Consider the following 144,179-nt stretch of genomic DNA (forward strand, 5'->3'; position numbering starts at 1 on the left):
AACTAATATTTTTTCTTCCTTTTTCTTATTTAATCTTTGTTGCAAGGGATGGTCCACAGGCGAGCAGTACAGAGAGAGATATATTCAGAAATTAATGTAGTATGGAAACAAAAGGCATTAATAAATCTAAGATTAAAAACTAAATAAATAATAAAAGAAGCCCTAGAGAGATTTTTTTTTAATAAAGAAATAAGAAGGCGGAGAGATCACTGTTCAGCTGAGGGCATGTAATCAAGGACAGCTTCATGGAGAAGATAGTACCTGAGCTTGGTCAAAGAAAAAGGATTTCCAATGGTCGAGTTGTGGAGTATGGCAGGCTTGGAGGGTGGCCTGCCGAGGATAAGCAGAGGTGAGAGAGAACAAGATAAAATCAAGAGACAGTTGGGAGTCTAGCCTGGCTGAAACGTTGTATGTCAAATGTAATAATGGATGTGAATGCTCTTTGTACCCATAACTTGCTATGTGAATATGAACTGTCATTATTCTTCCTACAGAATGTCTGCTGTTTTCTCTCTTGTCCTTCTTATCTTCTGCTTTCCTGAGCTCTGTTTGCTCAGCCCATTAAGTATTGCTTCCTGGTTTTGCAGACCTAGGACTCAAGTCACCATTTTCAGCACAACTGGGGCTGTGGTTGGAAGGTGATATTAAGAAGACTTGGGAGGCAAAGTGATCAAATAAGAGAAAAGTTATCCATATGTACAAAAATATTTAAAAGAGATTTCTTTTTGGTAGATGCAAAGAACTGGAAACCAAGAAGGTGTCCATCAATTGGGGGATGGCTGAACAAATTTCTGTATATGAATGTAATGGAATACCATCATGCCATAAGAAATAATAAAAGGGACAGTTTTAGAGAAACCTGGGAAAATTTGTATGAACTACTACAGGATGAAGCGATGAGAACCAGGAGAACAATTTATACAATAACAACATTATAAAGATAAACAACTTGGAAAGACTTAAGAATTCTGATCATTCTAATGACCAATCACAATTCCAGAGAACTCATAATGAAACATGTTGCCCACCTCCTGGTGGGTGATGGAGTCAGCATATAGACTGAGATATATTTTTGGGACATGACCAATGTGGGAATTTGTTCTCTTTGACTATGCATATTTGTTACAAGGGTTCTGTCTTTCTTTTTCAGTGGGGGGGGGGGGGGTAGATAGAGAGAGAATAAATACTTGTTAATTTTTAAAAATAAATAAAACATTTGAAAAAAAGACTTAAGAGGGAAGCAGCAGAAGGGAGAAAGAGGGGTGCCACACACTCCCCATTAACAGAGCTAATTGCTCAGTAATGCCTTTGTGTCATTACCAGAAATGTATCTGGGAAAACAGTCAGATGCCCCAGCAGACGCTCATTCTTTGCACAGAGATACCAGCCTGACATTTCAGAACAAATGAGCAATTTCTTCTCGTGCAGGGAAACTTCTCAAGACCAAAAACTTGGCTCTAATTTGGTCAATTGAGAGCTTCATGGGGGAGGGGTTTTACCGGCTCAGCATCCTTCCTCCCTGGTTCCTCCAGCTTCAGTGTCTTCAGATCACAAGTTCTTAGAGGGAGGTAATGTCTTCTATTTCCTTTGAAGAACAGCTGCCATTTACTATATATTCTTTATCTCTTAATATCCTCACAAAAACCTTGCGAGGGAGAGGGGCCAGAAATGAATCTCTCTTTTTAGAGAAGAGAAAACGGAGGCTCAGAGCTTAAGTAATGTGTCCCAGATCAGAACAGTGTTATGAGTCTAGAGAAGCCTGGGCTGAGATTTGCTGCAAGCAGCCTAAGGTTTGGGGCACAGTGACCTCTGAGCAGTTTGAGGGGAATAGTAATAACAACCATAGTAACAACACCTACAATAACAGTAATTTGTGGCAATGATAGCATTGACTTGGAGTCAGGGTGCCTGGATTCAAATCCAGCCTCAGATACTTACTGGCTGAGTGACCTTGGACAAGTCACTTAACCTTTACCTGCCTCGGTCTACTCATCTATAAAAAAGAAATTGGACTGCATGGCAGAATCCATCTGAGTGGTGAAGTGGGGGGGGGGGAAGCTAGATTTGGAGTCAGAGGACCCAGGTTTGAATACTGGCTTTGCTACTTACCTCGTATGAGACTTGGGGGAAGTGACAGTCTCTTTGGAACTTAGCTCCCTTCTTTGTAAAATCACTGGATTGAGCCAGAAGACCTCAAAAGTTCCTCCCAACTTTAATTTTATGATACCTGTACTGCTCCCCTTACACAATTACCGTATAGTACTTTTCAAGCCTGAAAACACTATGTTATTATTATTATTGTGGTGGTGGTTGTTGTTTGCTGTTATTGTAATACTAGCTGACGTGTATGTAGCCCTTGAGGGCTGAAAGAGTGCTCTCCTCACAACAGTCCTTTGAGCTAGAAGGGGAAGGAGAAAAGCATTTGTATGGCGCCTACTGTGCGCCAGACTCTGGGCTAAGCACTTTACAGATACTATCTCATGTCATCCTCACAACAACCCTGGGAGATAGGTGCTGTTATTGCCCCCATTTTCCGGTTGCAGAAACTGAGGCAGACAGATGTTAAGTGACTTGCCCAGGGTCACACAGCTGGGAATTAGCTGAGGCTGGATTTGAACTCAGATCTTCTTGACTGCAGGACCAGCATTCTATGCACTATGGCAACTACCTGCTAGATTACGTAAGCATTCTTATGCCCATTTTACAACAATGGCTGACATTTATATAGCACTCTAAGACTGGGTGCTATTTTAAAAATTAGACTTATGATTTCACTGGTGTAAGGGACTCTCTAGCAGAAACTTCCTCTACCCATGCACGTAGCTATACCTGTACAACTAATAATCTTAGAGAAGTGTCTAGGGGGGACAAAGTCACTTGCACCAGGTTACTCAGCCAGCATGTGATGAGATTTGAATCCAGGTCTGCTTGATGCTGAGGTCAGCTCTCTATCCACTATCCCATGATGCCTTTTAAGACTTACTACACATTTTGACTCATACTATAGGTAGTATTATCTCCATTTTATAGATGATGAAACTGAGGCTCGGAGAGATTAATTGACTTGCCCATGGTCACACAGCTTGTAAGTGTCTGAGAGAGGATTTGGATCCAAATTTTCCTGATTGCAAGTCCAGCACTCTTCTCACTATACAGTGCCAAGGAAACTGAGGCTTGGAGGTTGAATCACTTGTTCAAGGTAATATGGGGATGGCTAAGGGATCAATAGAGGGGGTTCAAAAGAAGAACTCCAACTCTAAGATCAGGACCCTTTTATTACATCATTGCCTTCTATGAATATGTGTTGCTTGGTCACAGATAACAACATTCATTTGAACACCAGAGCTTTTCCCTTATTGTGGGATACTCTTTTACTGAAGATTATGGGGCCTTTTCAGTCAAAGATGATCAATCCCTGGTAGACAGACAGATGGCTGCTTTGTGGCAAAATCAGGGCTAGAACCCAGGCTTTTGGTTCCTGGTCCAGGGCTCTTAATACCAGACCACACTCTCTCTTCCATGTTAGTCTGCCTTCCCAAAGCACCTAGAATACTGCAGTGGCCACCCAATAAAAGGTGGTTAAATGAATGAGGACCATGGTTTCCCCATGTCACTAAGCTTATTTGCCAGTTTACCCTATAAGACTCTGTTCTAATCTGTTCAATCTCTCTCACATGCCTTTCTTATCCTTGCCTTAGATGCTTGGCACAGGCTGTGCCCACGAACTATAATGGATGTTCTCCCTCATCTTGGCATCATAGAACCTCAAAATGACAGAGCTGGAAGAGGTCTTAGCAATAATCTAACTCCTAATTTTACACTCAAGAAGACAGGCCAAAAGAGGTCAGTTGACTTGTCAACAATCTTATAGCTACCTAGATGACAGCCAAGACAACAACCTTAGTCCAATTTCTGTGGAGAGGGAGTACTACGGAGTCTAGGTGTTAAAGAGTAGAAGGTATAAACAGCTTGGAAGCATTTAGACACTGAAATGTGAAAGTCCTGGTATAATCATCCTGTCTAATCCTACTGTCCCCTCCTGGATCACTGCCTTGTCATGAGAAACCATGAGCTATGCCATGTAGGGTTACCCAAGACCGACATGGTAGTAGAGAGTTCTAACAAAAGGTGATCTACAGGAAATGGAAATGCCAGATGACTCTAGTATCTTTTCCAAAATGATAAAAGATATGACACCAGAAGATGAGTCCCTCAGGTCAGAAAGTGTCCAACACATTCCTGGGGAAGAGCAGAGGACAACTGGAAGTAGGTCCAGAAAGAAAGAAGCATCTGGGCCAAAGCCAACAGGACACTCAGCCACAGATCTGTCTGGTGATGAAAGGAAAGTTTGATGTTGTAAAGATCAATATTGCATAGGAACCTGGAATGTAAGATCTATGAACCAAAGTAAGCTAGATGTGGTTAAACAAGAAATGAAGAGATTAAACATCAACATCTTGGGTGTCAGTGCTCACATGGATAGGAATGGGTGAATTTAATTCAAGTGATCACTACATACACTACTGTGGGCAAGAATCCCTTAGAAGAAATAGAGTGGTACTCATAGTCAACAAAATGGGGAGAAAAGTGATATTGGGGTATAATCTCCAAAATGACTGAATGATATCTGTTTGAATCCAAGGCAAACCATTCAACATCATAGTAATACAAATCTGTGCTCCAACCACTGATGCTGAAGAGGTCAAAGTTATTCAGTTCTCTGGGGACCTGCAACATCTTTTAGAAATAAAATCCAAAAAAAGATGTCACATCACATTCATCATAGGGGATTGGAATGCTAAAATAGGAAATCAAAATGTAATTAGAATAACAGGCAAGTTTGGTCTTGGAGCACAAAACGAAGCAGTTTTGTCAAGAAAACTCACTGGTCATACCAAACACTTTTTTCAGCAACCCAAAAGGTTAATCTACATGTGGACATCATCGGATGGTCAATATTAAAATCAAATTGATTATATACTTTGCAGCCGAAGGTGGAGAAATTCTACAGTCAGTTAAAACAAGACCTAGAGCTGACTGTGGCTCAGGTCATGAACTTCTTATTGCAAAACTAAGACTTAAATTGAAGAAAGTAGGGGCAGCTAGGTGGCACAGTGAGTAGAGCACTGACCCTGGAGTCAGGAGGACCTGAGTTCAAATCCAGCCTCAGACACTCGACACACCTGTGTGACCTTGGGTAAGTCACTTAACCCCAATTGCCTTACTTTCCTCATTCAAAAAAAAAAAAGAAATTGAAGAAAGTAGGGAAAAACCATCAGACTATATAGCATGACCTGAATACCTCCCTTATGAATATATGAAGTGGAAGTAATGAATAGATTTAAGGGATTAGATTTGGTAGATAGAATGCCTGAAGAACTATGGACAGAGGTTCACAATGTTGTACAGGAGGCAGCAACAAAAAACATTCCAAAGAAAAAGAAGAGCAAGAAAACAAAATGGCTGTCTGATGAGGCTTTACAAATAACTGAGGAAAGAGGGAACAAGAAAGGGAAAAGAGAAGGAGAATGAGATACCCAACTGAATGCAGAATTCCAGAGAATAGCAAGAAGAGATAAGGTTTTCTTAAATGAGCAAAAAGAAGAAATAGAAGAAAACAATAGAATTGATGGAATCCTACTAAAGCCGCCCCTAGCCCCAATATTCTAACTTTCTTATGGGCCTTACTGAACAGCAGGCATGTCCTGATTTGATCACTATCTGGCTTTAAGCTCACCACAGGCCTCCAATATCCCAACTGTGGCTCACCAGACCAGCAGGAGTGCCCATGTGATGGAATCCTAGCCATTGCCCCTAGCTAGCCACTGCCCATAGACCCAGTATTCTAGCTTCTTTATGGGCCCCACATACATCTAATCTCAGACAGGATAACAATAGCCAGCCAATCAGAAAGTAGCACCACCAGGATGCCCAAGCAGAATGTAGACCCCAAAAGAATAGAAGGGACTTTCCCTAAATAGGCACCTGTTCAGTAATAGCAAAAGCTGTCTTTAAGTGAACTTACAATATAGAAGGCCTTATCATAATATCATTATCATACATACATGCCCCCCAAAATAGGTTTTTCTGTATTCATTATGGGAAATCACATGTGCAATTCCACTGAGGCTGGGACCCCTCCCCTATTGCCTAATTCCTCGACAAAGCTCTCCTGACTTTTTAATATTCATATATTATTCATATTTTATGTTGCGTGATCAGCATCATATAGCCTATAAAAATCCCCTTCTGGCTCTGATAAGCTGCTGGTTCCCTCTTGGAACTCAGCCTGCTTCCTGAGAGGTGTAATTCTCAATAAGTGACTTTTCTTGAGTTGGAGAATGTTTGAGTCTGTGAATTCTTTCGAGACAACCCCATAACACACCATGAAACTGCAACAGAATGGGGAAGACAAAAGATCTCTTCAAGAAAATTAGAGATATCAAGAGAAAGTTTCATTCAAAAATGGATATGGTAAAAGACAAGAATGGTAGGGACTTAACAGAAGTAGAAGAGCTTAATAAGAGGTGGAAAGAATACACAGAAGAACTATACAGGAAAGATCTTAACATCACTAATAACCACAGTGGTGTGGTTACCCTTCTAGAGTCAAACATCCTGGAGAATGAAGTCAAGTGGGCCTTAGGAAGCATTGCTAACAATAAGGTGAGTAGAGGTGATAGAATTCCTATTGAGCTATTTAAAATCTTAAAAGATGATTCTGTTAAAGATGATGCACTCAATACGCCAGCAAATTTAGAAAACTCAACAGTGGCCAGTGGATTGGAAAAGATCAGTTTAAGTCCCAATCCTAAAGAAGGACAATGCCAAGGAACATTCAAATTACTAAACAATTGTGCTCATTTCACATGCCAGCAAGGTTATGCTTAGGATTCTGCAAGCTAGGCTTCACCAATACATGAACTGAGAATTACCAGAAGTACGGGGTGGTTTTTAGAGGCAGAGGAACTAGAGACCAAATTGCTAACATATGCTGGGTTATGGAGAAAGCAAGAGAGTTCTAGAAAAACATCTACATCTGCTTTATTGACTATACTAAAGCCTTTTACTGTGTGGATCACAACAAAATGTAGCAAATTCTTAAAGAGTTGGGAGTACTAGATCATCTTATTTGTCTCCTGAGGAATCTATATGCAGGTCAAGAAGCAATAGCTAGAACGAAACATTGAACAACTGACTGGTTTAGATTGGGAAAGGAGTATGACAAGTCTCTTGTCACCTTATTTATTTGACTTATATGCAGAGCGCATCATGTGAAATGCCAAGCTAGATGAATAAAAAACTGGAATTAAGGTTGCCAGGAGAAATATTAACAATCTCAGGTATGCAAATTATACTACTCTGATGTCAGAAAGTGAAGGAGAATTAAGCAGTCTCTTAATAAAGGTGAAAGGGAAGAGTGTAAACAAACCTAAGATCTTGGTAACTGGCCCTATCACTTTCGGGCAAATAGAGGGAAAAGAAAGTAGTGTTAGATTTTATATTCTTAAACTCAAAGATCACTGCAGACGGTAACTACAGCCATGAAATTAAAAGACACTTGCTCCTTAGAGGGAGAGCTATGATCTGGCAGCGTACTAAAAAGCAGAGACATCACCTTGCTAACAAAGGTCTGTATAATCAAAGCTATGGTTTTTCCAGTAGCAATGTATGGCTGTGAGAAAAAAAGGCCAAGGTCTCCCACTGCATCCTGGGCCATCTCCAGTTGTTCTGATCTATATCTGGCCGCTGGACCCAGAAGGCACTGGGGGAGAGAGTGAGGCTGGTGATTTTTTTACAGCCCTCCCTCATTTGTAATCCAATTCATGGCATCATCTCCCTGATGTCACAGTTCTCTTCAAGAACAAAGGACAAACCACAACCACAATGGCTATAAAAGCTGGACTATAAAGAAGGCTGAGTGCCTCAGAATCAACTCTTTCAAACTGTGGTGCTGGAGATGACTTTTGAGAGTCCCTTGGACAGCAAGGAGATCAAATCAGTCAATATTTAAAGAAATTAATTTAGACTACTCATTGGAGAGACAAGTACTGAAGCTAAAGTTTAAATACTTTGGTCACATAATGGGAAGACAGGACTCATTGAAAAGACTGGAAAGACTGAAGGCAAAAGGAGAAGGGGGTGGCAGAGGATGAGAGGGGTAGATAGTGTTATGAAAGCAACAAACTTGAGTTTGGACAGACTTCAGAGATAGTGGAGGAAAGAAGGGCCTGGTATGCTATGATCCATAGGGTCACAAAGAGTCAGGCATAGCTAAACAAATGAACAACAAACATCCCTGTTCTACTGAAATCTAGATTCTAGGGGTAACAGGGAATAAACACTAGAAAATGCCACATAGAGTCTGTCAAGGACCTGGAATGGAGGAAAAGTCAATGAAGGAACCATCGGAGTGGAGCTTCCAAACAAGCAGTAATGAAGAAGCAGAAAACTGAAGTGGTGTGAACCCTGAATCCTTCCTCTTGCTAGCATTTTATCCAGGATATATATCCAGAACTATAAGTCATAGGGGATGTATATGTCCATGAGGGAAGAGTGATCTGCAGAAAGTAGGTGTGTCTTATGATTCTCTGTGAACCCAGATATAAGTCCTTACCCCTATCTTGGACTTTACTCAGGTTAGTACTATGTCATTGGAACATATAAGTCCCTTTGGGGAAAATGGTCCAGTGGAAAAAGAGGTATCACTTGACTCTCTTGTGTTCAAATGTATGTTGTTTCTGTGACCTTTATGGTATAGAAAAACTGTTCTATATTTTGAAGTTTGTGAGTCTAAGTGCTTGTAAGGGGAACTCATGACCACCCTTAGTAAAGTTCTCAAGTTCTATCAGCTGGAAAAAAACTATATATGTGTGTACATATATATTTATAAATAAATTTGTGATGTATACATACTTATATTTATAAATATAACATATTTATCATATCAAATATAATATATCATTATTTGATATATCAAATAAAATGTTATATTATTTATATATCTATATCTATCAATATCTACATCTATATATATTTATCTGTCATATATGTGTGTTTGTGTGTGTGTGTGTGTGTGTGTGTGTGTGTGTGTGTGATCTCAAAATGTGCCCAGGACCTTTGTATCAAAAGGGAGCCTCTGAAACTAGTGCTGTATTATATTCTTCTAGTTTGTCCATTTATTTGTTTGGTACATGTCTTAACTCCCCATACCATTAATTCATTTAAGTTCTAAGGGACAAAAGTCACATATTCTATTTCTTCCAGTCTCTGAGACAGGCTTCTTCATGCCAGAGATGCTAAATCAATGCTTTTGGTTGACTATTCCATAGTCCCTTTGTCCATCTCAAAGTCAATAGATTTGGAACTCAGGGAGCTTGTGTCTCAGGCGAAGGAAGTTTGGGGATTGGATGGTGAGAAGTCATTTGTTCTTCACCCTTGAACAATCAGGAAAGATTGACTGGCTAGACAGATTTGCTCTTTCCAGGGGACCCAGCTCTCCTTTACCTCCAGGGTCCATTAGGCCACCAATCAGAAACCTGCTTCATCAGAGCTGCCTAAATTCTGCTGAAATCAAAGATTAAGACTTCCTCAGTTTGACAGGGCCTTTCCAGGTTTGTCACTTTAATTAGCTCTGGCATTTTATCTGGTTTATTTTCATTAGCAGAGCAGCCAGAGTCCTGACATTGCAAACTCTCTCCCTGCTCCTTAGGGAAAATTCCAGTCTTTGAGGCCTTGTTGTTACAAGAATCTCATCTTGGACCTTTCCAGGAAACTGGTTACATTGACAAAGTGAGGCAGCCCAGAGATGCAAGCCCCAACTCGCCACTACCCTCTAGGACTTCAGTCCAACAGGAGAAGACTCATTCAAGAATATAGTCACCAAGCATCCTCTTTCTCTGAACTACAGGACTGTGGCTGCAATGACCCCCTTGGATATGGCTACCAGCCTTCTTTCACATGAATGGTGCCATCCATCTCTGAGATTAAGAGAGGTTATATAATATACTGGAAAGAGTATAGGCTTCAGAGGCAGAAGATCTGTGTTTGAGTGTTGGCACTTACAAAGTGTACTTTGAAAATCCTAGTTTATATTTAAGTCCTGACTTGGTCAGTTCCTAGCTTTGTCTCATTGGACAAGTCACTTCCCCCTTCTTAGCTCTGGTTTGCTTATCTGTAGAATGAGAATATTGACCTCTCTCAACCTCAATTTTCTAACCTACAAGGTAGGAATAATAATTTCTTTTACTATCTGTTACATAGGGATATTATGAGGATCACATGAGAAAATATATATAAAGTGATTTGGAACCACAAAATAGTATATAGATGTGAGTTCTTAAAGAAAACTCAAATAAACAAATCAACCCAAATTAAGGGAATAGACATGGTCAAGGCCAGCCACAGGCAAGACTATGATGTATGTGAAATTTGTCTTCTGATCCTCTCTCATTGGTCCCTGAGGAAAGCTCTGGCTCTCCAGGCTGTAGCTGGCCTGGCAAGAGACCAAAATCTCAGAGGATTCAGATCTCATCTGCATTGAAGAACAGGGGAATGACAGACAAATGTGATTCAGTGTGGGTTGAGAACTGGGGTCCCTTCATGGAAGGGAGCCAGAGCTAGATTCCACAGGCTAACTCTATGACCTTTTAAGTATTTTTTGTACTTTGTCTCGAGGTGAGAGAGGTCCCTGGAAACTCCACTTTGAAGCTTGGATTATGGGGATTTGTTAAGTCTGCTTTGTGGAGGGCATTGGATGAGGCTGGCATGGAGAAAAGATATTCTTTGAAGTGGAGTTGAGGACCTACAACTGTACCCTGAGACCTATATGCTGATTTTAGGGCTCAAATGTTGAAACATAATAGAAAAGGATACCTAAACCATTTATACTCCCATTAATAACATGTACAGACCATAAATCTTGAATCTGCCACCATTAAAAGCCCAGTTCCCACTACCATATATTTTCTCCAAGTAAAAAAAAGCCTCAACAGAAATAGCCTCTAGGTATCCAGTATGTGTGACACCATGAGGGTATGGGGGTGAATGGGGGCCTAGAAGGTACAGGGATTGAGCCAGGATTTCCCTTTGGTTCAGACCAGAGCACTGTAATTCTATGGTGTGTATGTGTATGTGTGTGTGTGTGTGTGTGTGTGTGTGCCTAAATGTTAGACAATCCCAGGTACCAACATCAGACTGTTCCCTTTAACTCCATGCTGGGGGCTTAGAGGGGAGAGAGGGAGGGGGTAAGGGCTCCCTATTTATAAATCGCATTGAGAGAGAAAGACAATATGACACATCAGCTCATGTCAAAGAAACTGTTCTTCCCACCCACCACAGCAGTGATTATCTACCTGGGCTCCATTTAAAAATATATATATTTTATTTTGGCAAATCTTTACAGGATAATACAGGATGGTTCTGTGCCCAGCAGGATGTCAGAGAATTGCCCCCACGGCCTGGGAGTAAAAGTGGGGGAGGAGAAGGGAAGAGCTCTGCACTTTGTGCTGCCCACCCCCACCTCCAATGGAGGGAAACAGTGACCTGAGCCTTCAGAGGTTCTGCTGACTTCCCAGAAGTATGCCTGGGCTGGTTTTGCTTTTCAATATCTGCTTTGTGTGGATCTGAGACTCAGAAAGGTTCACCCATAGGTGATTGTGAACAATTTACAGATTAGGTGAAGGAGAGGGAGACAGAAGGAAAACAGTGTGCAAGGGAAGTAATGCTCCAGGCTCTGAGATATTCATTCTGCTGCTTCTAGGCCAGTGTAAGTAACTATTAAGTAGCTTTAAGTCTCCTCTTACCTTTTACCTTTTCTTTCTATTCCTTTCCACCTCCTTACCCCACCTCCTCTCCCAATTCTCCCCATGTAGGTGGGTGTGGGTCAAGGGACAAGCAACTCCATCCCTGCCCCACCCCACTCTCAAGACTCTACTAAGTCACTGATGGGTTTTAATTCGTCTCAATGGAAGATGTTGCCATATGCTGATGAAATCACAGTTTCTTCCACAATCTATGCGGTCTGGTCATCCCCCTGACAAAATTATGGTCATTGTAGTCACATTGTAGACTTTTAAAATGTGCACAAGAATTATCTCGAAGACTCTCTGTTTCTGTCTCAGAGATCTCTGCCTATCTCCATCTCTTTGTCACACACACACACACACACACACACACACACACACACACATCCCAAAGTCAATAGCTATTGACGTGACCATAGGAGCATCAAGCCTTCAGTCCTTTCCTACAGCAGTATCAGGGCAAATGCTGTTTCCCATTTAAGCTGAGAAATACCAGGTCCTGGCTGCTGCTGTGACCGCAGGAGACACTGCAGGTCCCAGCTGCCTGGTGTGGGGGATGAATCCAGGAACAATGAAAAATTATCTGTTAATTCTCTGCTCTCTGTGGCTCCTGCTGCCTGCTCTGCTCTGAAAATGTTCCTTAGCCTTCTGTTTAGATGCAAATTCCCTGACTAGTTGTAAGCAAAATATTGATTTCCCTGCATCACAGGCCTTGGCTGTTGGTGCTGTCCTGTGTTGTTTCACTCTCTGGAAAAACAAAACAAGAGCTTTGTTCTCCCAATTTCCCCCGTAACTGGGGAAGGGGAGGAGAAATCTGAGAATAGTAGCATTGCTATAAACACAAGCTGAACTACTCTGTATGACTATTTTACATAAATACATAAATACAAACACTCTGTTCCTGCAGAAGCTAATGAGCAGTTTGCTGGGAAGGGGAGGGGGGCAGGCAGTGAGTCCCTGAATCCCTGTTTCTGGATTGCTAGGGTCTGGAAGTGGAGGAGATCCAAATAGGTTCTCTTAACACCTTAGTTGGACCTTAGAGACATGGGTCACACTCCCAGATAACGAACACACACACACACACACACACACACACACACACACACACAGCCTTGCCTGACTTTAAACAGTAGAATGCCACCAGACCTCCCCTCCAGGGAAGAAGATTTTCCTGATTTCAGGGTATGTTGGAGTTGACAATCTTCCTGCAGCACGACCACTTCCCTTTAGTTTCTCAATTCCCTCCTCATCCTTCAACATCGCAGCCCCTCCATCACCCCTACCTAAGGACAAAGGTAGAAATGTGGTCCCTTCCTAGTCATCACGTACCTAGCTAGTCAAATCACATTGTGAACTCAGCTCCATGCTGTTCTTACAGAGAGAGAGAGAGAGAGAGAGAGAGAGAGAGAGAGAGAGAGAGAAAGAATCAGCACCCTGGACAGAGGTGGGGCCCTGGTGGGATGAGGATCAGGAAACCTCGAGAGCCAGATGAAGTCGTTTTCTCTGGTCCTTGCAGCCCAACTATTTTCCCCTACGATGGGACTGCATACCTAGCTAGGAAATGGGAGACTCTGACGGGGGTTGGGAGGAGGGACAGAGGGGAGCTACACTTCAACAGGATCTGCCTGGGGTGGGGGTGGGGTGGGGGATGAAGGGGTTCACAGATGGCGCGTGCAGTTGTTACCGCCAAAAGCCCTCGCCGAGAATCTCAAAGCTCCGGAATGTGAGTCACCGCCCGAGCCACTTCCAATTAGTGTGTTAATTAGAAGTAAAGACCCTCCTCCCCCAATCAGACCGGGAACAAGCCAACCCGTGGCTTCCAGATGCTACAGCTAAAGAATGACTTTCAACCGCTAGGAAAGGAAGTGGAGACTTCTCCATGGCTAGAATGTCAGGCACAGGACCTCGCTTCCACTCTAAGAAAATAGATCTCAATCTATTGAAGAAGAGATTCCTACCACGTCTCATCCATGCCCCTGTCACTGGACAAAGTAGCTCCTCCCCTAATCCATACCGTCAGGCAGCCGCAGAGTGGATCTCTCCAGAACTGAGAGATCTATCTCCAGAAAGAGGGGAAGGGGGAAGATGGGTGGAAACGTCCTAGACTCATTCAAGCTCCCTAGCTGGTGCTTCATCTCACACTTCACACTGTAGGGAAGTTCTTCGTTGTGTCTAACCTCAAGCCCTACGGTTATATTTTCAGTCCATTTCAATCTTTAAGGTGAAGCTTCCCGAAGATACATGGGAAATGAGATGGGATTCGATGCCAAGGGAGGGGGACGGACTTGAATAAGGACGGCCTGGTGAAGTGTCGTCTCTCTCCCCCCATTTCTCCTGAAACTTTTCCCTCCCGTTGCCATGGAGAGAGACAGCCGATGCCTTCTGTCGCCATGGCAACGAGTGGGTGACGCGACCAGCGGATTGCGGGGCTCTAAAAGCCCCTGAACCCCACTCCCTCCCCTCGCTACACAGTCCGGGGGTTAGGATAGACTTTCCTCTTATTAAAAAAAAACACTGCAAGTTTAACTAACTTCCTTCTCCCAGCTGTCCGATCCCCTCCCTCAATTCTGCCCTTTTTTGAGACCTGAGAACCGTGGGTTCCTAAGACATGCCCCTAGGATCCTACTAGTCCTGGACTCAATCACACTTTATGTTTTTTCCTCTTCAGCCTCCAAGGCTCCAGGCTCTCCCTCTTTCCAACCCACTCCCCAATGACACAGTACTAGGACCAGGATCTGACCAGACACTAAACGTAAAGAGGGTGCTGACGAGCGCGAACTGAATTTCTCTGTGGTGTCTATCTCACTGAGGGGCGGAGACCCTGTAGAGAAGTGGTTAAAAACCTGGACTGGGAAATGCAAGTGCGGTGACTCGCCTGGGGCTGTTTGGGGGAGGGTCTTCTAGCGGACCCGCCCTGTCCCGCCCCAGCCCCACAGCAGCTAGGGACCTGGAGCGGCTGCAGGGAGCTGGGCGGGACGGGACTAACCCACAGTGCACTAAACAGGGAAGGGGGGAGGGTCCGGGGCATGAGCAGGGTGGGGGGGTCCGAGGAGGCGAGGTGCCAGGCGGCGCTGGGAATCCTGGCCTCGCTATGTCAGGGGCAGCCGCCCCCCCAGGGTCTGGACTTGGAGACTTGTCGGAGTTTCGAGCTGCAGCCCCCGGAACGGAGTCCGAGTTCTGCTGATACAGGTAACTGGGCGACCCTTCGCCCTCCCTGCCTCTCCCTGCCACAACCCCTCTTCTTAATCTGGAGCCTCTCTTTCTATACCCTCTCTCCCATAAGAGCAAAGCTTAGATTGATGAGGAAGGAGCAGACCTTTCTTCCCATCCATTCTCTCAGTGCCGTGCTCTGGATTCGGATCTTGCCAGTGTCAGGAAAAAGGGTGCTAGGGAGTGGGGCTGGTGGTGGTGGAGGGGGTGTCTTTCTTTCCTCAGATAGAGTGCGACTCGAAAAGCCCCTAGTGTGGAGCCAGGCTCTTGGGTTTAGTTCGGGAACCCTTTGCAACTCTGGGGAACAGAGCTCCAATGTGCCTTAGTTTCCTCCCTCTGTAGGATGGGGAGATTCTCTTCCCACAAAGAGAAGGCAAAATACCCAGGGAAAGGTCAGAGGAAGAGATGCCAGACCTCCCCAATTGCAGAGAGGTTTGTGTCTCTGTGTCTCTATTTCTACATCTCTGTCTCCCAGGAGGTGCAACCATCCCCACCCCCCACCCCGGACCGTAGCGAGAAACTTGCGTTGACTCTGTCTGGATTTCGGGTTTTGTGTACCAGTGTGTCTCTCTCTGGTTGTGTCTATTTCTCCGTCCCTGCGGGGGGGCGGGGGAAGAGGAGGGGGGAGGGTGTCTCCGCGTCCCCGTCCCACCCCCTACCACCACCACCTCTATAACTCGCTCGCGCTCTCTCCATGAGTCACTCGGACTCCGGGCCGGTGCGGGCACTAAGCCGATTCCTCTCCGACTTTCCGAACCGGGCACCTTAGTTCCAGGCGACACCCCAGCACCCGACACCCAGAGCCGGCCCCAGAGAGGCTGCGGAGCCAAAGCGGGAATCCGAGTCGGGTGAGTCCCGAGCCCGGAGCCCGGAGCCCGTACGCTGGGGCCCGGCGCGCGGCCGCAGTAGCTCAGCGGAGTCGCCACGGTGGGCTATTGGGCAATCTAGACACCGTGGGGCTTTGTGTTGCCAGAGGTTGGAGGGGGAAGTACTGGGTCTAGGGTAGGAGGGGGCGTTTACCTGGGTTTCTGAGAACCTGATGAGCTTCCTGCAGTCACCACCCCCCCCCCCCCCATCTCGCAGCCTTGGTCTGCAGATGTTGATTCTTTGTCCAGGTTCCAACATCTGGTGGGGTGGCAGCACAACAGGGTATAGTACTAAGGTGGGGAGCCTCGGAGGGGGCGAGGAGATTCGAGGTCGGCCCCCCCACCTGCGAGTAGCCGAGTCTCAGTGGAGATCTGGGGTCGGCTGGGAGGAGGTGTCGGGAAATTCTACAGAGATGAGAAAGGAAGACTGGGGTCTGCCTCAGCTTCCTAACCCCCACCTCCCTCTTCTAAGTCCCTGGAGGGATGGGGTCATTGTAGAGCAATGGGGAAAAGCTCTCAAGGCCTCACCAGCGTGAGTGTCTGTCTATTCAGTGCTAGTAGGTAGGTGCAAGCCAGGGAGTGGGGCAGGGGGTAAGAGAGAGAAGCTGGAATTTAATTCCCACGTTCCCCCTCCCCATCCCCCACCTTTGGAGAAACTGAAGCTAAGAACCCCTGGCCCAGTCCTCTTTAGCAAAGGGGGACGGTGGGTTTTTGCTCTGTGCTAGCTAGGAGTGGAAGCCTGGGCATTTATTTCTTGCCTCTGCTCCTCCGGGTCAAAGGTGAGAATCCAAAGGGCTGGGGGGGAGGGCGGTGCTGAGAGCTGGGATCACTCACTCGGTACTGGGAGGGGGTGCTGCGTCTAAGATTTGGGTCAGCTCAAGCTTAGTTCAGCCCGGATGGGTGGAAGGGGGCGCTGTTCTCCGAGTATCTACTGAATCTTTAATTAATGGGTTGATACTGCTGCAGAAGGAACTGTTAGAAAGAACTTCTAGACAATAAATAAAGTAAAGCTGGATGGTCAAAGGAGACAATGTGTGATGTATAGATGATAGTGATACTGCTGGCTATTATGGTATAGCATCTGGGGCCGTAGAATCATGAATTTAGAACTGGAAAGGACCTGAGAAGGCATCTAGCCCAACCTTATTTTGCAGATGAGGAAACTGAGGCCCAGAGAAGTTAAGTGACTTGTCCAAGGTCACATAGGTTGAACGTGACAGGGGAAGGATTTGAACCCAAGTCCTCCGAGTCCTAAGCCAGCTCTCTTTTCACTATATTTTCTCATGTCTGTCTCTAGTCTCTTGGGACCCTATCCCTTAGGAACCGACAATTCCATATTGCTTTTGTAGATAGCATTTACATGCTGACCAAAGAGACACCTTGGATCGGGAAGACCCCCATCCCACATATAAATACATCCTGACATTCTTCCAATTTCCTCTACCAGTTCTACAATCTCTCAGTACCTCCCTCCCAATCCTCCAATCGCAGGCTTCCTCTCAAAATCACTCTCCTTTTGAGGCCTGTTCCACAAAGCCACCTGTCATCCTCTGGAACCTTGTTTCCTCTCACTGACCCTCCTCAGAGAGCGGAAGCTAAGGGATGACTGATTTCCATTTTTCTACAGAGGAGAAAGACCAGGCCTCTATATCCACTGAGGGTTGCAGCTGAACTAGCAGCAGCCAGAGGGATGGATGTGAGTTAAAGTTTGCTGACAGTCAGAGGATGGGAGATGGGATGGAGGAGTCACTGATGGCTACTTTATGTTAGCTCTGCCCTGGAGGCCTTTAAAGAGAGGGCACCCTTTTGTCTAGGTGACTAAGATCCAAACTAATAGGGGTGGGGAGAAGGGCATATACTTGGGGGAGGTTTTGAAGGTGAATCTAGATTATTCTCCTGGCTGATTCAGAAAGCAAGTTTGAGTTCTCCCCCTGGGGGTAACTTTAGCTGCTGAGTCACTGACAGCCCCAGGCAGAGCTGGGGGACTGAGGGAAGGGGGCTTGATTAGGGCATAGCTTGGTAATTTTGATTAGGGCTTAGATTTCCATCTCAAAATCTCTTCCCACTTCTGATTTTCTCTGGTTCTTTAGGCCTCAGAGTCTGTTTCGGTGTTCAGCAAAGAGAACAGATTGGGGTTTGGTAGTAGCTGCTGATGGTAATGAGTAGAATGTGATTTTTGTTCATTTGTCTAATGATTCCAGAAATAACTTCTTATTCACCTCTCTGTCTTTGAACTTGGCCCTTTCTAACATGGAGAAGCTTTCCTAGTTAGTGACAGCAAATTGCATGGAAAACCATTTCATTTAAAAAACTCACATCGCAATTTCCCTAACTTCATGGCCAGAACCTCTGTCAGTGTCTTGTAGAAAGACACTTTCAATCTTACCTTCTAGAAGTAGAGACCTCTGTAAGTCCTATTCAATGCCTCATATATATGGCACAGAGGGGACCTTAGGTTCACAAAAGTGAACACAAACTTTGGCAGATTTTACTAAGCTGAAAAGGATTCTTCAAGTACCACTCTAGTGACAGACTGTCTCCTGTTTAAGGACCAGCCAGCCTAAATTCAGACTGGCCATACGATGTGGATTTTTTTGGCTCTTGCAGCTCTCTAAAACTGTTAATCTGGAAAGGGGTTGTCATCTGCCTTGTAGAGAAACAACCCAGGATTATGAAATCATAGCTCCTTGAAGAATTAAGAGAAGAGATTCAGCACCAGGAGCCTAGAGAACCAGAAAGAGTGATGATCCTACTTGAGAAGGAGCTTTGTTTTCCAGAATTCTAGAACCCATAATCCGATGGTGGTACGTTCTAAAACACCTAGTCTTCTGAGACTAAAAGCTCTGTTGTCCCCATAGAGGTGGTAGAAACTTCAAGACAGGGGTTCTTAATTTTTTAGTGTCATAAGCGTAAAATAAAACAGAGAGAAATACAAAGGAAACCAATTAAATGAAAATAGTGATTAATAGTTTTTTTAAAAAAAAAAGTTTATAGATGCCAGATTAAGAACACCTGCTTTAGCACAAAGGCTGTCAGGCTAAGAATGCTTCATTGTAGAACTACATCTTTAATTTCCTTCCCTCTTCCCCATCCACAAAGGGTAGGTTGGCCTGCTGCTTATAGTTAGGGCTTGGGAGAAAACCTTTTAGGGTTGGTGTCACACACCGAGGTAATTACTAAATATGGTCAAGAGTGGAACAAACCCAAAGCTCTATATGATCCTACCCCAGAAGAGGCAGGCTCTTAGGAAGGCATTTTTCTTCTGGTTAGGAATTAAATTAGGGAGCCTTTGGAGGTATAGAAGTCCAACCTTTAGCTCTTGGTTTCCTGATATACACTTCCACCCTATGACTTGGTGACTTCTGTTTGTTGGTTTGTTTTTTGGAGGGGGGAAGGCAGGGCAATTGGGGTTAAGTGACTTACCCAAGGTCACACAGCTAGTAAGTATGTCAAGTGTCTGAGGACAAATTTGAACTCAGGTCCTCCTGACTCCAGGGCCAGTGCTGTATCCACTGCGCCACCTAGCTGCCCCTGACTTAATGACTTCTGAAGGTAAATCTTGTCCAAAGACCCACACAGGCCTCTCTTTTCTTCCTGGTGTCATTTGCAGGTGGAGAGGGACATGACCATTATTCTTTCACTGTCTCTCTCTGTTTCCTTCTCTTTTTCATAATAGCCAGCATTAAATAGAGTTTTACATGTGTTATTTCATTTGATGCTCGCAACAAGCCAGTGAGGTCGATGCCGTTATTGTCTTCATTTTATAGATGAGGAAATAGAGACTGAGAAAAATTAAGTGACTTGTCCAAGGTCACACAGCTAGTAGATGTCTGAGGCAGAAATGGAACTCAGGGCTTCCTAGCTCCAGGTCTAGTACTCTAATCACTATGCCACCTACCTGCCTTCATATTTCTCTTCTTTCTTTCTTTTTCTTTCTCCTTTTTTCTTTCTTTCTTTCTTCCATCCCTCCACCCCATCTTCCTTCCTTCCTTTACCTCCCCTCTCCCTCTCTCTCTGTTTCTCTCTCTCTCTCTGTTTCTCTCTCTCTGTTTCTCTCTCTCTGTCTCTCTGTCTCTCTCTCTCTGCTTCTCTTTCTCTGTTTCTCTCTCTCCCTCTGCTTCTCTCTCTCTCTCTCTGCTTCTCTCTCTCTCTCTGTTTCTCTTTCTCTTTCTCTCTCTGTCTCTCTCTCTCTGTTTCTCTCTCTGTTTCTCTCTCTCTCTCTCTCTCTCTCTCTCTCTCTCTGTTTCTCTCTCTCTGTCTCTCTGTCTCTCTCTCTGCTTCTCTCTCTCTTTCTCTCTCTCTCTCTGTCTCTCTGTTTCTCTTTCTCTCTCTCTCTGTTTCTCTCTCTCTTTCTCTCTGTCTCTCTCTCTCTGCTTCTCTCTCTCTCTCTGTTTCTCTTTCTCTCTCTCTCTCTCTCTGTCTCTCTCTCTCTGTTTCTCTCTCTCTCTTTCTCTCTCTCTCTCTCTGTCTCTCTCTGTTTTTCTCTCTCTGTTTCTCTCTCTCTCTCTGTTTCTCTCTCTCTCTCTCTGCTTCCATCTCTCTCTGTTTCTCTCTCTCTCTCTCTCTCTCTCTCTCTCTCTCTCTCTCTCTCTCTCCCCTCTTCCTCCTCCTGTCTCTCAATCACACTCTTTGCTTGCCTCTCCCTTTGATCCCCAACTTTAGGGCTACAAGAAATGGCTGAGCTGACAGAAAGCTTTTTGTTGCAATCTGCCAAAATAATAATACTAATAATTGCTAAATACAGCCAGAGCTCTATTAAATATAACGCCTCCCATTAGTCTCCCATTTGTCTATGAATCCCCTTAATGATGGTGAGAGCAGGCATGTAGTCATAAAGCTCGGTGTTTCAGTAATTAGCCCACTATTGTCTTCCCTCATCATAGTTTCATTGGGGAGCCTTCATCCCTTCTCTGTTTGGACTCTGCTAATTATCCCCATTGGTAGCTCAGGCCTGGATCTCTGGAAGAAGTGAAAGAGAGCAAAAACTCAACCCCCCAAAACCCTGAATTTTAATTACACTGGGTTCTCCGAATGAATTTGCAAGCCAAATGGGCCATTTTATTAATGAGCTGAATCTGAGAGCCTCAGAATAAGACAACCCCCTATCCCCATCCCTGCTCTTCCAAACACTACTGCTCCCTTCTGTCCCTTCACATAGGGACACACACATGTGCACACACACACATGCATACATATACCCTTGCTTTTCAGGGGCAACCAGGGTTGGCCCATCCTAGAGGGCATTTGGCCAATTGCCTGGTGGTCCTTGAGCTGATTTTCAGCCTCTTCACTTTCCCAGAGGAGGGAGGGAGCTGAAAGTGGACTGACCCCATGGAAGGGCTTCAGGACTTGGGCCATGGAGGTCATCCACCCTAGAAAGATTCTGTGAGCTTTAGGGAATTAATTTCTATTCTCTGACCTCCTCTTGCTCCTAGCCTTTAATTCTTGGCTCAGCTCTGCCTCCTGGGCTGGCAGAAGGGCACAGTTATACAGTACTAGTCCAAATTTCTTCTCACTGTGGACCTAAACTGTCCTCTGTAAACATCTGAGATCTCTGTCTTTCATTGTCTCTTCATCAGTATCTAGGTTTCTGTATCTGTGGCCACATTCCTGCCTTTTGAGTCTCTGTCTTTCTGCATCTCTTAGCTCTGAGTTTACATCTATTTCTCTGTGTCTCTGGCTACTCTTTCTTTGTCACTCTGTGTCTCTCAGCTCTGTGCCTGGACCTCCATCTCCAACTCTGGAGATTTCTGGTCCTTGGGTCACTATCTGTATCTATTATCTCTGAGTTGACTTCTGTCTCTGGGTATCTCTGTATGTGAGCATTGCTCTTCAGAGGCAGCATTAACTCCCTCTGGAGGGTTTGAGTGGGGTCTGCCTCTAAGAGTCTCCCAGAAGTCCCAGAGACACCCTGATGCCAAGCCCACCCTGCCTCTAGAGGAAGGCAAAGAAAAGGGCCTTCCTTTGCTTCCACTCCCTGGTTTATCTTTTCAATTACAATCTGTTAGGAGGGATGCCTATTACTGTAACAAAATAGATTTTCCTGCCATGGAAGCCAGTTTAGAAAAATGAAAACAATAGCAAACGATAAAAGCAATGATGAAACTTAAGGCCAAGGGTGGGGGGATCTAGTGCCCAGTGTCTGGGGAATGAGGTGTCAATAGGAGAGATAAGGCTTTGCCTGCTAATTAACAATGGTTGTAATTTCCGAAAGAGGAGGAAGGCCCTAGATAATGTCACAGGAGAGCCATCACCCTGGCCATGGCGGGATTGCTGTAAATGGCAATGAGATGTTGGTCTGATAGCCTTTGGAGGAATTAGCTCCTTTCCAGGTGAACAGCAGGGAAATGAGGGGTCCAGCAGATTCTGTTAAGGGTCCTGGTATACTGGAAATTTGCCTAGCTCTCTAAGTGGTGGGGATCTTCTCCACCAGATTTGGAGCCAGGAATAGAGCCCAAAACAGTGTCAGCTCACAAAATCATAAAGTCAGAGTTGAAAAGTATTTCAGAGATTCCCAGGTCCATCTCCTATGCAGACTACCAGCAGCAGGATCCACAGGGATCGCAGAGCTAAGGACAAACAATTACAGATCTATCTGTCCTGTGTCTAAGCTTCTGGCTAGCTCTGGATGGTCTAGATCCAATCCCCTCACTTTGACATATGAGAAAACTGTGGCCCAGAGGGGTAAGGTGACTCATCTAAGGTCGCACAGGTAGCTAATGGCAGAACTGGTGCTGGCAGTCTCCTGATTCCTAGATGAGAACTCTTTCTTCTACCCCTCTGGTCTTGTACTCTGAAGCAAGGACTTTCAGAGCTAGGAGGGAGCTTAGAGATCATCTAAACCATTTCAACCCGTAGAATTTCTGAAAGCTCAAGCTTCTGGGGTTCCCTTTCACACCCTCACCTCCAAGTCAGGAAAGCATAAGTTTCCCCAAAGGTCTTGCACTGTGCTACATAAGATCATAGATTTAGGACCAGAAGGACCCTTCAAGGTCTTCTAAAGTCCAACTTCTTCATTTTACAGATGGGGAAACTGAGACCAGATAGGTTAAATGACTTGCCTTCAGTCACATAGGTAATAGATAGCAGAGAAAATATTCAAACAAGTCTCTTGACTTCAAATACCAAATCCATCCGTTGTTTTCTCTCAGGATCCTTCAATAGTCAGGAGGATTCTGTGTGTGTGTGTGTGTGTGTGTGTGTGTGTGTGTGAGAGAGAGAGAGAGAGAGAGAGAGAGAGAGAGAGAGAGAGAGAGAGAGATTGAGAGAGATTTATTCCATATCCTCACAGTGGAGGATTAAAGGAATTTTTCTTGCTTGTGTCCTATAGGTGAAGGTGGGTGCCACTGGGTTAGCTGTAGCAGGTCCACTGGGGAGTAGTGTTACCTGTCAGTAGCATTCAGTATACCCTCCTAGTCTCCACTTCGAGCCATCAGTCACCCCAAACCCCTCGTGATAGGGGACAATGTTATGAAGGCTGTCTGGATTTCAGTTCTGATGCCTTGAAAGCAACTGAATCCATCACCCTGGTCTCTCTGCCGTTGAGCTGAGCTAAACAACCCTGCCTGTGGCAGAGATTTGTGAGCTTCAGTCTTTTTCTCCCTGAAGAAGTTCTCCCCAATAAAGCACCTTCTGGTCAACATAAAGTCAGCATGGAATTTGGGGTTATCATTCCTAATATGTGAACCTCACTTGCTTTGAGTCACAGCCTGAGAGTAGCAGCCTGGATGCATGCGTTTCAGAGAGCATTCAAAATAGCAACTACCCAGATCAATTAATCTGGATTCAGGTTTTTGTCAGACTTAACATTTAAATGTACTGTGTTCCATAGATTCCCTCCCCCCACTCCATTCACATTAAAATTCTAATTATTATCAGAGAAGAGAAGGCATGATCAAAGGGTAACAAAGTCCTAGAAATACCTTGTGTTTTAAGGTGACTCATATTCTTAGGGATTATATCCAGAACAGATGTAACAGGGAACAGATGTGAAGTATTTAGAAACGCCCAACTACTTAAAATAAGGACATCTTTTTAGCTGATTTTTTCCTTGAATTGGTGGATGGGTTTTTGCTTGTGAAGCCCAGTGTGGGTTCTAGAAGGGACCAGAAAACCAGTTTTCCAGGCTGTCCTTTGGGGAGGGACCAATTCCAATTCCTCTGGAGATCTGCCCCAATGCAGCCTTCCCCACACAACCCCGCCCCTACTCCCCCTCCCTGAAATTGTGACACATGTGTTGTTGTTTTATCTTTTCCCTCACATAATGACTTAGGGTTGTGTAATAGCTGCGTTATGATTGTCTTGGTGCTCTCAATCATAATAACACCATATGTACAGACCTACCTTTGCTACCCTCTTCTGAAGATGAGGCGATTTCTTAGCCCCAGGCATTCTAGGGGAGGAAGTTTAGGGCTAAGAAAGGCTCATTTCAGGCCCCTGGAGCCTGATTTAACTTGGTCCCAGGGAGCCTATTGTCTCAGATTCATTAAATATTAGAGCTGAAAGGGACCCTAGCAATAATGTACTAAAATCTCTTCATCTTAAGGATGAGAAAATAGATACCCAAAGCAGGTGTAGATGCTTGTTAGAGTTCAGAGAAGAACCCTGGGCCAATGTTCTTTGATAAGGCCCCAATGCTGCCTGGAGGTTTGGCTGGGAAAAAATGATACTCAGTTTTCCTCCTCTGTCCTGGGTCTCCTCTAACCTTTCTGCCCAGAATCAGAACCTACCCCAGGTGTGGTGGGCATGACCTTGGTTTGGATGTTGGGGTGATATGGGTGGTTTGGTTAATATTGTCTCTAGGAGGTAACCTCCATTCTCTACCCTACTCTAATTAGCAAGCCCCCTCTTTGGGGAGTAGTGGGGGGGGATCTTCCAGAAGTGTGTTGGGAGGAACGGAGGGAGGGATTCGTCTGGCCTGATTTCATGGGTCAGCAGTAACTCTAGGGTGCTGTCCCAGGCCGCCCACCATAACATCTAAATGAGAAGGTTTTCCAGTAAGACTCTCAATTATCCCCATGAATGGATCCAAGCCACAATACAATAATCTCAAACAGTAGATAAACCCTACTACCACAACCAAAAAATGGGAGGAGGGGGCATTCTCTTTTATTTTGTAATATGCCATACTCTAAAGTATCACATTTCAACTCAAATCAATGGCATTAAACCTCTCACTTAACCAGCACTAGGCTAACACTGTGGGTGACACAGAGGGAGCATAGGATTCAGTTAGAGTCTTCAACGAGTCTACATGTTGTTATCAATTTATTTTTCATTCCTTGAGAATATACCAGACACCAGGGAGATGGAACAGCCTAGATGTGTACCCAGTGGTGTGGACAACCTAATCTGGGGCAAAAACATTTCTGCAGATAATCCACATGATGGAAAATTGAGAGTTGGCTGGAAAACCATTTTTTTCCTTTGACCTGGCAGCTTTCTCATGACCACTCTTTTCTTTTCTCCTTTCTTTGTCCTCCATGTGTGCTCCCTCCCTGCTTCTCCTGCCAATGCCATTCCCTCTCCCCCTTCACTCCTTACCCCCTTGTCCCCTCTGCCATCTCCTTCCCCCTCTTCTGTCTGTCTCTGTCTCCCCCGCCTGCTCTGTCCCTGCTGGTAGGCGCCTCCGTCAGCCTCCTTGCTGTGGTAGTTATTGTGTGTGGCGTGGCCCTGGTGGCAGTATTTTTCTTTCTCTTTTGGAAGCTGTGTTGGATGCCCTGGAGGAACAAGGAGGCCTCCAGCCCCTCTTCCACTAACCCTACCTTGGCGGCCCCCCAGAGCCCCAGCCCCAGCCCCAAAGACACGATGGCCGACAAGCTGAAGGACCCCAACACCCTTGGCTTCCTGGAGGCAGCTGTGAAGATCAGCCACACATCGCCAGACATCCCGGCGGAAGTGCAGATGTCCGTTAAGGAGCACATCATGCGTCACACAAGGCTGCAACGGCAGACCACGGAGCCGGCCTCATCCATCAGGTGAGAAGTCTACCCTCTGGTCTCCTACAAACACATACCTGCTCTTTCCCCCCACCCCCATCCCTATATCTATGTGGAGTGCAGAGGAAGGGAAAGGGGGAAGGGAACAAGCATTTATTAAGCACTTACTATGTGCCTGGCACTGTGCTAAATGCATTACAAATACTTTCTCAATAGAAGATGGGACAAAATGGTTAGCCATATAGAAATATAAACTTCTGGAAATGACTTGGGAGCATTTAAAGACCAGCAGGTTAGCCAAGAGGGTAACAGTGCAATTATTGGAGTAGTTCATCAGTGGGGGCTTCCAAGAAGGGAGAGGGGTCCGGGGTGACACATGGTTGTGTGTACCTGAAAGTTCCTCCTTACAAGCCCTACTGTCCTCCTATCTTCTCTCACCTCTGTGTCTTTGAGCTTGGCATACCCTATAACTAGCATGGATCCCAACTCCCACCTGCAGGTGCCCTTCTCCCCATTTCTTCCTGTTGAAAACCTTCCATTCTTTCAGTGACTAACACCAGTTCTACCTCCTGCATGAAGTTTCTTCCCTGCAGCTGAAAGGGATCTCTCTTCCTCTTCCAATCTCTCATGGCCATTGTATTGTCTTATCTCCTGTAGGTTGTGCAGGTTCGTTACCACTCAACTGTCTTCCCATCTCCCTGTTCCCACCCCCAAGTTCCAAACTGTCCCTCACTCCATTGCCAACTTGACCTTCCTTCTGCATAGATCTGGTCCTAGGCAAAAAAATGAAATGTTCGGTGGTCCATTATTGCCTATTAAGTTCAAATAGTCAAGGCATCCACAGTATGGCACCTCCCTACCTTTCCTTATCCAATGCTATTCATTTCTGCATACTCTGCTGTTGTTCAGTGGGGTCTGATTCTAGGTGATCCCATGGACAAAGTCGATGGGGTTTTGTTGGCAAAGATACTGAGTGGTTTGCCATTTCCTTCTTCAGTCTGTCTAAATTTTACAGATTAGGAACTGAAGCAAATAGGGGTTTGCCCAAGGTCACATGGTTAGATCAAGTGTCTGAAACCATATTTAAACTCAGATTTTCCTGACTCCAGGTCCAGTGCTCTATGCACTATGGTGCCATCTAGCTACATACTCTACCTCCAGCCCAACTTGGACTACTCTTACACTGCCCCACCCCTGTTTTCCTACTGCTGAACCTTTGCCCAAGCTGTTCCCCATGCCTGAAATGCCTCCCCTAGTCCCCGGTCCCTCCTGTTTGCATTCTAACACAACGTCTAAGGTCCAAATCAAATGGCCATCTCTTCCATGAAAAATGCATTTCTATGGGACTTTGTGATTTCCCAAGCATTTTCTCACAGTGCCTTTGAGATGGGCTGAATGATGATTATCATGCCCATATTACAGGTGAGGAAACTGAGAAATTTTTAGAGTCAAGCAGATCTCAAGTGGCCCGATTCCAAGCACTCTACTGACTGTGCCACACAACCTTCCTGATTCCACTCCCTTAGTAATAGCCTTCCCTCCTTGGTCCTCAAAAAACATTTTTATTTTACTTCTCTTTCACATTTATGCATTTTTGTACTGTTACTAATAGCTAGCATTCATATAGCACTTGAATGTTTGCAAATGCTTTATAGATATTTATTTAAATTATGTATGTATGTATGTATGTATGTTATATATACATTATCTCATCTGATCCTCACAATACTCTGACATAACTATTATTATGCTCATTTCATATATAGGGAAACTGAGGCCCAGAGAGATTAAATGAATTTACCTTGGATCACATAGCTTATAAAGTGTCTGAAGCAGGCTTTAAACTCAACTTTCCTGATTTCAAATCCAGCACTCTAACTACACTATGCCAGCTGCCTCAGTTATTTCCGTAGAGGTCACATCTCCTTTCTAGACTGTAAATCCCATGAGGGCAGTGATCATGTTGTATCTAACTTTTGTATCTCACCTAGCACCTGGCACAATGTACACAGTAATTGAATGATACGTCCTCATTGAGTTTAAATGTGTTGAATTATGAATCCTTAAAGGCAAAGAAGTGAAGACACTTTCAACTCTGTATTTCCTGGCACCTGGTTCGGTGCCTTGCACATAGTAGGTATTTAACTGTTTGTTGAATGAAGACCTGACCTCTTTTTCCCCTTCCTTGCCTGCTCCCAGGCACACCTCCTTTAAGCGCCACTTGCCCCGGCAGATGCACGTCTCCAGTGTGGACTATGGCAATGACCTGCCGCCTGCTGCTGAGCAGCCGACCAGCATTGGCCGCATTAAGCCTGAGCTGTACAAGCAAAAGTCTGTGGATGATGAGGAAGGTAAGAATGAGGCTGCCAAGACTTGTGGGAAGATCAACTTCAGCCTGAAGTACGACTATGAGAATGAAACCCTGGTTGTGCGGATCCTGAAGGCTTTTGACCTCCCCGCCAAGGACTTCTGCGGCAGCTCAGACCCCTACGTCAAGATCTACCTCCTGCCTGACCGCAAGTGCAAGCTGCAGACCCGCGTGCATCGCAAGACCTTGAATCCCACATTTGACGAGAATTTCCACTTCCCTGTTCCTTATGAGGAGCTGGCTGACCGGAAGCTCCATCTCAGTGTCTTCGACTTTGACCGTTTTTCTCGCCATGATATGATTGGGGAGGTTATCTTGGACAACCTCTTTGAGGCCTCTGACCTGTCCCGAGAGACCTCTATCTGGAAGGACATTCAGTACGCCACCAGTGTGAGTACCTATCTCTATTTCCTATAGTTTCTTGGGGTAGGGTTGGCATCTCTCAAAAGACAGTCCTTTTTCTGATGGTCTGTTGGATAACCTCCAGAACAGGGAGGGCGAAACAGGGGACATTGGAAACTCTTCCCATGGGTGCCTGGCTAGCTCTCAGAAAGTCATCCCGAACCTGTTCCAAGTTGTGGAAATGAAAACAGAGCCAAAAGGTTAGAACATAGAAAGTGAATTATAATTCTGGTGCCTCTGTTCCTCCTTTATTGCATATTTTGAGACTTCTTGCCCACCACACCTCAGTTTCCCATCTTAAAACTGAGTGTGTATGATTCATGCACCCCAAGGAACAAAAGTAAGAAGTGGGGTGAAGTCAACCAGATGACAATACCCACAGACGACATTGCCTTTTTTAAAGTGCTTGGAGCAGATAATAAAGAACAGCCATGGTCTCTTTTCTTGGTGAGCTCTAAGATCTAATAGGAAAAAGGGACAAAGCCAAATGAAGATTCATGGATTACATTTGGAACAATGGCATGAAAAGCTGTGGAGGCTAGTAGAACTGTCAGGAGCTATATGCATCTGGGCTGAGGAGGGGCCAGAGTGATCCCAGTGAGTTGAGATTATTCAGAGAAAGCTTTCTGGCACTCAGTCTCAAACAGGGTTTTAAAGGTAAGGAAGGGCATGACTTAACAAAGAGACAGGGGGAAGGAGTTTCAAGTGGGATATTTTTAGCCCCAAAGAGCCACAGTCCTGAGGCTTTAGTCCTAATCCCTATGGCCTTCAATTACCTACTTTCCCCAGATGTGGTCAGTTCTGTCCATTGGTGCTAGATTCTTCTGCGTGGCAGAAAAGTGTCCCTGAGTGCCTTTGGCTTGGTATATATTATGTCTTCAGAGCCCTTTGGTGCATGTCAGATGGTATATACAGGTGGGTGGTGGGTTATATATGGTATCATTGGTGTTGCTAGACCTCCTTGCTATAGTATAGTGGAATCTAGAGCGAGGTCTCACAGAGAATCTGAGTATGCTAGCTGGATGAACATCTCCAGTCACATAGGTTTGGATAGCGTACCTTTAGCAGTTGCCAGTTGAGATCCTCCCTTGTCCAATATCACTCTGGCATTTGGTGCAAAGTAATTCTCTCCATCCTTGGCCTTCCTCTTTCATAGAAGATATTCAATAAATGTAAGCTACATTGAATTGCTGGAATATATTGAATGAAGGTCCTAGGGGACTATAAGCTCCTCGAGGGCAGGAATTCTTTCATTGTTATCTTAGTATCTTTGATACAAAGCACAGGGCCTGGTGTGCAGTTGGTGCCTAATAAATGCTTATTGGTTGATTAATTGGGGAACACACTCTAAACTGGTAGGGAAAGGAAAGAATTGTTGGTAAGAGAGAGAGACAGACATAGATACAGAGACAAAGAGAGATAGAAAGAGACAAAATGAGAAGAAACAAATTGATCTCCAGATGGCCTCTGCTTCTACCCTCAAGAGGCAACACTGGGGCAGCATCTATCTACACACACACACACACACACACACACACACACACACACACACACTTCTGGAGCTGGTGTCAGTTCCAGCTGCCAATCATGAAAGGAGTAATGCTGCTTGCCTGGAGTTGTCCATTTGTTCCTCCAAAGACCTATGACTCTCTCCACCTCTAGGGCTCCTATCTAGCCATACGTGGCTTCCCAACATCCCTGCTCCTTCTGCCTTCCCAACATTGCATCCCCAACAGCACAGGCATCAGGGCAACGAAGGCAGGGAAGGAGTGGCAACTCAGAGTCGGCCCAGAGCCCAGGAGCTTTTGTCTATAAATCATTTGGAAGTTTACATCTGTTTCTGCTCTTGCTTCTCAGTCTCCCAAGGGACAGAATCCATTATGGTGACTGTATACATCCTAGAGAGAAACTCTGTCCCCACCCTCTACTTATGCACAATGCAGGGGAATGCCCAGGGGAGAAGAACCAAGAGGAGGCAACAGGCATCTGCCCCAACAGAGGGGCAGGAGGTGAAGTAGGAACAAGAACAGAATGAAGAGCTTAGGAGGCCAGCCGCTTGTGCTCTAGGCCATAGCATCCTGCAGGGGTGGGGAATTTCTAGGTCCTCAAGTGGAGAACCTCTATCTAGGTCCTCAAGTGCAGAGCCTAGGGCGGGGAACCTCTAGGTCCTCAAGTGCAGAGCCTAGGGCGGGGAACCTCTAGGTCCTCAAGAGCAGAGCCTAGGGTGGGGAACCTCTACATCCTCAAGTGCAGCCCTTTAGCAAAGGGCTGCACTTGAGGACCTAGAGGGCCACACGTGGCCTCAAGGCCACAGGTTCCCCACCCTTGGCTGCCTTCTTTCTGCTTCCACCTCAGGAAGGAGATTTGGGGGATGGAAGAGGTTTCAGTCAGACCTGCAGTGGACAGTTTCCTTAGGTTCCTGCTCTGTTACTAACTTAGCTGGGTGATCTTGAGAAAGAATCCTCATCATTTTAAACCTCCGTTTCTCCATCTGCAGCATATTCAGTAGTTTCAGTCATGTCCAATGCTTTGTGACCCAGTTTTGGGGTTTTCTTGGCAAAGATACTGGAGTGATTTGCCATTTCCTTCTCCAGCTCATCTGACAGATGAAGAAACTGAGGTAAACAAGGTTAAATGACTTGCCCAGAGTCACACAGCTGGTAGGTGTCTGAGGGAGATTTGAAGTCAGGCCTTCCTGACTCCAGGCCCAGTGCTCTATCCTCTGTGATATCTACCTGCAAAATAATGGGGTTAAAATAAATGATCTCTCAGATCCTTCCAGTTCCAACATCCTGTGATTCTGACTTCAAAGACAAGGAGATCTTGACCTAAGAGCCTAGCCACATCACGAGGAAGTCAGGCCCACACATGAAGAAGTCTTTCTAGTTTGGAAGGACCAGCCAGAGCTTATGCTTCCAAGAACCCAGGGTTATAGCCACACCCCGATGAGACACCAGGACCTTAGCATCATCAGCCTTGAGCTGAAATGGACCTGAGAGGCCGTGTGGTCAGCCAGGGATGACACGAGCTTAAGCCTTCTTGGTCTCTAAGAAATCACCCTACTCTGAGGAGTTCTAGACCTCGGCGAATGGAAAGTGTCTGTCTGTTCACACGATGGGAGGGATGACGCAGGTCAGTGGTTCAGTGGGTAGAGCGCTTCACCTGGAATCAGGAAGACCTGAGTTCAAATCCAGCCTTAAGTACTTCCTAGCTATGTGACCGTGGGCAAGTCACTTAACCTCTGCCTCAGTTTCCTCTTCTGGGAGTAAAACAGCACCTACCTCCCAGAGGTGTTGTGGGGATCAAATGAGATCATAAGTATAAAGTGCTTCGGATTGTACTTGGCACATAGTAGGCACTATATAAATGCTAGCTATTACCATCATCATCATCATCATCGTCGTCGTCATTATTACAGTTCTTTATCTTAACTCCCCTAAGGAGTCTGTAGATAGATTTTAGTGGATCTGTGAATTTGGATGGGAAACAATTACATCTTCCTTTCACTAACGTTTGCTTTTCTTTGTAATCACATATATTTTATGCATTTGAAAAGATTCTTCTGAGACAGGGTCCTTGGCTTCACCAGACTGCCCTAGGGGGTCTATGAGACAAAAAAGGTTTGAACCCCTATCTTCAATGATTCCACTTCACAGGCAGGTCTTCTCTGGGACTCCCCTGGGCCTGCCCCGTGAGGGATGATTCCCCAGAGGTGCTCCGCTTCCTGAACGCTGGCCAGTTTCACTGTTCTGAAGGGAGCCTGGCAGAATGCGAGTACCTCTTCCAAGAACAGCTCATCCTGCCTCCCTTAAGATATATCCCCTGTCACTTTGGGGGGAGAGGGGGAGGAGGGCACAGAGGGCGCAGAGAGCACAGAGGGCAAGCAGGCTTTTTGGTTCATGATGACTCTTAGAAATCCCAATTTTCTCCTGGCCCTGAAGGCCCAAGTCGGCCCATCTACAGGATTGATGGATGGAGTACAAAGAGAACTAGAGTAGTTACTGAGGGGATGGATAAAGACGAAGGACCTGCCTGTGGTGTCTCTCCACTCCCATTCATCCTGTGGCACATGCCACCTGATTATTAATCTTTCTAAAGTATTGTTTTCATCATCTCACTTCCTGCCTAAGAATTCCAGTGCCTTCGGAATGAAGCCCAGACTCCTCAGCCTTCCACAGTGCTGGAAGCTCAGCCTGTGCTTCCAACCTCAGCTTAAAAACCCTTGGCTCCACCCAGGCTGATCCATTCCACCAAGCTCACTCTGCTCGTACCCACTTCTAGGCCTTATCTCATATTGTTCCCCTTACCTAGAATGGCCTTCTTCTTCCTCTGCCTCTCCCATGAGGCCTTCCTACTGCTATTCTCTCCCATCATCCCCTTCTCTAGATGTATTGTGTACATCAGAGGTGTCAAATGTATGGCCCTCTGCCACATTATGAGGCTCTGCAACATTCCTGAGTGCAGCCTGAACCATATTAAAATGTAATTAGAAAATATTTAACAAGATAAATAAAAATACTGTAAAACATAATGTAAATATGTGGTTTTCTAAATCAGTATGTGGCTTTGCAGAGCCTTACGGACAGTTTAGTGACCCCTTTTTTGTTTCAGCTTGTCTATATCACTCTTTTTAGGCAAATGATCATATCTTGCCTGATACAATATTCTAATTAATTTACTTACATCTTATTGCTCCAATAAAACTAGGACATTCCCAAAGGATCATGGTCTATGTAGAATCTTATTTTCCCTGTTACTGCCTCACATGGTTCTCTCCTCCTGCCTCTCTCTCTCTCTCTCTCTCTCTCTCTCTCTCTCTCTCTCTCTCTCTCAACATAGTTGATGCTTGGTAACATTGGAGGAGGGAGGAGGTTGGTAAAGACTTGTGCTTTTATTAGAGTAGTCCCAAAGAGTAAATTCCCTCTACTGCTGCTGATTATTGCCTGACAGTCCTAGAGAGAGTTGCTGAGAGCTATAGGAGGTTAAATCATTTGCTCAGGGTCCCCCAGCCAATGAGTGTCAAGGTAGGATGTGAGCCCCACCTTTCTGACACTGAGGCCAACTCTATAGCTACCAAACCATACTGCCTCTCACTCCGGAGAAGGCTCCATAGCAATAGCTTACATTGGCTAGCACTTCCTAGTTTCTGAAGCATGTTCCTCGCAACAGATCTGCGTATGGCATGAAGTACAAATATGATCATTCCCACTTTCAGATGAGACAACAAACTCAGAAAGGCCAAGTAACTTGCAGAGACCCCCAACTGGTAAGGGTCAGCAGAGTCAAGACTTGCACCTAGATCTTCACACTTTAATTCCAGTGAACTCTTCCTTTAACCAATACTGCTACTTATAAAATGACTCATTTGTGTAATGCTTTACAATTTGTAAAACATCTCCGTGAGGCAGGTATCCCCATTTTACAGATGAGTAAATTGATGGTCAAAAAAAGTAAGAGCCTTGCCCAAAGTCACACAGCTAGTCAGTGGCTAGACTGGGATCTGAAACCAGGCCTCCTGTTCTTACGCTCTTTACGTTTGAACGAATGGATGAATGCAGCATGATTTAGTGGAAATGCTGCGCATAAACACTGAGGATATCTATATAGTGAGGAAGGGATCAAAATTGGAATCAATTCTATTGATTCAGAATCAGGGAAGGTTTCCTGAAGGAAATATTGTATAGCTCTTGATACAATGAGTACTGAACCAGGTTTTGAAGGAGTGTTGGAATATGGCTTGGTGATAAGCAGAAATAGTAAGTTAGAATGGATAGGCTCTGTGTGGAGAGCGAGAAGCAGGATAATGTGGCTGGATGGAGATGCCAGCTAGGAAACAACATAAGGTGATGAGCAGGGGAAAGGGTGACAAAGGAATCATAGATTTCAGGTTGGGAAGGATTTTAGAGACCATCTAGTATAACCCCATGAATTTCCAAATGAGAAAACAGGCCCAGAAAAATGAAATTACTTACCCAACATCATAAAGGCAGGACATTGTAAAACTGAGATTTGGACACGAGTCTTCGGCCTTCAGATCCAGTACTCTTCTGCCTGTACCATGCTGCCTTTGGGAATTGGGGGTGCTGTGGTGTTTAGAAGCCTTGAAGACCAAGTAGAGCAGATTTGCTTTGGGGTTAAAAGTATTCTTTGGATACCGTTCCAGTATCACTTTTCACTCTTGCAGCAAGGAGTCCAGACAGGTAAGGGTTAAGGGGACCAGGTGCCTACAGGTACCTCTCTCCTTCCTACGATGCTCACCTTAGTCTTAGATTATAAAGTCCAAGATTATAAAGTCATTCCCCCATTCATTTTCAGTGACTGGATGGTAAATAAAATTCACCCCAAGAAGTGCTTTCAGTAGACCCTTAGACAAAAATTTTTTAAAATGCTCCTTTACTGGCAGCAAAGTAAACGGAGCCTTGGGACACATGTGCTCACATACACTCTTCAACCCCTCACAAATTTCAGAGACTGCTTAATTAGAATTTGCACTCCGCACGGTTAGAGACAAGCAGACTGATTCTCCTGCTTCAGCTTGTCAATTCTCTTTTTCCAAACACTGAATCACAGAAACTTGGGCTTGGGTGCATGATCTTAGGTGGTCATTATCTTTCCCCTCGCTTTGAGGCCACTCAAACAATTGTAGACCTAAGCAGGAGACTCTCTCTCCTTCCCAGCTTCTGTTACCTCTATTTATCTTCAAGAAGGACCATCAGTAATTCGCCACATTTCCCAGCTTCCTCTTACCTTCCTCCATGTACTTATATTGACAAAAATAAGGGCTGTTCCTTACCTCTGCATGGCCCCCCTACCCTGGCCCAGTCTTATTATTTCTATATAAAGCCATAGATTTATCATTGTAATGGAAAAGCCGTCACCTGGGTTTGCCAACATCTCTGTAATATTTTCATTATTGCTGAGGAGGCCTTAGACCCTCATGCGTATGGTGCGACTAATCCTACCGTGGATTCCGTTCTGCGGCAGGGGATGAGAATTTGTAATTGGCACCATAAATATGCAGTGTGGTAGTGACCCTAATGAACTCCTCGTCTTCCTGCCTTTTGCAAGGGTCCCAATCAGTCTAGAGCTAAGTGAGAGTGGGAGAAGGGAGGCAGCGGCTAGAGGAAGAAACAGTACTAATAAAGCTCTGTGCCTTATGCTTTGGGGTGAGAGAGGAGGACAAGGAGGCCAGGCCTTTAAGGAAGGGAGGTGGGAGCCAGAAGACTGGATTTGAGTGCCAGCTCTGCTGCTTACTAGGTGTGTGATCCCAGGCAAGTATCTTCGCTTTTCTGGGTCTCTGCTTTAATATTTGTGAAGTGTGGGGATTGGACTGACTTCTAAGATCCCTACCAGCTCAACCAGTCTGTGACTCCACCACAGTGCTTTCAAGAAAGCCCTTGGTTCTCTGGCTTTTACATCAAACATGTTAGTGTCAACAGTGCAAGGAAGTGAGCTGTAGATTCCCATTATAGACATAAATCTCCAGAATGCCAAGCTGTTGGGCGTCATTTCAGTACACCTTTTCTCTCCTAAAAAATGTAAAGTATAGGCTCCCCAAAAGATAGATAGATAGATAGATGGATGGATGGATGGATGATAGATAATTTATTAAGTGTTTATTATACACCAGGAGCTGTCCTAAGTACTGGCAATACAAATAAAAGAAAAAGATGGTTCCTACTCTCAAAAAGCTTTAACCCTTAAGAAGGAAATATGAAACATAAAATGGAGCTAGGAAGTGGGGGACAGTATAGAGAAGGGTTCCTATGCTGGAAGTGGGGGGAAAGAGGCAGCTGATAGAGAGGTAGAGTAGTCTAGAGAGTGAGTTAAGCTGGATCCTCTCAGAAATGGCAATCCTTAAAGAGAATTCTCGACTGTTTTCTGGGATCTGGGGAAGTCCACAGTATTGGGGAGTCCCTACTCTGACATAGGGGAACAACAAAATCAAGGGAGTAATGAACCCTAGTCCTTTCATCCTCTTCACATTTCCCTGCATTTATACTGACCATCATTCTCAACCTTCTGCTTCCCTCTCTTTGCTCAGCAGGAGAAATTGAAGACCTATAATGTTAATGGGAAATTAGAGAGGGCATATGGTCACATAGCTAAGGACAAACATGGAATGAGTCCCTGTATGATTGAACTTACCAAAGGATTTGTTGCTGGAAGTGTTTTCTCTCCCTATTAGGCTGCTAATCATAGAATATTAGAACAAAAGAGACTTCGGAGATCATATAATCCAGCGCCTTTGTCCCCTTTTCCTCCTGAAAGCTATCACTTGAGGGGGGAGGTGTGGGATTCTTTTGCGGGTACTTACCTTCTGCCTTTTTCTAGCAGTTTGTCCTGCTGATGTTGTTCTTGGCATTATGTCATTCCAAGCCCTCCCATGTGCAGGTCCCTGAACTGACTTGTGAGGAGGTTGAAGGATGGGGATAGAGATGAGGATATAGCACTTCCTCCTGGAAAAGACCCAGGCTAATAGGGGAATAACTTAAGAAGACTTCCAGTGAGATATGTAAACACATACCAACTAATAGGTTTCTAAGCACTGGACAGAGCATAGGGTCTGAAGTTAGGAAGACCTGGATTCAAATCCAGCCTTAGATACCCCCTAGCTATATGACCCTGGAAAAGTCACTTAAGCTCTGTTTGCCTCAGTTTCCTCATCTGTAAAATGAGGATAACAGTAGTACCCGCCTCCCAGGGTTGCTGTGGGGATCAAATGAGACAATAATTGCAAAATGTTGAGCATAGTATCTAGTACTTAGTGGGCACTAGATAAACATTATCTCTTATTATTATTATATGCATATTATTATAGTTATTAGGTACATATTATATAATATAAAATATATGTAATGTACATATTATATGTATATATAGTATGTGTATATAATAATACGTATATAAATATTTTGCTAAAAGGATGCAGCACTGAACAAAATTTTATCTGGACTAATTAGAGAAGGCTTCCTGGGGTATTTGGGGCCATGTCTGAGGACAGGGTTGGAATAGTTTGTACCTAGAGGGATAAAACAGCAAAAGAGAGGCAGTGGGACTGGCTTCTTCAATTGCTTTTGGAGAGTGAAGCGTTTGCTCAGGGCTGAGAGGCAGAAAGATAACAGCTTCCTTTGGACAGGCTTAAACTTGCATCTACATCACCCTGGGCTGCCCCAGTGAATAAACTGTGTCCTCTCTGACCTCAGCCATGTATATTGAGGGGAAATTTGCTTCCCTGGACAGGCTTGCCTGGTTGGAGAAAATTTCATTTCATTCCTTTCTCACCCCTAGATATTCAGGTCAAAGGAGACTCCATATTGGCTCCCACACTTCTTCACATGGTAGCTGCAAAGACCAGCAATTGACCGATGATAGATCCGCAGCAGTGACTCACAAAATCACGCTGGTATAGAAATTTTCAAAGCACCATCGACTCGGAGCTTTAAACGGCACCTTCAAAGTGCTAAGCTTAGGTTTGAAGACTCCCAGCTTTAGTCTCTGCATGTAGGAGGACTGGATGGGACAGAGGGTATAACCTTTAATGAGAAAGGTATAACCTGGTTATTCTCTAACTCTTCAGTAAGTCAGCAAGGCTTGAACCCAGAGAAGACAGAGAGAGAGAGAGAGAGAGAGAGAGAGATGGATAGATAGACAGATCACTTAGAATTGATGGATTGATCGATCATTTAAGGCCAGATTCAGGTCCTTGAAGAGGTTAATAATCTAACAGGAGACAAAACAGTTAAACACATAATTATAAAGGTAGGTTGAGAGTTGGCATGGTGTTGTGAATAGAACATTGGTGTTGAAGCCAGAAGAACTTGGTTGGAATCCTGGCTCTGATATTTATAATTTATGTAATCAAAGATAAGTCCTTTGCTTTCTCTGAGCCTTGACTGTAAAATGGAAATAGAATTCGTACTACCTAAGATGAAGGTATTGTTGTATTCAGCCTCGGTCGGAGTACATCCGGAACTTTGTGCTTCAGTCCATGGTGCCACGTTTCAGGAAAGATATTGGACAGCAGGAGCACATCCAGAGAAGGGGAAAGAGGATGGTGAGGGAAGTGGAGGCCATGTCCTATGAGAATCAGTTGAAAGAAGTTGGGGTATTTCATTGAGAGACTAGGAGACTTAGTGGGGAATGCGATAGCTTATCTTGAAGTTTTTGAGGGACTGCCATGTAGAAAAATGATTACAAAATAACTCAATGCTGGGCCTGGCAGAAACCTTACAGATCATCCAGACCAGTCCCATCATAAAAAGACAAGGATTGGACAGTGAGGTAGTTTGAAACAAGCTACTGAAGGCTACCCAGGGAGGGGCTATTATGGTCTTCTACAAACCAAGACATAGAAGCCCATACCACTTGACCTTTGCAGGCAGAAATCTAGAAGGTGATAGATGGAAGGCGCAGAAGGGCAAATTTAGATTCAAAATAAGGGGAAACTTCTAAGCAATCAGACCTGTCCCAAAAGTGGACAGGAGGTAGTGAATTTTCCAATCCGGAAGGACTTTAGTAATATTAATAATAATAGCTAACACTTATGTAGTGCTTTAAAGTTTGCACATTCCTTTACATATATTATCGCATTTGGTTTTACAATAACCCTAAGAAGTAGGAGCTATTTTTATCTTCATTTTACAAATGAGGAAGCTAGCGCTGAGAAAGGTTAAGAGACTCTTCGAGAGTCGTAGGGCTAGTTTCTGAGACAGGATTTGAACTCGAGTCTTCCTGACTGCAGGGCCAACATTCTAGCCACCTAGCTTACCTCTATTTTAAGTGGATCATTTGTCAGCAATATTGTAGAGGGGATTTCTGTCCAGGCATGGGGTGGACTAGATGGCTTGTGAGGTGTCCCTTCCAACTCTGAGATTCTACTAGGGGTGGGGAACCTGCGGCCTTGAGGCCACATGTGGTCTTGAGGCTGCAGGTTCCCAGCCCTGCCTGATACCCTCAGGACCCCCACTGTTGAGGCAGTGTGAACAGCTAGAAAACCTGGATTTGAGTCTTGCCTCTGATACATACTGGCTAAGTGAGCAGAAGCAAGTCACTTCATGCTCCAGATGGAAAAGAGTGCTAGGTTTGGAGCCAGAATACCTGGGGTCAGGTCCTTAATGTGCCACTTATAACTTGACCTATTGTGGGCAAATCACTTATCCTCTCTGGTCTCAGTTTCTTCGTCTGAAAAATGAGAGGGTAGATTAAATGACTTCTGAGGTTCTTTCCAGATCCAAATCTATAAAAACAACGTAGCTTAAACCTCTCAGTACCTCGAGGCATCTCTCTAAGACTGTAAATTACTGATGAGTGGCCAGTCAGTATAATTTTGGGGGTACAAGGGGAGTCTTCATAACAGGAGTTGCCAATTAATTCACAGGTCTTAGATCAGAAAGGATCATACCTAGAATTGGAAAAGGTAGACATCTCCAAAGTCATCTCAAAAAGGTCAAAGGACAAATCCCCATCCACAGTCAAGCCCCAAGAGGGGAAAACCGGGAACTGTACCCAGGCTGCCTGCCCAGACGAGAGACAATTTCTCTCCCAGCCTGCAGCCTGGGCCGCCTCACCAGCCTGCTCTGAATAATAGATGAAGGAAAGCCAGTCCCAATCCAACACAGAGGCTGAATGAGCCACCGTGGCTGCAGCCAGTTCACTGCCAGTTGCCCCACCCCCTGCCCTCAGTTCTGCCAGGCCTAGGGCGGGGGTCAGGCTAGGGGGCTTCTACGTTAGCCTATTTAGCAGCCAATTGGCAGGGAGCTGCACAGCAGCCTGATTGCCTTTCCTGGATTTTCATTTATCCCTGGTCTCTTGAGCCTAGACTCATTATCTTCATTATTCTTTGGCTCCAGCACAGCGCTCCTCTGGTTCCTTCCTATAGCTTGGGGGTGGGTGGAACTGTTTAACCCTTAGTATTCTGAGTACCCTGAGTCAACTGAGGCTGTAGACAGCACTCCAGCAGGTTCTGTGTCGGAGCTGGGCCAAGAGCAACACCCAGGAATCAGTGACAACTGCCTTGCTCACCTAACTGACAAAGGAAGGCAGGGAGAAGAAAGGAGTGAAGGCATTTCTTGGTGGAGCAGAGAACACCAAAGTGACAAATCACGTTTGCCGATGACTAACAGGATTATCACATAGTCTTCTCTAGCCCTAGAATAACTAGGAAGCAGACCAGGAAGAAAGAAAGATGCCGGAGTCCCTGGCAGGTTGGACAAAGCCTAATCTCAGAATGATTGAGCCAGGGATCTGTCCGCTCCCCACATACTGAAGCCCAGATTCAGTGTCATGTCTGTGTTCTAGTGCCAATGGCATCTGGAGATTGAGAGTTAGAAGCAGCTGCTTTGGGTCCAAGGTATAAAACGTTCTTGGCTTTCCTAAGAAGGAACTTAGCTAAAAATCCATGTGAAATAGAAGCCATGTGGCATGTTACACCTTCCCAAAGCAGCACCATTAGTCTCTCTGGGAAGTTACATGGGTATCTATGTGGCTCAGAACCAAGTTCAAATCTGACCTCGGATACTTGCTAGTTGTGTGACCCTGGGCAAGTCACTGAACCTCTGTTTACTACCACTGGAGTAGGAAATAGCAAAACATGCTATGATCCATGAAGTTACAGAGAGTTGTACATGACTGAACAACTGAAAAACAAGGTTACCCAAGGAGAAATGGACTTATTTGTAGACTAGGTGTGTTAGGAGACCTTGTGCCTTGAATTCTTCTCCAGGTGAATGGATCTGCATTTACCAAATCTGCATTGATCCATATTCTCTCACTCAGTCTTTCCTGGATGAGAAGTAGTGACTATCTGTACAAAAAGAGTTAGGAGTTTCACGAAGGGCTTGGGAGAAGTGCTGCTAATTGACCCTTTAAGGGACCTGACCTTGGCTTCATTAGTGCTATGTTCTAATCAGATGAACTCAGTAGCTACAGCATAGCATTAAAATGTTTTCATAGTTAAGCTTTTCACAACAGAAGTTTGGTCCTTCCCTCTGGCGCCTCAAAGGAATTGAATTTACAAGCTGCTGGGCTCATGAAACAGATTATAAGAAAAAGCCATCTCCTCTCTCTCCTCCACCCCTAAAAATATCTTGCCATCATATTGACCAAGCCATCCCGTCTTGCTGGGTTCTTGTAGATCCAAATTCCTTTTTGTGACAAGGCTACCTCTATGTTCTTTCCCTCTCTTTCTTTTTTTTTTCCTTTGCCTTGAGATGACTTAGAGAAGATTGATTAGTCAAGTAGCTATGTGACCCGGGGCAAACCACCTTATGTCTCTGGACTTCAGTTTTGTCATCTGGGAGATGAGGACATTCAATTGCCTGATTGCCAAGGTCTCCACTTCCATTTCTAACTTTCTATGATTCTAAGAAAACAACATACCATGCCCTCACACTAATAAGGCCTTCATTGGTATTCTGTGCACCAGCATGGTATAGATATCTAATCTTTTTCTCACGAGAGAATGAATGGGCAATCATTTGGCCACAGTCTCATGCATCAACAAAAATCTATTTCTCTAACGCAGGGCACTTTATACTCTCCCCCCAATTCTTTCCCCTGAATACATATACACTTGTCTTGCTGCTTCCATCACCCAATAACAAACAATGACATTTTCTCTTGGAGAAAGATTATTTGGTCACAGGGGATACAAGCAGTATCCCTGATTCCTTCTGGTGGAAATGACCTCATTGGATGCCCAGTGATTTGGAGGGATGGGGCCACAGTGCAGAAGTGTGCCCAGAGATGGAGCAGCCCTGGGCAGTGAGTGGCCCCTGGAGAGCTCTGGAATTTTTGTTACAGTTCTGGCCTGCTTTCATTCTGTCATTGTTCTTGCTCTTTTCCCCAAATTCTCTGGCTTGATTTTTCTCATTAACCTACTGTCATGTCTCCTGCGTGATTCGATCCAAGAGACATTTGTTGAAGGGGGGCAGACAGTGTGGTATAAGGGAAAGAAGAGAAGTGGGGAAGGAATAAGCATTTCTCTAGTGCCTACGATGGGCCAGGCACTTGACAAATATTATCCCATTTGATCCTCTCAACAACCCTGGGAGGTAGGTACTGTTATTATCCATATTTTACAGATGAAGAAAATGAAGCGGACAAAGGTTAAGTGACTTACCCAGGGCCACCCAGCTGGTAAGTGTCTGAGGCTGAATGTGAACTCAGGTCTTCCTGACTTCAGGCTGAGTCTTCTATCCACTGCACCACCTAGATGCCACTTACTTTCCTTGGGTCTCATCTGTAAAATGAGGGGACTCTGAGGTCTTTCTACCCTATACATGGTCTCCAAGGGGAATCAGGAAAGCCTTCACAGAGTAGGCGGCTCCAGATCTGGGCCTTAAAATAACACAGATTTCACCAGGCGGAAGTGAGGAAGGACTTGGAGATGGTGAGAGACATCAGAAGACAACAGAACAAGATTAGGGAACCACTAGTAGTCTTCTTACTATGGAGGGAAAATAGAGTGATTGAAGCCAAATAATGTGAAATAAACTTCAAAAGGTAGTCCAGAGCCAGACTATAAAGGTTTTTAATGCCAGGCTAAATGGATTAAATTTTATACTATAGCAATGAGAGGGGCAGGGGAGAACACACATTTATTTGGCACCTACCTATATGCCAGGTACTGTGCTATGCTTTTTAGAAATATTATCTCCTTTGACCCTGGGAGGTAGGTGCTGTTATTATATTCATTTTACAGTTGAAGAAACTGAGGCAAACAGAGGCTAAGTGACTTGCTCAGGACCATGTAGCTATTATGTGTGAGGTGGGATTTGAACTCAGGTCTTCCTGACTCGAGGCCCAGAGCTCTATCCACCATGCCACCTGTGGCGGTAGGTAGCCACTAAAGATTTTTAAGCTAGCAAATGACATGATTAGAAATTAGGAAATGAATTGGGAAGATTATTTTGGTAGCCGTGTGAAAGATGGATTTGAGAGAGAAAAGGCCGAAGGCAAGAAAATTCTGTTTAATGGATAATATGAGAGTCCAGGTGAGACATAATAAAGTCCTAAGCCAAAGTGATAGCAGTGTGAATGAAATGATGAGGATGATGTTGGATGGGGTAGATAATGTGGAGGTAGAGGCAATAGGGCTTGGCATCTGATTGATTGGCTGCAGGGGGTGGCGGGGGAAGAGTCACAGATGACTCAAGTTGTGAGCCTGGGTGACTGGGAGGAATGCTGGTGCCATCAATAGAAAGAGGGGAGTTGGGAGGAGGGGTAGCTTTGGGAGCAGTGGGGCGGGGGAGAAGATGGTAAGTTCAAATTCTGACATGGTGAGTTTGAGGTGCCACTGGGGAATACAGGTAGAGCTGTTCAACAGCCATTTGAGGGTTCGAGACTGGGACATGAGGAAGAGACTGGGGCTGGCTACATAGAAGAGAGTCATCTTTATGGAGGTGATTGAAACAATAGGTATAAATGGGGGGGAGAGAGAGAGAGAGAGAAAGAGAGGGGGGAGGGAGAGAAAGAGGGAGAGAAAGAGAGAGAAGGAGGGAGAGAAAGAGAGGGAGAGAGAGAGAGAGAGGGAGAGAGAGAGAAAGGGAGAGAGAGAGAGAGAGAGAGAGAGAGAGAGAGAGAGAGAGAGAGAGAGAGAGAACTGAAGGCAGAGTCTTGGGGGACACCCACGCTTGGGGGTGGGCACTAATGAACTAGTAAAGGAGACTAAGAAAGAGCAATCAGGAACATAGAAGAGCCAAGAAAAAACAGCATCACAGAAACCAAAAGCAGAAAGTATCCAGGATAGAGGTGTTTAGAGGTACCAAATGCTGCAGCAAGAACAAGGAAGGAGAGAAGTGAAGAAAGTTCACTGGATTTGTCAATTAAGAGGTCTTTGGTAACCTTAGAGACAGCAGTTTAGGGTTAGCACTATAGAATTAGAAGCCAAATTATAAGGCATTGATGTGTAAATGGGTGAAAAGGAAATGTAGACAGTGAGTGTAGACAACTTTTGGTAGGGGTTTAATGTTGAAGAGGAGTAGAGACAGAGGATGGTAGCTTGAGGGGACAGCAGGATCAAAGGAAGGATTTTTTAGTGTGGGGACACCTACTTACTACAACATTTCCATAGATCTGCCCATTGCTTCATGGTAGAGAGGAGTGAGAGGAAGAAAGGAAGCAGTAGAATAGTGTAAGAATGGGAATAAGCAAGTCACATTTATAGAATACTTTAGAGTTTGTAAAGCACAATAACTCTACAAAGTAGGTAGTACAAGTAATATTTGCATTTTACAGGTGAAGAAACTGAGGCATGAAGCAGTTAGCTCAGTGTCTGGCACAATGTTAGTTATCATCATCATTGTTTCTTGCCCAAGATCATATGGTTAGTTAGTGGCAGAGAAAATAATTAAATTCTATTTCTTTGAGTCCAATCCTCTTTTCTCTATACCATAATTCTCCCAGGGAGTCCCAAGAGTCTGTAGAATAGAATATTTTAACACATGAGTGATTCTTGACACTGTGGTAACTCCTCCCATCAAACGGATGGTGACCTATTTAGTGTTTAGTTGATAACCCGTTTCCTCCAAGGTATGTAGAAGTTAAGGCACTTGCTCAGAAGTTAAGGCACACATATAAAGGTAGTAGCAGAGACCAAATTTAAAAACAATTTTTTCCGACTCCACACCTAACACTCTATCCACTATGGCCTCCTGCCTCTAGTGTTGAATACCAAAGGAATATGGCCAAGAGAAAGAACAAAGAATCATTTCCATTCCTCTCCTCTTAGTTTCTCCTATGCACTGGATACCCAGTGAAACTTCTCTTGACCCTGTCAGCCCTTCAAGTCATCATCCTATATCTCTCCTCCTCTTCGTTATTAAACTTCCACAAAGAGTCATCTACATTCACTTTATCCATTTCCTTATCACTTACTTATTCATCAACCTCTACAATATGGCTTCTAATCCTATTATGCTATTGAAAATATTCTCCATAAGGTTACCAAAGGCGAGAGTGGGCATAACACATATGAACAAGGTCAAACCATTATCAGGGAAAAAAGGATGAGTAGAGACTGTTATCAATAATCTCCTCTCCACTTCACTCCCCTTTAAAAAGTATTTGGGTATTTATAATTTTGGAAGAGGTAAGGTGGGTTTGTGGGGGGGGGGTGGGGATCGTGGCCTCGTCAAATAGTCAAAGTATTGTTCATAGCTTTTTATCATTAGCAACAATACAAAAAATGTGGCCCTATGTTGTATTTTGGCTTATCACAGTCACTCCCCTTATATGTCCATCTGGTCCTCATTTATCCTAAGCAATCTTCCACTGCCACCAGCTTCATTTTACTCATATGTTTCCTATTGATTTACATTCTTTCATAATGACAATGCAGTGCCCCTCTGTTGTGTGGTAAATCTGCAGCCCCATCAGAGGCTGTCTATGACAGCTTAGTTGAAGCCAGAAGGAAGTTCTTGCTGGTTTCCACTTTTCCTTGGGAATAAAGGGAAAAAGGGGTGAGGGACATGCTAGAACCAGTGATCTGGAGAGCTAAATTGGTGTGCAAATTCCTAATATGTTCCTGTATTGTCAGTGAGATTGGGTACCATCCTCCTTGTCTCAGTTTCCTTAAAATGATTCCAGTGTTTGGGACAGAATGCTCACATTCATTTGCCTTCTCATAAACTTGATGCAGTGGAAAGAAGGTTGTATTTAAAGGCAGAGGACCTGGGTTTGAATTCTGCTTCTCTACCCATGGAAGGCCACTTAATGATCTCTTATGCTCAGTCCCCTCACCTATAAAATGAGAGGGCTAGACCAAAGAGCTGCTAAGGGCCATTACAGCTCTAAATCTAGTATTGAAGGATGATAACTTGTTTCGTATAGTGGGAGTTTCTTGTTGGGTAAAGGTTGGTCTGGGTGGCTGCTAAGGACCCTTCCAATTCTCAAAGTCTGTGATCTTATGAATCTATGTTCCTCTTGGAGTTCTAGACTGGCTGTTGTCTTGGGTTTGCCCTTACATCTACAGCTGGGTTCTAGTGCTTTGCACGGTGCTGACACATGGTAAGCAAAAAGGCAGAGAAGTAAGCAACAAGCCTGTGTTAGGCTCTTACACCATGCTAAGGACTGGGGATATGGGAAAAGCAAAAAGAAAGACACCCCTGCCCTCAAGTAGCTTACATTCTAATGGGAAAAGAAAACACACAAAAGGGGCTAAACAGGGAGAATATAGAAGGTACCCTTTGAGGACGATGGCAAAGTCTGGAGAGACAGAAGCATAGCTGGGGTAGGTATGAAACATGGACACTTGGGCCCCTCCCCCAAATGGAAAACCTTAGAAGAAACTCACAAGTGGGAGAAGGGGGCTACCATGTCGGAAGGATGTTCCTGGGTGAGAAGACAGCTAATAAATGCTTGTTGATGAATTGCTTAATTGTAGCACTACCCCCTGTGGATTTGAAATTGGCTTCTGATAGAACCATGGTTGGAAAGATTGTTTAGGGGAGGGCCAAAAGTGTGCCTGTCTCCCTGGTGGTGGGTGGCGGGGGGTGGGGGTGGGGGTGGGACTCAAGTGGTGCCTTTTTCCAGAAACCTAAAGGAGAGGGTCTGCCAGGAACATAGCCTACTCCTTCCTTTTGACTAGATTTACTCACAGCTCTCGTGGTGATATTTTGGACCACACGCCAGGAGCTTCTAGTGAGTGGAGAACAATTCGAGTAGAGTAATGTAAAGAGATGACAATCCAGGGTTAGTGGCACGGGCTCTGGAGCTCAGAGACTGTCTCATCCAACCTCCTCACTTTCAAGATGGGGAGGGGAACGGGAAGGTAGTGAGCATTTATAGAGTGCCTACTATGTGCCAGGCACTGTGCTAAGTGCTTTACGAACATCTCATTTGATACAACAACCCTGAGAGGTAGGTGCTGATATTATTTCCGTTTTACAGTTGAAGAAACTGAGGCAAATAGAGGTTAAGTGACTTGACCAAGGTCATGCAGCTAGTTAGTGTCTGAAGCTAGATTTGAACTCAGGTCTTCCTGACCCTAAATCCAGAGCTCTAGCTGTTGTGCCATCTAGCTGCCTCTAACTGAATCATAATATAATTTCAGCACTGGAAGAGACTTCAGCAACCAGCTAGCCCAGCTCCTTCCCCCAAAAGAATCCCCACCATCACATACCCAAGTGGCCATCCAACAAAATGCCAAAGGGATTTTTTGTAAAGCATGGGGTCTATGCCACTCCCTTGCTTAATAAATTCCAGTGGTTACTTCTTTCTTCTTTTTTTTTTCTTTGGAGGGGGGAAAGCAGGGCAATTGGGGTTAAGTGATTTTCCCGAGGTCACACAGCTATTAAGTGTGTCAAGTATCTGAGGCCGAATTTGAACTCTGGTCTTCCTGACTCCAGGGCCGGTGCTCTACTCACTCATTTCTTAAAGGTTCAAATATAAAATCCTCTGATTGGCAGTTAAATCCCTTTGCAACATGACCTTGCCTGCATTTCCAGCCTTATTACTCTCCTTCATGTACACTATAATTCAGCTAAATTGCTCATACACAAAACTTCATCTCTCATCTCAGTGTCTTTATACTGGCTGTCCACCATGCTCAATGCACTCCCTCCTTGCCCCTATCTCTTGGAATCTCCAGCTTCCTTCAAGGCTTAACTCAAATGTCCCCTCCTACATGAGTCCTTTTCGGATGCCCACAGCCATTAGCGCTTTCCCCCCGAAATTACCTTGTATCTATTTTGTATAGAACTCTATAACAAATACACCATCTTTCACAACTCAATTTCAGATTTCTTGATGTCAAGAACTGTTTCACTTTTGTCCTTGTATTAGCACTTAGCATATGGTAGGTATTTAATAAATGCTTGTTGATTGATTGGTTGAACACCACCAGGGAGAAGGAATTCACTAGTTCCTGAGGCAGTCCATTCTACCTGGAGATAATTCCAATCATTAAAAAGATTTCCCCCTCCATATCAAGTCTAAATTTGCCTCCCTGCAACTTTTACCCTGAAGCTTCAAAAAATTAAGTGACTTGTCCAAGGTCACACAATTAGCTAGTGAACAAGACAGCTCTGAGACCCAGGCCTCAACAATGTAACAGCTAGCATTTATGTAGCACTTCAAGGTTTATAAAACTCTTTTCATGTCATCTCATTTGTTTCTACATGGCAACCCTGCCAAGTTAAGTAGATTATATTTTATACTATTGGCAGCGGGAGGGAGAGGGGAGAACAAGCATTAAATCCCTACTATGTGCCAGGCCCTGTGCTAAGTGCTTTACAAATATTATTTCACTTGATCCACACAACAACACTGGGAGATAGGTACAATTTTTATCCCTGTTTGACAGGTAAGGGAACTGAGGCAGACAGGGTTTAAGTGACTTGTGCAGGGTTACACAGCTAGTAAGTTTCTGAAACAGGATTTGAACTCGATCTTCTTGACTCCAGGTCTGGGCCTGTAACCACTGTGCTACCTTTCTATCTGCAGCTCTGCTTGGTTTGAATTCCACATCCTGCCTAATGTCCTCTCCTCCTTTGTCCAGATTTCCTTTGTATATTGTCTTCAAAAGTTCTCAAGGTCAAAGGTTGTCTTTCTTTTCCTTATTTATATCTCCAGCACTTAACACAGTGTCTGGCACATAGTAGGTGCTTAATGCTTGTTTATTGAGTTGAACCCAGCTGGCTCACACATTTATTGAGTGCCTACTTTGTGTAAGGCACTCTACTAGGTAATGGAGATACAAAGACATAGTCCATGCCCTCAAGGAGCTGATATTCACTCTACTGATCCCTAGTTAGGTGCCTTTCCACACAATCCTGCCCTGATCTGTCACCACCCTGGCAACTTTTATTCATTTTTAAAGAATCTCAGATTCATTTAGGGTTACGCCCTCATTTACAGTTACTTATCCTGAGTTACACGGCCAACAGTAGTGTAATTAACTATCGTGGCAATATCAACATTATCCCATTTTAGTTATCTCTTTAATACTTCGATGCTAAAAACTTTTTTGTGTTAGGTCTCATATATATTTGAGTGAAAGACCGGAGTAGGAAAAAGTTTTTTAAAGGATTGAAAGGCAGTGCTTACGTCTCACATTCCCTTTCCTTTCCAGATTGGAGAGTAGAGTCTCCCTCCATGAAAAAGAGACATTAGTTGAAGACAGGAGTGGTGGTAGGATTTGAGACACTAACAGGTATCCATCCATCAAGATCTCTTCCTTCCACCAAGCCTGTTCTCTCTTCCCGGGTGGAGTCACTCCATTGAATTAAAGCAGTATCTTAAAAGATGGCCTCAATTAAATGGCTAACTCATTATCTGAACAGATTTCCCTAACCCATCTACATAATTAGTCTATCATGTTAACTAGATGTCACTGTGGATAGCAGAGAGCAAAGGCCTTGAGGGAAGGAAACACACACAGGATACATAAGTTTAGTGGAGGTTTGAAAGAGCAGGCATTGCTTGGAGACCATAGGCTCCAAAAAAGTGGGGGTGGAGGGGAGGGAGTAGTGTAGCATCTCATGGAAGCTACCAAAGTTGGACAGGAGGGATGATGGGGGAGGTCAGACTAAATTTCACAATTTTGTCTGGGATCAACCCTGGCTTCATATCTGCTGGGGAGTCCTAAGGATGGAATAGTGTGGTACCAGTGAAGACCACTGAGGAGAAAAGCCCAGGTCCTCTGGCATCTCTGCTTTAGGGTTTTTTGATGGCAAAGGGGAAAAGTGAGGGCGTGGAAGGAGGCATCAGGCAGGTGCTTTTATCATGCCAATTACTGAGACACCCTTGATGGATTCTTAATGGGTGGGCACTGAGGTCCTGGTAAAGAGTGAGATCTCCCCCCAAAAGGGAGAATATTATGCCTCTAGGGGTTTTCTGGTGTGTTCTCTCCTCTCCCTTTCCTCTACCCAAAGGATATTCTTTTAAGCATGCTGCCTCTTCCCTCCACAGTAGGCCCTTAAGAAGAAGCAGTAAGGGGAAAGTTTAACCTTCCTTGTAAAGTTACCAACCTGACCTTGTCCGATGACTTCTCTCCCCTTACCCTCCACTCCCCACTGCCATGCTATTGAAAGAATATGTGCTTCAACCCTGGGAACTGAATGTTTTTGGATAAACAGAAGGCTCAGTTCCTATTAAAAGCTTGGTCTATTGACTTTCTGTCACACACCTCAGAAGGGTTTCTGTCACCAGATGAGTAGCATTTTGGGCCACCTGAAGAAACTACATTTTGAGAGCAAAGACTTAAGGGAGTCCACAGGGAGACACCTCTCCCAGGGAGTGTTTTGTGGGTAGGGAATAGGTACTGTAGCTCTTTTTTATCCTCTTCCCTTTTCAGAAAAGGAGGCTGAGACATAGAAATGAGAACAGATCTGTTTCAAGTTGTACAGTCAGGCAGACAGGCAAAAGTCTCCACTGAGCCCTCACAAGGCAGATGGCACAGTATTGTCATTTGGAATGCACATTGAGGTATAGATATGGTCACTGACCTCAAGGATCCTCTGATCCAACTACAGTAACAAATAATAGCAAATCACATTTTGCAATCGATCAATTAGCATTTATTAAATGCCTGCTATATGTCACATGCATAGAGATAGATGCTAAAGATTCAAAGACAAAAATGAAACTTCCTCTATTCTCAGAGAGCTTGTAATCTATAAGTGGAGAGGAGGATAGATAGAAAATAGATAGATAGATAGATAGATAAATGGATAGATAGAAGGACAGATAGATGGATGGCTAGAAATAGGTAGGTAGGTAGGTAGGTAGGTAGGTAGATAGATAGATAGATAGATAGATAGATAGATAGATGATAGATGATAGGTAGATAGATGATAGGTAAATAGATAGATGATAGATAGATAGATAGATAGATAGATAGATAGATAGATAGATAGACAGATGGATAGACATAGGTAGGTAGGTAGAGATAGGTGGATAGACAGATGTTGATAGAGAGAGTTAGGTGGATGGATGGATTGTTATAGATAGATAGATAATGGATGAATAGATAGAAGGATAGGTAGATGGATGGCTAGAAATAGGTAGATAGATAAATAGATAGATATAAGTAGGAAGAAAGATAGATAAATGGATGGATGGATGGATGGATAGACATAGGTAGGTAGGTAGAGATAGGTAGATAGACAGATGTAGATAGAGATAGGTAGATGGATGGATTGATAGAGAGAGAGAGAGAGAGAGAGAGAGAGACAGACAGACAGACAGATGGATAGATAGATGGATAGATAGATACAGATACACAACTAATTTAGATCGGACTAATTGATTCTTAGCTCTTGGTGAACTTGTTTGCTTTAGGGTTTTTTTTATTTTTAAAAAGGGCTTCTAAACAAATCAGTCATAAGAAAAAGGCTGAGAGGGGAATGTTTCGTGGGAAGGCACTGTTTTGAGTACCTTAGCAGTGCCAACTTATGCACAAACTACCTAATGTGCTAATTATCCCCCATAGCTAAAATCATTGCATTTTAGAGCTGGGAAAAGGCCTGGAGGATCACAACTCCATCACTTTCTACCACATTCAAATAGGCCTCCTAAGGGTCTCAACTAGGTAGCACCTGTTATATTTGATGACTTAGGTGTAACCCAACTTTTGTGGATCTCAGCTTTCTCATCTATAAAATGAGGGATTTAGAAGAAGCCTATGTTCCAAAATGCATATGAGTGCATGTGAGTATAGGGTTTTACAGTTTACAAGAGTCAGCATAGCAAAGTGTGAATAGAGTTCCAGACTTGGAGACAGGAATAAATGAATGAATGAGCATTTAATAAGCACTTACTACGTGCCAGGCCCTGCAACCACAAATACAAGAGCAAAACCAGATTCAAATCCAGTCTTTGCCATGACTAGTTATTTATCCGAATCTTAATTCCCTCATTTGTAAAATAGGGAATTTTACCTACCCCACCCACAGGCTTGTCCTGATGATCAAATAAGATAAAGTATGTGAAGTGTTTTGCAAAGCTTAAAGGGCCCTAAAATTTTGTTGTTCAATTGTTTTCAGTTTTATATGACCCTTCATCACCCCATTTAGGGTTATCTTGGTAACGATACTAGAGTAGTTTGCCATTTCTTTCTCCAGCTCATTTGACAGATGAGGAAACTGAGGCAAACAGGGGTAAATGACTTGCCCAGGATTGCACAGCTAGTAAGTGTCTGAGACCACATTTGACCTCAGGAAGATGAGTCATCCTGACTCCAGGCCCAGCACTCTATCCACTATGCCACCACATGAGCTAGTATAATTGTTTACAAAGTGCTTTCCTCACCACAACTTGGGTTGTATACTATGCAACTATGAATAACTTGTGACACATCTATAGTTCAAGATTAGTATCCCCATATTATTGATTAAGAGACTGAGGCCCAGAGAGGTTCTGTAGCTTGTCCCCAAGTCATAGAGCTAGGCAGAGTTAGGTCTGGAACTCAAACCTAGGCTTTGTAGTTCCAGGTCAAGAGCTGTTTTCATTAGACTAGACAAATGTAATTGCCAAGATTATAAGCATAATAGCAGGTGATTACAAAGTTCTCTGAGGGCATTGCTGGGAAAGGATGCACCAGAGATGGTGCTGGGAGATTGAGCAATAGGCTGAGCTAACTAAGGGAGCTTCCTAGGACTAGTAAGCCTTGAATTAAGATTGAGGGAAACAACAGGATGGGGGAGGGAGAGGGTGGTGAAGATTGGTCTGGCCTGCAGGATAGTGAGGGCATGAGCTAAGAAGAGAGTGAAGCCCAGGCATGGGGCAGCATGGGAGCCAGGTATAGAATCCAACCCTCCAGGCCTGGACTCTGTGACTGTAGGATGCTAATTCTGCTCATCTTGCAGTAGCTCATGGGCACTGATAGCTTAATCACTGTGAAGCCCCTGGAGACCTCAGTTGAAGGTGGGATGAGACAGGAAAAAAGAGATAACCAGCCTCTGGCCTTAGAGTTGATGGAATCTGTGACCCAGAGGGAGGCTTCAGCGATTTGCCAGGGGCCTCCCTGGCCTCACAGAGAACTAGTGACCTTTTCTCAACGGCTGCCTTTTCCCCCTAGGACACCAGTGTGCTCTCTCTCTCTCTCTCTCCCTCTCTCTCTCCAGGCAGAATGAGCTGTTTCTCAGGTAGTCAGCTCCCAGACACGAGGCCTAGCACCATTCAATGCTGCCCCTCCCCTTCCCCTTCTAGCTCAGCATTAGGCAACTCAGAGAAACAGTCAAGTACCTTCATCAGAAGTGAGAAGGGCTAGCTCATGGTCTATTTTCCTAGTTATGGCAAAGACTGGGTCCCGGCCCTGGTTTAGATTGCTGGATCTGGAAAGAAATGAAGACTTGGCTTCAAATCCAGTCTCAGATATGTACTATCTGTGTGAACCTGCTCAAGTCACTCCACCCTGTTTGCCTCAGTTCCTCATCTGTAAAAATGAAATGGAAATGGCAAAACCACCCCAATGTCTGCCAAGAAAACCTCAAAATGGGGTGACAAAGAGTCAGGCGTGACCAATCAGCTAAACAGCAACAAGGTCCCTTTTAGCTCTAAATTAGAAATCAGAGAGAGATGTGAGTTATTATATTCTTCCTTCTAGAGTCCTGCCCTCTAAGAACTTACACTCTGAGATGTGAGGAGGTACAAGAACACTAGGTTCTGCTGGCAGAAGGTGGGGATCGTAGCAGACACTCTTGGTTACTTTGCTAGCGGGAGGTGGGGACCTCAGCAGACACTGGTTCAATATAGCTGAGGATCATTGGTCGAGGCTTGAAAGGCACCTAAGAGGTCATCTGGCTGCAGAATTGTAGATTTAGGGCTGGAGGGGATCCCTGAAGCCCCCTAGTCCAACTCTTCCATTTTACAGATGAGAAAACAGAGGCCTGAGAGGTTAAGTGACTTGCCCAAGGTCACACAAGTAATGAGTCAGAAGCAGGGTTTGACTTCAAAGACCCAGCTCTTTCCAACGGACCATACTGCCCCAACCCCCTCATGTTACAGGGGAAGAAACTGGTGTCCGGCATGGTGCAATGACTTACTCAGATACTAAGTGGCAAAGGTGGGCTTCGATCCTCTGACTCTAACCTCAGCTTCCATGCTGTGGTACAACATATCTCTCCCGTCCCCCTTGATTTGTGAGCTTTTTGGTGAGCACAGAGAATAAGAACTGGAGTGTACCTGGGGAGAAAGAGGAGACCCAGCTGGATGGGGCAAGCAATTCCAGTGTGGTTCCCATTCCCATGGTCTTGTCACCTTCCTTCCCCTGGGAATCACAGGACACAGGCAGGAGAATGTAGATGTCTGGTGTGAGAGGAGAGGCAGATGGAGGGGGAAGGGAGGAAGGAAGAGATGGGAAGGGGATCGGGGAAAGGAAAAGAAATGATAAATGATGTGTAGGAGGGAGGGAAAAGTTCAGCATTGAGGTGCAAAAGGAACTGGAAATGTAGTCAGATTCTGGAAGGAAAGGGGGCCAGCTCCCCAGGAGCATCACGACCTGGTGGGAGAACATTGAATTTGGAGTCAGAAGGCCTGGGTTTCTCTAAATCCCGTGATGCTAAGGAGGCAGGCCTCTGCCATGGACAAAGGTTGTATACAAGGGGGCATGCTGTCTTTGGAGAGCCTTTGAAATGTTTATGAAAATTTATCCTACCACCCCCACCTCCCAATTATTCAGTCGAAGGCATTTTTAAAAGTCCCCTGGTGCTAGGGTTATAGTGACATTACCTCATGTTTACATAGCGTTTCATAGTTTAATAGAGAACACTTCCCTCTCTAGTCCCATGAGGTAGAGGATGGAAGTCTTTCCTGTCCACATTTTACAGATGGAGGAACTAGGCTCTGTGGTTAAGTGACTTGGCCAAGGTCACAGAGTTAGTAAGATAGAAGTCCTTCCTGTGCCAATTTTACAGATGGGGAAATTGAGGCTCTGTGGTTAAGTGACTGGGCTATGGTCACAGAGCTAGTAAGTGACCAAAGTAGGAGAAGGACCCAGTTATCTGGACTCTGTTGGAGTCTCCCTGCACCCCAGGTGGTCAGTAGGATTGGTCAGGAATGAGTCCTTGCCATGAGGGCACTCGGAAAACCTGAGCTGTGGCCCCCGGTTAAGAGAAAGGCATCTGCAGCCTCTGCTGAGCTCCCTAATCTCTCCCCATGCGCTAGCTGCATTGACAGCCCTGAACTCCTATTCTGTATTTGTTCCTGTCCCTCCAAGCCTGGCTCCTGGACGGGCGGAAATAGCCATCAGTGTCACCTGCTCAGTGGTGGGAGACGTTAGCTGGTGCAGCCAGAACAGACAGTCTGTAATTTCTAAAGGAGTAACAATAATGGAGCTAGTTTGGTGTTTCATCATTTTGTTCCTAGGGGAGCGATGGGGACAGGAGAGGGAGGGCTGAGACAAGACTGGATCTTGGTCACAGCTCCCCCGAGAAAGGGCTGTAGGTTTACTGGGGATGGCTCGAGGCTCCCAGGAGTCACCCCCACCCACCTCCGCTGTCTTGTGTCTCACTCCACTTCCCTCTCCTTCCATCCTATTATTGTCGGGACATGAAAGGCTTCCCATCCTAACTGCACAGCGCCGTAGAGGGATGCTGAGATGGGGGCCAAGGCAGATCCCTGGGGGTCCGAACCAGGGGGCCGAGGTTCTAAGCCTTCTCTCCACTTTGATCCCTTTTTACTGACCTCCCTTCCCCAACACACACACACACACACACACACACACACACACACACACACATACACACACGCGCACGCGCACACACACACACCCCTTCTAAAGCTATGGAAAAAACACATCACTCCATAGCCTACCAGACAAATGCTCCATTTGTATGAAGGTAGGTCTGTCTAAACCATCACACTAAGGCCTGAGACACAGGGCTTGGGATCATTCCTAGGGGCAAATTATACTGGGCACCTTCCTGCCCTGTGGAGCAGAAAGAATCTAGGATTTGGAGTTAGGAGACCTGAGTTCAAGGCCTGACTGATACTAACTGCCTAGCTGCCCTGTAAAAATGAGGATTTTAGAGCAGATTTTTGGACTTTTAAAAAAATATTTTGCTGACCGTATTTCAGAATAATTGGTTTCCAATGTAAATCTGCGTATTTTATCTTATGACTTAAAAATATTTTTCTGAGAAGGGATCCATAGGTTCCATCTGATTATCAGAGAGCCCCATAATACACACAAAAAAGATTAAGAACCCCTGGACTAAGCGATCCTCCGAGTAACCTGCCAATGCTAAATCTTAGGCATTAAGATGGCCCACTGGATTAGGCACTCAACTTAGAGTCAAGAAGACCTAGGTTCAAATCCTGCTTCAGATACTTATTAACTGTGTGACCCTGGGCAAGTCACTTAACTTGCCTGCCTCAGTTTCCTTATCTTACAAAATAAGGGGTTTGGACTTGGATGACTTCTTAGATTCCTTCCAGCTCTAAATCTATGATTTTATAATCTTATGGTTGTAAGAGAAGTCAAAAAGCTTAACCAGTCCTTTGTTTTAGTTAATAATGATCCCCTATGTGCCTAAAGATGGATTTTTCATTTCCAAGGTGTTTTCACAGTGTGTTTTTTAGCTGACTTAAATATGCAGACTTATGGTTTGGTTATGAATCTGTCTTCTCTAGAGTTACCTCTTCTTCCCTGGGGCTATTTCAATACTCTCATCCCCTCCTTCACCAATCTGCCCCCTCCCTCACCAATCTGCCCCCTCCCCCACGTATGAGGGAATCTGAGGAAATAATTTGTTTAGATAAAATTCCAACCTGGCTTCAAAGCCCTGCTCTGACACTATTTATGTGACCTTGGCTGAGTCTCCAAGCCCATCTCTCCAGGCCTCAGTTTCCCTGCCTGTAAAAAGGATTGAAGTAAATAACTGCCGGGGTCCCTTCCGGCTCAAAATCTGCCATTCTACAATCTTTTGATGTGACAGTTTCTCCTCCTTGAAAAGCCCTTAACAGCACGTGGAGAGAAGTAGACTGTGGGTGAGATGCTCTTCCTCACCCCAGGGTGCCTGCCAGGAGGCACAACCCCCTTGCTACACAAAGGCAAGAGAGAAAAAAGAAGTGGCCCACAAAGCAATCTACCCAGCTTGGAGGGAAAACAATTCTTCCTCCTCCCATCCCACTCAGCCCTAATCTCCCATCTGCTTGTGCACTCCCCACCAGAGCGTGTTGTCTTTATTATGGGTCTCTTTTGTACTCTAAGCTCTAAGTCACAGAGAGGGGGCTGCCCTGCATCTTTGAGAGTCTCCTCTTCTGGGAGTTCTCTACACCAATGAAATCAGTTGGTCAACCAGCATTCATTAAGCATTTCCTACATGCCAGGCACTGCTGGGGATACAAAGAAAGGCAAAAACAGTCCCTGCCTTCAAGGAGCTCACATTCTAATGGGAGAGGCATTATACAAGATCTGTGTAGTGTAAATGGGAAGTCATTTCAGAAGGAAGGCCTTAGCAATGGAGAGGATGAGGAAGGGCCCCTTGTAGGAGGGAAGATTTGAGCTGAGTCCTGAAGGAATCCAGGAAAGAAATGAGAAAGAGAAGGAGAAGGAAAAGAAGGAGGAAGAGGAGAAGGAGGGGAGGGGGGAGGAGAAGGAGGAGGAGGAAGAGGAAGAGTGGAGGGAGGGGGAGGAAAAGGAAGAGGATCAGGAGGGGGAAGGAGAGAAAGAGGAGGAGGAAAAAGAAAAGGGGGAGGAGGAAGAGGAAGAGGAGGGGAGGGGGAGGAGAAGGAGGAGGAGGAAGAGGAAGAGTGGAGGGAGGGGGAGGAAAAGGAAGAGGATCAGGAGGGGGAAGGAGAGAAAGAGGAGGAGGAAAAAGAAAAGGAGGAGGAGGAAGAGAAGAAGGGAGGAGAGAGAACCCAGGTCCAGCCTTCATCTCCCACCCTTTGTATATATCTTTGTATGTTATCACCCCTAATACAATGTAAATTCTTTGAAAGCTAGGATTATTTCCGTTTGTATCTCCAGATCCCCAGCACAAAGTAGGTACTTTAATAAATGCTTGTTGACTGCCTGATTGATGGGCTCCTTCCTCTCCTCCCTGGTCAACATACAAAACAAAAGGCATACAGCTGGGTGAAGGGGGAACATGAGATCTCCCATTCCACTGGGAAGGCAGGCTTACTTGCCCAAGATGTGGCTCCTGGGAGTCATTCCACCTTGGTGCTTCAGGGAGTTAGATGTTCTAGAACAACGCTTCTGTCCCCACTGGACCTGGCTTCCTCTCCCAACACTGCCCCCCTCCCTGCCACGAGGCAGTGTCCTTTGGAGTAATTTAGCACTTAGTGAGAGGATGATGTAACGGGCATTTTCCTGAGAAATGACAGTCTAAGGCCAGCATGCTGGCACTGAGCAGGTTTGAGTGAGCAGGAGATGGATCCTCTTGCAATCTGTAATGCAGTCTGACACCACCAATTTGTCTCTCTTAGTGGGTGGGGGAGGCAAGAAGAGGGGCAAGGGAAGTAAATACTCCAAGTCCTGCTGGTTTCTCTATCAGTGCTTTTCTGGTCCAGGACTCAAGACAATAAATATTTACTAAGCACTTATTATGTGCCTGGCAGTGTACTGAGTGCTGGGGTTACAAAGAAAAGTAAAAAGAAAGGCAGTCTCTGCCCTCAGGAGTTTATGTTCTAATGGGGGAACATGACACATAAAAGGGGAGCTGAAAAGATGGGGGTGAGGAGAGATACCTATGGAAGACTTGGTGGTGAGGTACGAGAATGAAGAATGGCTGGTCTGGGCCATTCCTAAAAGTAGGTTATTCACATGTTGTTTGTCCTTTGTTTTCTCAAAAAGGACCATGACATCAGGAAGGTGATGCCATGACTAGCAAGTGAATTGGACTGAAGTGAGGGAAGGCTGTGAAAAGTCATCAGCCTCACTTTCTCCTCCAGAGCCATCTGGGTCCAGTGGCCAGATACAGATCAGGACAACTGGAGATGATCCCCTAAAAGCAGGTTAAAGGTTACAGGAAGAACTTACTTATGGGAAAGGGGAGCCATGAAGGGTAGAGGAAGAGGCAGCTGAGGCATGAAGGGGAAATCCAGAGAAAGAAGCTTACCTGGTCTGGGCCCTTTCTCAAAACAGGTGTTCTGAGAGCAACTTATCAATGGAAGAAAATGGGACTGTTGTGGGAAGCTGATGAGGCATGGTGGGAAAAGCCCAGGCCTGAGGGTGGGTTTGGAGGAGTGGGGTTGCCTTGCATGCTCACAAAAGATGAGACCTCTCCCCAGCTACCCCCGCTGAATAGCTACTCCTTCATCTGAGAAGCTATAGAACAGGGCCCCTTGGATGGAGGGATGGAGTGCAACCTCTGGATTTCTTTGATTCTATGGCTATCTCCCAGAATGGCTTGATTTCAGCAGACAGTGGTCTTCTCCTTGCTGAGCTCCTGGGAATAGGAAGGCCAGAGATGGGAAGGACCTCAGTAGCCATAGCTCCCATACACACACACACACACACACACACACACACACACACACACACACAGTAATAGAGGAGAGAAGATTTCAGGTTCCTGTGGGCCAAAAGCATGGCTAGAGCTGGTGAGCTTTAAGGACCAAAGTCTTAGAAGCCTGTTAAAGAGGCAACCAAGCTGGCAGGCCTCTAGGTATCATCTTGTATTACATGACAACCTTCACTTAGGCTGTAACCCCCATTGGTTTGCCAATCCCTGGAGTGTCTGTTCCTAGATCCCTGGATTGTACTCCAATCCCTGGAGTACTTGTTCTAAATTGGAATTCATCATCAGTCATAGGAGAAAGTTTTTAGCACACACATGCATGCACACACACACATACACACACACCCCACTGGGACCAGCACCCCCTTTCTTCTATAAGCCCCTGTGGATTATGAATGCACTGAAGGGTACAGAGAGAGAATCACCACTGAGATGTTCCCCTCTCCCTAGAGGAAACCAACAGTTGTTCAACATTCACACAGCACGATAGTTCATGGCAGCAAATGAAGACAGATTCTCTATCATTAACTCCATTAATATGCCACTTACTCCCTTTTCTTGTTCCTTAATGGAGATGCTTGATGGGATGACCAAACCTCAGGTAGACCAGCAAGCCCTTTGGCCATTTTCCTAACACTAAACAATGTCTTTTATTTTAATAACGGTAGGTTTCCTGATGTTCCATATTAGTGGTCCATTTTCCCAGCCCACTCAAATTTATTGAAAGCCTCACTTTTCCCCAAGCTCCCTACCCTTCCTCCCACCTTTTAAAAAGGCATTAGGAGGAAATCTGGTACCTCCCAGTGTGATTCTGACTCACGAATATTTGCCCAAAAGTAATGGTGCGTGTGATACAGCAGACCTCTTTTCAAGGTCAGGTTCACAAGGCAGAGGCTGAGGAAAAGTTCCCTAAATGAAACCATCTGTTTCCCTGAAGATAATTCGAAATGGAAGAGTTTGCTTACCCCCCCTGCTGACATGAATTTTTGCCTCTCAACTTGTCCCCCGCAGCTGAACTCCACCACCTGAGGCTCCCTCTCAAACTAACTCTTCCAAGGTCCCGGTTGACCAGGCCCCATTCTAGCCAGGCTTTTTCCAGGACTCTCTCAGTGGCCGCAGCCCTGCCCAGTCACTGGAGCTGGAGTTTATTAGAGTATCACTTAAGACACCTCGCTTAGGCTCATCACTTATTCATAAAGCCACAAAGCCCTTGGGGTGGGAAAGCATTGAAGAGGCAGAACACAAAACAAATACAACCTACTCCTGAAGCTCGCAGCAGGGATCTCCAAGCGTCACAACAGATACAGATGCCACCCTTCCAAACACAACCACCCCCAGACTCACCGCCTGAGCTCCGGAGCGCCAGGTCTGACTAGGAGTGAAGCACAGAAACTACGTCATCCCAGTACGCAGCAGATTCCTTCACACAGTCACCCTGAAAAAAATAAAGAAAACTGGGGGAGGGGAAGGGTGGCTCGTGCCCTTTCTGCTCAGTTTCCAAGGGCAGGGCCCAGTGGATGGGAGGAGGCTGTTGGCCATCGCCAAAAGCCAAATCCAGTCCTTTGCCCTCCTTGGATAAGCTCTACCCACACAAAGCAACTTAACTGCACTTCCTGCCCAATGCATCAGACACGATTTTGGTCTCCTGTGGCTTTTATAAAAGTGTAAGGGATGCTTCCTGGCTGATGATGAGAGATGCAGACAAACCACTTAAAGATGAAGATACCCAAAGTGTTCTCTGAGTCACGGAAGAAGCATCTTTGCTCTCTGCAGCTCAGATTCCCGTGATGGAAAATGGCAACATTGACTCCATTCATAGCTTCTCCAAAGGGGCATGGAGAGGCAGTGAAGTTTCATGAGAAGGGATGCATGTTTGGTTTTCCTCCCCCCATCAGCTTTGTTTAGTGTTTCAGAAAGAGCACTGGATTCCGAGCCAGGGGACTTGGGCCTAAATTTCATCTCTAATGCTTACTAGCTTCAGGATAATGAACAAGTAGCCTGGCTTCTCTGAACTCCAATTTCCTCATCTTTAAAATGGAGATAAAACACTCAAACTACCTATCTCACAGAGATACTAGGAAAGTGTTTTGTAAATCTCAAGGAGTATAGAAATGTGAGGTATTGCTGTCTTAGAAATTAATTATTGGGTTTCCCAGCACAGGGGATTGATAGCAGTTAGAAATTTTAGTAATGGTTGATGGGAGAATTTCTCTGCCCCTTCCCATTTTGAATCATAGAACATTAGTGGTAAAAGGAAACTTTGAGATCATCTGGTCCAGCCACTGTATCTTACAGATGAGGAAAGAATAGCCTGGAGACAAAAAATAAATTGCCCCAGGTCATACAGCCCTTACTAGCAGAGCTAGAATTAGGATTCACATTTCCTGAATCCCAAGCTAACGCCAGTCCATCACACCACACTCAGAGACAGGCTAATTTCAGGCATTAGGTAGAAGGATGTGCTTTAGTAAACCATTGAAGATGGGCCAAAGGTAACCAAGTCAAACACAATGCCTTGTGGTGGGCTAGTCCTTAAAAATCTCACTGCCCAGACCTCACTTAGAGCTCTAGTATCGGGAATATGTTAATACCATTGGCACCATCATCATGTGGGCAGGTTGTACTCAAGGAAAGATTTATTTGTTGGGATTTGTTTTGAAGGAAAAAAGCTGTTTATTTGTGTGCAGTTGGACTACTGAGAAGGCAAGGTTACTCAAGAGGAGAGGAAATGGTGGAGGGGGCTCTCCTCCTGTGCATATGAGAAGAATCAAAATATAATCAGAGCATCCAAGAGAAGCAGCTGACCTCCTATTCTCAAGGAAAGATTTATCGAGGAACTAACATCTGCCTGCCTCTTGTTCAGGCTACAGAGCCCTTACCCCAACCCCTCAACATAAGCAGCAGGTGCTGTTTCCCAGCTGCTGCTCAGTACAGGTCCACTTCACTAGCCCTCATCTAGAAGGAGCCAAGAGCACTAAGCTGGTTTCTGACCCTCTCCTAATAAAAGGTGACCTCCCCAGCACTGGGAAACTCATTACCAGCTGGTGGCCTTAAGGCCATCCTTGCCCGGAGCCAGGTAAAAGATGGTAGTAATAATATAGCAGCCGCTACACATCCCTTTTTGACCCCTGGCTTTATTTTTTGGCTGACATCTCAAATATTTCTAATTAGGAAAAAAATGGCAAAGTGTGAAGGCCTTAGGATGCAATGAATGGAGAAGGAGGCTGGGGGGAGCAAGATCTTGCTGAGAGAAGGTAAGCAAAAGAAATAGAAAAACTGAAGCACAAGAGCCAGAGGGAAAGACTGATTTGAAGACAGCTCTGAGTATTTTCCAGAGAAGGAAAAGAACCTATCAGAAAACATTGAGTCTCTGAGTTGGTTTTGCTCTATTCTTTATATTTACTAAAAAAATCAACCTATTTATATTCCTCTAACAAAGACTAGGTTTCTCCTACAGCTTTTATGTTCTAGGTACAAATATCCCTTCACTTAGAAGAAGCCATGAGTGTGAGTCTGGTGTGAGTCTGCCTTAGACCAGGGATAAAGGATGAATCTATGATTAAAAGAGCAGAATGTAAGAGGGGGAAAAAGCTGAACATGTGTGGGAAAGGGCAAGGTGAGGAGGAGGAAGGACCAATTTCAAGGAGATAGTTTTGGTCCTAATTATTACCAAAACACCACTGCACCAAACCTTAAGGTTTAGTCAGATGGCAGCCTCTCAGAAGGACTGGTGTGTCCCCCCAAAGCATAACTGCAGGGAAAGGAGGGACCCATCCAAGCCCCTCTGCTTACCCAAAGGTCCAAGAGAAATAAGGGATAAGTCTTCACAGTAGAGTAAATTCTGCCATGCTTATCTGTTGGTTTCCCTGGTAGGAAAGGGTATCTTGAGGAGAAAATTAAATCATTAGAGACTTAATGATTCAGTAAACTCAGAGTTCAGATTGAGAAAGTAGCAAGTAGGTCAATATTTCCAGGGCTTCAATCTAGACTCAACTTCCCATCTGCAAAATGGGGGAGCAGTCCCTTTACATCTTTATAATGGCTTACTAAGAGAATTCCTCTAGCTTTTTTTCATTTCAAAGCAATCACTCATTCAATCGAGGGACAAGCATTTATTAGACACCTCCTAATGTGCCAGGTTTGGGGGATTCAAAGATGACAGTGAACCTGGCTTGCCCTCAAAGAGCTTACATTCTCCTAGGAAGAGATAGCGTGCATGCAGCTTCTCCATAAGTATAGGCATATACAAATCAGATGCAAGGTTACGGGGAGGAGGGACGGGGTACTAATAGCTGTAGTTGGCACTCAAGCTGAGTCTTGAAGGAAATGAGGAATTGTAAGGGGCAAAGGTGAAGAGGGGGTGCATTCCAGGTGCAGGCCCCTGATGCAAAGATACAAAGATGGGGAATATGGTACCTTATAGGAGTTAGTAGGCTAGCTTAACTGGACTAGAGGATCAGAGAACATCAGAGTCAGATGGAACCTATAAGGCCATCTGGCTCAGCAACCTTGTTTTGCAGATACGAAAACCCAGGGCCAGAGAGGGAAAGGACTTACCCGAGTCACACAGACAGTTAGTGGCCAAGCTAGAACTAGAAGCTGGTTCCTCTGACTCCTAGGTCTTTATCTGTGGTAGGACATAGCCAACAGAAGTCACAATGCTGAAAAGAATAAAATAACACTGACGTTTCTCAGTCAGAGCAGGTGGGGGCGGGGGCGGGGGTGGCAAACGACCTAAAATCTGGACCGATTTCAAGAATTTTTTGTGGGTGCCAGTTCATTCATGTCCCTTTTATTCATTCAGGAAAAGAACTTATTGAGCATTCACTACACTCAAGAATCTGTGATAGGGGATGAGGGGAGATGGGGAGCAGGGACACCCAAGAATGAGACCTGGTCCCACAAGTCTAGTGGGGCAGAGACACTATAGGAATGGCTGTCTTGCAAGGGTAAGAGAGGGACAAAGTGCCAAATTAATTCAGGGGAGGGAGAGGTTGCTTTCCTTTCCTGGTCCCATATGCAATTCTTCTCTCAGGGAGGCTAAAAACATTGGCATCATCTTCAACAAATATTTACTGAGCATCTAATATGCAGAAGTCAGTGTGCTAGGAGGCATGAGGGAGACAAAGCAGTGTACGGTGGTTATCTGAAATAGAGAGCTCGAGTCCAAGGGAGAGTAGGAAGAGATCAGCTCAATTCAAGTTAGCAAATGTGGATTAAGTGCCTACTATGTGCCAGGCACTGAGGTAGAGAGTTTAAGTGACTTGCCCAATGCCACACTGCTAGTAATGCTTGAGGCTAGTGAATTGTCTGGTAGGGATAAGGGCCTGTATGAGGGGGATGGTAGTGTTGATTAGAGAAAAGACAGGTGCAAGGGGTGGAAAAAGGACAAGATTTGGCAACTTGAAATATCTATGGAATTGTAGTCTCTGATATGTAAGAACCCATGTGCCCCTAGAGATAATTGTCAGCCAGTTAGAATATCTTTGGTGCTGAGGGGGTTTGTGCCTAGTTCAAGCTTTTGTTCAGACACACTCATCTCTGTCTCTTAAAGTCCTTCCCTTTCTCTAAAGCCCAAATGAAGTGTCTCCTCCTCCATGAAGCTTGGCTCAGCCCACCCCCCAGGTGAAGTGATATCAGATGTTTGGTACTGCATGGCCTGGACCTCTCCCTTCCACTCGTCTAGGATAGTGGGGGAGAGCACTGGGTATAGAGTCAAAATAACTGGGTTCACACTAGCTGTGTGATTGAGGGCCAGTCGCTTAATTTTCCTGAGCCTCAGTTTCTCATCTATAAAATCAAGATAATGCATGACCGACCCCACGGGGTTGTTATATGGAAAGTATTGAAGCCCTTTAGAAATGTGAGCTATTATCTATCTCTTGTGTAGTTAACTCACTGTCCCATGTATCACAGTTATTTATGTATCTCTCTTTCTCCTATTAGATTATAAGCTCCTTGATAACAGAATCTATTTGTCTATCTGCATTTCTGTCTCTGTATCTAATAGTGAATATAGTAGGCACTTAATAAATGCTTGCTGAATCAGAGAATACTTGAATGAATGGTGGCTGAGCTCTGCTTGCTGGATGAGAGGAAGCATTGCACCTAGAAAGGGACAAGATGGGGCTTTGGTCAAGGCCCTCTCCAGACCATCTGATCCTGGTTTTATTGTTCTCTTGAGATTTAATTAGCTTCTAGGAAAAACCAAAAACAAACTTTGGCTTTTGAAAGGGAGGGAGCCAGTGCCACCTAGAGGTGAATAGGCAGACCTAATGTTCAGGGAGACAGGGAAGAGCGGACCTTGGGGTTCAGAAATGGACACTCCAAGAGCTTTATTCCTGACACCACATCGGTGATTCCACGTTCTAAAACCTAATGGCGGATGATTCTCTTTGGGAAATGGAGCAGAACATCAAGAAAGGCTGGTCAAACCTAAAGCCAGAAATGTCCCAAATCCTGACCTCTCCAAGACTAAGATCACAAAGCTCTAATATAGGGATGTGGATGTGGATGTGGATGGGGATGGGGATGGGGATAGGGATGGAAATGTGGATGGAGATGGAGATGGAGTAAGGTCAATGTCTTTACACCAGGGTGAATTGTGCATCCCCAGACATGATGCATAAGAGATGCATGATCCAAGCATGAAGTATGGGACTGATTTTCCCATAGACAAGTGAGGAGCTCAAAGGAGGTTTAGGAAAGGCATCAGGCAAGAGACCATCTATTCCAACAGAAGGCAACCTCAGAGTTTTGATGCTGTTTTCTACCCACTGTTCAGAAACCTTCTTAGGTAGTCTGAACATCCCTTTTGTGCTTGGCTTATCTAAAGTGAATAATATTAATTTTTTCCAATGTTTTATTGATGTATTTTGTTTTTCTATCACAGTTATTTCTGGATGTACACTCCCCCCCACACACAATTGAATCCTTCTTTGTAAAAAAAACCAAACAGCAGAAACAGTTGAACAATGATCACCAATATAGTGAGGAAGTCTGACAATATATGTAACATTCTGCCCACTAGTGCCCTACCTCTCTGCTGAGAGGAATGAGGTACATTTCCTTATCTGTTCTCCAGAACCACAATTAGCTTTTGCACTTAGTGAAAGTTTGCCTTTATTGCTTAGAACTTTTTCACTTACATTATCATAGTTATGTTTATTGTTCCTGTGATTTTGCTTGAAGAACTCTGCATCCGTTCACATAAATCTTTTCACGATTCTCTGAATTCTTTGTCTTCATCTCTCCTTACTGCACAATACTATTCCATGGCATTCATATAAGTTAGTTAGTTCCTTAGTTGATGGGGACCCACTCTGCAGTTCACCACCCAAAAAATAATTATCAATATTTGGGCATAAACTAGACATTTCTTTCTGTCTTTGAAGGAGAATGAGTATTTGACCAAAAAGGAAAGAAGTATAATATGGTGTAGAGATCACTGACCTTGGAATCAAAAGACCTGAGATTAAAATCCTGCTCTGCTACTTACTTTCTCTGTGACCTTGAGCAAATCATATCCCCTCTCTAGGCTTAGTTTGCTCCTGTGTCAAATGAGGAGTTTGTACCAGGTGATCAAGCTGGTGCATTCCAGCCAGGCATGAACCAGCTCTTGAGGACTCATTGTTAAATTAGAAATTAATAAATCAAAATAAATCAATATCAATAAATCAAATCAGGGCTTGCTTTATTGTTTAGTTGACCATCTAGACTTAAGAAAGTGATGGAGAAAATATGAATAATGCGCATTAAACTTAAATGTGCATTGTGCACACGTGTTACTTTTTGAAGAGCTGGATGTTAAACATTTACCAGTACATCATTGATTCCAGACCTAAAGCCTATGATTTTGTGTTTGCTGCTTTGGCCAGGTGTTTTCTCTGTTCCTGATCCCCGTCTGTGCTGTGCTTCTTTCCAGGAGAGCGTGGATTTGGGAGAAATCATGTTTTCCCTCTGCTACCTGCCCACAGCAGGCCGCCTCACCCTAACGGTAATCAAATGTCGTAACCTCAAAGCAATGGACATCACGGGCTACTCAGGTATGGCCCCTTCTTTTACCTCTCGACCTCGAGGAATCCTTCTGGGGCTGAAAAGATGTTGGGGGAGGAGAGAGAGAAGGGCTACATTGCCATTTCTCTGAGAGGAGGATAAGAAGAGAAGTAAAGGGAGAGAAGTGAAGGAAAGAGGAAACAGGAACCTTTATAGTTTGGGTGAGATCTGTTTAATCACCAGATCAGCAGGAAGGTCATGCACACATTTGCCTTTCCATTCCTAGGCCTGCACAACATCCACTCAGCAAGTAGGAATAGATTCACAGAGAAGTTGTATGTTTTCACTGGAGTTTTCTGCATGTCTCAGACTTAGCCTCAGGAGAGCTGTCTGGGGCAGCGGCAGCACATCCTCCTCCTCTTCGTCCTCCATCCAGCGGGGCAGTTGTAACCCTCTAACCTAGCCCAGGAAGCTCATATCTCTGGAGCAGCTGCAGTGACCACCTCAGAGGGACCTTTTATATCAATTGTGTTTCCCTACCCACAAGGAAGTATTTTGGGACAAGAGATAAGAGTTTTAAAAGGGGGGATTAATTGAGGCTCTAGCTAGCAGAAGGCAGATGAATCCCCCAATCTCTCCCTGAATCAACCTGAACCATCAGTCTTTGCCTTGAAAGTTGAAATGGGGTCATGCTACTGAGAATTCCCCTTGTAGGTTCCCAGCATGGAAGGTAGACATTAGATTACATGGCCTCTGAAATCCTCAACTAGATTCTTCAAAGAAAAACAGGAATATCTTAAGTTTGGGGTCACCAAGTAAGTGCCCAAGAGCCTAGCCACCTTAAACAAGCCCATCCTGGTACTTTAAGCTCAATAGTCAAAGCCCAAACTTGCATGAAACAAAATTTAAGATTTTTTCCCTTGCAGAAAAGTGTGCTTAATATAATCATAGCAGCCATGGAGAAGTAATATCCCAGTTGCCAACATCTATCTGTATCCAGGTACAGCCTGTGGCATTTAGAAAAAGATGAAGTATCAGGCCTTGAAACTGGAAGTTTTTCAGGGGAAGACAACTGAGTGCTTATATATAAATATAAATACACACACACACACACACACATAATCTCTGGATCACACTGAGATTCTGCTCTCAACCTCTAATGCCTTTCTGATAGGCTCACACCTCCAAGGGAGGCTGGCGGCCAAAGTCTGCCCCAGATAGCACCAGCCCAGAAAGACACCTCTAACACCTCTCCTTTCCCCTACTCTTTCCACCACTCTTAAGACATGGAGAGAAGCTCAAAGAACCACTTCTGGAGTGTGAAAAGACTCTTATGCAGCAGCAGCTCTCCTTCCCCTGAAAGATATCTAATGTATATTTCATTTTAATATCAAAATAAGTATGTTCCAGGGATGGAAATTCACTGAGGACTCTTGAAGCTGCAGAGGGAAATAGGGTTTTGCTGCCTAAGTCCCTACACCATCTTCCCTGATGTAATTAAATTGATGTGTTGGAAAGCTAGATTGTGGTAATGCTACTGAAATAGCTGTAAAAAGCTGTTCCAAATCAGAAGGGTTTTTTCTTTTTTTATTGAGTTAAGTTCACTTTTTCCTCCTATACTCACACCTCTTCTCCACTGAGATCTAGGGTCTGGTATTACATTTGGGCTTGATGAAAAAATCCCCTCGTGCCAGGAACTGGAATTTATGGGTGCAGGGTCTGAAAAACGAATGCACAGAATGGTGCTGGGTCCCAGGAGCCTCTGCGGTTGACACTTTTCTTTTTCCTTAAGTCAGGGTTCAAGGTAGTAGAATAAAGTAATAAGAAAGAATACAGTGTTTGGATTCAGAGAACTTGGTTCAAATCTGCCTCTGGCATTTACTAAGTGTTATGGACAGAGCCCAGTCCATCCTGTTCCCCCATTTACTTTGTGGTTTCCTAAGTCAAATCACAGACTGCTCATCTCCGTTAAAGGATTATGATCGGTAGGTATGAGCCATAGCAATGACTGTTGTCATTTTTGTGTGTCATGGGCCCCTTTGAAGGTCTGGTGAAGCCTATGGACCCCTTTGCAGAATGATATTTTTAAATATATATTCTGTCCCATCACTTAGTTTCTGGCTTATTTAAAAGTTTGTGTAAGAGCCTTCTAGACTTTAAATTTCTGCTCTCAGATTATAGTTTCTACTTCTCAGATTCTTTCTGTTCGCTACTGGTGATAGGAGCCCAGTATCCCACTAGAATGATCTTGAGAGATTTCTAATTCTGCCACACATCTATGTTTAGTCAGAAGCATGAATTGTGGGTCTAGTGTGGGCCAGCCGTTCTGGCCTGTGCCTGCTTTGAGACAAAATGTGCCCTGGCTCCCAGGCAAGAGGGTGTCTCAGAACATCAGATGCTCAAAAGCTATTATTACCTGTGAGCTTCCCTCCTGTTTCTTCAGCTGCAGAACATAAATAACAATTATGATGGGGCCTGAGACACCTGTGTTAGGAGGGACAATGGTTGTCGGTTCACTTGGATGCATGGAAAATTTCAGGGTAGAAAGATAACACTGAAGTATCCCTGTTGGGAAGAAGAAAAAGGATGGGGGCAAAAGAAGCAAGAGAAAGGAAAGCTTGGTAAAAAGTAGTCATCTGACCACTCGGTGAGCCTGGAAGCAAGGGTGATTCTGAAGGCAGAGGCCAACCTCTTCACGTGCCTAAGGAATATATCACCCTCATCCTCTCTCTCCCTCAATCCCAGAGAGACCTTGGACATTTCCTCCTGGCTGCCCCACTGCCCTTTAATCAATTGGGAGTAAATTTCAAGAGTAGGGCCTCTACTCCCCCTTTCCAGGCCAAGTGAAAATGTGATTGCTGGGGACAATGGACCCCATAATCTTTCTGTCAGCCAGGGAAGACAGGAGCAGAGTCCTGCTGGTCTCTGTTCGTTTCATTCTGACACATTTATTTCCACTTCTTGGGTTTAAATGGGTTCTATTTTTACCCCCTAATCTAAACTGCTTTGGTTAATGGTCCTGGCAAAATCCCCAGAGAACAGGAATCCAAATAGGTAAAAGAAATAAACTGGCTTTGTTCAGCCTCACCACCTTTCTGAGCCTGAGGCAGTGGGCCTTCAGTCAGCCAAGCATAGGGGCCAACAATTAAGGACTCCTGGTTTCTCCCCTGTATGCCCACGGACAAGTCGCTTGACTGCTTTTGGGCCTGTTTCCCCATTAGTAAAAGCCCATTAAGTTATCTCCCAAGGATGCCAGGGAACTAAAGAGACCATGTGTATTAAGCATTGAATGCTCCTTGGAGGCAGGTGTTCCATCTAAATACAAGGTGGCATTATTATTTTTACCAATCCACTGATACCATCTGACGAGTCACAATAAATCTTTTGTACAGATTCCTTCTTTGTTCAAATATTGTTTCAGGAACACCTGCTTAACAAGTTTCTTTCCCTTTCCTATCCTTCCCTCCCCTTCCCCAATGCCCCATCCCACTTCCACTGTCCTTGCAGATCCCTATGTCAAAGTGTCCCTGCTGTGTGATGGGCGGAGGCTGAAGAAGAAGAAAACCACCATAAAGAAGAATACACTTAATCCAGTCTACAACGAGGCCATTATCTTTGACATTCCACCAGAGAACATGGACCAAGTCAGCCTGCTCATCTCCGTTATGGATTACGATAGGTAGGCACGAGGCCCGTGGGCATTGGCTCTTGTCCTTTTGGTGCATCATGGAAGTCTTTGGAAGCCTATGGATGCCTTTCCAGAATGATATGTTTAAATAAATAAAAAAATATATGTGCTTGATTACCAAAAAATAAAAAAACCCAAAATACATTGAAATATATTTATAGTTTTTTTTTTTAAGTTCACAGAACCTAGATGAAGAACCCCTGTCCTAGAGAGACTTTAAAAGGGAAAGTACTGAACCAGCTCAGGGTTTCTCAGGTTTATGTTTTGGTGCCCTTACTTTCTCGAAGCCCAGATCTGCAACTTCATGGCACCAACATAGCACTCCAAATGTTCCACTCCAAATGTTCACATGGACTATTTGTGTCTGACCTGTGGTTAGAGCCCTCTGAGCCCATATTGCTCTGATCAGCCACAGTCAGACACACTGTTAACCCCAAAATGGTGCTGCCATTTTGGTCCTCCTCAAGAGCACAGGACAGCAACCAGCCAACCTACAGTAATTTGAGACATAGTGATGTTTCTCAAAGAGAGAAGTCAAGTTTCTCTTCCTACTACATCATTTCCATGAGTGTCACCCTCATTCTTTTCATTTCTTAGGCTGGAAACCATGGTGTCCTCTCTGGCTTTTCCTTCTCCTTTATTGCCTGCATTTAACCTTTTTTTAAGTCCAATTTTTTTCCATTTCCAGAGAGCTCCCTGATTCACTCCTGACTTTCCATATCCGCTGCCACCACATAGCCACACCTTTTGTTACCTTGTGCCTGGATCATTGCAACATGTGTCTGAGCAGTCTCCCTGCTTCCAGTCTTTATATGTTCTGATCTGTCCTATACGTTGTACATTATTCCAGTCTAATCTTCCTAAAATATCTCTTTCTTCATATCACCCACCACTACCACCCCAATAGATCCCTATTTCCTACTGCATCAAGCATTTCTCTGCCTGGTTTTCAAAGTCCTTTATCATCTGGCCCTATTTTACCTCCTTAACTGTATTTTTCAGCTCTTCTTCATAGGAACCCTCAGCTCCAATCAGGCATGTCTATATTCACTGTGCCCTTAGTTCCATACTGTTTGCCTATTCCTGAGGTCATTTTCAGTTGTGTCCAACTTTCCATGACCTCCTTTGAGGTTTTAAGAAAACAAAGATCCTGGACTGGTTTACCATTTCCTTCTCCAGTTCATTTTATTGAAGAGGAATGAGCATGACCCTGTAAGGTTGTAGTAAGGTGAAATAAAAGGAAAGTAAGATATAGGAAGGAAAGAGGTAAGATGTAGGAAAAGGAAACTGAGGCAAACCAGCTTAAGTGACTTGCCCAGGGTCATGAAGCTAGTAAATGCCTGAGGCCAGATTTGAACCCAGGAGGATGAGTCTTCCTGACTTCAGGCCCAGTACTCTATCCACCTTTACTACCACCACCTTTAATGGCTAGTTCAAGTCCCATCTTTTTTTTTTAACTTTTCTTCATATCCTCAGCACTTAACATAGTGTCTAGTACATGGTAAATGTTTGTTGATTGGTTTTCTCCAAGAAGTTTTCTATGATTATTCTTTTCAAACTTATCTCTCCCTTCTCTGAATCCTCTTCTAGTTTACCACCTCATTGTTCTCTGTTTCATATGTATTAGTATTGCTTGCTCAATCTATAAACTCCTATAAACTCTAAACTCCTTGGGATCGAGGACTGGATTTTATAGCCCCTCCATAACACCCATTATACTGAATGCTGAACACAAGGTAGGAATTCAAGAAACTGTTGTCACTCAAGTTAAAGAAAAACAAGAAGCCAGGAGGGCACGCTTCACTGAAGTTATTTAATACATATCATTGCGTGTGATAGGTGACCACTAAATATTTGTGGATTCACTGTTTTGTGAATAAATCACTTTAGCTACCAGGTTTATTGCACACACCTCTCTATCCCTGGGACACCCTAGAAGTGGGCTACGAGCCACACTTAAAAACCCGATGAGGTATGGAACGGCCAAGGAGAAAATATTCATGGGAGGTTGATTTACTATATTTTTGAAGTCTCCTCCGAGACACCCAAGCAATACTGATGAAGTAGAAGAACGTATCCCTTCCACATCATGACTTTTTCCCACTGAGATTTCAATATATTATGGGTCAGCATAAGTAATTAAATGGGAACTTGGGGGGAGTTTTGCAGAAGCCCACAGGTGATACGCAAAGGCCAGCAGGTGACATAGAGCCTATGATTAGATAAATACTTAACCCAAATTTTACAGTAAGGTACTGTAAACACCCAATTTAAAAAAAAGAAAAACTTCAGATTTCTTCCCTGGCACGAAGGGAGGGCTAAGAAATTTTATGTGGATTTTCGAGATCACATGCTGTACCCCCTGCCCCCTACAATGTGGAAGGGATAACTGTATTCATGATTCATATTTCCATTCCAGGGCATGGGAGCCCTGAGCCTCAACTTCAAAGAATTCCTAAGAAAGCTCATCAGGTCACCTATGCTCTATCTTTTCTCTCCTTCTCAGAGTGGGTCACAATGAGATCATTGGAGTCTGCCGGGTGGGGATCAGCGCCGAAGGCCTGGGGAGAGACCACTGGAATGAGATGTTGGCCTATCCACGGAAGCCCATTGCACACTGGCATTCTTTGGTGGAGGTAAAGAAATCCTTCAAAGAGGTGGGTGTGGCCCCTCTTGGCCCTTAGATTGCATGGGTTATGCATGGCTCACTTGGCTAGAGAATGGCAATCAGCTTTTCTTTAGGTTCAAGACACTTCCTGGGAAGAGAGGCAGTGGAGGGCCATGTGTTGAGGTGTATGTTTTTCCCCCATTTTCTTTATTGTTTGGTTTCAATTATTTTGTCCTTATGGCTTAAAAATGCAGAGAACAAATAAAGGATATGCTTCCTTGAGATTAAGGTGAAAAATCACCTTGAAAAAGCCATGGAGTAGAGGGGGGTAGGTGGGGAAAGCAATAAACATTTTCACAGCAGAAATATAAGTATGAGCCTGTAATGCTGTAGTGAGGTGACGAGAGAGCACTGAGCTTGGAGTTACAGGATCCTAATCCCAGCCCTACCATTTGCTGCCTGTATGACCCTGGGTCACTTCATCTCTCCAGGCCTCAATTTCCCTATCTGTAACATGGGGGACTGGACTAGATGATCTTGAAGATTCCTTCCAGTTCTAAATCCAATAATCCTGTTATAGTAATCATTGACACCACTTCAGAAATTCCCACTGGGCCTCCCAGTCTCACTTAAGATAGGACTAACATTAAGAGGAGAGACACATGAAGCTGATGATATGATTTTTCTTCTCCGGAAAGGAGACCCTGGATGGATGGGAAGAGGGGTTCTGTTTCCTATCCCTATTCGCAAAGTATTAAGAGAGATCTGATGGCTTTTCAGTAATGATCAATGTCCACCTTGCCTTTGCATTGTGCTTAGGATAAAGGGGGCATGTTTTGTTCCCCCTCAAAAGAAGACCAAACTCTATCATCACCACTACCACCCCTCCAAAACACACACACACACACACACACACACATACACACACACACACACACACACACACACACACACACAAAACTCCTGCACAATTCAATGCCATGAGCTATGTCTCTAAAGGAGGCAGGATAACTGGGAGGGAGAGAAAAGCTACAAGACTTGAATAAGAGGCTAAATCCCACATGGGAAATTCCCACCCCGTAGAGAAGAAGGTCCCTGGGCTCAGTTTAGTCTTTTTGGCAGTTCTACAGCTTTGGGGATCATGAAAAACTCCCTTCACAGAGATTTATTGTTTCTAACAGTCACCAGGGAGAGAAATGGAAGTCAACAAGCAGCATCCCAGAGGAAGCTTCCCTTGTGGATTTTAGGTAGCCCTCAGGCCAAGGCCTTAGGGCCAGGTTCTAATAGTAATGAGTAAGGTGTCTCTCATACTTAGGGGAAAAAAAGAACACTAGGGCCTGAAAAGCAAGAGTCCTGGGCTTTAGTGCTGGCTCTGCCACTAGCTCATTCCATGACTTCGGTTAAGTCTTTTAAACTTGGATTTTCCCCACCTGAGAAATTAAGTGGGTTAGACTAGATTCCTGTCAGATAATCCTCCCTCTACCCATCCATAAAACTCTATTATTCCTCTTCAGGAATGCCTATCCCCTTCTTTATTTACAGGGAGAGACTGAAACCTCCCAATGCCACAAGGCATCAAAGCCTACAACAGAAATGTGGTGGAAGCTAGTCCTCCCCATTTCAAGCAAAGGATGGATGGCCACTTGTCAAGGATGTTGTCTGATAGGGGCGGCACTAGATGGATGACCTCTGAGGTCCTTTCCAATTTTGAGGTTCTGGGATTCTCTCAGATTCATAAAGACTTTGTCTCTCTTCATCTTGGTTAGACTTCAGGTCTGCTAATACTCTGGATTAAATACATGGGATCTGTCAATCCATCAACCCCCTTCCTTCCGCACCCTCAGCCCAATAAAAAAGAAGAAAAAGAAAGCCATGGCAGTGTAATCCTCCCATCTTGTAGCCCTTTCCCTATGCCCTAAGGCTGTTTTCCCATTCCACTCAGTTCAATGGGAGCAGGGCTGACAGCAGAATGGAGAGAGGTCTGCTTTTTTGTTGCATACTGCTTGCTGGGATCAGGAGTGTGCTCTGAGAAAGTGTGAAGGAGGGCTTCCAGGTTTGGAAATAAACAGGGAAGATAGGGAAGGCAGCTGGGGAACTAATCGATTCTCTTTCCCTTTGTAAAGCTTGCCTGATCTTGATTGCCTTTTAGGTTTTCCAAGAGGGAGTAAGGCAGGAGGAACATTCTGGTGCCGGGTTTGCCTGATGTCCCCATATCTATGTTGTCAGTCTTTGCCAGAGCAGTCCTTCCACTGTCCCAAGTCCCCTCCCTGCAGGGAAAACTCTCATCCCACAAACACATCTTCCTTCCTCTTTCCATCCTCCTGTAGGTGCTGTACTCTCTCTCTCAGCAAGGTGTGTGAGACTCTCCCTATCAATATCTCTCACTTAAGCATCAAATGAGGTGGTTGAGGGAAGCTGTGATTCCCCAGCCCCTCCCCCACTCTGGAGATAATTGAAAACAGAGTTGTATATCTGGAATGGTTTAGGAACATCCTCTCCAAGAGCAGTGGGTCTCTCTTTGTTTTGCCACTAAAGAGCTGTGTGAGTCTGGACAAATTGCTGAACCTCTCTGGGCCTCCTGCTCCCTCAACTGTGAAATTAGGGTCCTAAAAAAAATCTTTAAGGTCTCTTACAGGTCCAAACATCTATGATTCTGATAACCGGTATCCCTAGGATAAAGTCAGCCCCGTGAGTAGCTACTCTATGAATCCCAACCCTTCTGTATCCCAGTTGCTGGGGTAGGGTTGTCCAAGGTGCCTTCAAGAACAATGACTTTTGGAGAGGTCAGAGTTTGGTAGTGCTACAGTGGAGAGATTTGACCTCAGAGGCTCTTCCCTTCACGATGAATGAAAAGTAATTAAGCCAAATAATTGAGTTTAAGTTGTATTTCTTTGAGAACTTGGATGCAGGAATTCACACTGGAAAAAAAAAGAAAAGAAAGAAAGAAGAAAAATGATGAAGTGGACCCAAGACCTTGGAAATGAATATTTTATGAGACAATAAAAGGAAAGAAACAGTTTAGGGGAAAGAAAGGAGAATAAATTGATTCCTATCTTATGGGTTTTCATTTTTTCTTTCTCCTCTTATACTCAGCTTCCAAGACCCCTCTCCCACCCTCCCGCCCCCAGGAGCTGTTCCATATATCCTTCCGATTGATAATCATTCCTCTGCCTCAAAAAAAATGCTGAAAAATGTCATACTTCTCAGCAAAGAGGATTTCACTGGTATACATTTGCATAAAATTCCCACCCACACTTCCGCACCTGGTGGTTAGAGGATCTTTGTTTAAAAAAAAAAAACCTACCACCTAAAACGTCAGCTTGGTAGTAATAATCCCTCTGTGTTTCTGCGATCCAAAGCCCTTTGCTGTTGATTATCACCTCCAACACCCTTGGAGACCCAAAAGAGAATCCTTACCTGAGAGCCTAGACCCTGGGTCTGACTCACCCCTCCCTCGCTCCCTCCTGTCCTACTGGGCCCTTTTACAAGAGTGTTAGCTTCTCATGTCGCCTGCTTCTCCATTTGTAAGATGTAGAGAATGATCTCTATTCCCTAGTTGGTGGGAAGATAAATGAGATAGTATCTGAGAAGCATTCTCTATTTATATTGCACCTTTCTTAGAGGAGCTTAGAATGCTGTGATTATATTTTTTTCCTAATGAGAACAGAGGGCACCATCCCCGCTTGCTTGTTTTGAACATAAAATAATGTTGAGGGGGAACAAATTATCTGAAAAAGACATTTTTTTCCCTGCTGAGAATTTTTCATGAATAAAAATTAATTAAATCACAGCCATCCCTCCCTTCTCCTGCAGTAGCTGCCACTGCTGCTGCTGTGGCCACACCACTGTTACCATCTCCTTCCTCCCCTGTTTCCAGCCCTGACGTCTTCTCAGCCACAATAGTGAGTGTCTAGATTGATTGAGTGGCCTCCTTGGGGAAGGCCAAGCTCAGATCATCAGCCAGGGATGGTTGTCCCTGTTGGAGTCTGAGCCACATCAGGACAACAAAAGGCCCCCTGCTCAAATTGTCATAGTCCTACACAATCACCTCAGTGCACGCTGGGGGCTGCTTTCTTCACCATCTCTGAACCTCTAGGAGCATCCTCCCCCAACCAATCATTGACCTTGCCATTGTCCAGGAAATCTCAATCCTTTCTTTGTTGAATCTTAGTTTGAAAAAACAACAAACAGGAAACAGCAAGGGAATCATCTGTCCATCCCCATTAGCCGTAGTTGGACAATTAAACTCAATGTGACTTCTCTTTAACAGTATGGAAGGTACCCCTGTGGCTGTTTCCTCTTGCCTGGTCTATCAATCAAACAGTGTGATTAAGTAGCATTGCTTACCCAGGGAGAGAACAATAATTTCAATATACCTTTCACCAACATTAAAGGCTGTTATAGGAAAAAAAATTAGACATCTTGAAATGTGTTTTAAGTGAGATGGGTAATAGAGTCAATCCTATTTCACCTTTTGGTGAAGCACATGAGTCAGATTTCACAATGGGCACATGGAGCCCTCAGCAACCAGACGATTTATTTATCTAAAATATTTCACCAGGGAAACCCTCGATTGTGATTTCATTCATGTGGATGCTGCAAGCAGAGACTGTCACCTGGAGTTAGGAGTAAGTACCACTGGGGTGGGCCCAACAGGGCTAGGTTTCTTGGTATACTTTCTGCCTTCTTGGCCTACGGTGGCCTCGAGCAGAGATGGTGATGGAGTGGAAGGAGTCCTGGTTTGGGAGTCAGGAAAGCTGGGTTGTAGTCCTGATTTTGTCACTACCTAGCTGCGTGAGCTTGAGGAAGTCACTTATCTTTGCCAGACTCAATTTCCTCATCTGTCAGATGAAGGACTTCAACCACATAACCCCCTTTTCCAGATCCTTCCAGCTCCAAAATGCCCCAAGCATATGATAAAGATAGGACTTTATAAGATTTAGAATCTGGAAATGAGAAGTGAAAGAGTCAATGTTATAGATAAGTCATGGTCCCAAGCTGGTGGTGTCCCACTCCATACTAATCCAATCAGTCTTACCACTTTGTGCTCTCAGGTTATAGGATTAGTGGTTATCACTGACTGTCTACCCAGTGCCTCATTATCACTCTAGAGCTTTGTGCTGGATTGTCCTCATGATACCCAGAGAACTGTGAAAACCTGAGCCTTGCATGACAAGGTCATTGAGTCCACAATCCTGCTCTTCCCTGGACCAAGGGAAAACTCAGTAGTCTCAGTGGCTTTGGGATCTGGGGCGTTAATTTGTGGAGCTTGTCATCCATTCCATGGGTGAGTTCATTTGTCAGTTTTGCTCAGAGATAAGTAGTTCACCTCTTAGGAAGCTTGGCCCTAGTATCTGGAGATGACAGTGTCCAGAGAAAACCACTTATTGTCTCCAGATGAAGAGAAGAGAATGGACAACTGGGTTACTAAGGACCCATCACCCTGAGAAGCTTCTATCTCCCTAGGAGATTCCAGCCTCTCTAGATTTCACCCCTAGGGAATTTTGCTCAAAGAGATAGCCCATAATTCTTGAATCCACCATCATTTTCACTTTCTTGCTGTAGGTATCAAAAAGGTTAAGCCAAGTTAAGATAATCAAGGAACTGCAGGGAAAACAAGAGACCAGTTTAGGAGAGAGGCAGTGTTGTACAATGGAAAGAGTAGAAGATTTAAAGTCAGAGGACCTGGGTTCAAATCTTGATTCTGCTACTCAATGCTTATGTGGTCTCAGGCAAATCGCTTAACCCCTGTGGACCTCGGTATTCTCATCAGTTAAGTTAGAAATTTGGACGAGATGGCTCCTAATTTTCTTTTCACTTCTAAGTCTATGAGGCTGAGTAGGGCTCAGACAAGTCACTTTGGAATTATAAGGGCTCCCAAGCAGATCAGGATTAAGTCATTAAGTCAGATCCTTGACAGTTAGACACTACTGTAACTGTGAGTTGATTTTTAGTTTAAAGGAATGGTTGAATCACATAGAAACCAAAGTCCATCCATCTTCATTCCCACCCCTCAACTTATTACAACCATCATCATGCTCTGCAGAGAGATGAGTCAGCCTTGTGTGTGTGTGTGTGTGTGTGTGTGTGTGTGTGTTGGAGAAATAATGGGGATGGTGGTGGATAGAGATACTAAGGGGGAAAAGCTTGTGGGAGGTAGGGAATGGGGATTAGTTCCTAAAGAGACTAGGGAAGGGGCAGAAAACCTAGAACCACCTCCAGTCAGGGATCTCCTCCCGTGTCTTTTTGCTTCCTGTCCTTAGATTGCCTACAGCCTCCTGGGTTAGGTGTAACTATCCAAAGCAATGTAAATGAAGAATAAGGCAGAAGTGTAGAATCAGACCTCAGAGCAGAGCAATATTAGCTCTTAAGCCGGACTAACAGCTCCCAGACAAATAGCTAATAATTCATGAGTGTGGATTCCTGACGGTAAGGGAACACATCACAGAATGCCTTTTTTGGCCACCTGCATAATCCGATTTTCAGCTTGAAAAATGACTGAGACACTCAGGAATGGCTCAGGCGCAGGACCTCATTAAAACACATGCACACACAAACAAACAATAGAAAATAAGAGAGCTTTAATTACTTTTGCTGTAAGTCTTTTTTTTTTAAATCAGGTATCTGAAAATGGAACAGTAAAGCTGTTTCCTTTACTTCTCTGCATGGCCTGCAGCAAAATTCAGGAAAGCTTATAAAAGCTGGGAAAGGTGAATTCAGTGCATGAGGGCCCAATAACTGCTGGGCATATATTAAAAAAAAAACCAAATCCCTTGACAGTGACCTGCCTCCAGAATTCCTGGTATAAGAATAACAAGACCTTCTTGTTTCTCTCCAGTGGCAGGGCCGAGCTGCAAGCTTTGACAGCCAGGGTTCCTGCCCATCTCCAAAGCCTCCTCCAACACCATGAGATGCATGGCCTTGGAACACCAACAGGACTAAGCGATGTTATTTTTGCCCTTGTTCAACAGTCCAAGTGTGGGGCGTTATCCTGCAGCAGCTGCCAGTCACTCACTCCAGAGTCTTAAATGTTCCTGCCGTAGGTCAAGGCTGAGAAATTTCTTGTGCGGTCAGATTTGTCTTAGTCTTTTCTGTCTCCCAAGGTGACTTTTTCGTTTGTTTATTTGTTGGGTTTTTTGTTGTTGTTGCTTTGTCGTTGTTGTGGTGGTTTTCACTTTTATGGATTTACAATCCAGAAAAAGATGAGGGGCAAAGAAGGAGTAAAGGACAGAGTGCTCCACAGTTTGTCAAATAAAGTCTAGAATAGTAGTGTTTTCTGTGGAGGTGGTGAAGCTTCGAAATTCTGAGCCTCCACCGAGTTCACCCTACCCCTGGAGAAGAAGGAATCTGAGCTGGGCGAGCCCTTTCATTTTCAGAGTTCTCTACCAATGGGGCCATTCTTTTATAGCCAGTATTGGGTTGAACTTGACTCACCCAAACCCTTGGCAGGCTGGTATTTATAAAACCAAGACTCAAACTCAACGTGTTCTCATTTTGAAACTGTAACCAAATTTGAGGGAGTTGTGAGGTTTGTACCAGGGCAGGGATGCCCCCTGAGTTTGCTTTTCCTCGTAAACTGAAATAAGTTACCCCTTCAAGAAAGCAGAAATGTTTTCTTCGAGAAGAGTTTTGCTGAAGCCAAACATGCCGAGTGTTTCCTGGATCTCAGCAGCTAATGGTGACATTTGTTTGCAAACAGGAGCTTTGTTCTCAAAATACCCCTAATTATAAAGAAAGAAAGGCATATATAACATATGTTCAGGAATGATTCGCAGTAATATATAGTTTTCAAATTTCCATGAGATACCAAACAGCTGCTGAAAACATTTAAATGGGCCAAAAGGAAACCCAGATAAAAGGCAAATTTCCAAATAGTAAGTTTTGGAATCTGGGGTACCGCCCTCGTTCATCTTGCCATGGGACCCATATTTTCTCTTGAGGTCAAGTAAGCTAATCTGCTTTGGCAAACTATGGACTTTGGAGACACTTTTCACCTTCAACTTTAGTTCTGTAAATTGCTAAGTACTTTTGTGTTGTTTTCATGTTAATAAATGGGTTTTCTTTAGCTATCTACTTTAGTCCAGATTCAAGGGAAAAGCTGATAATCTTCTGTACCCACATTTATGTTAAGTCTGAGTTAGTGATGGATTTGGAGCCCACAGGTCAGGGCCAGGGGCTCAGCCTCCATCTAAATGGCATTAGTGAATTGCTAGAGGGGAATTTCTGTGCCAGATCAGAACTCACTATTGCAAAACTTGGAAAACCAACGTATTTAGGACTTACCAGGGCTAAGCTAGAGATGCCCTCTATCTGCGGGTGGAAGGTCAAATACATAAACCCATTCACCAACCTTGTGTCTCACTCTTTCTACATGTTACATGCTACTAGAGCAGTAAATCAATAAAGTAAACCCTTGTTTTAAACCGAAATAACAGGTTTCTCTTTTGGAATACCTTTGGGAAGTGTCATCCATTCCTAAGACCACACTAGAAAGTACATGAGCTAAAGGGGGCATTGGAGCATATTGGGGACCTTAAAAGTCACTGTGTCCAACTCCCCTCACTTTATAGATAAGGAAACTGAGGTAAGTGAATGAAGAATTATTCAGCTGAAGAAAATTAGATATAGATAAGCCCAAACTTCAGCTTGCCCCCTAGACTAGGGAGGGGTGGGGCAGGCAGGGAAGGGGCTGTGCACCAGCAAATCAAGGTTCCCCTTTGTAGGTAACCCAAGGTTAATAGTCATAACAAGGAGATGAGTCTGTGGCTGGATGGCTGAGGAAATATTGGTGCTATAACCCAAAGTCATGAGTGGTCAGGGACCAGTTGACTTAAGTTAGTTCTCTACCTCCAGGCTGTAAATCTTGAAGCCAGATGTTTGAATGAATTCACAAATAATCAACATTAGGGCATTACATGTTGCTCAATAATATCTATACCAGGCAGAGATGATGTCCCTTGGTCACATGAGACAATGGATCCAAACCCAACACTTCTGGAAAACACAACTCCTATTGACAATAATCCCCAATGTTCCCTTTGCTCTTGTAGGCAGGTGACAATTGCTGGTGCTAGCCTCAGACCTCTTAGAAAAGGAGTTGAGTTTGGTGTCTTTGGATGAAATATTTCAGTCTTTACCAAGCTCTTTATTTGTTAGTGGACTAGGTAATGCCTATCCTCCACCTTCGTTCCTGTGAACTTGTAAGCAGGCTACGAATAGCTCTGAGGAAGGTTTGGAGAACCAAGCTGTCTGAGAGCCCTGTTCCTTTATTCAAACTAAGGGGCTGAGCCTTGGTGCTGAAGATGCCTCTCTTCCTTCCTCCTCCCCTCCCAAACCCTCCATTGTTAATTAATTACATGATTATTTACAAAATAAATCATCAATCCTTTCTTTGGATTTTTCCACCTGCACCACTATTGAGAGTTTTAGTTCAATTAAGTCTCTGTTTTTTTTCTGGTTATTTCACATACTTAAGGTTTCAAAGGTACTAGATGGACAAGCCCACATACAAGACAAGGGAATCTTTATTTCACAGAAGTTACTACTCAGACCATGTGCAGAAGGTCTGGGGTTTTTTTTCCTATTTTTGGCCCAACACCTGTGCATGCCACAGCTCTCAGATTCACCTGTGTATTGTAAAGTGTCGCTCACAGGAGCACTTCCACTGGGTAGGACCCTGCTGTTTCCTCAGCTGTTCAGCTCAACAAGCAGGCCCCTCCAGATGCCAACCACTCCCTTGAGGAAAAGACTTATGTGATCTGCATCTGTAAGATGTGATACTTTTTCAACTCCAAGAAAGAGGATTCTGTTTTATCTCTCTTTAAAGCAACCTTCAGGAGGGAACATGGAAGTCAATGACAGAGGTTCCCAAATTTATTTGGCCCACCGCCAAAATTACTCAGCACCCCACCCTAGAAAGCTACTTCCTTTAACCGTTTTTTTTTTGAAATTTGCATCATTTTAAAAAAAGTATAATTTTTTTGAATGACACAACTTAAATTTAATAATTTATTGTAAATTCGTGCATTGAAATTTTGATGATGAAATATTGCATCATGTAAATATAGTATTGTAAACAAGTCATTACACACATATATTCCTGCCAAAGAATGCTGGACTTCTCGACAATTTGGGACGCTCTCACCTGCCAACACTCACTTGGTAAGACCTATAGGTGGACTTGACCACTGAGCAGGGCATAACTAACATTTTGTGTGTTTATTTGGAAAATAATGTAATCACTACAACTTTAACTCTGTCACACAACAGATGAAACATGTACAAACAGTTTTTCAAAATTTTCTTATTTCTCTTCTTTCCTTATGCTTCCACCACCTTATTTTTATTCAATGCCCCCCAATTGAACTCGAGGCTACTACTGCCACTCCCCAGATCATTCTAGCACCTCCATGGGGTGGTATCACCCACTTTGGGAACCTATGGCTAGAGGAATGAGGCAGAGTAGAGAGGAGGAGAAAGCAAGAGGGCTCAAACTTCTTTCCACTTGTATCCAGCTTTTAATTAATTTAGCAGTAAGTACACTATGTGGAGAATTGAAGGTAATGTGCATTTGGGTACATTGGCATTCAAATTACAATAAGACGGAGAAGAAATTGAACTAAATAAATCACCCTGCTTGTCTGAAGCAGCAGTTCTCAAAATATAGCCCAGGGACCCATGGGCATCCCCAAGACCCTTTCAGGAGGTCCTTAAGTAGAGATCAAAATGATTTTCTTAATAATGCTAAGATGTTTTAATTTCTAATATGGCAAATATTGATCAATATGACCCACAGAAACAAAAGCTTTTCTAGGGGCTCCTCAATAATTTTTAAGATTTAAGATTGTGAAGAGGTCCTAAAACCAAAGAGTTTGAGAACCACTGATGTGAAGAAACATCTTAATAATAGGACCCATTTATGAAGGTCACAGATCAGCCCAGCAGAGAATTCAGTGAAGTTTTGGCCAAAAACTGATGGAAACAACATAAACTTTGTGGACTAGCAGACACCAGGAGTGAATGAATGGCTGATTTCCCAAATCTAATCAAAAGAGGTAAGCTCCTCCTGGTAAAATCACATTAATCATGACGTAGGTGTTCCAAGTTTTAAGTAAACCTAATAGATAATGATCCTGATCAACAAAATCCATAAATTAAGGGACTCTAAACTGATCGGCCTGTAGATTCACCACAGAAAACTCCTCTGCCTTCAGGGTTTGAATAGATCTTTGATTTCATCAATATTCCCACAATGGAGATAGACAGCAACCCATCCATTCTCAATCACGTCTTCCATTATATCCTCAATAGAGAACCCACTCAGTACACTGCAAGCCTTCCTAGGGCTCTTTTAAGATTTGAGGGGTGGTTCAATTTCTCTAGGGATATGTTAACTCAATCATTGCACCAAGATGGTTCTGGCAAAGCACCAATGGTTATTATATTAATGTCTGCAGACTGTATAGAAACCATCATTCTTAGCTCTATCTCCCTCTGCCCCTTTTTTCTATCACTCCATAGACACTGTAGAAGCAGGAAGAGCAGCCACACAGTAATGAAGGTTAGTGGAAGCCTAGTGAAAATCCATCCCCTGTGGATCAAAGCCTGGCCATAAGCCTCCCTGCACTTAGGCTAGTGCTTGGACAGCAGGCACTCTGTTTCCACAGCCATATTGGGAGCCTTTCTAGTTTAATACGACCTGTGTCAGGGATTGATTTCTGCTGATATAACTTTTAAGACTTCCACATCTACAAGAGATATTAGTCTAGGACTTTAGTGGTGGTCCCATATACATAGATTGATGAATCATCACGTGTATGCACAGCTGCACGGACACACCCTCAACACACCACATAAACGTGGACCCCTGCCCCTCACATACCTTGAAATAAATCCAATTCAATAAATACCTACTACGTTCCAGGCACTATGCCAGGATCTAGGGACACAAAACAGGAAATGAAGAGTATCTTCAAGGAACTTACATTCTACTGAGGGGAATGATGGGGTAGAAACAACATGTATATAGATAAGTAAAATTAGCATGTATATAAATAATACCGGGGGTAGGAGGGGGGATGATAATAGCTGGAGAAATCAGGAAAGACTTCTTATAGAAGATTGCGTTTGAACTGAGAAATTAGGGGAACTTAGGATTTCAAGAGGCGGAGGTTAGGAGGCAGAACATTTCAGATGTAGAGGACAGCCCATGCAAAGTCCCAGAGGTAGGAGATGGAATATCACAGTAATGGCTATACTCATCATGGAAGGAGATCAATGAGACAAAAGACAATGAAATGCACTTCTACTTTAATGGAATATATGTTTTTTAACACTAATAATTTCAGACTTCCCAACTGAATAGTAACACATATTCGTAAATGTAACAATACTTTATATGCATTAGCTCTTTTTGATCACACAACAACCTGATGAAGCAGGTAATGAAGTATTGTCCTTCAGCTGATGCATAATTTTATCAGTAGTGAGTACTCCTTTCCACCATTTTAGATTGTAACCTATCCACTCCTAATCCTGGATGATTCATCTCTATGTCTTAGTATGTATCTTATCATCCCCATTTTGTAGATAATCGAACTGAGACTAATGGAGCATAAGGGACTTACCCAAGATCACACAGCTAGCAAATGACTAAACCAGGACTAGAAATTTGCCCTTCTTGCACCAGCTCTAATGCGCTTTCCACACCAGACCATGATATCTTTTCATTCCACTAAACCGCACTTCTCTATATGTCCTACCTTATCAAGGTTGACTGGTTTCTCAGTGCCAGTTGGGAGTCCCACTGCAATTTAGTGATTCGGTTGTCTTTTATGGTTAAAAACATCCACAGGTACAAGTTGTAGCCCCTGATCTCAGTCATCTTGAAAATGAATGCCATATGGGAACAAACAGATATTGATGGTTTGATGCAAGCCTTCACCATCATTCAGAAATAAAACAATTAGAAGTTTAAGTCTACTAATATGCCATCAACAGTGTTATCTTTGTATAGTCATGTTAACCCATTAAAATGCCTAGCTCAGAGCCTTGCACATAGTGGGTATTCAATAAATGTTTGCTGAATGAATGAATGAAGTGAATTAATTAGAAAGTTTTGTATTTTGAAGGTAGATAGAGCTCCTCTGGTCCAACTCCTTCATTTTATAGACAAGAAAACTGAGGCGCCAAATGAGGAAGTGACTTAGTAGTAAGCAGAGCCAGGATTTGAATCCATCATCTCAATTCTAAATCCAATGAACTTCCTATTCCACCATGGTGCCATCTCCGCATGTGCTTTTCTAACAACAAACTATTCTCTAACATCTCTTGCCGATCAATCAACAAGCATTATTATTAAGCGCTTATAGTGTGCCAGGCACAGTCCTAGGCACTGGGGTTGTAAAGACAAAAAATGTAACCATCCCTGCTGCCCTCAAGGAACTTACATTCTTTTAGAAAAGACAACACATACATATATAAATATATATATAAAGTAAACACAAAGTAATTTTGGGAGAGAGGGCACTATATGCTGCAAGGAACAGGTAATTCTTCATGTGGTCGGGTAGGTGACATGATGCCTAGAGTGCTAGGTCTGAAGTCAGGAAGACCTGAGTTCAAATCCAGCCTCAGACACTACCTGCATGACCCTGGGTAAGTCACTTAACTTTGCCTCAGAAATGGGAAACCACTCCAATATCTTTTCCAAGAAAGGCACAAATGGGGTCATGAAAAGTCAGACATGACTGAAATGACTCAATGGCAACAATTCTTCATGTAGAAAGTGGCACTTGAGCTGAGTTACAAAGGAAATGAGATTCTCAGAGGCATAGATGAAGATGGAATGTGTTCTAAGCGGGGGGGGGGGGCAGTCAGTATAAATGCATAGAGAAGAAGATAGAATGAAACATTTGAGGAAGAGTAAGAAAGCCAGAATGATTGAGCCATAGAGTATGAAAGAGGGAAGGTGGAAAGGCTAGATATTGGTTAGGTCCTGGTTGTTAAGAGCTTTAACAGAAGGAAGGCACTAGAATTGAGGGGTTAGGGAAGGCTTCCTATAGAAGATAGGATTTTAGTTGGGACTGATGAGGAGGGAGAGAATTCCAGACATAGGGAATAGCCAGAGAAAATGCCCAGAGCCAACAGATGGACTGTCTTGTTTGTCAAGCAGCCAGAAGGCCGGTGTCACTAGATCAAAGAGTACATAGAAGGGAATTAAGTATAAGAAGATTATAAAGGAAGGAAGCGATTAGGTTAGGAGGGCTTTGAATGCAAAACAGAGCATTTTGTATTTGATCCTGGAGGCAAGAGGAAGCCACCGGAGTTTATTGAGTTGGGGGATGGGGTGAGGTTGGAGGGTTGAGGGAAGGGTGACTTTGGTGGCTGAATGAAACGTAGATTGAAGTGTGGAGAGACTTGAGGCAGCAGACTTACCAGCATGCTATTGCAATAGTCCAAGAGTGAGATTATGAAGGTCTGTACCAGAGTGATGGATGTATTAGAAGAGAGAAGGGGGTGTATTTGAGAGATGTTGCAAAGGTAAAATTGACAGGCCTTGCAGCATATCAGACATGGGGAGGTATGAAATAATGAGGAGTTGAGAATGACACCTAGGTTGTAAGACTTAGAAACTGGGAGGATAGTGGTACCTTTAACAGTAATAGTCCTTATTTGGGGGTGGGGAGAGGAGGAAATATAATGAGTTCCATTTTAGACATGTTGAGTTTAAGAAGTCTATCAGACATCTGCTTTCAGCTATCCAATAGACAGTTGGAGATATGAGGTTGGAGGTCAGCACAGAGGTTAGGGCAGGATAGGTAGATTTAAGAATCATCAGCATAGAGCGCTCTAGGGACTAAGGAAGAAGAAGAGATAGGGAAGGAATTGTTAAACACAGAGAAAGGCTATTTTACAAAATAATGTATTTGTGTTATTGGAGTTTAGAGAAAAATCCAGCTTGAGGAATGGTCTGAGGGAATGATGTTGGTGGAGGACTGTGACCAAGAATAGTCAACAACCCCAGAAGGACACACAATAGATCCCTTTGACTGTCTTTTCTTGCCATACCTTACTTATTTTCCTTTCAGTTTTTGGCTTCCCATCAAAAATCTCCCACAGCTATCTCAAGTTGGAGATGACTAATTCACAATAAATTAGTACCTGGGAGGGCTGTGACGCTCTTCCCTGAGGTGGCTCTTTTTTTTCACATGGACTTGGAAAGTCTGGTGACATATCAAGGATTATCTATATATGCACCAAGCACATAGACGCACATATGTGGGCAGGCAGCCTGAGGCTTTCCTGAGACAATGTGCAATTTCTCCTTCTATGGCATCTTCTTAGATGCTGTGAAAAGCCCAGGTTAGTGAGATCCCTTTAGGTCAAAAGAACTGGGGATGAGAAATCCTATGACCTTCAAAAGGAAAAGCTATCAGAACTATTTCTAGAAATTTGAATTGCTAAACATGCAAGGAATTTGGTAATCAGAATTTGAAGGGCTATCTTCCTTCTGTACCACCACCTTTCATATCTCCAGAGAAATCACCAACAGTGATACAGAGCAGTCTGGCTCTGAAATCAAAGAAGAAGACCAGCTGCAGCTTCATGCACCAAGTCACCTTCTAACTGGGCACATAAATTACAAAAAAAAAAAAATGCTTGTTTTCTAGATGGGTCAAACATGTCTTACAATGCAGAGAGATTCTTCATTTTCCTCATGGAAGCTACCCAGTCCCACCTCTCTGTCCTCTGTGGAGGTGGCAGTGGTATATGGCCATGCTGTGTGTGCCAACTTCCATCCCCAGTGGCCCCCAGACCCTCACTGCTATTCTTTTCCAGGTCTGCAGCTTGTGGGGTGGGACTGTCATACACCTCCCTCCCTAGCACTGAGGCTTTTAGTCAACCTCCTCTGGAACACAAAATAAACCTCTGCAATTCTCCTAGATTGGTTTAAGAGGCAGTCCCTGGGGGGCTATAAAAGCCAGGTAGAATTGGAATAGGCCTTGGAACTCTACTTATTAGAGCTGCTAGTGCTACAGGGACAAGGCATACAAATGTTGGAGGTGACATATTTAAGCTTTCTTTACTTTCAATTACATTACATTGCATGCTGATGGAAGGGAACAGAGCCATCACATGAGTGGACCACCTGGGCTTTGTTCCAGTTTGCTGATATCCACGGGGAGCATCCTTTCTCTCAAAAACAGCCTGGAGACTGCCTTCCCAGTGCCTCACAGTCCTCCACCAAAGATGGGCATCCTCATCCAGCTCCCCAGTCAGGATCCTGTAACCATGGTACCGCCCCCCCCCCGGGATTCGTGACCTCCTTCAACAGTTACAGGGACTCGAGCAGGCCTTTCTAAGGATTGGGCCCACCCCCTCCTAGTGCAACTGATCCTGTGCTCAGACTGGCCTCTGTACCATCACATACACCTCCAACTATCCCTTCCTCTGTTGAAAGAATTCCCAGTAATAGATCAATAGTGGACAATAGCATAGGACCTACCTCATATACTTACTAGTTATGTGACTCAGGGCAAGTCATCTAACTCTCAGCCTTTCTTATCTGTAAAATGGGAATCATGGTAGTACATATCCCAACAGGGTTGTTGTGAAAGTCAAATGAGCTAACATTTATAAAGCACTCTGCAAACTTCAAAGCGCTGTAGAAATGTTTATTATTATGATTATTTACTAGTACTACTAAGAAGATAATATCCAAACACTTAATGCTACAGACTACAATGAGGTTCAGTGTAAGGAGTTCAGATCTTGGAGCCTAAGGACCTGGGTTCTAATCCTACCCAGCCTCTTACCTAGCCATGTACACCAGCATTTTCTATGTTTCAGTTTCCTTACTTGTAAAATGAGGATAATGCAGGCTTGAGGTAAAGATTTTAAAAAAAGGAGAGGACATCAACCAGTCTACCAATAAGCATTTATTATGCACCTATTATGTGTCAGGTACTGGGCTAAGTATGTTTTAAAAATATTTACAAATATGATCTCATTTGATCCTTACAACAACCCTGTGAGTTAGATGCTATTGCTACCTCCATTTTACACTTGAGGAAACTGAGGCAGAGAGGTTAAGTGACTTGCTCGGAGTCACACAGCTAGTAAGTGTCCTAGGCCAGATTTGGACTCAGGTCTTCCTGACTCCAGGCCCAGCACTCTGTCCACTGCACCACCTAGCTACCTTTCCTTTGAAGGAAACTGAACATTCTAAGGTGTGAGGGTGATGAGGACATGGATTCTGGACATAGGGACAGCTTAGTGTAAAGTCACAAAGATAAGAGATGGGGACGGGCATCATGTGTGAAAAACAGGAAGAGGGTCAGTTTGTTTGGATCATAGAGTATGTGGATAGCAGTGATGTGTAACAAAGCGGAGCCAGATTATGAAAGGTTTAAACGTATATCTATGTACAAAGGTGCATATTTTGAAAAGCAAGAAGCATTATATAAACTATCTTTTGTAGCATATTAAATTCTTAGATGGTCTTGAGGCCAAAATTCATTATCTAGGAGCCCCAAACTATTTGTTCATTTTGGCAAAAGGTCATCCTTACCTTGTATCCTCAGCACCTAGGACAGCACCTGACACAGGGGAGATGCTTATCAAATGTTTGTGGATTTATTGATTTTTTAATACTAGTCATCTCCTGATGGGATTACCTGAGCTAATATAATCACTGGTTTCTTGCTATACTAGCATGTTCTTCAGGAGATGTTACATGGCTATGAATCATGGGAACACCACAACCTCAGAAGAATACAAGTCACATGTGACCCAAAGAGTAATAGAAAGATGCACAAAGGTTGTAAACATGTACAAAGGGGATGATCAAGGACACACATGACCACAAAAGGAATTGGGAGGTCAGGTAGTTTGAATGAGGGATAATGGGGACACAATCCAATTGCTGCCCTAGTACTTAAAAAGATATGTTTTTCTTTTTTTAAAAGAGGAAGGCCTTCTGTGGAGAATTAAGAATAATTAGATGACTATGTATTATTTTAAATTTTACAAAGCACTTTACACACTTTCTCATTTGATCCTCCCAATAATTCTATGAAACATATGTATTATTCTCATTTCACACCTGAACAGACCAAGGGAGCCAGAGAGACTTGCCTAGGGTCACACAAATAGTAAGTTTCTAGGGCAGGACTTTACCTCAAGCTTTTCTGAGTCCAAGTCCCAGTACTTGTGCACTACAGGACTAACCCAAACCTGATGAAAATTAAATTAATGGAAAGACCTGATCATGAATAACAAAGGTTGAGAAGACATGGATGGATCGGTACCAGTGGAGGGGATACCCAGACTGTTGAATTTAAAGGTCCCTTGAAGTGTTGAAACATATTAAATTCCAATTTAATTCTTTTGCTAATGAATTACTCTGATGCTACGTTGTGGCATGGAGATTATTCTGGGTTCTCAAAGATTATGCCAGTGGGGAATAGGCTAGAATCTGAAGCTACTGAGCTGGAAAGCCTTCTCAGATGGGTCCAAACTTGGACTCTATGTTTACTGACCAGGTCAGCTAAACTCAGAAGAGCTCATCACCCAAGGCTGGCCAGGAGATGATGAAGTTTTTTTTTTTACCATAACAATTCATAAAGACCAGCTACCAAGGAATGGAAGACTTACAAAACACATGATGGAGGGGATAACTATACTAATGAAATCACAGTTCCTCCAAGTGTTGAATTCTTAATTATATTTATTTTAGACCAACAGTAAAATTGTAACAGCTAATGGTGAAGGGAAATGGCCCTAATGTGTAGCCAACTGCCAGGGGAAAGAGAATAAGATGAAACATTTTCCAGTATTAATCCACAAAGTGGATCTTAAAGTTCTCACTTGTCCAGAGTCTGATTTCCTTCTGTTCTATTTTCTTACTTCTACATTTGGAGCTGTGGGTCTGGGCTAATTTGCATGACTGCTTCAAAGCCTTAGGAATTACCAAGGGGCCCTCTTGTCTAGATGAATGCCCATCCCACTGAACTTGTATCTGCTGCTCTTTGTCTCTCACAAACCATAGCTGAAATGCCCTGGAAAAAGGGAGTCTCCCAGTCCTAGATCCAGCACCAACAACAGTGGCCAGGCATAGAATATGATTTGATCCAGATTCAGCAGGAGCTCAAGTAACATTTCCTAGTAAGTGAAATGTAGGTGTCCTGACTTTGACATCTCCCTTCCTGAGAAGCAGCAAGGTACAATAAAAAGCACCCTGAAGATGGATTCAGAAGATCTGATCCTGAGTCCTAGCTCTCCCACTTCCTAGACGGATAACCTCGTACAGATCATTCAACTCTAGTGGCCTCAGTATCCTCCTCCATAAAATGGGAGGTAATTATGCTTGTGTCACCTGCATCATAGGGTGATTTAGAGGATCAAATGAGTGAATAATTATGAAAGTTCTTCTTAACCCAAAAATTCTATAACAATATAAGCTGATGGCATTCCTGAACGCCACTGTCCTCCTTTCACGAATGCATGGTGAACCACAGCTTCCTCTGTAAAATGAGGGGATTGGACTGAATGCTTTCTAAGCCTTCTTCCAGCTCTAACACCCTATGATCATCAACATGGTATAGTGGATTCAGGAAAATCTGTGTTCAAATCCTGCCTCAGACACTTACTAGCTGTGTGACCTTTCCAGCTTAAGATCTATGATTTTCTGATTTTATACTCCTATGGCAACTGGGGGGAAAGGGGGTGGGGAAGAAGAGTTATGAGGCTCTTGTGGCCAAGGTAAGCAGAAATGAGCACGGAGGGGGGGGGATGTAAAGAATTAATCAAGTCGCTGCATAATTAACTTAGGATAACTTAAGCACTGGATGTTGACGAGAGACAAAAGTGATGACATTTAATGAATGTGCTCGTCGATATCTCACTCATTCCAGCAGCCTTTGTTAAATGTCAGATATTTCACAGTCTCTTCTTCTTGCAGCTTTAAGGCCTGGTTTAACAACCAAACAATAACAACAAAACCCTGCTTCTGACTAGGACGTGGAAGTCTGTTGGCATCAGCCCATAGTCTTAGGAGCCTGAGGATTATCAAAGTGGAGGTTGCACTGACTGTGGAGGACACAATGCCATGACCCCCAAACTTTGTCATGCTTCCACTGGTTGGGAAAACTACAGCCTTCCTTTGGCCATATACCACTAATCTAGCCATTGTTATGCTAGGGCATTGATCACAAAAGTGCACGGAGTGCCCATTCCAAAAGAAACATCAAAAGTTTATGATCACAGGTGATTCTTTTATTGTGTACACCCTATATGGTCGTGCCCCTTTAAACTTCACTGAACTTAATCCAAGAGAGAGAGTGCAAGACCAAGGCAGAGAAACAGAGAGAAAGAGAAGGGTAGAGGAGGAGGAAGAGGAAGAGGAGCAGGAGAAAGAGGAGGAGGGGGAAGAAGAGAAAGAGGAGAATGGGTCGGATTTCTCCAGTGTTAGAAGATCAACTCTGAGTGCACTGGCTCTTTCTTCAGTGCCCAAAGTGTCAGATATGGTCCAGGTCCTAAGAAAGATTTGGGAGCAGGGAGGAATGACCAGCTGAGTTTTCATGTCTGGGCTCTCACTTGTTCATAGCCTGATTTCCTGTAGTCCTGGTCTATCTTCTTACTTCTGTATTTGGTATATGTATTGTTGATTCAAAGAGATAGGAATTACAAAGAGGCAAAACAGTTAGGACTGATGGATATAGTAAACCAAGTGCTTTTGCTGCAGAAAAGGCAGCACTGTTGCCATTGTCCTTACTCCCATGGGGTCTGAGGAGGAAGACAGACCCAAGAAGAGGAGCAACATGGCAGAGGGACCCTGTGAATGGTTGTACCTAGCAGCAGAGAATGAGTGAAGACTGAGGGGGTGATGTATGGCATGGGGAGAGGAGTAAACTTCTGAAGAGAAAGTGCACCCCACTGAATATCATTGCCCTGAAATGAAGCCCCATTGGCCTTGCCCTTGTTGTGGCTCTGTTCATAAACCTGGCATTTAAGTTCCTCCACAATTTGCCTCCAACATAATATTCTAGCCTTATTTCCCAATATTGTCCTTCATACACCCTCTTTTTCAGGGAAACTGGACTATTAGCTATTCCCTGATTTCATTTTGACTTTTTCAACTTGGTGCAATCACACAAGCTTTTCCTTATGCCTGGAACATACTCCCTTGTCATCTCTGCACCTGGAAATCCTGTTTTTTCTTCAAGACCCAGCCCTTCCCAAAAACTTCACTTTGCCTACCCCTCACCTTCTAGCTCAAAGTCATCTCTCCCTCCTTGAATTTTCCCTGACCATTCTGCCTAAAAGATAATTCCCATGTTGAGAGTACCTCGCAGTTTCCAAAGGACTTTGCTGCAAATATCCTGGGAGGGAGTAGTGCTGGTATTATTAACCACAGCGAACAGATGTAGAAGCAGCAAGGTGGTGCAGTGGATAGAGTATTGGGTTTGGAATCAGGAAGACTCATCTTAGTGAGTTTAAATCTGGTCTCAGACACTTAATAGTTGTGTGACCCTGGGCAAATCACTTCACCCAATTTGCCTCAGTTTCCTCATCTATAAAATGACCTGGAGAAGAAAATGGCAAACCACTCCAGTATCTTTGCCAAGAAACCCCAAATGGGGTCACAAAGAGTTAGACACAACTGAAACAACTCAACAACAACAAAATGGATTGTAAACTGAGACTCATAAAGGTTAAGTGACTTATCCAAGGCTGTACAACTAAATAAAAGGGAGAACCAGGATTCAAATCCAGAACTGCTTTTCCATCATGTCATGCTGTCTCTGAAAGATCTCTTTTGGCCCTCTCCCATTGTGTCTTATATTTACTTGTGCCTTGTCATGCCCCACCTTAGACTATAAGTTTCTTAGGGTCAGAGACTGCATATTGTATTTCTGTGCCTTGCTCACAGGAGACGACTAGTGAATGATGAATCAATCAACAGACACTTATTAAACACCTATCTTGTGCCAGGGGGCAACCAGATAGCACAGTGGATAGCCATGGCCGTGGAGTCAGGAAGACCTGAATTCAAAAGCAATCTCAAATATCTATTAGCTATGTGACCCTGGGCAAGTCATCTGCTTGCCTCAGTTTCCTCATCTGCAAAATGAGCTGGAGAGGAAAATGGCAAACCACTTCAGTATCTCTGCCAAGAAAAGCCCAAAATGAAGTCAGAAGAGTCAGACACGAATGAACAATGAACAACAATCTTGTACCAGACACGACTATGTAACCAAAGTACACATAAAAAGATTATTAAGTAGTCTAAGCAGGTTGTAAAGCCCTGGAGATTCAAGTGCTTTTCCCCCCATACTGAGCCTGGGCTCTGAGGAACAAAGCAGGACCATTGTATTCTAGGCTCTCTGTGGGGAAGGTTAGTCTTAGCCAACTTCAGCACAAATATTAACAGATCGGCTTTGCCATTGCACAGCTGCTCATAGGGGACAAGAACAATGGTAAGGTTGGGGAGAGACTGTTCTTCTAAAATCAGATTTATAAGGTTGCTGCCTCACACAGCCAGACCAGTCTGTCCAGAGCATCGAATGCCAACCCCTGTGTTAAAGCCAAGTACAAGGAGCTCTAACACCAAAATGGATCCCACTTAATGAGCTGAAGAAAACCAGATGCTGTCCCAATTACTTTCTCAAAGCTATCCAGAGCCTCTGACTTGTTAAACTTCTCTCAATATTAATTCATTCTGACCTTTCTAGCATTTGATGTTGTTATCCACTTACCACCACCCCCCCACTCTGCCTACTTCTTGAAGCCCTCTCTTTCCTTGGCTTTCCTGACCTCGGGCTGTCCTAATCCTCTTCCTCCCTCTCTGACCATTCCCTCTCTGACCATTCCCTCTCTGTCCATTTTATTAGCTCGACTTCTTCCTCCAGCCCCTTAAGTGGAGGCAAGCCCCAAATCTCAGTTTTTGACCTTCCATTTCTCTCTCTGTACACTCTGCCTTAGTAATCTCATTCCTTTCTCATGGCTGCAGCTATCATCTCTATGGAAATGACTACCAAGGCTATGACCTCTCTCTCAAGCTCCAGACCCACATTTCAACTTGCTGATAGATGTTTCATATTAGGTATCCTACTGATACTTCAAATGACCTGGGGAAAGAGCTCTGGTTGGGATATTTTTAGTAGACTGCAATAATAATGATAATTATAATGATAATTATATTATGCTTTAAGGTTTACAAAGCACTATGCAGATGTTATCTCGTTTGATCCTCACAACAATCTCATGAGGTAGGTGCTATTCCAGATAAGGAAACTGAGGCTGAGAAAGGCTAAATTATTTGCTCAAGGTCGCGCAGCTAAGTGTCTGACATGGGATTTGAACTCAAGTCTTCCTGACTCTTACCATCTGTGACACATAGCTTCTTTTTTCTTTTAATTTTAATTTTAATTTATTTATTTTTAGTTTTTGACATTCAGTTCCACAAGCTTTTTTGAGTTTTAAATTTTCTCCCCTTTCCTCCTCTCCCCTCAACCAGGACAGTGCACAATCTGATATAGGCTGTACATATACATTCATAGTAAACATATTTTCACACTAGTCATGTTGCGAAGAAGAATTATAACCAATGGAATGAACCACAAGAAAGAAGAAGCAAAACAAAAGAGAGAGAGAGCAAACAGTACACTTCGATCTGCATTCAGACTCCATAATTTTTTTCCCTGGATGTGGACAGTATTTTCCAATGTGAGCCTTTTGGAGTTGTCTTAGAACCTAACACACAGTTTCTTACAAGCTCAGAGCAAATAGTGTGACATAGCGACCCAAAAAATGAATGATGTCAGGATGAATTTTAAGAGGACTAGTATCCAAGATATGAGACTTGTTATATTATATATACATATATTATATATATAATTATATACATATAAAAATACTGTTATATTTGCCCAGGTCAAACTATATCTAGAGCATTTTAGGGAAGTCATTGATAAGCTGGAAAGTGCCCAGATGAGAAAAAAGAAGGAAAGAAAGATGGAAGTAAGATTTATTAAGTGCCTACTATGTGCGAGTCACTTGGCACTTTGAAAATTTAACTCATTTGATTCTCACAACAATCCTAGGAAGTAGGGCTATTATTATCCCCATTTCACAGTTGAGTCAGATAGGAATTTAAGTCACTTGCCCAGGGTCACATAGCTAGTAAGTGTCTGAAGCTAGATTTGAACTCGGGTTTTCCTGACTCCAGGCCTAGCCATTTATCCACTATGCCATCTAATTGTCTCACTATGAAAATGATAAAGGGCATGGAGATTATTCCATGATATTTCCATGATAGGATTGGTTGGAAAAATGGGATGGTTAGTCTGGAGAAGAGAAAATTCAAGTGGGAATAGCTTTCTTTATGTATTTCAGGTATTATATTTACTTGGTTTGACCTCCAGGGGCAGGACTAGAAACAATGGTTGGATGCTCCTAGGAGACAGATTTGGATTTAATGTAAGGGAAAGGTTCCTAACAATTAGAGGAATGGACTTCTCAGGAACAAGTGAGTCCTCTCTTACAGGTAGTCTCAAAAGAAAAGTAGATGACCACTTGTTAGGGAGGATTATGGGACCTCCAAGGTGCTTCCCAACTCTGAGACTCCATGATTCTGTCATGCTGCCAAACTGGCCAAGGCGGGTGTCCAGAGGCGGGGTCTTGCACTGAAATAGGGATGTCAAGTTGACTCTGAAGATGGTTCCTAGTAAACTGAGCTAGTTAATGAGGGATCTTTCTCTCTAAGTTATGATCCAAGAGTTGGAGATTGTCTCTCACCTTGGGTAGGATAAATGTCCCAGAGTGGGAAAAACAAACCCAGGTTTGGACCCAAGATAAAGGATGTAATTTTTTTTTATTTTGGCAAGTCTGTAGTTTATGAACTAAACTGGGCATCATAATAAGGCAGCATGTGCCAGGCAACTCAAATCACCCCCACCACCACCTTAATCACCATCACCCCTCAGACTGCTACAGACATCCCAGGACCCTGAGCCCAAGAGCCCTGGGAATAGAAATGTCTCCAGCCCAGTGCCCTCAGCCATCAACCTGGGAAGTGACCCTGTAGAGGTCCAGCCTGGCAACTGCTCCTGAATGTACAATAGCCACAGTTATTGAAGACATAGGAAAGTTCTGGGCTCCAAAGTCCTTGGTATTGTTGAATGTTCAACATCAGAAAATAATATGATTTTATCAGTAGAAATGACATTTTAAAAAGAGGCAGTATCATATACCTTGCCATTCTACCCTAAGGACCATGAGACCATTCTCTCTGACTTGCAGCTGAAACCTTCTATATGTGTTGTCTCCTCCATTAGAATGTGACCCTCTCGAGGGCAGGCACCGTTTTACTTTTCTGTTTGTGTAACTCTAGTGCTTAGCCAAAAAAAACTCAAAACTTTTACATAGTGCCAGGCACCATGCTAAACACTTTTAAAAAATAAATATCCCATTTGATTTTCACAGCAACCCTAGGAGATAGATATGATTATTATGCCCATTTTGCAGTTGAGGAAACTGAGGCACACAGAGGTTAAGTGACTTGTTATACAGCTAGCTAGTAAGTATCTGAGGTCAAACTCTACTGTAGATAGCACAGCTCTAATGGGCTGGCCACATCGTTCAAATGCCAAATGCACACTTGCCTAAAAGACTATTTTACAGAGAAATTGCACAAGGGAAATGCTCACGTGGTGGTCGGAAGAAGTGATACAAGGACACTCTCAAGGTCTCTCTGAAGAACTTTGAAGTTGATTGGGTGGCATGGGAGATACTGGCATAGGACCCTCCCCTGCATGGCATGCCCTCATCAAAGAAAGTGCTATGCTCTCTGAGCAAAGCAGAATTGTGCAGATTTAGAGAATCCACCCAAATGTTCACATGGACTATTCCTGTCTGACCGGTGGTGGGGCATTCTGAGCTCCTATTGGTTTGATCAGCCGCAGTAGGACACATTGCAACTTGACTCTAACCTAGTGATGTCATTTTGGTCCTCTTTAAGAATGAAGAATCGTTGAATTGACCGCGTATCTGAGGCTGAATTTGAACTCAAGTCTTCCTGATCTGAGCTCTACCTGCTTTTCCACCTGCTACTTCACACTGTGCTAAGACATAGTACTGCATACATAGTAAGTGCTAAATAAATGTTTTCTCTATTCATTCATTTGTCATCTGCACCAGTGCGCCATGTACTAATATGGCATAATTACAACTGACATATTCATTAATGTTTGCAAAGAGCTTTGTACATATAATATTTGAGTCTCACTACCACCCTGTAAGATAAGTGCTCCGGCTATTATGATAATTCCTACTTTACAGATAAGGAATCTGAAGTCAATCAAGCTTAAGTGATTTGACCTGGCTGGTAAGCAAGTGAGGCAAGATTCCAATCAAGTCTTCCTGTCCAGTGCTCTATCCACTATGCCAGGCTGACTCCCAAATTAGCACCATCAGCTGCACTTTGATCAGTGAGTTGCACAGCTCTGAGACTTCACCTAGCCATAGAAAGATGTAAATCGATGGCAGCCCACCCACACAGCAGCCAAAGTTCTAGGAACCAGAAGGAACATTCCATCCTTCACCGGTTATTATAGCTGCCTTTCTATGTCTGTTCACTGAAATGCTCTGGCAGAGGAGCATTGAGCCTCCAGTGCTGTTTCGAAGTAGCTCTAACCTTAGCACAGTGCGTGGTATACAGTAGGCACTTAATACGTGCTTATTGGCTGATTGACTGACTTTAAGCCAAGACTTTGGGAGCCTGATGGCACCCAAAGTATTCTTTCTTTTTCTATGTGAATACTCAATGTCTTGGCTAGAGTGAAGGGCCTTGTCTGCTGACTCAGGACAAGCTTGCTCTGTGCACTCTCTCTCATGATTGGGGTCCTGTGCTGGGGTTCTGCTAAATTTCAAGGATTATCACGGGTGAGAAAGGGTAATCCAATTCAATACAATTCAATAAACATTTATTGAGTGCCTATTATCTCTCAGGCACTGGGCTAAATGTTGGGAATACAAATAAGAAAAGAGACAGTCCTTGCCCTCAAGCAGCTTACGATCTAATGAGGGAAGACAGCACACAAAAGTTGGAAGGGAGGGCACCACAGAGTACCCAGCATGGGGCACATCACGTTGTTCCACTGAGTTGAAGTTAAGCAGAGCCGATGATGGGGAATGGGGATCTTGACTTACCTGAATCATCTAGGAAGTGGAGGGTTTGTGATGATGCTCACACAGACCACACCTTTCACAATAAGTGGTTACATGATCATAAAACTTTCAATTGGAAAGGATCTTAAAGATTATTTAGTTGAACTCTGATTAAACAGAGGATTCATTGTCTTTGGGAGAGTTAAGTTGCCCCGGGTCATACAAGCAGTAAAGCTAAAAGTTGAACCCGGGGTCCCTGACTCCAAATCCAGATTGTTGGGTTTTTTCTACTATACCAAGCTGTTATGGGGCAGGATCTTAGGGACCTATGATAGAGGTTATTTCTCTTTATTTCTATTTATTGAATCAAGACCAAAGATCCTCCCCTTTTCTACTTCCTCATTCAGAAACAAACAGTGTGGGAAATCTTGCTCAAAGACCAGGCCAAGATCTAATCAGACAGTAAAATAAATTCTAAGTTTAGGCCAGTGGGAGGATTCCTGCTCAGACAGGTCTGGGAAAATGTGGATTCTCCTTTTTATCAGACAGGTGATAAGGAAATTTGATAAGTCTCTTTAACCAAGATTTGAGTGATTCAAGTCATGTACCACCCCAAGACCCTCATTGTAACATAGCTCAGCCTCTCATTGTAATATTCATTCTCTCATTACTTGTTAACCAATCAGAGTTGATTGCCCCCTCAGGAACACCTACTCTTCCAAGGGCATATAGACTGTGAACCCACACTCATGATGGGTCATTGGTCTAAGAGAGAGGCCAAATGACTGTCTTTAATTGATAGACATTCTAGCCTTATTAATAATTACCCAGAAACTATGTCTCTAGAACTTTTTTTAATGTCACACCTACTATGGATACCTTAAGGTGAATTCCCTCTGAAAACGATCTAGTAGTTCCTGTGGTTAACAAAGCAACCTGAATTTTGTGCCCTTTCCCAGGGGCTGAGACATGAGGAGCTAGGACCTGAGCCTTTGGAGACCTTGTCCAGCAGTCTCCTTCAGGTTTGCCCAGCCTACTATGAGGAAGTCATCCCAGCCTGGACACTACTGCAGAGCTGTCCTCACTGCAGCAGGCCAAACCATCTGCTCCCCATTACCAAATCCTTTCCTCTGTCTCCATGGTGAGGACATTGAAGTTGACAGGTTGATTATGGATGAGATGATCCGCTCCAGGCTGGGCAGGCGGTAAGCCGGCGGTGAGTGGAGTGAGGCATTCAAACGCACTGCCGGAGGGCCCAGAGAAACGTGGCCCAGTGACTGCTTCCTCATCTCCACCCACGAGGGGGTTGGCTGCTCCCAGCCCACTCCAATGACTCAAGTCCCTCCAGCTACTTGAGCCTCAATGTCTCAGCCTGTGAGAGAATGTCTTTGAGATGATTTGCAGCCCTGACTTGCCCCTCTGGGCTAAAATCCACATCACCATGGTAACCTGAGATTACCCTGCATCATCCACACAGCACAACCCTGTAAGGCCTGTACCTGAGGGGATGTAGAAGAAGATCAGAATTTGGACATTCTCTCCAAGTGTATCAGGACCCCTTCTCAATGGCACTGGGTCTAGACCCCTGGCCTGTTCCTTCTTGTGCTAGATTAGCCTTGGAACGCAAGTACAAATTCACCCAAGGTGGGGTTCCATTCACAAAGGTCGATTTCTCAAATTTTGTTGTTTCTGAGTTGTTTCAATCATGTCCAACTCTCCGTGACCCCATCTGGGGTTTTCTTGGCAATTACTGGAGCAACTTGCCATTTCCTTCTTCAGCTCATGTTACAAATGAGGAACTGAGGCAAACAGGGATAAGTGACTTGCCCAAGGTACACAGCTGTGTCTGAGGCTGTATTTAAACTCAAGTCCTCCTTTCTCCAGGGTCAGTGCTCTATCCATTGCACCATCTATTTGCCCAAAAGAGAAATGGGCTGTCTCAGGAGGGAGTAGATTCTCTCCCAGTAGAGGTTCTCAAGGAAATGTTGAATGACCACTTTTCAGGGATGTCACAGAGGAGTGTAAATGTGAGTTGAACTAGGTGGCATCTGAAGTCTTTTCCAACTCTGAGATCTTGTTGATGTAATTTTGTGACTTCAATTCAACACATTCTCACTCAATGTATTATTATATTTTATACTTGTAATACTCATGAGCTTAAGCCAGAAGGAAGGTAGCCCACTGGTGCTTTCTCCTCAAACCTGTGAAAGGTTAGTTGTTGTACTAGCCATCAGGAAAATGCCCAAGGCTGTTCTTGGGGTAATTCAACCCAAAGTGTGGTCTCTCACTCACAACTGACAAATAATAAGAATGTGGGAGAGGAATGAAGGTTGGCTATCTCCTTGTTCACCTTAAGGTACCCTCTTGCCGTCTCCCTACTTATCTTCATTTTCAGTTCCCTATTAATCATTATTCCCATCCTTTCAATTTCAAAAATATTTTCCCTGCCAGAGAAACAGAAGCAAAATGAGAGTTGAGTAGTTCGACCTTTTCTCTGTTGTCAGTTAATTATCATGGTCCCGTCTTCTCCAGTAGTACTCAGAGGTCCTATCTCTTCTTTAGTCTTCCTCTTTTCCCCAGGATAACTAAAATCTAAAACATCTTTTTATTGCCCTTAGAAGTCTTTACCAGCCTCAGCTCATTCTGAGCTTTGGATTGATTTTGTGTGCATCTGCTGTTACTTGCCCTTGCTTCCAGCATCTGTATGTGTCTTTTAAAATTTAAGTTGCTGATTGAGTTCCTTATGCATCCACGTGTGTCTCTTTAGACAACATCCACTTTTCTGCCTTGTCAGAATTATTCCTCTTTGTGCTCAGAATTTCATTCTTGAGAATTGCCTTTCCCTTGGCCTTTTTCCACTGTAGAATTTTAGGTAGAATCCTACCTATCTTTCCTTGAACCCTGAGATCTGCTCTCCTCAGATCTACTGTGTATGTCAGCCTATTGTTGGCTTTCTTCCCATTGATCACAATTCTAAGAGATGGTCATCACCCCCACTCTCAATGCTCTCCAAGGCTCCCATTAATTCTACTTGAGCAACCAATTGCTCCTTGTTGATAAGGATGAGGTAAAGAATAGGACTTCCTCTTCATGTGTCCTCCATATTTTGAAGGATGAAATTATCATTAAAGTGAGCCAATAAATTAATAGTTGCTCTGCTTTTGGCAGAGAGAAAGCTCCAACAGATGTCTGGATAATTGAAGTGCTTCATCACTACTATACCAGGCCTCCATGCCAGGCTTGTGATCTGTTTCCTGAATTCCTCATTTATTTCCTCTTTCTGTCCAAGTGATTTGTAATATGCTTCAATGACAATATTATTTCTGTTTCTGTCTCTATTGACATTCACCCAAATGCTTGTCACCATGTTTTCCTACCCTGGTTCATGAATTCTCTCACGTGAGTATATCTTCTTAATATGTGATCATATTTCACCCACACTCCCTTTCATCAGTCCTGTTCCTTTGAACAAGAGAGGCAGAATGGTGTAGAGGATGAAAATATCAGCCTCAAAAGCATGGAGACCTGGATTCAAGACCTGCTTCAAACACATTCAGTCTATGCTACCCTGGGCAATTACTTAACCTCTCAATGCTCTGGGCAGTTCTCTAAGACCATAAGTTGCAACGAAAGTGTCAATCTACAATGGTAAAGGGAGTTTCCTTGCCTGGGAGTGCCCTACCTATAAAATTACAGGTCCAACCATCCTCTTCCCTTTCCCTTGAATAACATATGATGTTCCAGCTGTGGATCTAATCCTACAATGAGGGCATGAAGACAAATTTGCTTCCTTCCACCTTTGTTGCCTTGCTTGTTACATATACTTGGTGCATTTGTATATAGACCTCTAAGGCCATGGGTTTTATTTCTTGGATTTTGTCCCTTGTGAATTTCTGGTATCTCTACTTCCTCCATTGTAGCTACTCCCTATGGTGAATGTACAGCTTGGTAATGAAACACAGGCAGTTTGCTCTTCCCCTCCCCTTCCTTTTGAGTTTTAACTCCCTTTAAATAGATTTCTAAGACTCCAAGTAAATGCTACTTTAAAAAAAACAGCTCTTGTAAGGCAGTCATCCACGGTCAAGAGTTTATCATTCCCATACTTTAAGTTATAGCAGCTAGTTAGGTGGCACAGAGTATAAAACCTGGGGCCTGGAGTAAGGAAGACCCAAATTCAAATCCAGTCTGAGACTTTTAGTCTAGCTGGGTGACCCTGGGTAAGTCACTTTGCCTCTTATATGCTTTGGTTTCTCCATCTGTTAAATAGAGATAACACTAGCACCTCCCTCCTAGGGTTGTTTCAAGGATAAAATATTTGTAAAACACTTTGCAAACCGTGAAGTCCTGTATAAATGCTGGCTATTATTGTGATCAATATAGCCCAAGAACCCAAAAGCCAAGCTTTATGCCACCTTCTTAACTAGTTGTTTACTTCATAAATCCGTCTTCCTCTTCTGAAGACTTTGTCTTCTACTAGAAACAGCGATGAGAATACCACCAGTGCCCCTAAGGTCTTTCTTCAGTTTCTTGCCAAGACGTCATTATCCTTAGTAATACTTTAGAATCATTTGTGCCCAGTATGAATCACTCGAAATGAGTAATAGCCATCAGGTGCAACAAAGCTTGGGAGATTGTCTGTCACATCCCAAATACCTGTCCTGGGAAGACCGAAGACTTTTCTATTGTTACTGCCAGTTGACAAATAGCTGCCTCATTCCCTTGGAGCAATGACTTGGATTGCCTGGGATAGAGTGGAGTTCAGATGACTTTAAAGGGTTAAAGAAATCCCAATGGAACTTCCCCCTTCCTCCCCTGAGCAAGCTGGACCATCACTCTGTTTGGCAACATTCATTCACCCAAAAAACATTGATTAAGCCTCTAGGATTTCCAAAGCCCTGTGCTAGGACCTAAAGAAGACAGAAAGATAAATACGACCCTCTCTCTGCTCTCAAGCAACTTACAAGATGCTTGTGCTGACTCTACTCCAACCTGAGGCATTCTGCTTCAGCAAGGCCAGGAGGCCAATGATAGATCCTTTCAATATTTTGACCAATCCTGCCAAGAAGGTTTGGATACAAACTGGGACAGCAGGAAAAGGTAATTAGTTAGCACTTTTCTGATGAGATAGAAGGATCAGCAGGTGTAAGATCATGGATCTGAGTCCTGGAGCACATTTAATTAAATATCTCTGTTCTGTGTGAATGTGTTCACATACTATATATGGAGAAGCCTGAAAAATCAAAACCAATCATTGTCCTCCTAACTCCTGGGGGGTTTCTGCAGCTTGGCTCTCCCCTGCAAGGAAAAAAACAGAACAGCTAGACACAAAGGCTGAAGAAGAAGCTTGAAAATTGACCCTTTCTTTACACGTTCAGATTTTGATCAAGATGGAACGAAGGGAGCAGAAGGGAAGAGAGAGAACCTCAGGGATTTTGGACTGGATATTCTCTGATGTATGAGGGAGCTGGGGCAGACAAAAGAGGGAAAGGTTGGGGGGCGGGGGTAAATATTTAAAAATCAGCCAGGCAGTAGTTTCAAGTCAGCCCATTTAAATTCTAACAAGGCCAGTGTTCAGTGATAACAAAGGCCACTGTGTTTAATTAAGGGTATAAATGGTAGAAATATGAGACAGGAGCTGTTAACGAGGTGGATAGGGAGAACTCTAAAAATAAACCAGAATGAGTTTAAAGGGTAATTAGGGGTGCAAAAATAAACAGAGGGTGTCAATTTGCGAGGAGAACTTCACTGGGAAAATTGTAAAAGGTTTTCTCCAGAACACAGAACAGAACCCAGAGAACAAGTCCCTGAAGAAGACAAGGCTCCATGGGCAGGCAACCAACATCCTGTAGGGTAGGAAGGAGTCAGAACCCAAGAGTAGGGGCTCCATGTAAGTGGATTAACCTCCATGTTTGCAAAATGCTTCCCTTCTGTTATCTCATTTAAATTTTGTAACAATCCCATGAAGCAGGTCCTTCAAAATAATATTATCCTCATTTTAAAGATGAGGAAACTATGCCTGGGGGATGTGAGGTGACCTGCCTGAGGTCACATGGCTATGAAGTTTCAGAGCCAAGAATCAAAGCCAGGTCTCCTGACTATGCAAATTGAGAGGTCTTTCCCATCAACCAGTCATTGCTTAGAGCACCTTTGTTCCTTTTCTGACTTTTAAGGCTAGGGAAGGGTTCCTAGCTGCCTGAGCTGGGCTTGAGTCAATCCTAGAGGATCCTTTGGGCCTCATTTTATTGAGGCAACACAGCACAGATCATCAAGGAGACTAGGGCAAATGTTTAAGAAAATATTGTGAAACCTCAGCAATAAAATGATGAGACCACTAGATCATTTGGAATTTCTCTAAAGAACTTCAAATATTTAATTAGATGTTAAGAGAAATAAATTATGACAGTGAGCTCTAGGAAGTTCAAGTAAGCTGAAAAGGCTTTGAACATGGTCCTAATGACAGTTTGTATCTACTATCCAAGAATCTGTCTTAGAAGTATTCAAATAGAGGCCTGAACATGTAAAGAAAGGGTCAACTTGTGTTGAGGCCGATGTGTTGGAATTGTTGGGAAATTCTTGGTAAGATAGGGATACCTTTAAGGTTCTTCTCTAACTATGATTCAATGACTTTTAGAATATTAAGGTTGAAAAGGACTTTAGAAATCTTCTCATCCAACTCTCTCATTGTAAAAACAAAGAACCTGCTGGTTCCTACTTGTATGGAGCAGGAGGTGCCAATACATGAGAAGCCAAGATGAAATGTAAGGGCTTGTAGGGTACAGGAAGAAAATGGCATAGAACATCAAGTTCGGAGAACCCAAAATAGACAGTGAGGCATTGAAGCAAATAGTAGGAGTTTCATTCCAGAAGAAAATGTCTTGTAGTTGGAGCATAGAAAAGGATGTGACTTTGAGCATCCAAGCACTCCAGTGAGCATTATGGTGTTTAATTGATGGTTTGCCTTGTTAGAGACAGCTGGGTGATAAAGTAGGTAGAATGCTGGCCCTGGAGTCAGGAAGACGTGAGTTCAAATCTGACCTCAGACACTTACTAACTTTGTGACTCTGGGCAAGTCACTTAAACCTGTTTGACTCAGTGTTCCCATCTGTAAAATGAGCTGGAGAAAGAACTGGAAAACTATTCCAATAGCTTTGCCAAGAAAACCCTAAATGGGGTCACAAAAAGTTGGATTCAACTACTTGACCAAAAAGAAAAGACCAAAAAACCCCACCAAACTTGTTCTCTAAGGGCTAAGCCTACTCCCAATGCTCACTCCAAAGAGTGAGATACAATGGCCTCAAGCTCTAATCAAACTGTTTGTGACAGAAAAGTCACAGGTGTTGGCGACATGATTTTCTGAAAGAAAAACTGAACAGAACAGGTCAAGTAGGGAGTATGTATGGGGGTAGGGAGTAGGCTATGGTGAGATGGTAACTGCAGAGAGGAAATTTTGTCCCATGAGACTCTCTCCCTCTATAACAATATGAAGGACAACAATCTAACTATCCACACTGCAAAAACAAAGTGGATGAAAAGCATATTTTTTTCCCAGACTATGGCATGCAACTTGATGGACACCTCATAGAACTCGTCTTATCAATTTACCTTCCATAGTTACTTTAGGTAGAATTGGACAGTGTTGAATAGGATGAAAAGATGAGTCTATAGTGCATTTAATGAATTATGCAGAGTTTTCAATGATCCCAAGCTGTCCCCTCCATCTCAAAATCCCATCCCTTTAGCAGCAATATTTTTGTAAAGTTTTATATATATAAATATATATAATTTTATATATAACATAATATATTATAATTATATATAAATAATATATAATTGTATAATGTATAAATTTGTATAAATATATTTATATATACACACATACACATACCCCCATACATATATATACATATATGTATATATATGTGTGTGTGTGTGTATATATATATATATATATATATATATATATATATATAAGATATATATATATATCACTCTTATAACACCATGATCTTAGAAGGGTGAAACTGACAAGCAACCTAAAGGGCACTGGAAGGATAATAGGGTGGGTGCAAGCAGATGATGGCATGTAATCAGTGATGACTTATCTGAGTGAAGGGCATGATAAACATCAACATAGTCATGGGCCAGTCACGTAGGAAAAATGCTATGTAACATATCAACAGCTTGATGTATATATTAGTACCCTTGAGATGTTAAACTCTGGTATGATGTAATGTCAATAGTGTTGGACTGGAAATCAAATTTTTGGGGTTCAAATATTTCCTCCTCCATTTACTGCCTATGTTATCTTAAGCAAATCACTTGACCACTCTGGGCTTGAGTTTCCTCATCTGTAAACTGAGAGGGCTGAACAACCTCTAAGGCCTTATACAGTTATAAGTCTAAAACCAGAAAGAAGATTTTGAAAGCATCTGGTGGATCATCCATGGAAGATTTCTGCAAAGGCATGACCGAGGGTGGAAGACATGGAGGATGGTTATTTGATCTTCCCCCATGAAGGGAGGACCCACATCAATAAAATCTAATTATCTCAGTATCTTCTCTTAGGAACTGCTCCACAGCCACTCTAGCTACCATATTGAACTAAGCTTTCAGTTGTTATTCGGTTGTTTTTCAGTCATGTCTGACTCTTCGTGACCCCATTTGGAGTTTTCTTGGCAAAATACTAGAGCGGTTTGCCATTTCCTTCTCTAGCTCATTTTATAGATGAGAAAACTGAAGCAAACAAGGTTAAGTGACTTGCCCAGGATCCTACAGCTCATAAGTGTCTGAGGCCGGATTTGAACTCAGGTCTTCCCGACTCCAGCTTCAATGCTCTATCCACTGTGCCACCTAGCTGCCCAGCTAAGAATACACAGGCAATAAACAAATGTATAGACAGACAGACAGACATAGAAGATTCTCAGGTGAGGAAATTCCCTCTACAAATGCAGGCCAGCACCTTCATTCCAACTTTAACTCTTAAGGAGTTTCTTAGAACACTCTAGAAGTCAAGTAACTTACCCATCCAAGCCACACAATCAGTATGTGTTAGGAAGTAGGATTTGAACCAAGGTCTTCATGGTTAATGCCGGCTTTCTATCCACTGTATTATGCTACTGTTTCTACATATATACACACTACATATAATACATACATACATACATAATACAATTACGAGACATGGGAGACATTGGCAGAGGACCACCTAGCACGGCATGCCTGTATCAAAGAAGGCACTGTGCTCTGTTAGCAAAGCAGAATTGCAGTAGCTCAAAAGAAATATGAAATGTGCAAATTTAGAGACATCTCCACTCCAAATGGTCATATGGATTGTTTGTGCCTGACCTGTGGCAGAACCTTCGTAGTTTGTATTTGTCTGATCAGCCACAGTTGGATACATCGTACCTTGGTCCTGACATAGTGATGCCATTTTGATCCTCTTCAAGAAAGGACAACAACCAACCAACCAACATGCCTATATACATATAGTACACACATGCGTACAACCTCGATTGTGTAAAATGAAATCATGCCCCACAAACCAAAGTTGTAATTGGACCTGCAGTGACAGGTGAACATCTCTATTTGTATCGCCCCTTGAACTGATTTTTTAAAACCCAACACCCCAAACTGCACAAAACAAATAGCTAGGAACAAACAATACTGCCTTGGGGCAGATCTCTAACAGTCAAGAGCTCCCTGTACTTTGGAATGAATTAAGCCTCCCTAAGTGCTGACCCAGCAGCTCCAGAAACTAGATGGGTATTTGCATAATTGATCTGGCCTAGAATGAATTTAGGCCTCTGAGCTCCTGGGCCTTTCACTGAGACACACAGCAGGGTGATGGGCCAGTCCGGGGGAAAAAACAATTTAATTTTGTCCTCAAGACAAGGCATAAGGCTTACCTGAGCCAAAGTCTGAGAACAATTTAAAGGCTGTGGTCCCTGAATCTAAAGACTTTAGCTCCTAACAGTTTTTCCCTCTAACTTAGAATCATGGATTTTAAGAGCTTCAGGGGACCTTAAAGATAGAGATCATTCAGCAATAACAATATACTTTTCTGCTCATTTTACAGAGGAAGGAACTGAGTCTGAGAGAAGTAAGCTTGCCAGGGTCACTGAGATACTTCATGGCAGATCTAGTACTAAAACCTGCATCACCTCCCACTTCAGAGCTCTTCCAAATACTAAAATGCTTTCAGTGGCTCCCAAGCCCAGCTATTTCCACCCTGTCCCTAAATCACCACATTTCAATAAAATGAACTTTCTCATGGCTTATCTATAACTTGTCATTCCATCAAGCTGCCCAGAAATAGAAATAATAACAATAATGAAATTTCTATAGTCTTATATGAACCCCAAAACAAACCTGTAAGTTGGGTGTTAGAAGAGGCAGCACAATATAGTGGATAAGGCCCTGGATTTGAAGGCAGGAAGACCAGGATTCAAATTTTGTCTCAGATACTTATGAACTATGTGACCCTGGGCCAGTCACTCAAATTCCCTGTGACTCACTTTCCTCACTGGTAAAATGAGGGACCTGGACTTGGTGGCCTCTAAGTGTCCCCTTAGCGCTAAATCTATGATCCTGATAGATATTCTCATTTTAAAATCAGAAAATTTAGACCCATAGACACACAGCTAATAAGTATGGGGTGTGGAATTAACTGGGGGTTTTTTCTGGCTCCATTTTCCATGCGAAATGAATGAAACTGTCTCTGTCCTCCTAATGGTCATCCAATATCATTCATAAATGGGGCCTAGTTTCTTTGGTAGACCTTTCCAGATTAAAAATGCTTTTTTCTCCAACCTATTAACATAATCGCTATCTTGCTCTTTCTCATCAGGATTTGTATGTGTGTGTTTTCAGTTGTTTTTCAGTCATGTCTGACTTTTTGTGACCTCATTTGGGATTTTCTTGGCAAAGATACTGGAGTGATTTGCAATTTCTTTCTCCAGTTCATTTGACAGATAAGGAAACTGAGGTAAGCAGGGTGACATGATACTTATCTAGTAAGTATCTGAGGCCAGATTTGAACTCAGGAAGATGAGTCTTCCTGATTCCAGGCTCAGCACTCTCCACTTTCTTGATATTTCAACTGATATTTTGATATTTATCTTGATATTTCAACTATATTGAATCAAAATGTTAGTGCTAGAAAGAGATCTAGTCCAATTCCTTCATTTTACAGAGGAGGAGAAGAAAGAAGAGGAAGAGGAGGAGGAGGCAGCTAAGACCCAGAGAAGGGAAGTGATTTGTAGAAGGACATACAAGCTATTTAATGAAACAGCTGGAACTAGACCCCAGAAGCCTTTTCACTACTCCTTGTTCTATCTCTGCATTTCTATTGATTCCATGACTGTTTAATCATCTTGTCCAGTCAGCTCCTTGAGGGCATGGAGTATGTCTGCTATGATATTCTTATATTGTTCTCCAGTTGTCACATGAAAACTCTACTTCCCAACAAGACTGAAAGTTCCTTGAGAGTCAGGACTATATTGTAATACAATTGTCTCGTTTCTCCCATATCTCTATTGTATTTTTTGCCATCTGTAGACTTAGGAATATGGGCATTTAAGTGACAGTGGATAGAGCACTGGGCTTGGAATAAGGAAGATCCATCTTCATGGGTTCAAATCCAGCCTCAGATATTTTTTATCTATGTGACCCTGGGCAAGTTACTTAACCCTGTTTCCTTTGGTTTCTTCACCTGTAAAATGAGTTGGAGAAGGAAATGGAAAACCACTCCAGTATCTCTGCCAAGAAAACCCCAAATGAGGTCATGAAGAGTCGGACATGACATCTTGACTCTGTTCACTTTTCCTGGATGTCCTCATCTGTAAAAAGCCCTCCCCCCCCCTTGTTTTGCTCTCTAGATTCCCTGGCTTCCTCCAAATCTCAGCTACAATCCAACCTCTACAGGGGCCCTTTCCTTATCCCCCTTAATGGCAATGGCTCATCACTGAGATTACCTTCAATTGATACATCTCATACGAACATAAATTGTTTGAATACTGTCTTCCCCATTAGAATGGAAGCTCCTTGAGGGCAGAGACTGTATTTTTTTTCTTTTATCCCCAATACTTAGAACAGTGATTGGCACATAGCTAATTCTCAATAAATGTTCATTGAATTGATGACTTAAGCTATACACTATATTTCAGGCATATACTTACAGACTGACTGCTATATATGTATATATGCTCTAAATGTTTTATTTTTATTTTTAATCTTCATTTTTATATAAAATTTGAGTTCTAAATTTTCTCCATCCCCTCCCCCCTTCTCTCTTGCCTTCCTCCCTCCCTAAGACAGCAGGCAATTTTATACAGGTTATATATGAGCAACATAGATCTATATTTAGAAAAGAAAAATACAAAGGAGAACTATGGGAGTCTAGTGTGCTTAATGAATTGATAGATCAATGAATATCGATTAAACTGATACATTTAACTCCCTGTTGCACATAGGGGAATTAGATGGACTTCCTAGAAAACAGGAAGATAGGAACAATGGAAAGTCAAGGAAACAGCCTCATTCATCATTGCAGATGGGCATTTGGCACCAGACAATGGGCCAAATGGGGAAGACAGAGATTAAGATCCAGAGGAAGAGGGAACTGCTTGTTGGATCGCCTCTGAGAGGTGGGAGAGCCTGCCAAAACTCTTCTGACCTCAGAATGTCCTCTGTCTGGGCAAGGAGGGGAGGGCTGAACCCAGAAGTTACCATCAGGCTCTGGAGACTCCAAAGTAATGGGGACCAGCTACAGAGCCTGAAAAGAGTCAATCTTATTAGTTGGCCCGGACTACAAGGCACACAGAAATGACAACAGGCCAAGACTTTCTAGTATGAAATTAGGATAATTTTTAATGTTTCAAGGCTAATGAGAGGCAGTGTAGCCTAGTGTAACCAGGCATTTCCAAATCATACCACCTACACTCTGGACATCATCCTCATTCTCTTTATTCTCCTCCTACTGGAACCTTGGAGGGTTCTCCTGGGAGCCTGGGCTCTGATTGGTGAGCTTCAGCCTTATCTTGTCTAGAACCAGACTTCTACATCACTTCCCAACCATTTAACCAAATAGGAACCTCCTATTCCAGTCTTCTTCCCCCATTAGAATGTAAGTTCCTTGAGGGCAAGTACTGTCTTGATTTGCATCCCCAAAACTTAGCACAGTGCTTAACACGTTCTAAGTGCCTAACAAATGTTGTGTCATTTATCCATCCATTCAAATCCTGGCTAAGATTACAAGAAGTTAAGCAGAGAGAGTGGAAGTAGAGGTAATGGGTCAGATTACTTTTTCAAGAAGATTAGCAGTGAAAAGGTCACTTATTAGCTACATGACTTTAGGCAAGATATAGGATCTTAGAGATATAGATTTAAGAGTCATCTCTGAAGACATGTTTTTCAGATTAGTGGGAGTTTACTAGGAAAGACAATATAGTGAGAGAAGAGAAAATGGTCACTATCAGGTCCTTAAGGAATATCCTCCATTAGGGACCAGAAAGAGGATGAGGAGCCAATGAAGGAGACCAAATAGTAGCCTGAGGTCAAATCCAATTCAGACACTTAACCTCAGTTTCCTCATCTGTCAACTGGGGATCATAATTACTTCCCAGAGTTATTGTGAGGATCAAATAAGATTATATTTGCATGTTGCCTGGTGCATAATAAGCATTATCTAAATGTTACCTATTATTGTTATATTGCTTAAGGTGATGTCAGAACATATACTGTATCACATGGTTGTGGTCTTTCACGCTCAAAGAGGATCAAAATAATATCACTGTGTTGGGTCAAGGCATAGTGTGTCTGATGTGGCTAATCAGACCAATATGAGCTCAGAAGGCTCTACCATAGGTTGGACACAAATAGTCCATATGAACATCTGTAATGAAGTTGTCTCTACATTTGCACATCTCATATTTAAATAGTATGGACAATTTCTTTTTACTAGTGCACAAATGGAATTTAAGGGAGGCAGACCTGCATGAAGTCATCTACCTCACTCTCTTCCAGAATCATTAAAGTCCAGTGGCAAGACAAGACAAAGATCAAGACAACGGCTCAAAGTGCACGGGATCATCTTGGTGACTTCACATCTAACCAAGCTCTAAGCACCTGCTTCTGCCACCTTCATGGCCCATTGGAACAAATTGTTCACATTCACCCAGTCCCATTGGGGAAACCTTCACATGCTTTGATAGACACTCCCCCAACTCAACTGTATCCATAACACTGAAAGTGTTAATATTGCAGATTAAATTTTAAAGGTGTATCTTACATACAATTTTATTTCTAGAGAGGCAGTTAAACATTTACCATTGGTCAAGGAGTATGGAGGGGAAATGGTCAACAGTGTCAGAATCAGCATGAAACTGAAGGAGAATGAGACCTGAGGGGAAAGAGGCTCTTGAACTCGGTGATTAGGATATCATTGTTGAAATGGGGACAGCAGTCTCAGCAGGATGATGTAGGGCAGAAACCAGATTTCAAGGAGTACTGGAGAGACTGCTCAGGGAGGAAGTGGAAGCATTGAGTTAGAAAACTTTTTCAAGGAGTTTAGTAGTGAAAAAAGAGGAAGATTGGATAGTAGTTGGATGAGTAGACATACGGGAAAGGAGGATATTAAAGAGGAGTAAAGGAAGAGAGATCAGTATCCTGGAGTAGGTTGGAAGGGAATGGGACTAACAATTCAGGTAAAAGGATTAGAAGGGCACCTAGGTGGCACCATAGTGCACAGAGTGCTGGCTCTGGAGTCAGGAAGACCTGAATTCAAATTCGACCTCAGACCTTTACTAGTTGTGTGATCCTGGGCAAGTCACTTAACCCTGCTTGCCTCAGTTTTCTGGCCTTTAAAAGAACTGGAGAAGGACCACTACAGTATCTTTGCCAAGAAAACCCCCAGATGGGATCACAAAGAATTGGACACGACTGAAAAACAACTGAATAGCAACAAAGAGATTTTTATCTTTAGGAAGTAGCACAGAATTTCAAAATTGGAAGGGACTTCAGTGGCTAGCCCAATCCAGAATGGCAGTACATTATAGTGGTAATTGTAGAGTAGTAGGATGGCTTCTTCTGTGATCAAAGAACAGGAAGGTGATGATGCTAAGATTTGAAGAATGGAAAAAGGGAGCTGATATCACTGCCTCATCCCTATGCCTTCCATCCATGGCAAACTCTTTTTTATTAATTTATTTTAACTTAAATATACAAGAAGAAAAGAAACATTATAAACTTAAATATTAAAACTTAAATAGGGGGACAGAGCCAAGATGGCAGCTGGAAAGCAGGGACTTGCTTAAGCTCTCCCCCAGGCCCCTCCAAACACCTGTAAAAAATGGCTCTGAACAAATTCTAGAGCTGTGGAACCCATGAAATAGCAGAGGGAAACAGGTCTCCAGCCCAGGGGAGCCTGGATGGTCGCCGGGAAGGATCTATCGCACAGTGCTGGCAGTGGAGCGCAGCCCAGCATGGGGCAGGCCAGGACAGACCAGACCAGGAGCTAGCCAGCTGGAACAGGCCTTAGGGCCATGAATCATTGAGCTGTGGCAGTTACTAGACTTCTCAACCCACAAACACCAAAGAGCAGGTTAGTGGGAAACCGTGGGATTGAGTTCAGAGCAGTCCGGCCACCAGCCCTGGGGGTGGCGAAGGTGGTGCGGCTGTGGCAGTGGCTCCTGACTTTGCTTCCAGAGCTCCAGTGTCAGCTGCTTCCCAAGTCCCTGGCTTATGTGGTGGGAGGAATCTAGCAGCAGATCAGAGCGAGAGTGCAAGGAGTGCTTTGTGGGCACAAAGGAAGGTTCTCTTGCTGTGCCCTGCTTGGATCTGGATTGTGGTCCTGGTTGGTGGTTTTTGGGGGAGGAATAGCACTGTTGTGACAGAGACTGGGGTGACAGTGGAGTAGAAGTAGCTCTGAAAACAGCAGTGCTTGGACCCTAAAGCTTGGGACAAAGTACTCTCTACTCTACAAGCAGTCATACCCTGACAAAAAGCTCAAGGGTCAAGTAGTTGGCTGGAAACATGAACAGGCAGCGCAAAAGGACTCAGACTCAGACTCAGAGTCAGACTTCAGAATCTTTTTTTGATGACAAAGAAGATCAAAACATACAGCCAGAAGAAGTCAACAAAGTCAAAGAGCCTACATCAAAAGCCTCTAAGAAAAATATGAATTGGTCTCAGGCCATGGAAGAGCTCAAAAAGGATTTGGAAAAGCAAGTAAGAGAAGTAGAGGAAAAATTGGGAAGATAAATGAGAGTGATGCAAGAAAATCACAAAAAACAAGTCAATGACTGGCTAAAGGAGACCCAAAAAAATCCTGAAGAAAATAACACCTTAAAGAATAGACTAACCCAAATGTCAAAAGAACTCCAAAAAGCCAATGAGGAGAAGAACGCCTTGAAAGGCAGAATTAGCCAAATGGAAAAGGAGGTCCAAAAGATCACTGAAGAAAATACCACCTGAAAAATCAGATTGGAGCAAGTGGAAGCTAGTGACTTTATGAGAAATCAAGATATTGTAAAACAGAACCAAAGGAATGAAAAAAATGGAAGACAATGTGAAATATCTCATTGGAGAAACCACTGACCTGGAGAATAGATCCAGGAGAGATCATTTAAAAATTATTGGACTACCTGAAAGCCATGATCAAAAAAAGAGCCTAGACATCATCTTTCAAGAAATTATCAAGGAAAACTTCCCTGAGATTCTAGAGCTGGAGAGTAAAATAGAAATTGAAAGTATCCACCGATTGCCTCTTTAAAAACATCCCAAAAAGAAAACTTCTAGGAATATTGTCACCAAATTCCAGAGTTCCCAGGTCAAGGAGAAAATACTGCAAGCAGCCAGAAAGAAACAATTTGAATATTGTGGAAACATAATGAGAATAACACAAGATCTACATTAAGGGATTGAAGGGCTTGGAATATGATATTCCAGAGGTCAAAGGAGCTAGGATTAAAACAGAGAATCACCTACCCTGCAAAACTGAGTATAATGTTCCAAGGCAAAATATGAATTTTCAATAAAATAGAGGACTTTCAAACTTTCTCAATTAAAAGACCAGAGCTGAACAGAAAATCTGACTTTCAAACACAAGAATCAAGAGAAGCATGAAAAGGTAAACAAGAAAGAGAATTCATAAGGGACTTACTAAAATTGAACTGTTTTGTTTACACTCCTACAAGGAAAGATGATGTGTATAATTCATGAGACCTTTCTCAGTATTAGGGTAGTTGAAGGGAATATACATATATTTAGACAGAGGACACAGGGTGAGTTGAATATGAAGGGATGATATCTTAGAAAAATAAAATAAATTTAAGAGGGAGAAAGGGAGAGATAGAATGGGGTAAATTATCTCACATAAAAGTGGCAAGAAAAAGCCGTTCTGTTGGAACAGAAGAGGGGGCAGGTGAGGGGGAATGAGTGAATCTTGCTCTCATCGGATTCAACATGAAAAGTTTTTTTTGAGCATCTGCTTTTAAAACTTTGAGTTCCAAATTCTCTCCCCTCATCCCTTCCTACCCTCCCTAGGAAGGCAAGCAATTCAACATAGGTCACACATGTATCATTATGTAAAACACTTCCACAACTCATGTTGTGAAAGGCTTACTATATTTCTTTCCATCCTATGCTGTCCCCCTTTATTCAATTTTCTCCCTTGACCCTGTCCCTTTCCAAAAGTGTTTGCTTTTGATTACCTCCTCCCCCTATCTGCCCTCCCTTCTGTCATCCCCACTTTTTTATCCCCATCCCCTTACTTTCCTGTGGAGTAAGATACCCAATTGAGTGTGTATGTTATTCCCTCCTCAAGTTGAATCTGATGAGAGCAAGATTCACTCATTCCCAGCTGGGAAACAAGATATATAGGGAAGGGGGCATAGAAATCTATCCTGCCCTACAAGAGAGTAAGGGAAAAGGGGATGAGGGGGGAGTGGGGTGACAGAAGGGAGGGCTGACTGGGGAATGAGGCAATCAGAATAAGTGCCATGTTGGAATTGGGAGAGGGTAGAAATGGGGAGAAAATTTGTAACTCAAAATCTTATGGAAATCAATGTGAAAACTAAAATATTATATAAAAATGGTAAAATTTAAAAAAAATAAAATATACAGGTAAAAAACTTAAATACAAAATAAGAAAGAAGAAAAAGCATTGTCATGTGCATAGCAGAATGGAAGAGAGGATTCAAAATATACAGCAATAAATTTCTATTTCAAGGAACCCTATATAATAAATACTATGCATTATGTTCAGAGCTGTCCCTTGGCAAACTTCTAAATGGGCTAAAGCATCCTCACAGCATATCCCAATACTCCACAACTAAAATAAAATAAAGCTAAAGGAAGTGAGAGGAGACCTGGGAGAATTCACATCAAATAGCCTCAGTAACCACAAGTAGAAGGCAAGGTCATCTGCTGTAAATATGAGTGTAGGGATGTGGGTTGGGGTGAGAGGATAGGTAATAAAAGGTAAATAAGATAAGAGGGATGTCAAGACAAGGCAGCAACCAATCAGTCAGCTAGCATTAATTAAGCACCTACTATGTGCCAGGTTCTGTGCTAAGCAATGGAGATGCAAAGGAAAGTAAAGGATAGTTCCAACTCTCCAGGGGAGACAACATGCAAACAACCACAGAGAGACAAGATATATACAAGATAAATTGGAGGTAGTCTTAGAGAGAAGGCACTAAGATGAGGAGGACTGGGAAAGGTTTCTTGCAGAAGATGGGACTTGAACTGAGACCTGAAGGAAGCCAGGGAAGTTGGGAGGTAGAGATGAGGAGAGGGAGGGAGGGAGGGAGAAGGGGGCAGAAAGAGAGGGAGAGAGAGGGAGAGAAGGAGGGAGGGAGACATAGAGACAGAGACCAGAGACCCAGATAGAGACAGAGAGACAGAGAGACAGAGAGAGAGAGAGAGAGAGAGAGAGAGAGAGAGAGAGAGAGAGAGAGAGAGAGAGAGTGTTCCAGGCACAGGGGAGAGCCAAGGAAAATATTTGGAGTCAGTTGATGGAATGAAAGGAATAATGAGGAGGCCAGTGTCACTGGATCACAGAGTAGATGGCAGAGCTATAACATGTAAGAATGTAAGGAGACTGGAAAGGTTGGGAGGGGCCAGGTTATGGAAGGCTTTATAAGTCAAAGAGAGAGTTTTTTATTGGATCCTAGAAGCAATAGGGAGCCCCAAACATTTATGAATCATTTACTATGTGCTAAGCACTTATACAAATACAAGCAACATTAAGGAGCTGGCATTTTCTTAGCTTTGGAAACAATGTATTGAATTTATTATATTTTTTAAAATTTCCATTAACAGTATTTAATAGCAGCAGCTTAAACACTTCCCAGCTCCTAGCTGTTAAGACAACTCCAGCATTTCATGGTTTGCTTTCCAGCCCCACTCCTCATACATGTTTTTTATTGTTTTATTTTATTTTTTCCCATTTAATAGTATTTTATTTTTTCCAATTACATGTAAAGATACTTTTCAACATTCGTTTTTACAACATTTTTGAGTTTCAAATTTTTCTCCCTTCCTTCCCCACTACCCAAGACAGCAAGAAATCTGGGGCAGCTAGGTGGTGCAGTGAGTAGAGTACCAGTCCTGGAGCCAGGAGCACCTGAGTTCAAATTTGGCCTCAGACACTTGACACATTTACTAGCTGTGTGACCTTGGGCAAGTCACTTAACCCCAATTGCCCTGCCTTCCCCCCTCCAATAAAAAAACGGTAAGCAATCTGATGTAGGTTATACATGTATAATCATATTAAATATATTTCCACATTAGTCATGTTGTGAAAGAAGAATTAGAAAAAAAAGGAAAAAACCATGAGAAAAAAAAATAAAAACGACAAAAAGAGTGAAAATAGTATGCTTCCATATGCATTCAGATTCCATAGTTTTTTCTCCGGATGTGGACAGCATTTTCCATTATGAGTCTTTTGGAATTGTCTTAAATCATTGTATTACTGAGAAGAGCTAAATCTATCATAATTGATCATCACACAATGTTTCTGTTACTGTGTACAGTGTTCTCTTGGTTCCATTCATTTCACTCAGCATCAGTTCATTTAAGTCTTTCCAAGTTTTTCCGAAGTCTGCTTGCTCATCATTTCTTATAGCACAATAGTATTCTATTACCTTCATAAATCACAACTTGTTCAGCCATTCCCCAATTGATGGGCATCCTCTCAATTTCCAATTCTTTGCCACCCCAAAAAGAGCTGCTATAAATATTTTTGTATATGTGGGTCTTTTTTCCATTTGTATGATCTCTTTGGGATACAGACCTACTAGTGGTATTGCTGGATCAAAGGGTATGCACAGTTTTACAGCCCTTTGGGCACAGTTCCAAATTGCTCTCCACAATGGTTGGATGAGTTCACAACTCCACCAACAGCGCATTAGTGTTCCAATTTTCCCACATCTTCTCCAACATTTATCATTTTTCTTTTCTGTCATATTAACCAATCTGATAGGTGTGAGGAGGAACCCTAGAGTTGTTTTAATTTACATTTCTCTAATTGATAGTGATTTAGAGCATTTTAACATATGACTATAGATAGTTTTAATTTCTTCCTGTGAAAACTTTTTGTTCATATCCTTTGACCATTTTTCAATTGGGGAATGACTTGTATTCTTGTAAATTTAACTTGGTTCTTTACATATTTTAGAAATGAGGCCTTTATCAGAAAGACTGACTGTAAAAATTATTTCCTAGATTTCTGCTTTCCTTCCAATCTTGGTTGCATTGGCTTTGTTTGTGCAAAAACTTTTCAATTTAATGTAATCAAAATTATCCATTTTGTATTTCATAATGCTCTCTGTCTCTCGTTTGGTCATAAATTATTCCCATCTCCATAGGTCTGGCAGGTAAACTCTTACTTGCTCTCCTAATTTGTTTATGGTGTCACCCTTTATGACTAAATCATGTACCCATTTTGACCTTATCTTGGTAAACAGTGTGAGATGTTGGTCTACTCCTAGTTTCTGCCATACTGTTTTCCAGTTTTCCCAGCAGTTTTTGTCAAGTAGTGAGTTCTTATCTCAGAAGCTGGAATCTTTGGGTTTATCAAACAGATTACTATAGTCATTTACTACTGTGTCTTGTGTACCTAACCTATTCCCCTGATCCATCACTCTATTTCTTAGCCAGTACCAAATATTTTCAATGATTGCCACTTTATAATGTAGTTTTAGATCTGGTATGGCTAGGCCACCTTCCTTTGAAGTTTTTTTCATTAATTCCCTTGATATTCTTGACCTTTTGTTCTTCCAGATGAATTTTGTTATTATTTTTTCTAGCTCTATAAAGAAGCAGACCTAATGGAGGAAGACAACACCCAAAAGAGAATTGAAATCAGTGGGGTGATGATAAAAGTATCTGTGGGGGCATGGTGTTGAAGCAGCACAGCTCAGAGGAGAATGAAGTCCCAGCCTGAGTCCCACCCCAAACACCCTCAGAGGAGCTCACCAATGGAAGAAGGAGGATAATATGGCAGAAGAATGTTCCAGGGCAAGAAGGCCATAAGAGTAGATGGATATTCTAGGGTGAGAAGCACCAGACTCCCTAGCTGAGAGCAGGACAAAGTGAGACCACAGTTGACCCATAGTATTGAAGTCCAGTGTTGCCAAGCAGTGGGGGGGCCCAACTGAGACTATGTACTATGAGTTTGTAGTGGGTGATATCAGCTCAGCATTGTGACTTTCTCAAACCACATTCAACATAACCCTGAAGCAGGAACTGGGAAATCAAATAATAGACTGTTTCCCAGGGATGCAGATTCACAAATGAGGAACAATGGAAGATCAGAGGAGGCAAGGAATTTTAGAGTAGCAGCTAGCAAAGCATTCTAGTGGAAGATAGTGAAGTCAAGGATGGGTATGGAAGCAAGTGAAGCCACTGGGGGAAATGGATTGGGAGAATAGGAATGGATTTACTGAAACTCAGGATAAAAGCTAAGAGTAAGTTTAGGGTGAGTGAGTGAAATGGAAAGTGCAGGTGGAAAGAGGCAAAATTTCAAAACTTGAGGTTGTGCAGTTAACAGAGATAATGAGTTCTAATTTATGACCATAGAACCACAATTTCATACTTGAAGGGACCCTAGAGAACATCTGCTCCAATCTCCTCATTTTACAGAACAAGAAATTGAGAGCCAGAGAGGTTAAGAGACTTGCCCAAGGTCACATAGGTAGCAAGTATCAGAGCTAGAAATGAAAAGTGTGAAATAAATGTTGGGGTGATGGCCTGGGAAGAACACTAGAAGATGGAGTGATTGAAGAAAGGATAAAGAACAGGGTTATGGGTAATAAGAGGAAGAAATCAATGATAAAAAAATTGATCAAATAAAAGAATTCATGGACATGAAAGTAGAATATATGAATATATGTATTCACATACATTTATTCATAAAAGTATATTCATGATCATTTGAAGAGGAAGGAGAAAGGACTTAGGGAAAGCTTCCCATCCATAGGAGATGGCACGTGAACTAAACCTTGAAGGAAACTAGACATTCTATGAGGCAGAGATGGGGAGGGAGTAGATTCCAGCCATGGGGGATATTTTATACAAAAGCAGAGAGGCAGAACATGGAGTTAGATTGTGAAGAGCCTTAATTGTCAAGCTAAGGAGTTAATGTTTTATCCTAGAGACAACTAGGGAGACAGCACAGCTTCTTGAGCAAAGGGATGGTATGGTCAGATTAGACTTTAGGAAGATGGGTCTGGCAACTATGTGGACAATAGAATGGAGAACGGAGAGACTGGAATTGGGGAGACAAATCAGGAAGCTATTGCAATAATCCAGCTAAGAGGTGATGAGGGCTTAAATTAAGATGGCGGCCATGTGAGCAGAAGTGGAGAATGGACACAAAAGACGTTCGATGTTACCAAGAGGCCCTTGCATGAGACACTTTAAGATTCATGCCCTACTAACTTCTTCTCCTGAGTGCCAGCATCTGTCCTTCTGCACTCTTGTCCTTTTGCATGTTTTTCAGCTTTGACTTGCTACTCCTCAGCTTCTCCCCTTTCTAGAACTAGAAGTAATGACTTCAAACTCCCCTTGACCCAAGGTCACATTAACTGGTATCAGATTTAGAATTGGAACTCAGGTCTGCTCCCTCCAAGATTGGTACTCTTTCTTCTATACCAGGGGTGGGGAACCTGTGGTATAGCCCTCTAGGTCATCAAGTGCAGCCCTCTGACGGCATCCAAACTTCACAGAACAAATTCTAAGGGTACAGGCTCCCCAGCTCTGTACCGAAGCAGCTATAAAGGAAAATCAAGAAAATGACCTTGACCTCATGACAGTAACATCTCAGGCCATCTTACCTCCATAGTTTGAAGATAACGTGGCATGGTGGAAAGAGCGCTACATGAGGTGGGACAGAGAAGGGGAGGGGTTAGGAGTCCTGGGGTCCAGTCATTCTTCTGTTTCTTCATCAATAAAATGAGGTAGTTAGACTAGACTCTGACATTTTAAGAGTCCAATGTAGGAATTGCTTGACTATCCATATTTGTTTACAAGGATGCTATTTTTCTTTTAAACTGGTGGCAAGGAGGGAGGGAGAGCAAATATGTGCTTGCTAATTGAAAAATAAGAGAAAATGAAAAGAAAAATGAAAAAATTCAATGTCCTGTGGAAGTTCCCAGATTTACCTGGTGGTAGGGAAGGAAATCTATCCAGGGGTCTATGGGGGGATCCCATGCTTTTCCAGAAGGGACAGGGAAAGAGGGAACTCCTGTGGATTGTCACCCCTGAAAACTCTGCTAGTGGCCTGGCTTCATTGGAATCTGTCCAAAAAGTGGGGTGGAGGACACAAAGTCTTTGAGGGAGAACCTATCCCTTGTACTAAGCACTCCTAGAAATCCCCCAGCTGATACCTCTGAAACCCCACACTTGGTTTACCAAGGGCCAGGGAAATCACTTGCTGCTCCATAGCCAGTCCTCCACCCTCCTCCTTCTGTAAGTCTGCTCAGCAACCCAAGCTATTAAATCCAGGAACTAATTTGTAAAAGAAACTATGAGAAGAGTAATAGTCTCTCTGTCGAATTTCAATAGACAGTCCCGCAGGGACTCAGGCCTTGGAGAGTTGAGGTTTAAAGAGGAATGCTTATTAGCATTCACAACCTCTCTGGTGTAATGGAGACAACCCCCTTCTTCACCTCTCGCCTCCCAACCCCCATTTCTGAAAAGGCCCCCAGCAGCTCAGTGCTCACACTGTTTATCCTGCCAAGTGAATTGTGAATGGGAAACCAGGATTCTGCGCTAAGTTCAGCACCACAGGCCAATGGAACAGCCTGCTGAGACCTCCTGAGGACAAGTGCCTGAGAGGCTTGGGAGCTTTGCTGTTTGGGAACAGGGAGAAAGAAAAAGAGACAGAGATAGAGAGGTCTTGGCAGGGCCAGGAGGCAGAAACCACAGGCTCTGGAGATGTCAAGGCTGAGAGAAAGGAAAGAGGACATGTTGGACCCAGAGCTAAGACCAGAAAGAAGAGCCCTGTCTCTCTGCATGCATCCCTGAATGGCCTCAGACAGCTCTGTGCAGTGTTCAGAGAGGGAGCAGGGAGTACTGGGATCCAAGCTAGCCTTCCCTTATTCCCCCCCATCCCCTTCCTCCCATATTCCATTCATTTCCCTCTCTCCTCTCCTTCTCCTTTCTCTTCTGTCCCTTTTCCATCTGTCTCCTCCTTTCCTACTCTCTTCTATTCACTTTTCCCCTTCCCTTTGTCCTTTCTCCTTTCTTCCCTCCTTTTCCTTCTTTTCTTTTCTCTCTTCCCTCCTCTTCTTCCTTTCTCTTATCTTCCTTCCCTTCTCTTGCCTTCTTCCTTTGTCCTTTTCTCCTTTCCCTTCTTCCCTTTTCTCTTCCCTCCTTTCTATCCCTTTCCCCCTTCTGCTTCTGAGTCTCCACCTCTTTCTCTGTAACTGGCAGAGCCTTTTCCAGAACCTTGCCTGGGTGTTTTATAGCTCTGCTGTTTTGAGACAAAGAGAATAACAGAGCCCAGTGAGGTCTGTCTCTCTCTTAACCTCACCTATGCTCCCCCCGCTCCCCCCCCCTTCCCTGTCACTTCATCTTAGGAACAGAACTGAAGACATCCTTTATGTCAAATCTTTAATTACTCCCCACCCCTAGTAGACACGCTCCAATTAGGTCTCAGGACAAATGGAAATTGGCCCCAGGGACCCTGAGATAACCTGTACTTTGAAAGGAGAGCCAGAGATAGCCTGTGTCTGTGGATATAATACTTTTGTAGTGTGTGCATGAAGATTCCTCCCCTTCCTAAGGAAGTTGAACTTGGATCTTTTATTAGCTGACCTCCGAAGTTCCTTCCAACTCTGAGATTACATTTCCTGACTCTCATGTCCACTGTCTCATTTATTCCTCACCACAGCCTTGTGAAGCACACATGATTATCTCCATTTTGCAGTTAATGAAAGTGAGTTCAAGGAAGGCTTTTGGAGGGGACTAGATCTGTGGTTTCATTTGTTTGAGGAACTCCTGGGGAGGAAACTTCCTCCATCAATACAGAAGGGTACCTGCTCTGCAGCTTATAGTCAGAGAGAGTTGCCCGAGGCAGTAAGACGTCCAAGGACTTTCCAGGGCTCCCCATGCTGGTTGCCAGCCAGTATGGATCAGAGGCAAGACCTCAACCAGGTCATCCTGCCACCAAGGTGAGCTCTCAAGCCACCAAGCCATGGTTGCCTCTGGGGTTGTCCTAGGAAATCATTTGCAATTTCTTATTATCATCTCTTTGGAAATACTAGAATTTTAAGCAGAAAGGGACCTTGGAGATCATCAGAGCCAACCTCCTTATTTTAAAAAGAAGGAAACAGAGATTGACTTTTGGTCTTCTGGTCCAGGGCTCTTTATGCTAAATGTTACATCCTGGGAATTTGTCTGAATTTATGGATATATTCCAAATCTGTCTGAAAAGCAGTATGGATGGCATAGTTAAAAGATCACTGGACCCAATTTGCTTCCAGTATGACCTTGAATAAATTAATTTCGCTCTCTGGCCCTCAATTTCTGCATCTGTAAAATACAAGAGCTTAACCAAATGACCTCTAAGGCCCTTTCCAGGTCTGCATCTTACAATTATATTATGTTATCCCCTTTCTCTGCTGAGGACCTAAAACACAGAGATAGGAAGAAACTTCCATTGAGTCATCCAATGAGTCATTGCCAGAAATAGATCTCAGGATCCCTTGACACTTCTCATAGGATACCTCAGGACTTCTTTCACCAGATTCCAGAGGTGGGAGGGTGTGGATTCAGGTGTTCTCAGAAACCAGGTTGGCTTATTTGATGAGAACCAAACTTCAGTTCCATCCCCAGAGCAAAACAGCTGCTTTGAGGAAGAGAAAGGTCATTTTTAAGGAATAAACTTTCTCCAGAACATCCACTTGGTCCTTCCCTCCAGGGTTTCCTCCTAGTCAAAGCTATTCCACTATTATGGCCAAATAAATCTGCCTTTCTATCCCCTCCCCCCTGTTCTTATATGCTATAAAACCTTCATTTAAAGGTTAATTAATTAATTAACAATTGATGTATTGGGTACTTTCCAGGTTCATTATCCCAGAGCCAGGCCAGCTACATTTTCCCCTTAGGGTTCTAGAGGGGTCCCCTGAGGGGTTAAGGTTCTTCTGTAATGTTTTCAGTTAAAGCCCTCATTCCAGTGTAATCCCCCCGACTTTAGCTGACAGGCATCAGCACCCTAGTTCCACTTAACAATTGAGTATCAATTAGCTCTTACAAAAGAGATATTTGTTTCCAGGGCAGGTAGGTGTCCAAGTGGATAGAGTGCCGGGCCTAAAGTTAGGAAGACCTGAGTTCAAATCTGGCCTCAGATGCTTACTACACGTGTGACCCTCGGCAAGCCACTTAATCCTGCTTGCCTCAGTTTCTTCATTTGTAGAATGAGCTGGAGAAGGAAATGGCTAACTATTCCAGTATCTTTACCAAGAAAACCCCAAAATGAGGTCACAAAGGGTTGGACGCAGCTGAAAGCAACTAAACACCAATGACAAATTTGTTCCAAAGACATAGCAAGAACAGAGGTATAAACATTCCCCTGTCCCAGTACGTCAGGAGTGCAGTATACCCTGTACAATTTCAGTCTTTGGGGAGAGCGGACTCACTCTTAACACCGTTTATATACAGCAGTTGATGTCCAAATATAACATCCATCTGCTGGAAGAATCCTTGTCCCTACTACAAACTCTAAGCTGGACTGGCTTGCTGCAAAACCTGGCATGGACTCCACTCCCAGACCTTTCAAAACTGTCAGGGTCATTGTCATCTCCAGTCGCCCTCATCTAAGACAAAAGAACAAATGCTGAGGCAAAGAACCATGAGCTAACAGGTGAGCCACTAAAGGGACGGGTTCACAGACTCTCCCCTGACAGCATTGTCTCTGTTTTCTCATCTAAAAGCCATTGAAAAAAGATTAAGGCATTTGTTGGCCCAATTGACCCAATTCTGGCTGTGCAATCAAAAAAATCCACCCCTCATCACATGGTTAGCTGACCAGAACCAATTACCGATTGTCTCTGTGTGCTCCAAATCTCTCCAAGGCACTTCTGTATCATAGCTACACTAAATCATCATAACTCTCCCAAGAAGCAGGCTCCCCGGCACTCTGTGTCTACTCATAAGGACCAGTGGCTAGTTCCAGATTAAAATGAAGTTCATATAATGCAGCATGAAGCATTTTACAAGCACTTCATTCTTTCAAGGCTCTCATTCATGTCTACCTAGGGGGCACAATGGTTAGAGCACTGGACCTGGAGTCAAGAAAACCCACTCCAATCCCCCTACTAGCTATGTGACCCTAGGCAACTCATCTAACCTCTCTAAGTCTCAATATCTTCACTTGTAAAATGGGGTGTCATAAGGATCAAATGAGATAATATATGTAAAGCAATTTTCAAACTTTAAAGTGCTTTAAAATGCTAGCTAAATAATAATAATAATAAATCTTCCCCAGGGATGCCATCAAACATACTGGGGTGGAGGGTGCTGGGGAGAGGATTTTCCTCTAGCTTTCTTGACATGGTAGGGGATGGCGGGAGGATGCCAGCAAGATGACTAAAGGTTGTTATCCAATCCAAGTTCCTACACTCATGACCTCAAAACAGCAAGAAATGCACTGAATAAGGCAACAAATAATGCAAGCTAAAAAGGAGAGAAAAAGATACTTCCCCACAAAATAATTTCTTGAGAAACAACAACAAAAAGAATAGGTGACTTTGTTACTGTCTTACTGCTCCTAGTTAGTGACCTGGATGGGAGAAAGTAGACAATTGTGGTTAGGGAAGGTGCCTGATTAGTCAACAAGAATTGATTATGGGCCAGGCACTTTGCTAATACTAGAAGTAGAAAGACAAAAATGAAATAGCCTTGACCTCAACGAGCTTATTTATATTCTAGTGGGAGACTGTAATGGCAATTTAGATTTGAAGATCTTTCCCATGCATTAATAGGCCATGTGACCTGCTTACATCACAGAAAGCTTAAGTCACATGTGGTGGGAGGAGCTTACTGAGAGGAAAAGGAAGTTGTGTCACAGGAAATGCTGAGAGCAGTTATGGCTGTTAATGACAGCTAGAGCTGAGGGAAAGAGATCCGACCTGTGATAGCTGTACTGTGAGTTTTTATTGTTTTGTGGGAAGGTCCCAACAGGGGGCTGAGAGGTTTTGGGATGGCGAGGCTCCATACTGTGATTTTATGTATCAAATTCTTTGCTGCTGTGAAGGACTGGGCAGATGGTTTATGGGATATAATCCTCTGGTGTCTGAATAAATGGTTTACTTCTACCTTCTGTGTGCAGTCTGGTATATTTTGCGATACAGAACCACATATGTATTTTGACGATTATCATCTGTATTGTTATTGTTGCCTTACTGATACAGAGACACAACACCTATGTATAAAAATTTATACGTTAACTATATATATATGATCTATATATGTGTATGTATGTATATATACATACACACATCTATATATACATATTTATACACACATACTTAAAATGAACATGAGGCAGTTTGGAAAGGAAGCACACTCACAGTTGAGGGAATCCAGAAATGCTTCATGTAGAAAGCAGTACTTGACCAGGGATTCTGGGAGGGTGGAGGTGAAGTAGAAGTGCCTTTTAGGTAAACAAAGACACAGAAACTGGAGGTGGGGCTTGTGTTCAGAATAGCAAGTGGGCCGCTAAGGATTGCCGAGTATGTGGAAGGAAGTAATCTGATGTTGCAAGGAGCTTTAAATGCCGGGCAGAGTTCATATTTTATTCTAGAGGTTATAGCGAACCAGTTAGAGGGCAGCCAGGGGGGAGCCATAGTGCAGAGAGTGCTGGACTTGGAGTCAAGAAGATGTGAGTTCATACCTAGCCTCAAACGCTTACTAGTTGTATGACCCTGAGCAACTCAATCCCTGCCTGCCTCAGTTTCCTCAATTAGAAAATTAGATAACAGCCTCTACCTCCCAGAGTTGTTTTGAGGATTAAATGAGATAATATTTGTATAGTACTTAGCATAGTGCCTGGCACATAGTAAGTGCTCAATAAATGTTTGTTTCCTTCCTTCCTTTCACTGGAGTCTACTGAGTAGGGGGCTGACTTGATCAGACCTTCTCATTAGAATAATCACTTTGCCAGCCTGTCTAGATGATGGATCAGAATGAGAAGAGCCTTGAAGTACAGAGACCAATAGGAAGTCCAGTAGAGAGGAGATGACAGCCTGAACTAGAGTGGTGATTACAAGAGTGGGAGAGGAAGAAAGGAAAGCTGTTGTGAAGATAGAAACAAGATTTGTCAACTGATTAGGTATGTGGGATGAATGAGAGTGAGGACTCATGGATAATAATAGAAGAGAAGTCTCCTGAAAAGATGGTGGAGAAGGAGGTGGAATAGAATAAGCCCAGCCACAATTCAACACCCTCGAAACGGCTCTAAAACCATTAAATAAACCAAAGAAAAGAAAGAAGAAACAACAACTTTTAGTTAGGAGTGTTAGGGAAGGAGGTGAGCTTCTGATGAGACTCCTAAATGAGAGGTCCTATCTAAGGACATTTCCATCACCTCAGAGTAATAAGCAAAGCACCACACACTGTTTTGTTTTTCAGTCATGTCTGATTCGTCATGACCCTATTTGGAGTTTTCTTGGCAAAGATACTAGAGAAGTTTATCATTTTTTTCTCTAATTCACTTTACAGATTAGGAAACTGAGGCAAACAGGGTTAAGTGACTTGCCCAGGGTCTCACAGCTAGTAAGTGTCTGAGGCTGGATTTGAACTCAGAAAGATGAGTCTTCCTGACTCCAGCCCCAGTGCACTATCCATTGTGCCAACTAACTGCTGTTAGGCAGCCTCTACAGAGCACCAGATATGCTAACAAACTCAAATGGACCCATGATCTCATCAGTTTGAATGTTTCCTCCAATGGTTGCAGATTTGTTAAAATTAATTTATTTTAAACTTAAAAACACGATAAGAAAAGAAAAATAAACGTTATAAACTTAAATATCAAAACTTAAATACAAAATAAGAAAAGAAAAAAAAGCATTGCTATGTGCACAGCAGAACATAAGACAGGATTCAAAATATACAGCCATAAATTTCTATTTCAAGGAATCCTATATAATAAATACTACGCATTGTGTTCAGAGTTGTTCATCTGTTCTTTGATTCCTTGTAAGTTTTCTTTTGTTTCCCACAGTGTACTTTTTACTTTGTTCTTTTTTTCCCCCTCTTCCCCCTCCCTCCAAGAAGGCTACAATTAAGTGTGGGGATGTGTATATATATATATATATGTGTGTGTGTGTGTGTGTGTGTGTGTGTGTGTGTGTGTGTGTGTATGTATGTGTATGTATATGTATGTGTATATATACATATATACACACATATGCATGTATGTTTATGTATATGTACATACATGTATAGATATACACATACATATGCACACTTATGCACACAAAGATATATACGCACATATACACATACATATATATACTTATATACATATACTTAGATATCTATAATCATTCTCATACATAAACATATACATTCATATGCATCTATGTAAGACTGTACTATACTTATCTGTCCTCTGTTTCTCAGAGTGTGGATAACCTCTTCCTTTATAAGTCTGAGTCTGGTTCCTTCCTCTCAAGGATCCCACACTGCCTGGAGGTGAAAGTTCCTGGGGCTGGGGCTGAGACCACCTCCCAATCCAGCTAACCCTAGGGCTCCTTGCTTGCTATTTCAATGGAACTAGCCTGGAGGTATTTACTCTTCACAGGGACCAAACCTTGGTCCTGGGATTTTTCTTCTGGTCTTCTCCAATTGTGCCAGGAGGATCACTGTTCTGCCCCAACTCTTGTTTATTTTTACCTGCTCTATGTTTGCCCTTGGGCACTATTTTATCTTGCTTGGGGGTGGGGAGGGGGAAATCTGGAGAGCTTGGAATTTTCTGACCTACTCCACCATCTTCCCAGAATCCTCTCAATGGTTGCAGAGTTCAACCCATATGTACCTGTCCATCCTCTAGGACTCTTGCTCATGTCCTCCCAATGTACTAGTGGACCTTCCTCAATTTCTCCTCACATCAAAAGTTACCAGAGATGCACTCAGGCTGTCCACCTGTAATTTCTCACTCTCACTAAAAGACCAACCCATATTCTTTTTCAACTATACATTTCCCCGAAGACATCTTTCTGCCCATTCTCCTTCAAGCTTCCTTGTTTAATGTATGTCATAGCCTGCTTATACTATCATAGCTTACCATTGCCCTCTGTGATATTGTTTTAATTCTTCAGAGACTACTGTTTCCTTGTATTGCAGTCATATACTAATGCCAGCAGAATATTGGCATTAAAGAGGTGATCCTTTGTTTCTGAGAGAAGTTATGGGTTATTGTTGTTTTATTATTATTATTAAGTTTTGCAATTTCCTGAAATAAATTCAGCCCTTCTCATTTAATTCTGGGTTCAATGCATTATCTATTTGTACTGTTTTTCCTAGATAGATAAATTGATGAACAAGCCTGACATGTAACTATGTGCAATAATCTTGACAAGGTAGCAAGATATTCTTTATCCACTTATCCCCTTTATCTTGAGACTGTGAGGTGGTATGGTGGATAGATCATAAGTGTCAGGAAGACCTGAGTTCAAATCCAGTCTGATTCTCACTATCTATGTGATCCTAGGCAAATCACTTCATTTTTGTTTGCCTCAATTTCCTCAGTTGTAAAATGGGAACAATAATAGCGTCTACCTCCCAGGTGCTATTGATATAAAGATCAAATGAGATTTAGTTGTAAAGCATTTAACACAGTGCCTGGGACATACTTAATAAAAGGTTATTCCTTTCCTTCCCACTTGGTTTTTCCTACATAAATGGGAAGACCAAACTCTTTTGAGTGTTAATGTCTCTCTTTCAAGAGGCTGTGCAGTGTATAGGAACATAAAGCAACCAGAAATAGGAGCATCCTGAGGACCTCATCATCCATATGGAAGCTATCTTCAACCTGGAATCTGTACTAGATCTCTTCCATCAGAATGACACATTTTTTGCTGTATGACTCTGAGCAAGTCATTTAACCTCTTATTGTGCTAAATAAATCCCTAAGACCCTGAGTTGTTTATCTGCACAGTAGAAGAACTTTTCTTTTCAGGAGTTCCCTACATCAATTAAATCACATCTCTGGTTAAAAACAAAATGAAACCCAAAATTATATGGGACACCCAGAAAAAATAATGGAATGATGGCAAGAAACTCTAAAATAGCTCAAGAAATAAATAAAAGAATTAAAAGAAGAGAATTAAAGAAAGAAATTAGAATTGAAATCAGAGCTCTAAAAAAAGAAATTTAAAAAGGCAAGTGAGAGTAAACAATTTAGAATATATGACAGAGAATCTCTCAAATACCTTGCATGATTAAAAAAGAGAATGAGATTTGGAACTCAAAAATTCAGTGGTACAGAGGAGAGAATGTTTTATCTGGAATCAAATAATGGGACTTCAAAACTTGACATCGCTATTTACTATCTGTGTATTATTAGGTAACTCTCTAGTCCTCAATTTTCTCACCTATGCAATGAAGTGGTTGGACAAGATGACCTCTGAAGTTCCTATTATCTATAATTCTATGATGTAAGGATCCTATATAGTGGAAGAAAATTTGACAAAACAAAACCAAAAGGCAATGAAACTGAAAAAAATGTTCTATATGAGCCAAGGTTACTGATCTTAAAGATCAAAAAAGCAAATATAATCCAAAAATTATGTTTTCCAGAAAAATAGTATGAAATGAAAAGCACAAACACAATAATTATAGAAATAATACATGAAAATTTTCCCTGAAGTGTTGGAAACAGAGGGCAAATCATAAACCAATATAATCCAATAGACAAAAGAGACAGAAATCTGAAATTGACTTTATTAAGAAATTTAGTAGTTCAACTTCAGAACTTCAACACTTTTAAAATTTTTATTAATGCCTTTTCTTCTTATACCTTAGTCATTTTCCAATACTTCCCTTCACCTCCACTGAACCATCCATTGTAACAAAGAAAAAGAATGAAGCCAAAATAATCAACACAACCACTTGCTTTTTTGTCAGATGTGTATACCACATTCCATACTCATGATTCCTCACTTCTCTGCTGAGAGGAGAGAGCTGTTCAAACAACACTTTATTGCAGGTAAGCAAAAGAAAGCCCTTCATCTACAAAGTAATATCACTCTGCATCATTTAAGACTATTCATTTGTGGGAAAATCAAAGGAAGTACCGAAATATGATATTGTGAAGGGCAACCCCTCCCCCCAAGCAACATACCTTGTAAATATTGACCTAATTATAAAAACAAAGACTTCAAGTAAAAGGGAGGAATTTGAGTCATTTCTTCAAAAAAGGGGGTGAAAATGAGGAGGGATTTCACCTGCAAACATATCAAACAAAAGAAATACAAGAAAAGCAAATAAGTACTGTTAGAAACAAAGACTAAGCAGTTAAATCAATGCTTTTATGCTTTCAGGGCTAGATAAGACTGAGGTTATTTTTTTTGTTTGTTTTTGCTTTCATATTGGTTGAAAGCCATTGAGAGAACAAAGAGAATCTATATGTGATCAAAAGAATCTAAGAGGAAAAAAGAGCTAAAGGAAGAAAAGGAATTGAATTATTATTTCTTGGACTAAAGAGCCTCTTCGCTTATTAGTTATTCAATACTTCAGATGTCACGAAAGCTCAGATGAAAATTACTTAGATGGGGAGAAGAAAGCGACAGGACAGGGAGCAGTTACTTGATCTGGATTCCAGAAGATGGGACTGTCCAGTGGTTGTTGTTGCTTAAGCTCTTTTATTGTACATTAAGAAGTGGTCTATGGAAGAACAGCAAAAAAAATTGAGTCATGGGAATTCGTCAGGCAATTGGATCCCACTTATGGAGAGGGAACTTTCTGGAGACAATCAGTGTATTCCCCCAGAGATGAGGGAGTGGGGAAAGGTTACATGAGACCTTGAAAGGGCTCTTTTCAGGAAAAGTGGGCATTTCAAAAAACCTTTAAATAGGGGTCATGCTTCTCAGGGCTGCCTCCCACTCTGAGGATGGCAGTGTCTATGGCCCCCCACCCCTACCCCAGTTATATGTCACAGAAAGAAGGCAAACTGGAGGATTTACTTGCAGAGGTGGTATATAGAAGATTTAAAATAGGCATATTGTGAATGAAAGCATGAAGTAACTCAGAGACCTTTGACATGGGATATGGAATGCCTTCCAATACAGTCTAACATCTCCTTTATGAATTAATAATTCTTTTGTGAATTTCTGAAGTGAAGCTCCTCCAAAGGCCCTTCAACAAACAAAAGTAAAATCGAAGCATGATGGGGAAGGGGAGTATGAATGCGATTCCCAATCATGGTAATAGGCTGGACAGAAAGAGGAGCAAGCAAGATCTTTGTATTCCAAAAACTCTATCCAATATGAAGGTCATGGAAAGAAAAAAATATCCTTGCAAATCCCATGAGTGGGAGATTAGATTCCAGAGCAACCTAGAAAGAATAAGGAAGTAGATGAAGTAAACAAACACATCTTGGAATGGAAAAACATTTTGCGGTTGTTCAGCCATGTTCAACTCTTTGTGACCCCTTTTGGGGTTGGTTTGCCATTTTCTTCTCAGATAAGGAAACCAAAGCAAACAGGGTTAAGTGATTTGCCCAGGGTCACAGAGCTAGTAAATGTTTGAGGCCAGATTTGAACTCAGGAAGATGAGTCTTCTTGACTCCAGGCCCAGCAATCTATCCATTTCAATACCTAGTTGTCCCCAAGGAGTAACATAAATGAATACTATTCAAACTCAGGAGTGGGTAGTGAGGGGCAGGAAGAACTCTGTGCCACACTCTTATCTAGCTCAGGAAAGAGAAGGCTAAGAAGAGAAGAAAAATAGAATGACAAAAGTAATTTGAGCTATAATAGAGTAATGAGAGAGAGTGAGGACTCTGTGGAAAGTGAAAATGGAATCAAAATAGCATTTAAGACACTACTTGGATAACAATGAAAGATATAGGACATCTATCTGTTATCACTCTTTTTTTTACGTTTATGAGTTATTTGCTGAGAATACATAGCAAGTTCAAAAGCCTAACAAACTCTCTAACCAGGAGCATACTCTCCCTACTACACACCTAGTTGGTTCCTGGGAAGAGTATTACTATAACTATAAACTACTACAAAACATTCCATCCACCAAGTTTACTTCTACGTATTGTAGTTGATGGATGAGTAATTCCCTCATTTGCAAGAAATGCTATCTCAGTTGTTGGGTCAATGATGGTTGGGCTCAGTCCAGTAGATCATTCTTCTCTGTCTCTAATACTCATTCACCTAAGATCGGGAAAGAATAAAACACAGTAGAGACAGAGGAAATAGAGGGTCTCTGTGTTCACAACCGCATGGCAGGCAGTTAGTGAGATAATAAGTTTCATTTAGTATGCTCTATTCTTGGGGACTTGCTGCATTCAGCACAATGTCCTCTGCATGCAAGAGCATCTATAGGAATTCAACACTAATGGGGAATTCCATTTGGACGCTTCCTTAGACATCCTCCATGATAGTAGCAAACACCTATGCCTAGCATACATCTCCTTGTCTTTTTTTCTTCAATTGATATTCATAATACCATTGTATTTATCAAGGAATCTTTTAGGTTCTTAACATAGTCATGGGAGACACTTTGCTGGAGGAAAGTATTTAATATAGAGTTTTGCTCAATTAAACAAAAGGGTTTTTTGACTCCATAAACAATAAGCACAAAGGCATCTATTTTTTACACTTTTCAGTTAATTGCATGGCTATAAAGGTGTGGTCTGTTGTAGAATATTGCTTATGAAAATGTATCTCTTTCTCATGTTTTTAACACAGATGCCTTCAATACATGTGTAAATTGTTCTCATAAAGATTATGCAGAAGTGATAAAGTAGACATATGGCTTAGGGATTATTGAAACATTTTCAATCAACTTTTTGGGGGTGGTAATGACAACTTTTTTCTAGTCATTCAGCATTTCATCCTTTTTTAAGTATTTTGAAATTCAGTCCCTCAGTAACTTCAAAGTTGTGTCACCTTCAGCACAGAAGTCTTTATTCCTCTGTGTATACTTGGTCTGGTCCAACTATTTTTCCTATCTTTGTTTTCTTGAGTGCTGGTAGTAGGGTTTTGCTGTACCAGTTTGTACTGGCTCACAAAAACCAATTGTTAAATTTTCAGTGCAAGCATTTGTACCTATGAAATAGACAAACGCTATAAATTAGAACTTGGTTTGTTGTTTTGGTGATTTGTAGACTTAAAAAATGATGGAGAAAATGTTAATAATGCAGGTTAAATTTAAGAGCATGTCATGCACACATTCCCTCCCCCCCAAGAGAGCTCATTGTTAAACATTTACCACTAGGTTCTTATATAAGGTATGCATTACATTAGGGATTTGATATTATATTCTAATATAGGACCACTCTCTTTGATAGAGAAAATAGTTTGTTGTTGAAACAATAGATCTTTTCCAATCTTCACTCTCCTTCTGGTCTCATCCTTAAATGCTCTCAGGATAATGTGGATTAATTGTCAACAAATTAAGTCAAAAAGCATTTATTAAGCACCTGCTACATGCTATACATTATACTAAGTACTGGAAATACAAATGCAAGCAAAAAGATTAGCTAACATGACAAAACAAGAAAATTATAAATGCTGGAGAAGATGTGGGCAAATTGAAACACTGATGCATTGTTGGTGGAGTTGTGAACTGATCCAACCATTCTGAAGAGCAATTTGGAACTGTGCCCAAAGGGCTATAAAAATGTGCATACCCTTTGACCCAGCAATACCACTTCTAGGGCTATATCCCAAAGAGATCATGAAAATGGCAAAAGGACCCACATGTACAAAAATATTTATAGCAGCTCTTTTGTGGTAGCAAAGAACTGGAAATTGAGGGGATGCCCATCAACTGGAGAATGGCTGAACAAGTTGTGGTATACGAATGTAATGGAATACTATTGCGCTATAAGAAATGACAAGCAGGTGGACTTTAGAAAAACCTGGAAAGACTTAAATGAACTGATGCTGAGTGAAGGGAGCAGAACCAGAAGAACATTGTACACAGTAACAGCCACATCGTGAGATAACTGACTTTGATAGACTTAGCTCTTCTCAGTAATGCAAGGACCTAAAACAACTCCAAAAGAGTCATGGTGGAAAATGCCATTCACATCCAGAAAAAGAAATATGGAGTCTGAATGCAGATCGAAGCATACTATTTGCTCTCTTTTGGGGTTTTGCTTGTTTTTTCTTTCTCATGGCTCCTCCCATTCAGTCTAATTCTTCTATACAACATGACTAATGTGAAAATATGTTTAATAAGAATGCATATGTAGAGCCTACACCATCTTAGGGAGGAGGAAGGGGAAGGAGGCAGAGAAAATTTAAAACTGATGGAAGTGAATGATGAAAAAAATAATTAATTAATTAATTTATAGATAAATATACTTATATAATACACTACATATTATTATATATACATATATAGTACCATATATATATGTGTGTGTGTATATATATATATATACACACACACATATATATATATATGTGTGTGTGTATATATATATATATATATATATATACACACACACAAAAGAAAAGTAATCTCTGCCCTCAAGGACCTTGCATTCTAATGGGGGAAAACAATACATAAAATGAAGCTGAATATGAGGGGTGGGGAGGTGAAGGTACGAAAGCAAAGGCATAGTGGAGAAAGAAGTCCAGAGAGTCAGGAGTTGAACCGAGAGAAGAATGAAGGAGTGGGCATGGCTGACCTGGGCACTTGCCTTAAAATGAAGGTTCCAGAAGGAACTGACCAATCAGAGAAAGGGACCGCAGGGGCAGAGTGGTCTTCCAGTATGGAAAGGCTTCTGAGAAGTCAAGAGAATAAGGAGTGGAGGCCAGAGACAAATGAAGGAACGAAATCTCATATTTGAGGATTAGGGAAATGAAGGTTCCAAGAAAATCAGATTACATATTTTTAAAAGAGATTACCCTCAGTTCTTATCTGTGACTCCAGCTAAAACAAGCACAATTTGAAAAATCCACAGAATTTCACCAATGTGTATTTGATCAATGACAGTTGTCTAAGTCATTCTCAACTGCCTTGGAGGAGTCAGGGAAGGGATTTTCTTTAATTCAGAGTTTAAGCCAAGGACAGTCAGATTCTCCTTAAGGACTTCATTATGTCCTGAAGTTTGTTGATTTGAGCAAATTAAAGCCATTTTGAGTTCATATTAAAGTGCTAGGAGACAATTCCAAATGAATCTGATAAATAATAGGTTCTCTTCCTTTTGTTCCAAAAGACAAATGATACATCATCCAGTTTTTGTCTATTTTCTAAGTAAGTCTTGAGCTTTATAGGGCTAAGAAGCTCCCCAGTGCCTTCCTTCATAATTGGATATCATGCTTCACTTTCTGAAACATTTTTTTCCTTCCACCATTTATTGCTATTTTATGAGGCTAAACTGCCCATGATCTTCCCCTATCCTCACCTATAAGATTTTGCAAATATGTTCATATTCCAAACTAGTGTTATACTTGGCTGCATTTGGCAAGGAGATCAAATATATCTGCTGGCTGAGGTGGTTTCTAGGCTCTTTTGGCCTCCTTCTTGTAGTGATTGATTTATAACAGTTAAATGTTCATGGGAAATGTTAATAGCCCATGTTAATATCCCCTTTTCTCATTTTCAGCAACAGTAATTTATCAAAATAGGTCACGTTTAATTCTTTCTTCTAATTTTGTGTTGATTTTTATCTTCTGATATAAATGGTCTAACTGTGTGTAGATAGCTGATGTAGAAATTTTCCTACATTTTCTGTCTCTTGATATATGGTTGGTTAGTTTTTTTCTTGTGGTTTATTAAATGTTGGCCATGATTTTCCAATTCCTTTATTTTAAAAAAGTATTCATAATATACAGACACAAAGCTTCAGTTTAGTAGAAACCTTGACCTGATTTGTTTCTCAACCCTGATCGTATTTTGCAACATACCTTTCTACATCCTTTCCTATACAAACCTTTAAACTGAAGTTACTAAATATATAGGTATTTGTTGATTTAATTTGAAAGTTTTTTTAAACCAAACTCACCAAATTTTTCATAGAATTTCTCTACCTTATCATCCTCTGCACCAGTAGGACAACCACTCTGGCCCCTGGACAAGGATCCCGTATTTAAAATATGAACACTTAAGTTAATGTGTATGTGCAAACATCATGAAAATTGTGTGATTCTTAGCACCCTCTGCCTCCTTTTCTGCCACTTTACTGCCATCACTGCAGAAGGAGAGGCTAGCTGTACGGGACTAAGGGCTATATTGCATTTCTCTTTCTCCCATGGGTTGCCATGGCTCCCAAATTCATCAGCTATTGTGCAACCTATCTGCAATAAGCTTCTCTGTACTTAGCTAAGCTGACTGATCCTCAGAAAGTAGGCATAGTCTGTGGCCAAGACCATGCTCAAAGCCTCTCCTGCATGATAGAAACTTCCAGAGCTTGGTCTCTTGCTGATATATCCTCTGAGAGTTCAGGGTCACTTCCATGCCACAGTAAGTCATTATGTAGGACTTCTTCTGGAAAATAATGAGCTAAATCTAATAAGATAAATTTCATAAGGATAAATATAAATTCCTAGAATTGGGTTCAACAAATAAACTGCACGAAGACAGGATGTGGGAGTTGTGGCTAGACAATTGTTCACATAAAATGCATCTGGGGGTTGTAATGGATGGCAAGTTCAATATGAGTCAAAAGTAAACATAACAGACATGATGCAATATTAGGCTGCATTGACAAAGGCATAGAGTCCAGAAATAAGAAAGCGATAGCTTTGCTGCGCTCCATTGCTAGCCAGACCACATCTCGCGTATTATGTTCAATTCTTCACATCATATTATATGGACACTAACAAGCTGGACAATATCCAGAGGAGGGTGACCAGCATGAGGAAAGCACTAGGTACCGTGCCATAAAAGGATTCATTGAAGAAATTAGGGATGACTTAGCTTGAAGAAGAAAAATGGGTGAGGGGAAGGGGGGCAGCATATGATTTTAATCTCCAAGCATATGAGGAACTGTTGTGTAGGAGAGAGATTTAGTTTCATTCTGCTTCAGGAACAGTAGGTAGAAGCTTTAGAGTTAAATTTAGGCTCAACTTAAGGAAATGCTTACTAATGATTAGAGTTACTCAAAAGTGAAATGGATTTTCTTGGGATATGGTGGGCTCACTTTCACTACAGGTCTTCCGGCAGAAGTTAGATGTTCCCTTTTGGGGAATGTCATCCTGGGGATTCCTATTCATGTTTGGGTTGGACTAGTTGGCCTCTGAGGTATCTTACAACTCAGATTCTATGATTTTCCCAAGTTAACAAACATAGGAATAGATAGAGCATGGTCCGAATATGCCAGCACACCCTAGGGAAGCAGTCCCATTGGCTCTTCCTCTACTTATTCCCCTTAGGTCAAAGGCCAATAAGAATGTTTCTCCAGGGTGTCCCATATTCTATGTATGCTTATAGCCACATGACTAGTCAATGAGAGAGCTCAGATTCCAACCCCACTTCTTTTTACTCAAAATCCAGTTATTGGTTTGGTTGGTTGCTTGGTTGGTTTTTTCCCATACTGCAGCTACTTCCCTTTTCTAAGAAGACTTCTTGTGTAAGGTACTGCCCCTCTTGTATGTGAACATTTTGGTGGCTGAAAGGGACAGAAAAAGAATATTATGATAGGCAAACTGTTAAAAAAATTAATTTGAGAAGAAATAGAGACTCAGGTAAAATGATGAGGAAAGATACAGATTGTTCTGAGGACCAGAGAGAGAACTGCTTCTCTTTTGAATATACTTACATGACCTGTTTGAAGGCAAAATTCTGAGTAAAGTAATGCTCATTTGTATGTGACTGTTTTCAGACTTTTTAAGGTTATCACTGAGAACCTATGACTCAAGTGACTGATGACTATATGAAGATTATATGAGAACTGACAAGGTTATACTTGACAGAAAAGTGTAATTGTTGAGTTTCACATTGTAAGTTGAAAATAGGTCATTGTTTAAGAGAAGGCACAGATGTGAGGCTTTAGAAACCAAAGAAGCTGGAAGGGAAGGAGGAAGCGGAAGAAGAGAAAGATGAAGAAAAAAGAATAGAAAACAGAGTTCAGAAGGAGTCAGACTGAGAAAAGCTGTGAATGAGAAGACAAAATACAAAAAGTTGACAGGAGCTGAACTGACAGGAAGGTCTTGCAGCTGCGTATCTAGGAGCTTTGCTGATGACAAGACCAGTATTCTTTTGCTGAGAGCTGATTGGCTCATTGAAAGAGAGCTGAATCCTGCCTGATGCTGGGTGGAGAGCTGTTTGGGCTTATTGCTCTCTAGCACCGTCTATAGACTGCGTAAGAGGAAACCTCTCTAGAAACTGAAGGAATAAGATTAGGCAATGAGGAAACAAAACTATCTCTCTTTGCAGAGGACATGGTGGTATACTTAAAGAACCCTAGAGAATCAACTAAAAATCTAGTTGAAACAATTAACAACTTTGGCAAAATCTCAGGATATAAAATAAACCCATATAAGTCACCAGCATTTCTATACATTACCAATAAAACCCATAAGGAAAGAGATAAAAAGAGAAATTCTATTTAAAATAACTTCAGACAATATAAAATACTTGGGATCCTACTGCCAAAACAGACCCAGGAACTATATGAACACAATTACAAAACACTTTTCACACAAATAAAGATATACCGACTCATTTTCCAAAATGGTGGCAGCTGTGGATGTGGACACCCTCAGTGGTACCAACAGCGGTGCCAGCAAGAAGCACTTTGAAGTGAGAAAGTGGAATGCAGTGGCCCTCTGGGCCTGGGATATTGTGGTTGACAACTGTGCCATCTGCAGGAACTTCATTATGGACCTTTGTATAGAATGTCAAGCCAACCAGGCATCTGCCACCTCTGAAGAATGTACTGTCGCATGGGGAGTCTGAAATCACGCCTTCCACTTCATCTCCCGCTGTCTCAGAACCAAGCAGGTGTACCTGCTGGACAACAGGGAATGGGAGTTTCAGCAGTATGGGGGTTAGAAAAAGCACCTTCTTCCTCAAGACTAT

General features: G+C 42.9%; 1 protein-coding gene and 1 pseudogene across 4 annotated transcripts; both read left to right on the forward strand.

Moving 5' to 3' along the window:
- Positions 1–25,579: 25,579 nt before the first annotated feature.
- SYT6 (synaptotagmin 6) lies at positions 25,580–81,302 on the forward strand. Of its 4 annotated transcripts, none has more exons than XM_036767704.1 (6): positions 25,580–25,857; positions 28,018–28,576; positions 67,922–68,042; positions 71,500–71,671; positions 74,187–74,337; positions 81,127–81,302. In XM_036767704.1, exons 1-6 carry the CDS (start codon positions 25,595–25,597, stop codon positions 81,196–81,198), a joined length of 1,338 nt encoding a protein of 445 aa, XP_036623599.1. In that variant the 5' UTR covers positions 25,580–25,594; the 3' UTR covers positions 81,199–81,302. The 4 variants fall into 4 exon arrangements, with proteins under 4 accessions (XP_036623599.1, XP_036623602.1, XP_036623600.1 ...); XM_036767707.1 differs by having other exon boundaries at positions 74,187–74,316; XM_036767705.1 differs by lacking the exon at positions 81,127–81,302 and adding an exon at positions 78,850–78,867.
- Positions 81,303–143,825: 62,523 nt separating this feature from the next.
- Positions 143,826–144,152, forward strand: LOC118857526 (annotated as a pseudogene).
- Positions 144,153–144,179: the final 27 nt, after the last annotated feature.

The sequence above is a fragment of the Trichosurus vulpecula genome, chromosome 7 (genome assembly GCF_011100635.1).
Source record: "Trichosurus vulpecula isolate mTriVul1 chromosome 7, mTriVul1.pri, whole genome shotgun sequence".
Lineage (NCBI taxonomy): Eukaryota > Metazoa > Chordata > Mammalia > Diprotodontia > Phalangeridae > Trichosurus > Trichosurus vulpecula.

Excerpts from the sequence above, each read along its gene's own strand:
- SYT6 (XM_036767704.1), top strand. The coding sequence starts at position 25,595 with ATGCCCTGGAGGAACAAGGAGGCCTCCAGCCCCTCTTCCACTAACCCT. Across the intron at positions 28,577-67,921 it reads ACATTCAGTACGCCACCAGT|GAGAGCGTGGATTTGGGAGA; the intron begins GTGAGTACCTAT and ends GCTTCTTTCCAG. Across the intron at positions 74,338-81,126 it reads TAAAGAAATCCTTCAAAGAG|TGGCAGGGCCGAGCTGCAAG; the intron begins GTGGGTGTGGCC and ends GTTTCTCTCCAG.